Source organism: Scyliorhinus canicula, chromosome 4 (genome assembly GCF_902713615.1).
Source record: "Scyliorhinus canicula chromosome 4, sScyCan1.1, whole genome shotgun sequence".
NCBI classification, from domain to species: Eukaryota; Metazoa; Chordata; class Chondrichthyes; order Carcharhiniformes; family Scyliorhinidae; genus Scyliorhinus; species Scyliorhinus canicula.
This window is the reverse complement of record NC_052149.1, coordinates 18069256-18206424: the sequence shown is the minus strand read 5'-3', so window position 1 is coordinate 18206424 and position 137169 is coordinate 18069256. Positions and strand designations below refer to the sequence as shown.

Genomic DNA, 137169 nt, shown 5'->3' with positions numbered 1-137169 from the left:
CCCAATGCCCTAACTGTCCACAGTTATAGCATTCCTGCCCTTTCTGCTGTGGCTGCTTGCCTTCATTTACCCATGCGGGCTTCTGGTGCTCTCTGACTGCTTGGATATCTGCAGCAGCCTGAGCCTCTTCTGGGGATCTAACTTTGCCTTTTCCCTGAAGCGATTGCTCCCAAGCGCGGGACAATCTTTTCAGGACCCATTTCTCGTTATGGGCTCTTCTGAGGGGTCTAGCTGTTGCAAGCGCTCTGTCCTGCTTCTGTTGCGTGGGAGATGATTGTGCGCGTCCATTTAACCATGTTTTCGCGGGTTAATGCGCTCTATCTAATTGTCCAAAAACTGCGCTGAAGAATCCACACCTTCCTGTGAATGCTGTGGGGTGTTCGGATCTTTTCTGCCTGCACTTATTCAATCCTTCTACTGGGTCACCTCTATTGTACCCTATGGCATCTAAAATGGCGGTGTGCATCTCCTCTAGGCTGCCTCCTGCCACGTTCTGTGGGTCGGGAGGGCTGCTACTACACTCTGGTCTAAGCTCAGCACGGTGAGCTTAACCTGCTCTCTCTCATCCAGGCCGTACATGGTAGCCTGCTGTTTCACTTTTGCGAAAAATTGGTGGGGGTCTGCGGTGGGGAGGAACGGAGTGATCTTTTCACACGCGTCCCTTAGCTGGGTTACTGTTAAAGGGGTGGTGTAGGTTATGTCTGGGGCGCCTTCTGATTCGGCTTTTCTCTGCGTGGTTACGGGATTCATGGGTGCGGTCATGGTCTGAGCTGTGGGGGGTTGGGGTGCCTGTCGTTTCTGCTGAGCTGCTGGCGCACATGTTCCCTGAACATAACGCTGCGCTGTCTCAGTTAATTCCTGCCAATCTGGGGCGTTTTCTCCATCTAACTGTGCTCCAAAGGTGCTTTGGAAGCCATTCTGCACCGAAAGCAGAGATTGCAGTTCCGCAATCTGTTTCCTGCATTTCGCGTGGTCAACTGTGCTTTGTCTTTGTTCGGTCGTTGCAGCATGGAGTGCTCTCAAAGCTGCTTTGAGATCAGAACATTGCCTCTGCAATGCCTCCACCTGCTTTTCCGATTCCTGTCTTATCAGAACGGCACGTTGCACGTCCTGATAGGCTTTCTCATACTGGGTCTGGGAACTGTTCAGATGAGCTAGACAAGACTGGTGAGCCCTTTTGGCATCATCCACCTCTCTATCCTTCTCTGCCAACTTCCCTTTGAGATCCAGGTTCTCCTTCTCGATGTCCCTGACATCGACCTTACTCATCCTATTCCTCTCTTCTAAATCTGTCCGGAGCGTCCTGATGACCTCCTCTGCGCCTCGCAACTGTGCCAAACAGGACACAATCGCCATCGGCTTGCGTGCTTTACCTAGGTTCTTTTTGTGTATTTGAGAGAGGTTCTCCCACCAAGTATGACCTATACTCCCGGGACCTGTCTCCTCATTTGCACAAAACTCTTTCCAAAGGGGCCATCCCTTTCCTTGTAAATATTTGCGGAGTTCCAGCTCCCACGTGGGACACTGGCCTACTCTGCTACTGTTGCTGGTCGCTGCGACCACAAACTTTGCTGGATCCATCAGACGTTCCATTGCCTGCATGGCCATTTCCTCTGACTCTCTTTGTATAATTTGGAACAGGGGGTTGCTGGGGTTGTGTTTTAGGAAACGGGTACGGCTTACGCTATGTTCCGTTAACAAAACTACCGAAAGTTTGTCGCAACAAAAAGCTTTCAGTTTTACTTTACAGCCCTGTTAGTACGCATGCACTAAACACACTTCCGAATTACGCTTATTATTTTGAACACCTTGAATACTTGTGATCTCTTTCTTTCTCTGCAATTTGGAGTTCTAATTCAAATTTCAGGGTCCTGGACGGTGTGGGGTTTCCACTTACAACCGTGTCCCGCCAGGGAGTCGCCACTAAATGTTGCACGTTTTACTGTGGTTGTAAAACGCGTTTATTGGAGTGTATTAACACGCCTCCGAGTTCGACGTGTGCTTAACACTACTAGGCTCTGTTGTATGTAATTATTTAGCTCTGGAGTCGCCAGTTGCCGTATAGACAACGTCACAAGTATTCCAAGGTCAAGTTCAAAGTAATAAAGACGATACACCGATTAGTAAAGTTCAAACGATCAATATTTATTATACAGTTATAATAAATACTCATGCACACACTAAGAGACTAAGCTATAACTAAACTTAAGCAAACAGAATACTTATCTAACAGGAACAGGCAAGGTCAGAGAACGAGGCCTTCGTCCTGGTCTTGTACTGCAGCCTTCAGCAAGCGTTCTGGTACTTGGGGGTCTAGTGGGCTTGGATCGCGTAGCGAGCGTTGAACTTACGGTTTCGGCGGCTGGTGCTCAACGGCTGGAGTCAGGATGCAAGATGTCAGTCAGAGCCGGAGCACGAGTTTAACAGACCGGGCTCTGTGTGGGGAATTTGCTTTTATACCCCTCTCTAATGTCCTTGCCCCCTTCTAGGCGGGCTCTACCTTTCGGTACCGATTGGAGCGTTTCCAAACGGTTACCTTCGAAACCCTCCAATGCGGGGGCTTCCCTCGATGTTGGGGGGTGGTTTCGATATTCTTTACTCTGGTGCCATCCTGTCTGCTCCACCAATTAAGTGTTACATTGAGATGGAAATGTTGCCATTGTTTGTGCCTGGATCTGGGCTGCCTCATCAGAATGTTAAGCGCTTTGCCATTAACACCTTTGGCTTGGAGATCTTGCACCTGGCCAGAAAACTGGTTTGCTGCTTGCAAAATGCTAATTAGTTGAGAGCAGGCTGTCTGTTCTCACTAAACAGGCTTTTCCTTCTGTCTTCCATTTTAGTTTGGCTCAGTGTCCATTTTGCGTGGCCAGCATGGCTACATTACAGTGTCATATAATAGGCTTGTTAGTGATATTCAAGCTCCTAGAAGGAACATTAATAGGATGGCTACAAGTGATGAAAGGGTAAGAGACAAGAGTTGTGGTGAAAGACTGTTTATTGAACTGGAGGGTACACAGTGGCATCCAAGGATCAACACCTGTATCCAAGGTTACGGGGTTGTGAGGATGGGGCGGGGGAATGGGACTGGGTGGGGTGCCATTTTGGAGGGCCGGTGCAGACTCAATGGGCCAAATGGCCTCCTGCACTGTCGTGATTCAATTATATCCCAAAGTTCAGTGTCAGGACCACGGCTGTTTTTGATTTATATTAGTGACTTCAATTTGAGGACACAGGGCACAATTTTAATATTTGTTGATGACACAAAAAATGGCAGTGTTGTAAACCGTGAGGAAAATAGTAATAGATTTCAAGATGACGTAGATAGGCTGGTAGAATGGGCAAACATGGCAGATGAAATTCAGTGCAGGAAAATGCCAGGTGATATATTTGGCAAGGAATATTTTGTCCGCTAACTGGTACAATCCAAAGGGAAGGCAAGAACAGGGAGACCTGGGGACTGTTTGTCCATGCAACTTTGAAGGTGGCTGGGCAGGTTAACAAAGCAGATCAGAAAGCAAAAAGATAAAAGCAAATTACGGCGGACGCTGGAATCTGAAACAAAACCAGAAAATGCTGGACAGCCTCAGCAGGTCCGCCAGCATCTGTGGAGAGAGTCTGGATGACTGTTTGTTGAAGCTGGAGAGAACAAGCATTAATAAAGCTTTTGGCTTCCTGGGCTTTACGAAGAGACAGAAGGGCGGATTTTTGCTATGGAGGCAGGCAGCTCGATTCAGAAAACTTCTCAGCCCAGCAGACCTGCCTCGGATAAAAGAACAAAAGACGGGCTTTCACCTGATTGGCCAAGAGCCTAGACCAATAAAAGCATGACCTCGTCAGGGATTCTGTTTTTTTTTTTTTAAATAATTTTTATTGAAATTTTTCGATACAAACATTTACCCCTACTACATTTTAAATTATAACACAACAAATCCCCCCTGGAAAATCCTCCCCACGCCCTCCCCCGCGCGCACCCCCCCACCGTCCCCCCCCCCCCCGCGCTACCAGTCTAGCAACCAAACCGTTTTTCCCTCTCTGCCGATGGCCTCGGGCAGTCATTGCCCGCGACCCCCCGCTGACGTGCTCCCTTCATTGCTATCCCCCCCCCCCCCCCCTCCCCCCCCCCCCTTTCTCCCCGGGTTACTGCTGTTTCGGCCTCCAGTTCCTATCTCTGATCCAGAAAGTCAAGGAAGGGCTGCCACCGCCGGAAGAACCCCTGTACCGACCCTCTCAGGGCGAATTTGATTCTTTCCAATTGGATGAAGCTTGCCATGTCGTTTAACCAGGTGTTAACACTTGGTGGCCTTGTGTCCCTCCACTGAATCAAGATCCTTCTCCGAGCTACCAAGGACGCAAAGGCCAATATTCCGGCCTCCCCTGCCTCCTGTACTCCTGGCTCCACCCCAACCCCAAAAATCGCTAGCCCCCACCCTGGTTTGACCCTGGTTCCCACCACTCTCGATACCGTCCCCGCCACCCCCTCCCAGAACTCTTCCAGTGCCGGGCACATCCAGAACATATGTACATGGTTCGCAGGGCTTCCCGAACACCTAACACACCTGTCCTCACCCCCGAAGAACCGACTCATCCTAGTCCCCGTCATATGGGCTCTGTGCAGCACCTTAAATTGGATGAGGCCCAACCTTGCGCACGACGACGACGAATTGACCCTCTCTAAGGCATCCGCCCATGTCCCATCTTCTATCTGCTCTCCCAGCTCCGCTTCCCACTTGTCTTTCAGCTCCTCTATCGATACCTCCTCCACCTCCTGCATTATTTTGTAGATGTCCGAGACCTTCCCTTCTCCGACCCAGACCCCTGACAGCACCCTATCACTCACCCCTCTATCGGGAAGCAAGGGAAATCCTTCCACCTGTCGTCTGGCAAATGCCTTCACCTGCAGGTATCTAAACGTGTTCCCCGGGGGGAGCTCAAATTTCTCCTCCAGCTCTCCCAGGCTCGCAAACCTCCCCTCTATGAACATGTCCCTCAGTTGCCTGATGCCCGCCCTGTGCCAGCTCTGGAATCCCCCGCCAGTGTTCCCCGGGACAAATCTGTGGTTCCCTCTCAGTGGCGCCGCCATCAGACCCCCCACTTCCCCCCTGTGTCGCCTCCACTGCCCCCAGATTTTCAGGGTGGCCGCCACTACCGGACTCGTGGTATACCTTGTGGGGGGGAGCGGCCATGGTGCCGTTACTAGCGCCCCCAGGCTTGTATTGCCGCAGGACGCCCTCTCCATACGTTTCCAAGCTGCCCCCTCCCCCCCATCACCCACTTGCGCACCATCGATGCGTTCGCCGCCCAGTAGTATCCGGAAAGATTGGGTAGCGCTAATCCTCCCCTGTCCCTACTCCGTTCCAAGAAAATCCTTCTCACTCTAGGGGTGCCATGTGCCCACACATAGCCCATAATGCTGCTAGTTACCTTCTTGAAGAAGGCCCTGGGGAGAAAGATGGGCAAGCACTGAAACAGAAACAAGAACCTCGGGAGGACCGTCATTTTGACTGACTGCACCCTCCCTGCTAGCAACAACGGTACCATGTCCCACCTCTTGAACTCCTCCTCCATCTGCTCCACCAGCCTTGAAAAGTTCAGCTTGTGGAGGGTCCCCCAGTTCCTTGCCACCTGCACCCCCAAGTACCTGAAGCTCTTTACTGCTCTCCTAAAGGGGAGCCGCCCAATTCCCTCCCCCTGATCTCCCGGGTGTATCACAAAGACCTCACTTTTACCCACATTTAATTTATATCCCGAAAAGTCCCCAAACTCCGCTAGTATTTCCATTACCTCCGGCATTCCCCCTTCCGGGTCCGCCACATATAATAACAAATCATCCGCATAGAGTGATACCCGATGTTCCTCCCCTCCCCTTGTCAGTCCTCTCCACCCCCCTGAACCCCTCAGTGCCATCGCCAACGGTTCGATCGCTAATGCAAATAGTAAGGGGGATAGGGGGCATCCCTGCCTGGTACCTCGATGGAGCCCAAAATACTCTGACCTCCTCCCGTTTGTAACCACACTCGCCATCGGGGCCGAATACAGCAGCTTCACCCACTTGATAAATCCCTCCCCAAACCCAAACCGTTCCAGCGTCTCCCACAGGTATTCCCACTCCACCCTATCGAATGCCTTCTCCGCATCCAGTGCTACCACTATCTCAGCCTCCCCCTCCACTGCTGGCATCATAATCACATTCAACAGTCTCCGGACATTTGTGTTAAGTTGTCGTCCCTTTACGAACCCCGTCTGGTCCTCATGGATTACCCCTGGCACACAATCCTCTATTCTGGTTGCCAGGACCTTTGCCAACAGTTTGGCATCTACATTCAAGAGGGAGATAGGCCTGTAGGACCCGCACTGTACAGGGTCTTTGTCCCGCTTCAGGATCAAGGAGATCAGGGCCTGTGACATTGTCGGGGGCAGAACCCCCCCCTCTCGCGCCTCATTGAAGGCTCGCACCAGCACTGGACCCACCAAGTCCACATACTTCTTATAAAATTCCACCGGGAACCCATCCGGCCCCGGCGCCTTCCCCGCCTGCATCTGGCCTATCCCTTTAACTAGCTCCTGCAGCTCTATCGGCGCCCCCAGCCCCTCCACCCGTTCCTCCTGGACCTTTGGGAACCTCAATCTATCGAGGAAGTTCTCCATTCCCCCCCTCCTCCTGGGCGGCTCAGACCGGTACAATTCCCTGTAGAAATCCCTGAAGACCCCGTTCACCTCTTGCCCCTTCTGCACTACGTTCCCTCCCTTCTCTCTCACTCCCCCAATCTCTCTGGCTGCATCTCGCTTGCGCAGCTGGTGTGCTAGCATCCTGCTCGCCTTTTCCCCGTACTCATAGACCGCGCCCTGTGCCCTTCTCCATTGCGTCTCCGCCTTCCTAGTGGTCAGTAGGTCAAACTGGGCCTGTAAACTGCGCCGCTCCCTCAACAGCCCCTCCTCTGGTGTCTCCGCATATCTCCTGTCCACTTCTATAAGTTCCCCCACCAGTCTCTCCCTCTCCTGCCTCTCCTTCCTTTCTCTGTGTGCCCTTATGGAGATCAGCTCTCCTCTGATCACTGCTTTCAGGGCCTCCCAGACTACCCCCACCTTCACCTCGCCCGTGTCGTTCGTGCCCAGATATCTATCAATGCCCTTCCGGACCCTTCCGCACACCTCATCGTCCGCCAGCAGCCCCACATCCAGGCGCCACAACGGGCGCTGGTCCCGTGCTTCCCCCAGTTCTACCTCTACCCAGTGTGGTGCATGGTCCGAAATCGCAATGGCCGAGTACTCCGTGTCCTGCACTCTCGAAATCAGCCCCCTGCTCAGTACAAAAAGTCTATTCTGGAGTACACCCTGTGGACGTGGGAGAAAAAAGAATACTCCCTCGCCCTTGGCCTGCCAAATCTCCAAGGGTCTACCCCCCCCCATCTGCTCCATGAACCCCCTTAGCACCTCTGCCGCTGCCGGCCTCCTATTCGTCCTGGAACTCGATCTGTCCAGCCCAGGGTCGAGCACTGTATTGAAGTCCCCCCCCATGATCAGGCCCCCTGCCTCCAGACCCGGAATGAGGCCCAACAGGCGCCTCATAAAACCCGCGTCATCCCAATTCGGGGCATACACATTCACCAGCACCACATTCTCTCCCTGCAGCCTACCCTTCACCATCACGTACCTACCCTCCTTATCTGCTACCACCTGCGCCGCCACGAACGACACCCTCTTTCCCACCAAAATCGCCACCCCCCGGTTCTTTGCGTCCAAGCCTGAGTGGAACACCTGTCCCACCCACCCCCTTCTCAGGCGTACCTGGTCTACTACTCTCAAGTGAGTCTCCTGCAACATTGCCACATCCGCCTGCAGTCCCTTTAGGTGTGAAAAAACCCTTGCTCTCTTGACCGGCCCATTCAGCCCCCTCACGTTCCAAGTAATCAACCGGGTCGCGGAGCGACCTGTCCCTTTCCCCTGTCTATTAGCCATGTCCAGTCCCCTGTTCGCCCCGGGTCGACCCTCCCCTTCTGACCCGTTCCCCATGGCGATGGCCCCCCCCCCCTCTCTCCTCCCGTTCTTCCCTTCCCGTCCTCGGCCTTTCCAGCAGCAACCCGGTATCCCCCCCTAACCCCCCTTCCCCCCCCCCCCCCCCTGGCTAGGACCCCTCCTAGCCGCGGTGTATCCACCATCGTACTCCCGAGAGTCAGCTGATTTTCGCTGACCCAGCTGCCCCTGCCACACTCCGACTCCTCCCGATGTGGGGGGGGAGGGGCCTCCCCCCCCCCTTGCCATCCCTCTCTGACCCCGCTTCAGCGCGGGAAAAGCCGCCATTGCTGGCCACACCCCACTCTTCTCTCCTCCCCCTTCCTCCGTCCCGCGCGCGGGAAACAGGGGAAAGCCCGCGCTTTCGCCCGGCCACACCCTACCCCCGCCATCTTCAATTCCACCCCCGTCCCCATCCAAGCCCATAAAAAAGCCCCCTTAAAACGAGAGGAAGAAAAAGAGAAAAAGAAAACCCGCATAACCAACTTGCACCCCCCCCGTCCCGCCTCCCCAACTTAACAATATAACAATATAAATAACAAATCTCAAATAAATACATAAATACATAACTATGCCTGCATAACTAAATAACTACCCAATAATAACGTATTTAACCATCACCCTCCATCGAACAGAACAGTAACCATAACCCTTAAAGAACAGATCAAAAAACAGTAAAAAAGCCCCCCCTACAACAACAATAATTAAGGGAAGTTGGCAACGGGAAGAGACACACAAAAAGGAACAAAGAAACCCCCCATAACACAAGTTTCAAAGAAACCAAACGATCCATCAACTTTAACCAAGTTCCGACCTGGCCTAAGAAAGACATGGGCCACTTGATCAGTCAAGGGTACTCGGGCGGCCTCGACCGCCGGCGTTCCCAAGTTCTAGGTCAGGTCCAGCTTTTCCTCCCGAACAAAAGTCCATGCCTCCTCTGGGGTCTCAAAGTAATGGTGCTGGTCCTTGTAGGTGACCCACAAGCGCGCTGGCTGCAGCATTCCGAACTTGATCCTCTTTGCGTGCAGCACCGCCTTCGTCCGGTTAAACCGGGCCCGCCGCTTTGCCACCTCCGCACTCCAGTCCTGATATATCCGCACTGTCGAATTCTCCCATTTGCTGCTTTTCTCCCTCTTGGCCCACCTCAGCACTTTCTCCCGATCACAGAAACGCTGGAATCGCACCAGCACCGCCCTCGGGGGCTCGTTCGCCCTAGGCCGCCTAGCCATGACCCGATATGCTTCTTCCAGCTCCAGAGGCGATGGACCGGCCCCCTCTCCCATCAGGGAGCTCAGCATCTCCGCTACATATTTCGGGAGATCAGGCCCCTCCAGGCCTTCTGCTAGGCCCAGGATCCTCAAGTTCTTCCGCCTCATTCGAGTGTCCAGCTCCTCAAAGCGGCTCTGCCATTTCAGGTGGAGTGCCTTGTGCACCTCCACCTTTCCCACGAGGACCGTGGCCTCCTCCTCCCTTGCAGTCATCTCCTGCTGCAGCTCTCTTATCGACGCCTCTTGGGTCGCCTGGGCCCCCATCAGCCTTGTGGTCGTCGCGTTCATAGACTCTAAGAGTTCCACTTTCAGCTCCGTAAAACACCGGAGGAGAGCGGCCTGCTGCTCCTCCGCCCATTTTCTCCAATCTTCTAGTGCGCCACCGGCCGCCATTTTGGTCCTCTTCCCCCGCTTTTTTCGGGGAGCTGCTGCCGCTTTTTTTGTCGCCCCACTCCGAGTACCGACCATAAAGTTGGTCTCACTCTCCTCAGGGAGCCTTCCCCCACCGGGATTCGTCTTTACAGTACCGTCGGGGCCCTCCAATCGGCCCTTAAACACCTTTGTCGCAGGAGCTGCCAAATGTGCGACTTAGCTGGTCATAGCCGCAACCGGAAGTCAGGGATTCTGTTTTGACAATTGAAGTGAATTGTTGACTTTGCCTGATTGAGTGGTTATAGTAAATTCTTTCTGTGATCTCTTGGGCGGGTTTAAGAGGTGTGAAGCGTTTGAAGTTTCTATTATTGATACTTTAATGCTCTGTCTGATTGTCAACTCTACAGTATTGCAGGAGAAGGTTTTTATCTCAACAACCATTTCTGATTTATTTTCTCAGCAGTTTCATACTTGCCACTGTTATTATATGGCTCAATAGTTCATACTGGGCACATGGCCATGGAAGGGGCCATGGAAGGTATGAGGGGCCACAGGGAGTGGTCGGAGCGTATGAGTTAATAATAATAATCTTTTATTGTCGCAAATATGAAGTTCCTGTGAAAAGCCCCTGGTCACCACATTCCGGCGCCTGTTCAGAGAGGCTGGTACGGGAATTGAACCTGCACTGCTGGCCTTGTTCTGCATTACAAACCAGCTGTCTAGCCCACTGAGCTGGGTTTGCAGGGAGATTATGATGGGTTATGGGGAGTGGCTGGGTGCATGACATGACATGGAGGGTATGAAGGGATACTGGAAGTAGTTGGAGTGCCTTTTGAATTTACTTTGCAAAAACGTTCGTGAATCCAGACCATGGCTCATGAATCCTTTGAGATTCATAGACCCTGAGCCATGGAGAAACTGGCCCAACTCTACAAAGCCGGGGGTTGGGGAGGTGGGGTAGAGCAGTGCTCCAGGCAGGCTTATAAGGCCTCCTGCCTCCATTCAGTTGCAGTCAAAGGTGGCCCGGTGGAAGAGGACCCCCACCGCCATGAAAAACCCCGCCCTTTCCCCCACCCTCACCATCCTGGACAGCATGGTGGCACAGTGATTAGCACTGCTGCCGGCAGCTCAAGGGTCCTGGCTTCAATTCCGGCCTCGGGTGACTGTCTATGTGGAGTTTGCACTTTCTCCCCGTGTCTGCGTGGGTTTCCTCCGGGTGCTCAGGTTTCCTCCCACACTCCAAAGATGTGCAGGTTAGGTGGATTGGCTGTGCTAAATTGTCCCTTAATTCAACAAAACTAACTGGGTACTCTAAATTTAAAAAAAAGGGGTGGGCAATAAATGTTGGTCCAGCCAGCAATGCCCACACCCGAGAATGAATTTTTAAAAAAGCAGCTATCCAGTTTGTTGCAACTCCTTCTCTTTCTACATAGCTCTAGGCAGAGTGGGCTGAATGGATTCCTTAATGCTGTAACTTCTATGTTTCTGTGGGAAGAGTAAATGTTGCGGTTGCCTGTGTTGAAGTTCTCAGTTAGGAATGGTTGACCTGACCAAATTGTTAACTGGGTCGGGGGGACCTTACGTTGGAGAGTTTTTTTCCCAATTAAGGGGCAATGTAGCCAGGCCAATCCACCCACGCTGCACATCTTTGGGTTGTGGGGGTGAGACCCACGCAGACACGGGGAGAATGAGCAAACACCAAGCGGACAGTGACCTGGGGCCAGGATCAAACCCGGGTCCTCAGCGCCGTGAGGCAGCAGTGCTAACCACTGCACTAACATGCTGCCCAAGATGGAGCTGAAGATATTTAGCTTTGTGGCCTTGGAAATCTCTCTTAATTTCCAGATGTTGGAGAGAGTGATGAATGAAAAAAATGAAAAATCGCTTATTGTCAGAAGTAGGCTTCAAATGAAGTTACTGTGAAAAGCCCCTAGTCGCCACATTCCGGCATCCCTGGAATTAACTAGCTCCTCAGCGTGAAATCACACAGGCGTCACTTAGCACTCCTTCGGGGAGGCTGTTACGGGAATTGAACCGTGCTGCTGGCCTGCCTTGGTCTGCTTTCAAAGCCAGCAGCTAAACCAGCCCCTCTGTGCTAATCCGTAATGCTGTTATGTCCTTCCCAATTCTGATCTTTACATCCTCGCCTGTCCCACCAGCAGTACTTATGACACTACCCAGATAGGTAAAGGACTCACTTCATCCAGCTCGGTGTTCCTTATCTTAACGGAGTTGTGATTCCTGGTGTTTAATTGCATTATCTTTGTTTTCTCTACACTTATATTAAGGCTACCTTTGGCTGATAATGGCGTCAAATGACTGGTTTTATCTTGCAGTTGAATGTGGTTGTATGATAACAGAGTCAAATCATCCGCAAAGTCTACTTGGTTCTCTGTTGTGTGATTCAGAGATAGCCATGTGGTTCTGTGGACATTCCTGTGCAGGGAAAATGGTCCCTCCTCTAACCAGGCCAAGGTTCTGCACACAAATCTGCAAACCTCTCTCTGTTGTTCATATCTCTTAAACCTTGTTTTCCAATAACTAGCTCATATCCTGTGTTTACATTACCTGGCCATGTCCCCCATCCAGATTATAATTTCTTTCTGTGGACTGCTGTTTCCTGTCAACTGTGGCAGCCATTGTTTGTGGGAACATAACACACGATGACACATAATTCTATCCTATGATGCTTTGCTCTGATGGTTGTTGATATTATTCTGGAACTGTTTGTTTCCCAAATGATAAGTGATAAGTGTTTTCTGCATTTCACTGGACAGCATGAATCCTATATCCTCCATATGAGGTAATTTGTGTCAGTCATGCCCAGATTACACAACCAGTTCCCCAGTAGAAAGCTTTACCTGTCCAGACTGGAGCCATCTTATCTCTACCAACCCTAGGAGATCAATATTTTATCCCTTCATCTCCGATGCAACTATGGCCACTTTGCCTGTCCCGCAAATGGTTCTGACATTCCGGGCACGATTTAACCACCGCATTACGCCTGGCACAGATCTGGGTGCGCCGGTTAAATAGGAGGAAAGGCAAAAACAAATCAGTGTGCTCACTAATCGGCCAGCTCCCGGTGGCAAGTTCCGGATCATGCCCAAATATGGCGAGCATGTCATTAACCCCAATTTGCATTGATTTCATGAGCGAGATTGAAGTCGAATTCAGCGGCTTCCCTGGAATTAACCAGCTCCTCAGCGGGAAATCACATAGGCGTCACTTAGCACTCCTTTTTAAAAATGTTAATCTAGCGCAATGACTGCTGAGGGGATGAGCAGCCATTTCCATTCTTGGGCAAGCAGTTGAACGCACTGGAGCTGCTGCCCTAGTGCTGGGGGGTGGGGAGGGTTGGGCTTGGCTTTGGGAGGGCTGAAGTGCTCCAGATTGGGGGTTTCCCCTGGGCCAGAGGGGTTTGGAGGGGGGGGGGGTGTTTGAGAGGTTTTCGTCTGTGAGGCCTTCAAGCCATCTTTAAATATTGTGGATAACCATAGCAAACCATAGCAGCTGCTGCCTGACTGTCCTACCAAACACTTCCAGGACAGAGCCCTGTTCTGAGTTATATGCTGACGGTCACTTTAACTTCCTTTGACTGTGAGCAGCCTCCAACTTCGCTAATAAGGAACTGGCCTTGTTAGTTGTGAGAGCACTTCACAGCGGCAGGTTGTGTTTGCTGCTTGCTCCTGCTGGTGGTTGCAAATGCCTGGAGGCTGCTGTTGATGTTTCCTTCCTTTTCTGTAGCTGGAAAGAAGGAGCTGGAATACTGGGCTCAGGGGGATGTATGAGTCCAGAAGGCAACCCGGTTTGAAACAAGAAGACGCTGCGGGACCTGATGTGTGACATTGACCCAAATGGACCAACAAGTGACGGCATTGAAGAAATGCTTTCGCAGATTGCTGGTGCGGTGAGTGCTGCATGTAACTGGCGCGTCACCGCGGGTTGAGCATGCTGGTAGTCAAGGATGTTCAACTGCAGCTTGAGCGCCAGTGGAATATGTGGATTGCAGGATGTGGTTCCGGTGGGATTGGGCCGTGTGGGAGGGCCCTGCACAGTTGTGGCTCCTGGATGGAGAATGGCACCGATACGCGGAACAAGGAACATATGACGGACAGATCATTTCTACGGCAAAGTTCTGGACATGATAACACATTCTCATGCTTATCCTCCATTTCTGTTGTGGAACCTGTGAGGGTGATACCATGTGTTTGTTTTTTTTGGTGAAAATGAGTTGATATAGCTTTGTGTTGTTACCAATATGTAATGGTGATGTTTGCTTGTTGTTAATGGTTAGTGTGATGTGTGGAATATTACACGGTTGATTTTCAAATCTTTGTTACCGTTGACCGTTTATTAAAAAAAATTCTAAAGTGGTTTCACGTGGGTACACGTGCCATCTCTCAGATGATGATTATTGCATTGCATTTCAATTAAACTTTGAAGTCTGAAAGATTGTGCCTGACCTCTAGAAGCATCAGCACCATAGAGGCAGCAGCCAACAAGCAAACACTCAAGAGCTGGGCTTCAGCACTGGGGATAACCTCACGACGAAAGGGTGGGTGTGTGGATCAGGGAAGGGCACCTGAGCAGGGGTCTGAGGTCTAGGGACCAGCACAACTGGCTCGGTGGATGGCTCTCCGAGAGAAGGCAGGACACGTCAGGCGGGGGAGGCTTGGGCATTTGAGGGTCCCAGGGTGGAAGCGCGAACTGATTGTCAGTTTCTGGACTTGGCACCCCGTGGAGGAGGAGGACGCCCGCTCCCGGTGACTGATAAGGTTCACCGCAGCCCTGAACTCTACACAACCGGTTCAATCCAGGGCTCGAGCGGGGTCTTGTGCAGCATTTCACAAGCTACAGCCCACAAGTGCATCCATGAGGTCACAGATGCCCTGTGTGCCTGGGCAGCTGATTCCATCAACTTTGTGCTGGACCAAGTCCACCAAGATGGCCGGGCTGCAGGATTCTCCGCCATCACTGTGACGCCTCAGGTCCAGGAGGTAGTTGACGGCACGCATGTCACCTTGCGCGCACTGGGGCATCAGGGAGTGCCCTTCTTTAACAGTAAGGGATTCCACTCCCTGAATGTTCAACTCGTGCGCGACCACCACCTCCGGATCATGGGCGTGTGTGCACGCCTCTCAGGAAGTGTGCATGACAGCTACACCCTGGGACACTTGGAGATCCCTGAAGTCTTCAAGGAACACCCAAGGATGATGGGTTGGCTATTGGAGGATAAAGGGTACTCGCTTAGATCATGGCTGATGATGCCAGTGTGGAGGCCAGAGACTGAGGTGAAGACCTGATATGACGAATCCCATGCTGCCCCCTCGTGCTGTAAGTCATTGGTGCATGAGACCTATCAAAATGAGGTTCCGATGCCTGGACTTCTCTGGACCCAAGAGGGTCTCCCGCTTTGTGGTGTTCTGCTGTGCCCTCCACAACCTAGCACAGCAGCGGGGCATCTTGCTCGAGGAGGAGGGACATGCAGCCTCATCTGAAGAAGATGAGGAGGGGCCAGAGGGGGTGGTGGTGAGCCCATGGAGGAGCGGCGTCGATGGTCATGCATGCCCGGAGGACCAGGGAGGCCCTCAACCCCACCCGCCTCTCATAGGACAAGGCGATGTCCATCAGCTCCCCCCTCCTCCCATTCCCCTCTTTCCCCCTGTTCAACGCCTTCCCCCTGTTCCCCTCCTTCACCCCATTCCCCTCCTTCCCCCTGTTTCCCTCCTCCCCCCTGTTCCCCTCCTTCATCTCCATTGCCCTCCTTCCCCCTGTTCCCCTCCTCCCCCCCTCCGTTCCCTTCCTTCACCTCCATTCCCTTCCTTTCCCCATTCCCCTCCTTCCCCCATTTCCCTCCTTCCCCCCATTCCTCTCCGTCCTCCGGTTCCTGGACCCCTACTCACAAACCTCCCCACCCCCTTGGCCCAACTCTTCGCCCGACTGTCCTGTTCCAACCTCCAAGAGTCGTTGTAACATTACGCCAGGGTAATGGGCCTGTGTTGGGGGTGATTTATTTTGGATCAGTGTGCCCGAAGGCGGGGGGGGGGGGGGGGGGGGGGGGGGGGTGCGGAAACAGAAGGAGGCTTCACTTGTATCAGGTTTAACATGTTTGACTAGTGAACATTGGACATTTCCATTTCTCCTGGCTAAAGTAAAGTCATCTTTAATGTCACAAGTAGACTTACATTAACACTGCAATGAAGTTACTGTGAAAATCCCCTAGTCGCCACATTCGGCACCTGTTTGGGTACACAGAGGGAGAATTCAGAATGGCGAAATTACCGAACAGCACGTCCTTTGGGACTTGTGGGAGGAAACCGGAGCACCCGGAAGAAACCCACGCAGACACGGGGAGAACGTGCAGTCTCCACACAGACAGTGACCCAAGCCGGAATTGACCCTGGGACCCTGGAGCTGTGAAGCAACAGTGCTAACCATTGTGCTATCGTGCTGCCCACAGCTACACACAGTAACCAACCCCCAGCCCTCAGGGCCCGCTCAGTGATCCTCAATCTTCTTAATCTTACGTGGTCCACGGCTACGTCGTGGTGTGTCTCCAAGATGCGCATCAGAGGTGGAGGCAATCTGCTGCTTTCTGTGCCTTGTGCCCTTTGATGCCCTTGGTGGACGTACTCTGGGGCCACGGCTGACTTACCGGTGTCACTGGCATCGCCGTGCCACCCTGTTCTGCCCACATCCCTTGAAATGCACGGAGTCAGGAGGGGGATTCGAATTAACCGGAGACCGCCATCTTCTTCGAGGTGGCAGGCCCTGCATTGCCTCCAGCGCTTCCTCCTCCCTGACAGTGTCCATATGGCCCTGGGGGTCCCCATGGAATGGAGGAGCCACTGGAGTGAGCTCAGAGGCCGCTGTGCATCTGGCTCTGCCAGTCCTGGTATCTCCCATTTGCCTGCACCAAGGTGTTGGCGTCCTCAGCGATGGTCCTCCATAACTGGGCCACACTCTGCACTGCCCTGGCAATGTCCACCTGCATCTGGGACACTTCCCTCAGAGACTGGGACATGATATCGAGGCCCTCAGCCATGGTTGGCACAGACTAATACCACCACGCAAGACACTGCTAGGCTTTCCACTGCAGTCGTCACCCTAGCAATGACGGCCTCGGTGCCACGCATTGTCGGCATCATCTCCTGTGCCCGTAGCCTTTGGGACTCCTCCAGTCCGCTGGAATGTCGATGACATCCCCTCCTGAATCTCACGGCTGTATCTTAGCATCTGCATCAGCTCTGGGATAACATTGTCCAGAGGCTTGGCATCTTGGGACTCAGATGAGTCCCGGGATCCAACTGCTGTCCCCCTGGGATGATTCTGCCTCCACCTTATGTGTATTAGCTCACCAGATTCTGCCCAGATACCTGTCCACTAATGTCAGTCACCGAGGTGTGTGTCTCTGTGCTGGTGGAAGGTGAAGGTGATAGCTATGATGCCTCGCTGGTGGTCTCCTTGAAGCTTTCCTCTGAGGTGGCCCCTTGGAAGGTGGGGGAGGGGAGTGTGGAATGACTTCGGATGGCCCAGCCCCTTCAGGTGGAGATCCTGCGAGATAATGGAGATGTCATCAGTGAGAGGGAAGGATCATTTATGTCTAATATGAACAACTCACTTGAGACAGTTCATCTGGGTGAAGGGGCAATGTGGATCCTCGCCTCTGCGGCGCAGGCCGACCTCGCTGTCAGTGACCACTCTCTACTCAGTTAACTCTGAGATCTCCAGGGCTCGTTCCTCATAATTTTTGAAGACTCGGATCTCTGGTTCTCTGCCCACCGCCATCACCCTTTTCTGCCTATTATGCGCTATCTTCTCTTGTGCACGCTTGCTGGATTGGGGGTCGGGGGGGGGGGGGGGGGGGGTCTATGGTAGGTGCATGTGTGGGTGCCACAACTGGACACGAAGGCGTTGTGCTGGTGGGTGCTGGTGGTGCAGTGGAACAAGAAGATCGGATGTGGGGTGTGTGTAAGTGCTGTGTAAGTTATCACAGTTACCAATGAAGGTCATTGAAAGAAAAGCATAAACAAGTTGAATGTATAATTAAATTCCTTTCTGGAGCGAGAAGGTATTGAGAGGTACACAGTGCCAAGAAGAAAAGTCAGAAATGGCAGACTTCTGGATCTAATGGCCATTGGTGGCCCCTAAAAAAACCCTATGTTCCTTAGACAATATAATTATTTGAGAGTTTAATCAGGACATGGTTTCCTGGGTTCATACCTATGCTGCGTTTCAAAAACAGGATGACATTCCAAGATTTAACATCAGTTCACATCAGACCTAATAATGATAAATTGGGTAATACATATGGATTTGATAAATGAGTGAATGATTTACAGGGGTCAGTTAAAGCCAGTGCAGTTCAGAATGGTGTCAACATTGACTTAAATGGGACCAAAGTCATCGCACAAGGCTAATTGGTAAACCACCGTAGGACTTTGAACCCTCATGTCCCTTCGACACAACAGCGGCTTAAACAGAACAAATTTGCATTGTTTCCTTGAATGCGGCTAAAATTAAATAGAGTGGACACGTACCGCAGTACAGGCTGAAATCTTGCGTTTGGCAGCAAGAAAATTAACAAGCGTATGTAATTAAAAGGGTGTTAGGAGGAATAATCTCTCACTCAGTCAGAACAGTAGGAACATAATGAACATTTTTTCACAAAGCAAGTCACAGCAGTGAAAGCACCAACAAGGTCCTCAGGCTTTGCCCGAAGAAGAATGCACCCTAACCTCTGCGTCAGGCAGTTGTGAGTTCAAGCCCACTTCAGGTCCTAAGCAAACCATGGAGGCTGATAGCCTCATGCAGCACGGTGGGAGTGCTTTATTCTCATGAGGGCTGTCAGTGGATCAGATGTTAAATAGAGGCCCGAGTTATCTTTTGTTTTATAAATGTTTTTTATTGGGTTTTTGAACAAAGTTTATTTACAGTTAGGTACACAGAATAAAATATATATATATATAAAAGAAAATAAACTGGGAGGATAATGTGCACTAGCTCAACAACAGCAACTCTGTACAGTTAGTAATCTTATTTTTAACATATAAGTAGGCACCTGTTTGTTGGGGGTGGTGGAAACTGGGGAGGAACATATACATTTGGGTGCTGGAGAAACAATTACATTGGTTATGTCCAATGCAGAGAGGGCAATACAGGAATGGATCTGGTGTTGGTGTTGTTACTTGCTTCTCCCGGACGGTTTTCGCTGCCGTTGTCGTCTCGCGTTCACCTCCACTTCGGCCGTTCGTCCCATCTTTCCTTACTCTCTGTTCCTGTGTTTGCCAAGTTTGTTATCGTTTCCCGTGCTCTCCTTCGGGCCATCATTCCCTTACGTTCCCCACCCCCCCTCTGACTCCCCTCTATTGTTCCCTGTCCCCTCCCTCTTCCCTCTTCCCCCACCCCTCCTCCCCTTCCCCCCCACCCTTCTCCTGTGGTTCGCCGTTCTTTTCTCTTGTGTTTGCTGCTCCCCCCCTTGCCGGTCTATCCCTCCCTCTCACGCCTTGGCTACTTTCCCCTGATTCTTGGCTACCTGGCTATTCTTCTGCTTGTTCATTGGCCACAAACAGGTCCCGGAACAATTGAGTGAATGGCTCCCACGTTCTGTGGAAGCCGTCGTCTGACGCTCAGAAAGCGAATTTGATTTTCTCAATTTGGAAAGATTCTGAGAGGACGGACAGCCAGTCTGCAGCTTTGGGTGGTGCTGCCAACCGCCAACCAAACAGGATTCTACGGCGAGCGATCAGGGAGGCAAAGGCAAGGGCGACCCCCCTCCTCCCCAGGAATAGATCTGGCTGATACCCCGAAGACCGCCACTTTCGGGCATGGCTCCACCCTCACCCCCACCACTTTGGACATTGCTTCAAAGAAGGCTGTCCAGTACCCTACAAGTCTGGGGCAAGACCAGAACATGTGGGCGTGGTTGGCCGGGCCTCCTTGGCACCTTTCACATCTATCCTCCATCTCAGGGAAGAGCCTACTCATTGGGGTTCTTGCTAAGTGGGCTCTATGTACCACTTTTAGTTGCGTCAGGCTGAGCCTTGCGCACGTGGAGGCGGAGTTGACCCTATGCAGTGCTTCACTGGGCCCTGGTTATCGATCCAGATAAAATCCCTTTTGCTGCTTTATGACGAACACCGAGTTGAACTGTTCAGAGGAAGAAAGACTTGCATTTCTACAGTGTCTTTCATAACATTAAAGGGCCAGTGAAGTAATTTTGAAAGGCAATCGCTGTCGTAGGAAACGTGGCCGTCGATTTGTGCACAGCAAGATCCCACAAACAGCACCGCGATGATGGATGTATATCTGATTGTTAGCGATGTCGTTTGAGGAATAGAAATTGGCCAGGACATCGGGAAGAATTCACTCCTGCCCTTCTTCAAAAGGTAGAAAGATTAACATGTTAGGTGTGCAGGGGGGAGCCAGGCACAACGTTTTGACTCAGACATAATAATAAACTATGAAACAAGTCACAAAACGATAGCCATTGAAATGAAAGTGTAAACGGGCTGAATATATTATTAAATTCCTTTCTGAAGAATCATAGAATTTACAGAGCAGAAGGAGGCCATTTAGCCCGTTGTTTCTGTACCGGCCCTTGGAAAGAGCGTCCTACTTAAGCCCATACCTCCACCCGATCCCCATAATCCAGTAACCCCACCTGACCTTTTTTGGACACCAAGGGCAATTTCGCACGGCCAATCCACCTAACCTGCACATCTTTGGACTGTGGGAGGAAACCGGAGCACCCGGAGTAAACCCACGCAGACAAGGGGAGAACGAGCAGATTCCACACAGACGGTGACCCAAGCCGGGTTTCGAACCAGGGACCCTGGAGGTGTGAAGCAACAGTGCTAACCACAGTGCTACCATGCCAGCCCCAAATGACACCAAATGCCTCCTGCTTAATCTGCTGTCAAATCGGTAGATGCCTGATCATGTGAAAGCATGTTTGCAATGTGCCTCCCTCAGGTACCATCTCCTGTGACGGCACTGGTCACCATGGACTTCCATTAGACTGGCCCGTGCTGATGATTGGCAAAGTGTTGCATTAGTTTTCCGTTGCCTTCTGCAGTGTGGCTGACCAGGAGACCCGCCCTCTCTTTACGCCTGCCATCAGGCATATTGGAAGAATTCACGGGTTGATAATCAACCTGCTCGGCCACATTCTGAACACACCTTCCTTGGCCATAACATCTTGTATTGGAACTTGAACCCAGAGCTCAGCAATGGGGACACCACCACTGCACCACATGACCTCCAGGTTTGCAATCAGGGATATAAAAAGAGATGACCAGTGGTAAGTGATAGAGTGCACAATAGTAAATGATTAGAAAGCGAGTGAAAGTGGAAACAAAACTGACTAAAACCTCACGTGACTGAAAACAGATGACTGGTTAAAGAGTTCAAATACATTTTGAACTAGATAATGAAATGATTGGTTATTTTATAATTGGGGACGTCAAGTGGATGTTTGTGTACTGTGAATGGGTTTCCACATGACTTGAGGTTACACGTTGACGTCACCATATTAGTTATGTAGATTTTCACTCAGTAGGAAATGGGACATGGCTTCATGACACGGCCTGGATTTTTGTCACATTCTTTATTTTAACCTCGCGTCATGCCCAGTAGAAATATGGAAGTATTGCAAACTTTAAAATTATATTTCAAGAAATGAACTCCAAAAGCTGTTAAGGATGACCGTTGCATATCATGTTACTTGGTAGCATGCAGCTCCAACCAATCCTGAAACCTAAGCAATTAGCAAAGTAAAATATGGACAATCACTAGCAAAATTCACACCATATCTCTTTGTTAAGATTAACATAGAACATACGGTGCAGAAGGAGGCCATTCGGCCCATTGAGGCTGCACCGACCCACTTAAACCCTCACTTCCACCCTATCCCCATAACCCAATAACCCCAGCTAACCTTTTTGGACACTAAGGGCAATTTAGCATGGCCAACCCACCTAACCTGCACGTCTTTGGACTGTGGGAGGAAACCGGAGCACCCGGAGGAAACCCACGCAGACACGGGGAGAACGTGCAGACTCCGCACAGACAGTGTCCCAGCGGGGAATCGAACCTGGGACCCTGGCGCTGTGAAGCCACAGTGCTAGCCACTTGTGCTACCGTGCTGCCCAAAGATGGACAGACACAGAAAAGACTATAAAATGTCAGCTGACTCATCTTTCTGCTGTTCCCCGTAGACAAGCAAAAGTCAGTGGGTGTCAGACGAATACGAAATGGATCTCACTGGCCTCATCTGATCTCAGTTTAATTCCACTTGACATTTCATTGAATTGCGATGGGTCCTCAACCCAAACATGGAGACCTTGGCTGTGCGTACCTCTCAGAGTGTGATAAGATAGAGCACACTGTGTTCTGGCCCAGGATGTTTTCTGGCCCAGCGCACTCTAATAGTCCCCCCCTCGAGGCCCACGGAGATAATCCGATTGATCTCCTGTGGAACTTGTGGAATATGAGTTTCCACGCCAGTGGGCAGAGGCCCACTTAGCCGGGGCTCATATGAACTCAGTATAAGGGCCCGGACAGGGACCAGCATGTTGGTTGTCCCAATGGGGCTTTACTCTGTGTGACTATTTACTGCAGTAGGCTGACATTTTGTGATTGTGAATAAACCAGCATTCACCCCATTGTTCAGCTTAATACACACTGTCATATTTGGAAAATAAGTTATCATTTGAAGCAAGTCACATGGCCAGTGGGGGGGGGGGGGGGGGGGGGGGAGGAAGGGTGCTGAGGTCTTGTGGTGCAGTGGCTAGCGTCTCTACATCTGAGCCAGACACTCCAGGTTTGAGTACCGCGTCAGGACCTGATGGCCAAGGCAGATGCGTCCATAACGCGGCCAACATGTTGAGCATCAACCTGCAAAATGTTTCCAACATGCCAATGGCTGGTGCTGAGAGCGGGAGAGACGCCGGGTCAGCCATGAGTGGGGGGCCCCTCAAGCTATAAACCCCTGGTGACAGACTAGCGACATGTTCCAGGAAAAGGTAGCTATGGAAACTATACCTAAACCATCGGAACAGGTAATATGTAGCTATACTTTGAAATGGGGAGAGGCTCTGCCAGGACTGTGGCAGCTGGGGGGGGGGGGGGGGGGGGAGTGGTGCAGTCAGGGCTATGAGAGCACAACCAGGAAGAGAGCAGGGAGTACGCAGGTGCTTGATTTAAAAGACCAATTTACAGCAGAAACATTGTCCAAACAGCATTCAACCTGGGACACGAGACAGCGACCTCACATCCAGGACAGACCTATACAATAAGGTAGGGTTGGCCATCCTGAGCTCATCTGAGAGCCGACCTCCTGGCACTTTAACGACAGGAAGTCTTGCAGTTTACTGGGAATCACCTGCTTTCCCAAGACCTTAACTCCAGCCAATGCACCAACTTATCCAAGAAGCCATCCTGTCCGTGATGCCCTATTTGCCAGTAAATTGGAGCACCTGTGTTCTGTTGTTGAAGAGTTGGCCCGATTATATAGCCGGATTATATCAGGTTCAATTGGGCACCGGCACAGCTGTCTCTATACAAATCCAACAAACTCATTTCAGGTCCGACCTTGCCCTTCAGATGGGTTCCTGGTGACTGAAGCCCCTTTCTTCCTCCTCTCTGCAACTCGCTCACTCGCTGTGTCTCTCCTCTCTGCAACTACCCCCTCTCTTTGCTTCTCATGGCCCTACCTCTCCCTCTCTCCCTGTGCTCGCCATGGGCAAATGCTGTACCAAGGCTGGGCAAAGGAGGCAGTTGAAGGCTGGGAGCCGCGGATAGGGTGGGATGAAGGCTGGACAGGCTTACGGGGAAGAGTGGGGAGAGTGCCCAGCGAAGGTTGGGGAGGGGGGGGGGGGCAGTTTCTTAGAGGGCTGGGTTGGTGGTGTCAACGCTGGCGTCCTGGGGGGGTGGCTGAGAACTCCCCCCAGGGACGCCAGGGTATTGGTGATAGGATAAGAGGTGGCGATGTAGTAGTAATGTCACAGGATGAGTAATCTGGAGGTCCAGGTAAATGCTTTCATAGAATTTACAGTGCAGAAGGAGGCCATTTGGCCCATCGAGTCTGCACCGGCTCTTGGAAAGAGCACCCTACCCAAGGTCAACACCTCCCCCCATCCCAATAACCCAGTAACCCCACCCAACACTAAGGGCAATTTTGGACACTAAGGGCAATTTATCATGGCCAATCCACCTAACCTGCACATCTTTGGACTGTGGGAGGAAACCGGAGCACCCGGAGGAAACCCACGCACACACGGGGAGGATGTGCAGACTCCGCACAGACAGTGACCCAAGCCGGAATCGAACCTGGGACCCTGGAGCTGTGAAGCCATTGTGCTATCCACAATGCTACCGTGCTGCCCTTTGGGGACATGAGTTCAATGCCAGTTGCTGAAATTTAAATTCAGTTAATAAATCTGGGATTAAAAAGCTAGTCTCAGGTAATAGTGACCATGACACCATTGTTGGTTTTCATAGAAATCCATCTGGTTCACTAATGGCCTTGAGGGAAGGAAACGTGCCATTGTCATGACCCCTGGGCTAATGTGCAGTCAATTCCAGCCCCACTTGACCCGGAGTCACAACATAATTGAAATTAATAAATAATCCTTAGAAAAACAACAAAGTCTTTGACCCTTAGCTGCCCAATAATTACAGTCACCAGGTTTGTAAATTGAAATATAATTGAGTTTATTAATAACAATAACTATAATTAAATTTGCAGCAAATGCAAGACGTTAACTATTATCCAATTCCTAACCCCCTTCACTTAAACCCATCCCACCCTCCACACACACACATACACACACAAGGCAGACAAACACAGAAGGGAGAAGAGGGGTGTTAAACAAAAGTAAAGTAAAAAGCTAAGGGTCTTGGTTCCAGATGATTGTTTCTAGAACATCTTCCTTCAAGGCTTTCAGTTCGAGATTTATGTTTCCAGTCTGGAATGGTTTTCCCTGTAGATGCAGTCAGGTCTCTGCAGTTTCAGAAATACAGCAGCTTTTCTGGAGGAGATACGAGGGAGAGGGAGAGGGAGAGAGCAGGCCCCTTTCCCTGAGTGTACAGGGGTCCTTTCTCCTGGCCTCTCTGAAAATTATCCCGCTCAGGCAGGACCCAATCACCGCCTGTCCATATCCCAGATTCCACCATCACCATTGCTGGGTATATCCCATCCCATCGACAGGACAGGCCCAGCGGAGGTGGCAGCACTGTCGTATACAGTTGGGAGGGGTTTGCCCTGGGACGTCTCCGGACCCCATGACGTCTCATGGCATCAGCTCAACCGTGGGCAAGGAAACCTCTTGCTGATTACCACGTATCCCCTCGGCTGGTGAATCAGTAATCCTGAATGTTGAACGTCCCTTGGAGAAAGCACTGAGGGTGACAAGGGTGCAGAATGTACTCTGGGTTGTGGAAGCTCAATGCCCATCACCAAAGTTGGCTCAGTAGCTCCATAATTGCTGAGCTGCATGTATCAGCTTGATATAACTCAGTGTTTCTTTATGTTAAAGGACATAACTGCTAAACTAGGTCCATGGCAGGTGGTGAGTTAAGCATCAAGACGGAAAAACTCACTTGGCCGTGGCCTCACCAATTTACCTGTTGCAGATGCATCTGCCCACGGCAATATAGATAGGAGTGACCACCACACGGTCCTTGTGGAGTCATAGATTCCCATCTCCACGCTGAGGATACCCCACATCGTGTTGTGTGGCATTACTACCGTGCTGATGGATTGGACTTCGAGCAGTTCAAAATTGGGCAACCCTGAGGTTCCGTCGGCCATCAGCAGCAGTAGAATTATATACAAGCCCAATCTGTAACCTCATGGCCTGGCATATGTCCCACTTTACCATTATCATTGAACCGGGCATCAACACTGGTTCAACAAAGCGCGCAGGTGGGCATGTCAGGAGGAGCGCAAGGCACACCTCAAAATTAGTGTCAACCTGGTGAAGTTACAACACAAGATTATTTGCACACCAAATAATGTAAGTAACGCGCTATAGGCAGAGCTAAGAAATCCCACAAATAATGGACCAGATCTACGCTGTGCAGTGCTGCCACATCCAGTCATGAATGGTGGTGGACAATTAAACAACTCACTGGAGGAGGAGGCTCCACAAATATCTCCATCCTTAATGATGGAGGTGTCCAGCACATCTGTGCGAAAGACAAGGCTGAGGCATTCGCAACAATCTTCAGCCAGATGTGCCGCGTGGATGATGCACCTCGGCCTCCTCCAGAGGTCCCCAGTCTTCAGCCAACTCCACATGATATCAATAAATAGCCCAAGGAACTGGATACTGAAAATGCTAGGGGTCATGACAACATTGCGGCAATAGCACTGAAGACTTCTTGTGTTCCAGAACTAGCTGTGCCCTTACCCAACCTGTTCCAGAACAGCTACAACACTGACATCGACCCAGCAATGTGGAAAGTTGCCCAAGTATGTCCTATCCATAAATAGCAAGACAAATCCAACCCGGCCAATTTCCACCTCATCAATCTACTCTCAATCAACAGTAAAGTGATGAAAGGGATCATCAACAGTTCTATCAAGTGGCACTTACTCAGCCATAACCTGCTTACTGACATTTAGTTCAACTCCTGACCTCATTGCAGCCTTGGTCTAAACATGAACTCCAGAGGTGAGGTGAAAATGACTGCCCTTGACATAAGGCAGCATTTGACTGAATGTGGCATCAGACGCAGTGGAGTCAGCAAAACTGGGTTCAACGGGAATCAAGGGGCAATCTCTCCACTAGTTGGAGTCATATCTAGCACCGAGGAATACGTTTGTCATTGCTGAAGGTCAGTCCTCTCAGTCCCAGGTCATCACTGCAGGAGTTTCTCAGGCTACTGTCCCAGGCCCAACCGTTTGCAGCCGCTTCATCAATGACCTTCCTTCCATCATGAGGTCAGAGGTTGGGATGTTCACTGATGACTGCACAATGTTCAGCACCATTTGCGACTCCTCAGATGATGAAGCAATCTGTGTCCATTTGCAGCAAGAACTGGACCAAGTGGCAAGTAACATTAGACTGGGTGATAACTTAGTGGCATTGTCATTGGTCTAATAATCCAGAGACCCAGGGTAATGCTCTGGGGACACGGGTTCGAATCCCGCCAAGGCAGACGGTGAAATTTTAATTCAATAAAACTCTGGAATTGGGCATCACGGTGGCGCAGTGGTTAGCACTGCTGCTTTACCACGCTGAGGACCCAGATTCGACCATGGTCCCAGGTCACTGTCTGTATGGAGTTTGCACATTCTCCCCATGTCTGTGTGGGTCTCACCCCACAACCCAAAGATGTGCAGTGTAGGTGGATTGGCCACACTAAATTGCCCCTTAATTGGAAAAAGAAGTTTAAAAAAACTAAAAATCCAGAATTAGAAGTCGAATAACAGCCACAAAACCATTGTCGATTGTCATGAAAACCCATCTGGTTCACTAATATCCTTTAGGGAAGGAAATCTGCCATCCTTACCTGGCCTGACTGACATGTGACTCCAGACCCCACACCAATGTAGTTGACTCTTAAATGCTCTGTCAAATGGCCGAGCAAACCATTCAAGGGAATTTAGGGATGGACAATAAATGCAGGCCCAGCCAGCGACACCCACATCCCCTGAATGAGTAAAAAAAGAAATTTGCATCACACAAGTGCCAGACAATTACTCCAACCAAAGAGAATCTAACCATTGACCTCGGCATTCAATGGCATTACCATCGCTGAATTCCCCACTATCATCATCTTGGGGGTTGCCATTGACTGGAAACTGAACTGTACTGGATATATTATTAATGTAGCTACAAGTGCTGGTCAGAGGCTAGGAATCCTGCAGCTTCTGACTCTGTAAAGCCTGTCCAACACCGACAAGGCACAAGTCAAGAGTGCGATGGAATATTCTCCAATTGCCTGGATGATTGCAGCTCCAACAGCACTCAAAACCTTGACATGATTCAGGACAATGCAACTTACCTCAGCTGTTGGCTCCCTTCATCACCTTGAAGGTCAAGGGCAGCGGATATATTGGAACACCACAACCTGCACGTTCACCTCGAAGCATGACTTGGAACTGTGCTGCCTTTTTGTCACCGCTGCTGGGTCAGAATCCTGGAGCTCTCATCCTAACAGCCTTGTGGGTCTTGGACTTACAGCACTATGAGTGTACCTACATCACAAGGACTGCAACGGTTCAAGGTGGCAGCTCATCACCATCTTCTCAAGGGCAATTAGGGATGGGCAATAAAAATACTGGCCCAGCCAGTCACGCCCACGTCCCATGCAGGTTAACAATAAAGGAGAGAACAGTCACAGGCAGAGGGAGTGGAGTGCGATGTGATGCATGTCCATGGTCAGAATCTGGGAGATGAATTGGATGGGTCATGGAGGTGGACGAGACAGGTGGCTCAGATATTGGGAGAGGGCAGAGTCAGGGTGGGCTTGGGGAACAGCAATGGGTTCTGTGGGGTAGAAAGGCATGTGGAGTTGGATCATGAGTTCACCAAGCTGCTCGCGGATACATAATTAATGGCTGAAAAGCGGAAGATCACCCATCCCGTCGCCCAGTGGGAATCCCGCCAACATTCTCGCCTGCCGCTGGCCTTCCACCCAATGTCATCAGGCGCCTATGGGCGATGCATCTGGTCGTGCACCATACCCTTCGTGAATGCTGCATGGGCATTCAGGGAGTGGCTGTGAGATCAGCCAAGCTTTGACAAGGTTGCCCCATGAACCAAACTAGCTCTCGAGACTCCTGGATGAAAGCAAAGACATGCCAATGGCAGGAAGCTGAACTCAGGTCATCCCAAAACACTTCCCAGCCAATAAAATATCCTTAGAAATGTAGCCAAAGTTATAAAGAGTCAAGGACAAACACAAGAAAAAGGAACCAATTACTTTGGAAAGAAAAGGAAGTCAGGAATTAGAGGTGTGCATGATCGCTGGGCTAGGAAATAAAAACCATTCCCCATGTTCGATACAACGTGGGGAGAGATTATAAGCAGGGGGATTGAGTTTCGGAACCACAAGGTCATGCTGCAGCTGTACATAACTCTGGTGCGGCCGCACCTGGAGTACTGCGTGCAGTTCTGGTCACCACATTATAGGAAGGATGTGGAAGCTTTGGAAAGGGTTCAGAGGAGATTTACTAGGATGTTGCCTGGTATGGAGGGAAGGTCTTACGAGGAAAGGCTCAGGGAATTGGGGTTGTTTTCGTTAGAGAGGAGAAGGTTGAGAGGTGACTTAATAGAGACATATAAGATAGTCAGAGGGTTAGATAGGGTGGACAGTGAGAGTCATTTTCCTCGGATGGTGATGACCAACATGAGGAGACATAGCTTTAAATTGAGGGGTGATAGATATAGGACAGATGTCAGAGGCAGTTTCTTTACTCAGAGAGTAGTAGGGGTGTGGAACGCCCTGCCTGCAACAGTAGTAGACTCGCCAACTTTAAGGGCATTTAAGTGGTCACTGGATAGACATATGGATGAAAATGGAATAGTGTAGGTCAGATAGGCTTCAGATGGTTTCACAGGTCGGCGCAACATCGAGGGCCGAAGGGCCCGTACTGCGCTGTAGTGTTCTATGTTCTATGTTCTAAATTATGGCGGAGGAAAGGAGGTCAGTAAGAATGTGATGAAAGAACTAAACATCCCGAAACTAGTAGTCATAAATAAAGTTACTGCAGCTTTATGGTTCAGAACATAAGCATAAATGTGTCATGGAAAGCGATCTCTGTCACCATGGGAACAATGACTGTAAAGGTTTCGAGATTGTGTACTGTATCAGAAGAATAGGAAAGCGTTTTCATTTGCAAAATGCCCCACGTTCTCACACCATTTCTGTGTGGATTGCAAGCAATTTATATCAATGAGATGTTGATGTTTACTGTCACAAACACATCTGCAAATATACTGGGCTCTGATATTGATCTGAACACATAAGATAGAAAGCCTGAGAGATAACTTTGAGATGTGGGTTGGAAACACTCCAATGCTGTGATAGCGATAGAACTAGTGCTTCCAAGTTAACAAGACTGATGGGACATTTTGATTTGCTCAACGTTGACCAGAACCTGTTCCTTAACATCATTCAAGTGTTGCCATTTTTTCTTACGGCCTTTTTCTATCGAACCTCTGAGGTATTGAAACATGTGTGGTTTTGTCAGTTTTGAAAGGATATCCAACCACTGGTGTCCTTGTTGAACTCTCATCCGTTGAAGCGGTGGGAAACATCCATCAATCATCCAATAGCTTCTCCATTGGTTTACTTACTAAGGGCGACATTTAATTGAGCCGTGAAGATCAGCAGGTTCCAGGTTTGATAGCGAACCTGCGTCCATTCGCTCACCTCACTGGAATGGCAGTGAAGGTGCAAGAGTTAGCCTGGACACCCCTGGATTAAGGAAGGAGAATCCACCTGGTTTCTGTGCATTCATGGATTTTGAGTGAGGAATGGATTAGCCTCTGCTGCCCCTTTCAGAGTTGAATAATAAGTGACTTTGTTGTAAACAACTTCTAGAAACTTCAATAAGAAGAAATAAAACTAGACGGATCAAACTTTATTGTCCCTGGTACTGTAACAGCCAGGTCAATCCAGCAAAGTCTTCCTTACAGAAACATGGGGACAACTGACCAAACTATTCCATGGGCCTGATTCTCCGCCGGCGTGATTCCCCGTTTTGCCGGTGCCCGGGGGTTTCCCGAAGGTGTGGGAACCCACAATGGGAAACCCCATTGACCGGCCGGCATAACAGTGAATCCCACCGGCGGGTCGGGGCAGAGATGTGGCGTGGCGGGGCGGAGCACCCAGCCCCATATACTAGTCAGTATCAATGTAATATGGACATTTTCACATAATCATATCTATCAGCCAGTATGCTTGACCCCCCCCCCCCTCATTATTAGAACTGCGTACAGTACGTCCTGATCCTCTGGAAAGATAGATTCATGCAGCGTATGAGGTAGACAACATTGGCCGAGTCGCACGAGTATGTACCACGCACCTGGTGGGTGGTATTCTCACATGTAATGGTGGTACCAAGGTCGATGATCTGGCACGTCTTGCAGAGATTGCCATGGCAGGGTTGTGTGGTGTCATGGTCACTGATCTCCTGAAGGCTGGGTAGTTTGCTGCAAACAATGGCTTGTTTGAGGTTGCGGCGATTGTTTGAAAGCAAGTAGTGGGGGTGTGGCGATGGCCTTGGCAAGATGTTTGTCTTCATCGATGACATGTTGAAGGCGAAGAATATGTCGTAGTTTCTCTGCTCCAGGGAAGTACTCGGTGACGAAGGGTACTCTGTCGGTTGTGTCCAGTGTTTGTCTTCTGAGGAGGTCAGCGCGTTTTTTTGCTGTGGGGCCTTGGAACTGTAGATCGAAAAGTCGAGCGCCATATCCCGTTCTTACGAGGGCATCTTTCAGCGCCTGTAGATGTCTGTTATGTTCCTCCTCATCTGGGCAGATCCTGTGTATATGGAGGGTTTTTCCATAGGGGATGGCTTCTTTAAAGTGTTTAGACATACTCTGTAGGAAAGGATGCCCTGAGGCGTGGTACATTGGCGAGACCATGCAGATGCTGCGACAATGGATGAACAGACATCGCGCGACAATCGCCAGGCAGGAATGTTCCCTTCTAGTCGGGGAACACTTCAGCAGTCAATGACATTCAGCCCCTGATCTTCGGGTAAGCGTTCTCCAAGGCGGCTTTCAGGATGTGCGAGAACGCAGAATTGTTGAGTAGAAACTTATAGCCAAGTTCCGCACAGATGAGTACGGCCTCAACCGGGGACCTTGGATTCATGTCACATTACATTCACCCCCCACCATCTGGCCTGGGCTTGCAAAATCCTACCAACTGTCCTGGCTTGAGACAATTCACACCTCTTTAACCTGGGATTATCCCTCTATTTGCAAAGATTTGCATTCAAAGTATCAACTTGCATCATTGAATTTGTCTATATATGTGTTTGTGGAACTCACCTCTTCATTCACCTGAGGAAGGAACGGTGCTCCGAAAGCTAGTGATTCGAAACAAACCTGTTGGACTTTAACCTAGTTGTAAGACTTCTTATTGGATAGAATGACCAGCCAGACTGGGCCTTCACCAAGTGGTGAGAGAATCAACACAATGAAACAAGACCCATCTCCTCAGTCATATTAAGCTATCGGTATATTAACCGACCTGTTGTTGATTTCCTATTCACAGTGTGGACACTCTCCATCAGGTGTTGTTGTTGGTGGTGTTACAGCTCACTCAGGGAGTCTGAGATACTGTGGCAACATGCATGTTTCCATACATGTATGTTGTAGTCTAGAGCTATGGGTCGTGATGATGGTGGCTCCAACATTCTTTCATCGCATGTTTGACCAGGAATCTCATCCATTCGTACTGCCTGCCATTGGCGGGAGCTGGTAAGATTTGCAGGTTGATCCTCGACCTGTTTGGCCCCATTTTGAACACACCTACCTTGGCCGTGGAACCTCGAATCTGACTAAGAGGCAGGGGGCCACTATTCATCGCCTACAAGGCTTCCTCCGTCTTGTAGAGTGGAATTATTGCCCTGATAAGTGGAGCAAACAAAAGATAGATCTAGCAGCTCAGGTTTGAGCGCTGCAGGATTGTATTCAGCCACAATCCCGAGCATGGTGCACGATATACTTCACTCCATCATCACAATCAGGTGAGAGACCAAAGCTGATTGAGTGGAGAATGCAGATCAGTGAAACAGGAATATCTTTTGGGATGGTAGCAATCTTGTGAAACCGCAATTAAAAAATACAGACAGTCGGCAGCAGCGCCCTCAACCAATACTTGCTGTTTCCCGCTGAGATTTTGCCAACTCAATGCTGCTGCCCATTTCTTTCCAAGAAATGATTCCGATCCCAGCTGGCACAGAAAGGGGCAGTGCAGAATCTCTCATCTACGTCCAGTGACTTCTGGTGGCGGCCATGAAGGCTAATCGGTCGGACACACGGTGGCTCCTGCTTGGAGGTCTTGTTTTGGCCCTTTCTACTTGGTTAATGGGCACTTTTGTGGTTAAAAATTGCACAAAAGATGGAGGGAGTTGGTTTCTTCTCCGAAGTGGAATGTCGGCGGGTTACAACACCCAGCAAAAGGTGAGTAAAGCCCTGGCTCAAGGGGTGGAGGATCCATTTGGCACAGTAACTGAAAGCTTGGCGGAGTTAAAATCATAGAATCATAGAATTTACAGTGCAGAAGGAGGCCATTCGGCCCATCAAGTCTGCACCGGCTCCTGTAAAGAGCACCCTACTTAAGACCACGCTTCTACACCATTCCCGTAACTCAGTAACCCCACCTAAGGTTTTTGGACACTAAGGGCAATTTAGCATGGCCAATCCACCTAACCCGCACATCTTTGGACTGTGGGAGGAAACCGGAGAACCCGGAGGAAACCTACGCAGGTGCAGGGAGAAAGTGCAGACTCTGCACAGTCACTCAAGCCGGGAATCAAATCTGGGAGCCTGGAGCTGTGAAGCTAACCACTAATCACTATGCTACCGTGTCATCATCGTCTACCCCACTGTCTGTGGTGCATTGTCATCGCCGACCCCACTGTCTGTGGAGCGTCACCATCACTGACCCCACTGCCTGTGGAGTGTCATCATCGCTGACCCCACAGCCTGTGGAGCATCATCATCGTCTACCCCACTGCCTGTGGTGCATTGTCATCGCTGACCCCACAGCCTGTGGAGCATCATCATCGTCTACCCCACTGCCTGTGGTGCATTGTCATCGCCGACCCCACAGCCTGTGGAGCGTCATCAGCACTGACCCCACAGCCTGTGGTGCGTCATCATCGCTGACCCCACTGCCTGTGGAGCGTCATCATCGCTGACCCCACTGCCTGTGAAGCATTTGATGGAATTTATCAAGGGGGAGTTTAGGCATCATCGGCAAGAGATGCAAGACAACTTGTCCAAGGTGATTGAGGGAGCAGTAGCCTCCCTTTGCCGGACTTTGGAACGGGTGGAGAAGCGTTTGGAGTAACAAGGTGCGATGATCCAAGAGGTGGAAAGGGTGGTGTCTGACCACAGCGACTGGACCGTGCCATTGGAGGCTGAGGTGACAATGTTGGGAGAGACCTGCAAGGTGTTGAAGGTGAAGGTGGACAATCAGGAGAATCAGTCCAGGCGGCAGAATCTAAGAATCGGAGGATTGCCGAAGGGGGTGCAGAGAACGAGTGCCACGGACTACATGTCGAGGATGTTCGCCAAGCTGGTCATGGAGAGGATCTTTGACAAGGCCCGAAGGTGGATTGGGCCCACTAGTTTCTGCGACAGAGACTGAGAGCTGGGGAGCTGCCACGAACGGTGATCGTCCGGACGCACAAGTTTCAGTACAAGGAGAGGATCTGAGGTGGGCGAGGTCACTGTGAGACTGTAGCTGGGAGGATCAGTGGATCTGGATATACCAGGACATTGGGGCCGACCTGGCCAAACGGCGGGCGGCTTTAACAGGGCCAAGACGCCGCTCTTTCGAAGCAAATTTAGATATGGGGTGTTGTCCCGGACCAAACTCTGGGTGACTTTTAAGGGCAAGGGACATAATTTTACATGCCGAAGGAGGCAAATGACTTTGTCAAGGGTTGGGGAAGGGCTAATGGTGGGAGCGTTTTTGACTTGATATAAATGTACGAGTTTTGTAAGTGTTATGTTGTTTTTTGGAACACCAGGTAGGCAGGATAACAACTAAGTTTATTTATTCTACTCACAATGCTACAATTGCACTACTCATCACCCCGCAGGGTCACCTTCCCCGACCTGACCCCATGTCGGGGTTTATATCCTGTGAGGCTCCTCCCAATTAGCACGGAGGCTCTGCCCACCCCATCAGCTGGGCGTACTCCAAGGTGTGGGAGGGGAACCGTATACAATGTAGGGTTTGGCCCCTGAGGGGGTTGCAACACATATGCTGGTCTTGCTTTTGCTTTGGTCGATGTGGAGATGGTTCCGAGTTTTGGGTTTCTTTCTTCCAGGGGGGGTTCTGGTGAGGGGGGGGGGGGGGGGGGGGGGTGCTGGGTAGCCTCCAAAGGATGAAGATGTGGGAAGCAGGGTGGGGGGAATGAGGTGGTTTGGCCAGTTTGGGTGGGGTTCTTTGTGTAGATCTACAGATGGGAGTTGCCAAGCTAGTAGAGAAGCCAGTGAATGGAAGCATGGGGAGTGCGACGGGTAGCCAGAGAGAATGGTGGGGATAGCGATTGGGCAGGAGGGCGGAGGTGGAAGGTGGTGCCAGTTGGAGGGGTGATGCTAAGGGGAGAGGAAGCAGCGGTTTGGGGGTGGGTTGGGGGGGGGAATGGGCGAGGGGAATGGGCTGGTGATGCAGGTGACCTTGTGGGTGCAAGAGAGTTTGGAGGGGGTAGGCCAGACAAGAGGGAACCTTGGAGATAGGGAGAGTGTTGGGTCAGGTTGGGATTGGCAGACATTAATAAAGTCGGGGTGGTTGTGGGGGTGGGGATTCAGAAACAGTCCAGTTAAAAGGTCTCGAGTGTTCGCACACTTGAAAAGTTTAAAGGCAGATGTGGTCTTCCTTCAGGAGACACACCTGCAGGTGAAGGACCAGATGTGGTTCCGAAGGGATAGGTGGGGAGACGTTCCACTCGGGGTTTGTCTCCAAGTCGAGTGAGGGATGGGATTCTGTTTGGTCAGAGGGTGGTATTTGTGCTGGCCCGTGAGGTGCGGGACCCATGCGGGAGGTTCGTGATGGTGGGCTGGGTCGTGGCGTGGGCGCTGGTTTCGTTAGTGAATGGTTATGCCCCCAATTGTTAACACGGAATTTATTAAGAAGACGTAGGCCACTTCATTTACATGTTAGACCCGAGGATGAAGAGATACGCCCCAAATCATTGGTCAGGTCTGGTATGGCAAAGGAGCTGGGAGTATTTATGGACTAGATTAGTGGGGGGGGGGGGGGGGGGGGGGGGGGGGGGGCTGGGTGGATCCATGGAGGTTTAGGCATCGAGGGAGAGGGAGTTTTCCTTCTTCTTCCAGGTACGTTTGACATATTTCTGAAGAGATTTTTTTTGTGGTGGGGGAGTCAATACTCTTGGGGATTGTGGGGGCGGGATACGCAGTGATTGTGATTTTGGACCACGTGAGGTTCGAAGCCCTGAGACCCTCGTGGAGGTCTGATTCAGCGCTCCTGGCAGCAGGAAGTTCTGCGAGAAGGTGACATCGACGATAAAGGACTAAATGGTGTTTAACCAATTTGGGGAGGTCCCACCCTCCATGTTTTGGGAGGTGTTGAAGGCGGTGGTCCGGGGGAGGTTATATCCTACAAGGTCCACAGGGACATGGTTAAGAGTGGGGAGAGACAGTGGATGCCAATGTAAAAGTGGACCAACAGTACCCGGTGGCCCCGACTAGGCAGTTGTTAGCGGAATGGAAGAACGTACAGGGGGTATTTGATCTAATGACGGTAGGGAAGGCGGTGGGTTAGCTTTGTCACTCAAGGGGAATTTTTGTGAGTTTGGGGAAAAGGCCAGTCGACTGCTAGCCCATTAGTTATGGCAACAGTTGGCCACATGGGGGATTGCGCAGGTGAGGGATGGGGGAGGAAGGTTGGTGATGGCGCTAGAGAAAATTAATGATGCGTTCGAGGCCTTCTACCGGGGGTTGCATTGATCTGAGCCTGGAAAGAGTAACTCTTCCTGCATCGAGGAACAGAGATCTTCCTTGGTGCAGGAAATGAAGACATGTGCGGCCTCGGTGGGGCCTTCCTTGCTGAGGTGCTAAACAAGAGTCCTGTTTACTAGTGGGGTCGTTCTCGATGCTGTAAGTGCCGGGAAACACCCCGTTAACTACGCTCGACACGGAACTCTGTTTCCTTTCTGTTAAATCGTGGCCATCATTATGGCAAAATCCAGAGAATTCAGGAGTGACTTCTTTACCCAAAGAGTAGACAGAATATGAAATGCACTGTCGCAAGGGGGTGGTTGAGGTAAATACTGTAGATGCATTTCAGGTAAGGTGGAGAAACACACATGCGAGAGAGAAAATAATAGAAGGATATGTGGTTAGATGTTGAGAGGAGCCTCCTGTGGAGAATAAATTCCAGACAACAGAGACCAGTTGGGCAGAATGGCCTGTTTCTGTGCTGCGCTCTGTCTCAGTTCAAATTGCAAAATTTCCAGTCAGTTGAATGTTAAAAAATCAAGATAAAGATAAATCAAGATAACAGGAGTTTGCTGTTCCGCCTGTGTATAAATAGGCTGCAGCCTGTTTCCCCAATGTAGATTTGTCTGGGTGCTCTAAATTCCTGGTTTATTGTGAGATGGAGCGGGATTCGCCCTTGCGAGTCCATCTCGCTAACGCTGCCAGCGAGGGCAGAGAATTTGGTGCTCACTGCAGCGGCAACTGAGAATCCCGTCGGCATTAAGGAACGACAAATCCCACCGGCGTGAAGGAACGGAGAATCAAAGTCATGGGGTGATATTCTCCGTTTCCCGACGGCGATTGGGCGGCGATTCCCTATTTACGATTAAATTTGGGGGCGGCGCCTGTTTGACGCAGGTTTTGCATGCACCGCCCTCTCCGAAATAGCGTCACCAAGGCCCGCGGCGCACGCCATTGGGACGACGTCAACACGTCACCTGAAGGCCCTCCCCCGATGCTCGGCCCCCAATTGGCCGAATTCACGACGGAGCGGGGACGTGTGGTCTTTGCGGTGCGGGAACCCAGCGTGGCAGCGTGGATGACTGCCCAACTGTGCCACAGTCGGGCGGGAGCCATGCTGCTGGCTAGGGGGCTTCTGTGAGGGCTGGGGGGCACTGGTTGGGGGTGGCCTGGGGATGGAGAGGGGGCTGTCCAGGGGGGCACTATCTGGCAGGTCGGGTCCGCGCACGGCCGGCGCCATGTTGTACGGCATGACCTCTGCAGGTCGTGGTGGTGCGCATGTGCGGCCACGGACCCCGCAATTCTCCAGCCGTTTATTTTGTGGAGGCCGGGAGTTTTACGTGGCATGGCTGTTAGCCTCTCACCGGTCGCAGGAACGGTGAGGGGACGGCGCCGATTTTCCAACAACACCACAAACCATCTTATCAGTGAAGCCTGACTATCCTTATTCAAGTGACACATTTCCATCCTTTCTGTACAATGGACCAATCAGCAGCAAAAATGTTAACATGTGCCAATCTAGGAAAGACACAATAGGCTGAACAATCAGAAGTAACATTACACTGGCAAGGTCGAACTGTTCTTCGAAGGAACTTTTTAAGTTTCGGGAAGCATGTCCTGCACACGTGTAATTGCAATGTCAGAGTGTCAGCTGCCTCCTTAGAAATAACAAGTTGGCTTGACATAGACTAACAATAAAGTTCAAGCCACCCATTCTTAGGTCCGAGAAATCCTGAACCAATTGCAATTCTTGTATCTCGACTACTTCACATTTATCTACCTTTCCTCTGTAAAACATGCTTCTCGCGATTCAATAAATGATGAAGATATATAATCAGGAAATTTCAGTAAGATTCCCAGCTTCCAATGAACTCAAAGATTGTGGAGAATTAAATGTAACATTAGTGTAAGGACACAATTTAATAAAATACAATCAAACGTTATTGTTAATGAAATATTTATGAAAAACTTAATTAACCCATGTGGGGCATGAAACTATGACCATCTGATTAGACGTCTACCCCTACCAAAACATTAACACACTAGCTCCAAGTGACTCCTGTTAAGGAAGAAGGACTCACATGAAATCTCATTAAGACTGAGATCGCATCACAGATTTGAAAAGGAAATTAATAATTAGGGTGACATTTTATAATTGTTGCCGGCAAATTCCTTCTTTAATCTCCATTATTTGCTCCAGTGAAATTGGTGCTGATCACCCACATGCACCCTGCATCCAAATCATTCATATAGATTGTGAACCGGGGGTAGCCCAAATACTGATTCTTGTGGTACCCCACTCGTAACAGCCTGCTTTACTGAGAATGATCCATTTGTGTGGTGTATTTGGTTTTTCAGAAGGCTTTTGATAAGATCCCACACTGGAGGTTGGTAAACAAAACTACAGCACATGAGATTGAGGGCAACATACTGCTGTGGATTGAGAATTGGTTAACAGGCAGAAAACAGTGACTAGGAATAAACGGGTCATTGTCAGTCTAACGGGGTTCCACAAGGATCTAGTGGGGTTCCACAAGGATCAGTGCTTCGGCCACAGATGTTCACAGTCTATATAAATGATTTGGTTGTGGGATGGGGGGGAGAATGTAATATTTCACAAATTTGCTGATACCAAACTAGGCAAAAATGTGAGTTGTGAGGAGGATGCAAGAAGGATTCAAAGGGATTTGGACAGGCTACGTGAATGGGCAGGAACATGGCAGATGGATTATCAGGTGAATAAGTGGGAAGTGACCCACTTTGGTTGAAAAGAAACATGAGAGGCAGAATATTCCTTCATTGCGGAGAGGCTGGGAAATGTTGGTGTCCAAAGGGTGTCCTTGTCCATGAGTCTCTGAAAGCTAGCAGGCAGGTGCAGCAAGCAATTAAGAAGGTGCATGTTACCTTTGCCTTCATCGCAAGAGGATTTGAGCACAGGAGTGAAGATGTCTTGCCGCAATTCCATAGAGCCTTAGTGAGACCGCATCTGGAGTATAGTGCACAGTTTTGCTCTCCTCATCTAAGGAAGGATATACTTGTCACAGAAAGGAGTGCAGTGAAGATCCGGCCAGTCTAACCCCTGGGATGGCAGGACTGTTTTATGAGAAGAGATTGAGTAGACTGGACCCGAATTCTCTAGAATTTCATAGAATGCGATGTGATCTCATTGAAGCTGACCAAATCCTTGCAGGGTGTGATAGGGTGGATGTGGATAGGGTAGTCCCCCTGGCTGGTGAGTCCAGAACCAGGGGACATAATCTCAGAATATGGGGCAGGCCATTTCAAATTGAGATGAGGAGGAATTTCTTCACCCAGAAGAGGTGAATCTTTGGAATTCTCCAGAGGGCTGTGGAAGCTCAGTCACTGAGCACGTTCAAGACAGAAATCAATAAATTTCTGGAGACTAATGGTATCAAGTGGAATGGGATAGTGGGAAAAAATGGCGAAGAAGTGGATGATCAACCACAATCTGTTTGAATGGCAGAGCAGGCTTGACGGCCCAAATAGCCTGCTCCTGATTTTAAAAACATTGGGGTGAATTATTGATGGGACCATCAATTCACCAGACACGTGTTTCTGATGTGAATCTACGCTTTAATCGACTTACTTCAGAGCCAGCCTGTTACCTGTCGATGAACTCGTAGTGACCCAGGCTGACTCTGGACACGGATACTTATACAGCTGCACTAGGGGAGGAGTCATGGGCGGAACCAAGGGTGGAGCCCAGTACAAGTTCCTAAGTGCTCCCAGCGCTACTCCCCCTAGTGGTGGGATGGCGCCACTGCGCTTACAATAACATTGTGAATTAGTATATATACATTCATATATTACATTCACTACAATTATATTGAGGGAATTTGAGATGAGAGTGAGATGGCATTTGATAGTGTAGCATCAAGGGCCAAAATTTGTGCCCCCTCCACCGCCAGGAGTGGGGAAATAGGTGGGGCATGCGTAGATTTGGGTGGCATGGCGGGTGGCACAGTGCCTGTCACCTGCCCATCTCAAACTGTATTTTACCAGTGGCGGGGGGGCGGGGGGGGGGGTGCTGGCAGCCTGGCATGGGGCCGGTTGGCGGGAGGGTGTTGTTCTCCTGTCCGCATAATGTTGACAGCAGCTCGCACTTGTTTCCCACGCAGCCAACTAACCTATCGTGGGCATCTCCCCCCCTCCCCATCCCGCACCCCTTGCTGGTGCTTGCCTGGTGAAACTGCTCTGCTTACGCCTCGGCCTCCAACAACACTCGTCGATAGGAACTCGAAGCAGTCCCGGCAGAGGCCTCCACCCACTGTGGCGCTCCTGGGACTGGAGAGCTGCCAACCATCTCACTGGCTGGTAACCCTGGGAAGGGGGACTTCCTCCAAGATGTGGCCAGAAGTCACGACCTAACTGACAGCCAGCGTGATGTTAATTCAGGGCTGGGCTTCCTAGTCCTGCTGAGATGGTCTCCCACCACGGCCCATGCCCACCTTGTCAGCCTGGTGACGGGCCACTGTCGCCTCAATGTATTCCATCCAAGGAGTCTGAATATGGAGGGGGGGGGGAATGGAATCTCTCGGCTGGCTGGGTCTTAGCTAGCCCCCAAATAGTTGTGGCTGAATGTGAGAAGGGTAGCCTGCTGCCTATGCTACTGGACCAGTGAGACCTGACTAAATCTCTGGAGACAAGAGATCAAATCCCGCCATGGCACTTAGGGAATTTAAATTTGAATAATTAATTACATTTGGAATTGACACTCAGTATCAGTAATTGTGACGATTGGTGAGATTTCCAGGGGCCACCAGCTAGTGGGGTTACCCAGTCCCACCGTAAATCAGTGGATCTTTGGCTAGCTGGCCACATCCCCCACGTTGGACTGGAAATTATGGGCCTATGAAACTACCATATTTCTGTAACCCATCTGGTTTACTAATAGCCTTTAAAGAAGGAAATTCCCCACCCAGTCCAGAATATACATGACTCCAGACCCACAGAAAGGCTGACTCTTAACTGCCCTCTGAAATGACCTCGAAAGACTTTAGAATAAAACTAAAACTGGGTAGAGCTGCCAACACCTTTCTAGGGCATTGGATTTGATAAAGACATCCCCCAGCTTAGTGAACCCTTCAAAGTCTTCCTTGCTAACATCTGGGGATTTGTGCCAAAATTAGTCCCATAGACTAGTCAAGCAACACCTGTCATAGTCCTACTCATGTTGCAACCTCCTCCTTCACCATCTCTAGGTAAACCTGGACAGCATGTTTCCAGAGGTGGTCACTCTGCAATTTCAGGGCATTCTGGCAAAGAGGGAATGGATGACTACCACTCAGGTAATGCAGGAGACCTCTGGGTGAATTTACTCTGTAACTGGTGCTCCCCTGGGAAGGTGGTGGGGGGCTGCCTTCTTGAGCCGCTGCAGGGCATGTGGTGTAGGTGCACCCACTGTGCTGTCAGGAAAGGAGTACGAGATTTTCACCCAGTGACAGTGAAGGAACGGCGATACAGTTCCAAGACAAGGAAAGCTTTGTTCCCATGCATCTGCTTCTCTTGACCTTCCAGGTGAAAGGAACCTTGGTGAGTTGCTGCAATGCAACTTGTAGATGGTGCACAGTGCTGCCACCGTGCGTTAGTCATGGAGAAAGTGACTCATGCGGAAGGGATGCTCCTCAATGGAGTTTCTCTTTCCTGGATGGTGTTGAGTTTGAGTGTTGTTGGAGCTGTGCTCCAGGCAAGTGGAGATTATTCCAACACACTCCCGACTATTGCCTTACGGTTAGTGGGCAGGGTTTTGGGGAGTCAGGAAGTGAGTTACTCGGCAAAACATTCTCAGCCACAGTATTTATATGGTTGGTCCAGTTCAGTTTCTGGTCAATGGTTACCCGCCAGGATGTTGATGGTGGGGAATTCGGTGATAGCAATGCAGTTAAATGTCAAGGAGAGATGGTTAGGTTTTCTTTTGCTGGAGACTGTCACTTGTTTGGTGCAAAACCTTACTCGCCTCTTATCAACCCAAGTCTGAATGTGATCCATTCTTGCTGAATGTGGGCAAGGACGTTATCTGAGGAGCTACGAGCGCAACTGAACGAGCACTGAGCAGTCATCAGTGAACATCCCCACTTCTGACCTTATGATGGTGGAAAGGTCACTGATGAAAGAGCTGAAGATGGTTGGACAGAGGACATTGTTACTAAGGCACGGTGGTTTAGTTACTTTAACTGTAAACGGAGATTATCATAGGCCGTGACAATGAGCTTCACGCAAGTATAGACCGGCCCCTTTATTTGGCTTGTGGAATGCAGGGAGTTTTAACTGTTTATGTCTAGGTGCGAGGCAGCACCTAACTTGCAGTTAAAATAGCTCAGTTAACTTTTACCCAATAATGCCACCTTTAAACAAAACTCCCTCTGACACCCAGTACGACAGGTTTGTTTCTGGCAGTTATGATTAGTATTACTAAAGCTTGCAAAGGCTCCACTTTTGAGAGTCTTAAGATTCCCGATTATCTTTAAGTTTCATCACCAGCTTTCTCACAACCATTCATGGAGTATATGCAATGACCATTGTTCCTCCCTATTTGCAGGTTAAAGAGGACGGGCTAGAACAAAGTGAATTAAAAATCAATAGCCTACATCAAATGTACTCCAAGGGAACGAGGGCACAGAATGCTCGACCAGACCCCAGGCTAGAAGCAGAGTCTTAACAGTCTTTAGCAGGGACTTGAAAAAATATCTGGAAAGTAATGATTGCACTGTTATAGGAAAAGGAGGAATGGAACTAAGTAGATGATACTTTTGAAGAGCTGTCACAGGAACCATATGACATATGACTCAGATGCTATGGACATTTCATCCCAAACTCATCCATCCAGATATGATTTGCAAGCAAGTTTAATGCAAAGGTTAGTGTAAATATAACTTCACAGTGCGCACATCCTTATTAAGCCGTTGGACAGCAGTGACCTGAATAAATATCTGAGTGTCTTGTGTTACAGGAAGATATGGACAGGATGGTCAAAATGGCAAGTGGCAGATGGAATTAAACCCAGAAAAGTGTGAGGTGATACTGATGCGACCATCAATTCACGCGAAACAAGGAGTTGAAGTAAACTGTGGCTTTAATTGACTAGAACAGTGCCTGCCTGCGACTGCTCTGCCACTGAGAGCCGCCTACAGGGCTACTGCTCTTTCTACCTTCCCTCAAGGGGAGGAGCCAGGTGCAGAGCCCACAAAGGCACCAACATGATACATCACAGGTAATACCTTACAATGGTCCATAGGTGGAGCCCTCATGGGCAACAGCATGGTACAGTTACATACATGGTGAATGGTTAATGCAATACGTTCACCACAGATACACTTTGGAAAGAGTCACCTGACAAGGAAGTATTCAATCAACAGCATAGCACTAACAAAGAGATCATGGCGTGTGTCCATAGGTCTCTGAAGGCAGAAGGGTAGGTTAATAGGGTGGTGAAAAAGGCATTTGGGACATTTGCCTTTATCAATCGAGGCATAGATTACAAAAGCAGGGAGGTGATGTTGGAGTTGTATAGAACTTTGGTGAGCCCACAGCTGGAGTACTGTGTGCATTTCTGGTCGTCACGATAGAAAGGATGTGATTGCACTGGAGGGGGTGGAGAGGAGATTCACCAGGATGCTGCCTGGGATGGAACGTTTAAGTTATGAAGAGAGGTTGGATAGGCTTGGGCTGTTTTCGTGGAGTAGAGAAGACTGAGGGGGCGACCTGATCGAGGTGTACAAGATTATGAGGGGCATAGGCAGGGTGGATAGGGAGCAGCTGTTCACCTTAGTTGAAGGGTCACTCACAAGGGGACACAAATTTAAGTTGAGGGGCAGGAAGTTTTGGGGGGATGCGAAGAAAACGTATTCGCCCAGAGGATGATGACGGTCTGGAATGCACTGCTTGGAAGAGTGGTAGAGGTGGGATGCCTCACATCCTTTAAAAAGTACCTGGATGAATACTTGGCATGTCATAACATTCAAGGCTTTGGGCCAAGTGCTGGTAAATGGGAGTAGGTAGGTAGGCCAGGTGTTTTTCACGCGTTGGTGCAGACTCGATGGGGGAAGGAACTTTCTGCACTGTGTGATTCTGTTAATAAACGCTTTTGTATATTTTCCTCATTGATTAATGTTGAAGTAAATTGGGTGTGAGTATGTAACAGTGCTTCAACACTCTGTGACCTGTTATTCATTCTGTATCAGGCTGAACACTACAGGCTTGACTGATAAAGCCATAAAGAAGCAGGCAGCAATATTTCAACAAATTGTAGTCTTTTTGCTATTGGATTTATTTCCTTTTAACGTGTGAATTTTTTTTGGTTGACAAATTAGAACAGTTTACGGCTCTCATTGAAGTAACTACCAGAAGGGACAGGTTGACTTAATTTGTCTGATAAACACTCTTTGCAGCATTACATAAGGATAGATTCACACCTTGTGCACGGACATCACATTAGGCGTCCTATCGCTTTCCGAATTTTGCACACTTTCCTTTAAACAAAAAACAAACACCAATGCAAAGGAAAGATTTGTGTGCACCGTTTATAACTGAACAAACTGTACAATTAGCTGTACTGGATAAATCACCTGCAATATGTTTTTAAACAGTCACTTGCGTCATTAGCAAGTTACGTCCGATCCATTGCAATTCGCAGAACATTATTGTGCTTCTTTCAGTAGCTACTTTTCTGAGTCTCCAAACCGGCAGTAATTTGACTGACCGTTTCTCAAAACTCAAGGAGATACGTGACGTAAAATTTCCTGACAGAATAAGCACTCATTGGGTTGGCAAATTCTTGTACAAGGTTCAATTTAAAACATCATGATAGCTGAACACTTCACAGAATTCTTCTGAGAAACGGCTGTCCGAAAGGGTAATTAAAAACTACATTAAATAAGCAAACACATCCTTCATACACATGGGCTATTATACGGCATTTATCCTAATACTGTTTTGAATACATGAGTAGATACAGCAGGAGACAATTCGAACTGTTAATGTTGTGCGGAAACATAATCATTTACGATACTTCTATTTGAAATATAATTTATGAGTACAAAGTTTCACAATTGTCACATTCAGCCTTGCCATACTGTTGTGTCAATAAAATACAATATACTAATAGGTACAGTGTGATAAAAATCGACACTAAAAAACTAAAAAGGCAACCTTCTTGTAAAATCAGTAGTGGACATTCAGATGGCACACAAACAGAAAATAATGACTTTGGATTGCAATAATTCCTTCGTTGAGGATAATTTGGGTTTACAGACAGAAAAAAGTACACAAACCCTCCTAGCCTTTTATTAACAATCCAAGAAACCACAAGTAATTACTGTTTTTTTTTGCTTAATGAGTAGGTGCATAAGTGAGTGATAATACTTTGAACACAAGGAGTCCCTCCTGCAGTTTGAATTAGTATTAAATCCAATTCAGATTGCAGGAGTGACTCAGAGAGCATGCGTTGATCTCGTGTCAACATTTTCACCAGGAATGCTGAACCTGCTCTATGTGGTAGGGAAGCACGCTTCTTTGGGTGCATTTACAGGACAGATATAGCATTGGTGCAAAGCCGTCTGGCTTTGTAAATGATTAAACTTGGTGGAAGTCGGGTGGGAGGTCCCCAGCTACCTAGGAAGCAAAATGGAGTGACAATCTGTCCTCTAGTCTATGCAGTCTCATTCTCCTTCACTCCAATCATTGATAAGCCCTTTGAAAAGAATTCCGGCTTTTAAGCGTGATATTCCCAACTTATTGTGAGACATACTTAAGGAATGAATTTTCCCTCCGCCAGTAAAGTGGCGATTTTGATGCAGTTATCAAATGGCATTTTTTTCAGGAGGAAAGAAATCTCAACTGGCCCACACATGTCACACATACGTGTGTCTTACAAACACGGTAGCCTATCACAGAATGATTCTCTTCACATATCTCATTGAACGACATGTGACTGTTCTGTCAGTCAGCCCTAATGCTCTTTGGTTGAAGTATTCAAAATATATTATTTGTTTTAAGGAAGATTTCAAACAGGTTTGATATCTTAACCTGTCCAGCTTATCAAAGTTTAAAAAAAAAATCTGATTACAAAAGATGATGTGCGTTTCGTTCAGAGCTCAAGGAAAAGGCAGTGTCAGTGATAAAGTGCAGAAAGCAGCCAAAAACTTCTCTCGGCAGAACTGGCCAAGAGCTCGACAGGGAATGTTTGGGTAAAATTTAAATAAAAGTGAATCTGACACCAATAGATCCTCATTCTGAGCTGGTCTGCTTGTTCTAGATGCATTGGTTGGAGTGGTGCATCAGTGTGTAATATCCACAGGAAGCACTGTACTAACTCATCCAACATGTTGGCGACAGAACCTGCCAAATCCGCAGCCTCTAGTACCTGGAAGGACAAGAGACACAGGCATGTGGAAAGAGCAGAACTCCCAAATGTTCCTCCAACTTACACACAGCCATGAGACCTGGGTCCAGGTCTTCACTCAGGGCCAAGCTCCCAGTGGGGTCGGGGAGGAGAAATCTTGGGGGAGGATGTAAAATGCCTTTAATGGGTACAAAGTGCTCAAACAGGAGGCAGCCCTATGCTACAGACCTGACACCTGTGGCAAGAAATCCCAGCGGCCACAGGAGGAGGCCCTAAAGTGATCATTAATTGGCCCATGAGGTGAGTAGATCACCAGATGTTTCCCCTGCAAGAGGTTCAATACCGGTGGGGCAGGGAGACAGCGTGCATGTGCAGCTACCATGGCATTCAGTTTTCTGCCCCCCCCCCTTCACTGCCTGGCATCCCATCCTGGGAATGGGCTTCGATGATGAGCCACCTTCTCATGGGTAAGTATGAATTAGTAACAAATGTTGGCTCTGTCAGTGATGCTTACATCCCAAAAACCACTGCAGATGTGAAGGTAGGGAAAACATAAAGTCGCCACAGTCCCGGATGACCATAGGCTGCTTTCCCCTTTGAGAGCGTAGAGCTGACTGTGGTGGTTTAACCTGAGGGTCACCACACCTCAGGCGAGGGGTAAGGTGGAGAAGGCGGGGCCTTCATGAATAACCTCAGCCGCTACAGGAATTGAACCCGCGCTGTTGGCCCAGAACCTATGGCACTAACTGACTTAAAATAAGAAGTTTTCCAGGTGCCTTAGACCACCAGTCCTTCCTCAATTAACACTGTCAAAACAGTTAACATCATACCCTTAAACTGGGCCATTGCTGAGGGTAGGTAAGAGTCAACCCCATTGCTGTGGACCTGGAGTCACATGTAGGCCAGACCGGGCAAGGATGGCAGATTCCCTTCCCTTAGTGAACCAGGACCGCAGGACTGAGGGGAAGATTAACGGAGTGAGACGAATGGAGCGGGTCTTTCAATGAGTCGGCATATCATCACAAACATTGATGCTGTATTTGCCTGGTTAACAACAAGCAGTACAGTTCAAGCTAATTCACTCTGACGTGATTGGAGATGTTTTCTTTATTCAGGCTGTTGCTGACCAATCACAAACATTTAAAAAAAATAACAGCCACCATTTCAATAGCTTTCCACAGAACTGGAATAATAACCCACCCCCTTCCAAGATTCTCCAGAGGGGGTAAAGCGATGGAATGTGGCAATCCCAAAATCATGGTCTGGTTTCTCCGTTGCGCCCATGCCCAGGGATTTCCCGACGGCGTGGGGCTGCCCACAAGGGGAAACCCCATTGGCCGGCTGGCGGGACAGAGAATCCTGCCCCATATTTCTGGGCCTAATTAAGACTGTTGTGTTTTACTAAGGAGCAAGATCATAATTAGCTTATCTCTGTCTATTTCAAAAAGGCAAAAGAGCTAATAAGGGAGGTAAGGAGAATGTTTTCTCTTATGGGGCGAGCTGTGCCCCCCCCCCCCCCCCCCCTCCCCCGGAAGGAGTGATGGATGTTGCTTGAATAGGAGCTTTCCAAAGGGAATTGGAAACGAGAAGAAGGAATAACACCGCAGGACTGAGGGGAAGATTAACGGAGTGGGACGAATGGAACGGGTCTTTCAATGAGTCGGCATATCATTATGGGTCAAATAGTCCCTTCCTCGCTGTATGGTTCTATGATTCCTGCCTCAGGAATGGAGGAGATGGTCGGGTGGTGGTAATGTCGTTGTTGCTAGTGACCTAGAGGCCCAGGCTAATGCTCTGGGGAAAGGGGTTCGAATCCCACCATGGCAGCTGGTGGAGTTTGAATTCAATTAATAAAATCTTGAACTGAAAGCCAATCTCAATCACGGTGACCATGAAACTATCATCAATTGTCATTAAAAAAAAAACCCCCACCTGGTTCACTGAGTGATGGGAATCTGCCATCCTTACCCGGTCTGGCCTACATGTGACTCCAGGTCCTCAGCAATGCGGTTGACTCTTACCTACCCTCAGCAATGGCCCAGTTTAAGGGTATTTATGGATGGGCAACAAATTCTGGACTTGCCAGTATGCCCACATCCCGTGAAAGAATTAAAAAAAAACACAACCATAGTTCTGTGCGATGTTCGTATTTGCTACAGGAAGCAAGATTAATTTGGCCACGCCACAATTTTGAACATCGAAGACACTCGTGTGGTGTTTCTCTGAAATGCCGCTGTAACAGAGGCAAAAAATCCATTTCAAATGGATAAAAGAAGTTTTAAACGTTACTAAAAAGAGACATGCTGCAATGATCACAATAGTTTATACTGGATCCCCTTTTCTCCTTTTCCCCTCGCCTTTCTGTCCCTTATATAAAGTGAAGGTCATCGTCCGAAATTTGGAATTCTATTGCTTGTCCTGGTGAGCCCAAAGTGAAAAGTTTCAGTAACATGTCACTCTTTTCAGCAATATTCATAAAGAAATTTTATACTAAAAGCTTCTATGCTCATAACACAGAACGGTAACTTCATAGACTTTAATCTCCCAACTAATCAGTGTGGTCAGAAAGTTTCGGATTTACTGTCGCTTTGATTCTATCGTGGCTCCTAACTCTCCTTTCTGGGGGAAAAGCCAAAGACAGAGATCTACAATATCTGCCATGTCGGCTGCCACAGGTCTTTGGAAGGAAAATCTCATCTTGATAGGGTGGGAAAAGGTTAAAGATTGCGCTTTGGGAAAGGTGTGATGAAGTATCTGCAGAATGATGTTGCACACAGGGCTAAATCACTGTCTTTTAAAGCAGGCCAGCGACACGGTCCAATTCCCGTACCAGCCTCCCCGAACAGGCGCCGGAATGTGGCGACTAGGGGCTTTTCACAGTAACTTCATTGAAGCCTACTTGTGACAATAAGCGATTTTCATAAAGGGGCTGGTTTAGCACAGGGCTAAAGAACTGGTTTTTAAAGCAGACCAAGGCAGGCCAGCAGCACAGTTCAATTCCGAACAGGCGCCGGAATGTGGTGACTAGGGGCTTTTCACAGTAACTTGGTTTGAAGCCTACTTGTGACAATAAACGATTTTCATTTCATTTCATTCATGCTCCTAAATACCATAGGGGAGGTTTGCCATGATGGCGTGTTGCTGAAATATACTGCTGTGCCAATGCTTCTACAGCACAAGTGGAAAAGGCCACAGCTGTAATTCTCTAGTCAGCGGGTTTCTGATCATCTAGTCAGTAACACTTTGCTATTTACGCAATCTTTAATTGATTGTAAAGTGCTTTGGAATGTTCTAAGGTCATGAAAGGTGCTATATAAATACAACAACAACTATTTGTATTCGTATAGCACCTTTAACATAATAAAACATTCCAAGGAGAGTAGGCCGCCTGACGTTTCCCTCTGTCACAGCCACAATACCCGCAGGGCAGGGAGATAATGGTGGGCGGCACGGCAGCACAGTGGTTAGCACTGTTACTTTACAGTCCCAGGTTCGATTCCTGGCTTGGGTCACTGTCTGTGTGCAGTCTGCACGTTCTCCCTGTGTCTGCGTGAGTTTCCTCCGGATGCTCCCGTTTCCTCCCACAAGTCCCAAATGACGTGCTGTTAGGTAATTTGGACATTCTGAATTCTCCCTCTGTGAACTTGAACAGGCTCCAGAGTGTGGCGACTAGGGGCTTTTCAATTCAGGGTTGATGTAAGCCTACTTGTGACCATAAAGATTATTAAATTAATGGACAGGAGTAAAGTAAACTGTAAGACTGAGCCAGGTGAGGGCAGATGACCCAAATAGGTGGACTTAAGGAGCATTTTAAAGGAGAAAAAGCAGGTGGGGAGGCGGAGAGATTTAAAAATAATCCAGCTTTCAAGGCTGAGCCAGCTGAAGGCACAGCCACCGATGGTGAAAAGATTAAAGTCAGGAATTCCCAAGAGGCTAGAAGTACACGAGTGCACATGTTCAGAGGGTCGAAGGGCTGGAGGAGATTACCGAGTTAGGGGGGCCTGAAAACAAGGATCGCTTAACTGGGAGCCAGTATAACACAAGCGTGTGCAGGGGACAGGTGAGCAGGTGGGGCAGCACAGTGGTTAGCACTGTTGCTTCACAGCACCAGGGTCCCATGTTCGACTCCCGCTTGGGTCACTGTCTGTGCGGAGTCTGTACGTTCTCCCCCTGGCTGCGTGAGTTTCCTCTGGCTGCTCTGCTTTCCTCCCACAAGTCCCGAAAGACGTGCTTGTTAGGTGAATTGGACATTCTGAATTCTCCCTCCGTGTACCCGAACAGGCGCCGGAGTGTGGCGACTATGGGGATTTTCACAGTAACTTCATTGTAGTGTTAATTGTGACACTAATACAGATTTAAAAAAAGATTTAAATGACTTGATGGGGAGTAAGTGCACAGGGAGGAGAGTTTTGGATGACCACAAATGCAAGACTTTCTTTCACTAAGTTCTCAAAGGGTAGAGATGTCAAACAGAAGAAGTTTCCCATGCACGGATGCAGCAGGGGGCGGACAAGGCAGGGGGCGGAATGTAACATCAAATTGTTCTTAAACATCTCCAAGGAGCTGGTGATGAAGATCGGTCACAGACTGTTTGCTTCTTGCTCAATGAATGGTGTATGGTGGTGGTGGGGTGAGGAGTCTAAAATTGAAGGACAGGGCATTTGACAATTAAGGCTGTACAATATTGGTCCGATAGATTCTTGGCATTGTTGGGAATAAAGATTTGACCCTGGGATCATTCTCTTCTATTGGGTGTACCCTGTTATACACTAATTCTGGCACAGGTAATACTAATTCGCTCTAAATTCGAACCTTAAATATACGGACAAATCTAGCTGAAAAGATGAAGGAATGTATTTTTGGACTTTCCACGGTTTGCAAGCTGAGAAAGAAAAGCTCTCCACTTTTAGCTGCATTGGTAAGCAGCCTCTGGACGCTGTTCATTTCTCCTTCAAGATCTTTGTTTAATTAAAGAACATGGTTTTGTTCACGAGACAGGAATTTTGAATAAAACTGTTCAGTGTTAAATGATATGAAAATGAAATGAAATGAAATAAACGGTACAATCTTCTGTCACATAAAGTATGGAATGGTGTTTTGCTAAAGGACGGCTGGTCCTTTGACCCAATCCATCCAACAAACCAGGGACAATGTACACTACCACATGATCTTTCCGACGTTTAATTTCCTGAAGCAAGTGAACATTGATGGAGTAAACGTTCAAAAGGGCCCTGGAATATTCCCCCTGATAAACACGGGAATAAAATTCTACATCCTCAGTTCTCATCTAATGTCGTGACGCTACTGCTAACTGATTTCCATTTCACATCGTCGCATATGCAACATTATAGCTTGGCACTAATTTGGCTCTCCCACACTGACTGAAACCATCAGCACCCTCTGCAGTTCAACCAGTTGCTACTGCAGGTCTGGTCCAAAGGTACTTTTTGCTCTAAAGAGAAGTGTCTGTAACTGTACTCACCTGAGGAAGGAGCAGTGCTCCGAAAGCTAGTGATTTGAAACAAACCTGTTGGGACTTTAACCTGGTGTTGTAAGACTGCTTACTGAGCCCACCCCAGTCCAACGCCGGCATCTCCACATCATGTCTGTAATTGGGCAGCCTCAGAAACAAAAGTCTTTCTCATGCTAAAAAAAAATTCACGTGTGAATTTGCGTCCCACTTGAAATGTGGGAATACAAATCTATAACGGTAAAAGGTTGACAGACAGGTGATTAATGAAAATAGTCAACACGAAGTAAGGCTTTATCGCAAGCAAGTGCATGTGTATATCTAGACTGGCGGAGTGAAACTCTGTACATTCTGCAAGCAGATACTCACAGAGTAATCTCTTCGCTTTAAGACCGACTGCTGTGCGTTCTACAGTGTAACTCTGGTTTGCCGGCACACATTATGATTCAGACCGAGTAATCTCAGCAAGGCGGGACATATAATGGCAAGCTTGCATTTTAAACTTACATTCTATGCTATCCTCTCCCACAAATAAAATGGGCGGGATTCTCCTGCAGCTCACTGGCGGCTGGTTCTCTGTTACCGCCGGCAGCGCATTCCCGTCCACGGGTTTCCCAGCGGCGTGGGGTGGCTTCAATGGGAAATCCCATTCACAAACAGCGGGAAGAGAGAATCCCGCCGACAGCGAACGCCGCTGTCCCCGAGAAACACATAGCTGGGGGACCGCTGAATCCCACCCAATAAGTAATTGTATTGTGTATAGACTGCACACGCACACATGTACACAGGTGTGTAGCATTTCTTTTAGTATTCTGCTTCAAAACAACTTTCTTTGGACCATTTGAGGCCATGAACCTATATCTCCTGTCACTGTTTTTCACAATTACCTTTTTGACCACATCGCACTGCTTCTACCAACCTATATATAATTGTTAAAAAAACATTGCTCGTAATATAATGAATATTCTTTTATTTACCAACAGCTCTTTAGCAGCAGTTGAGTCGCCCATCTTCTACAACATCATAATCCCTGTATTGAAGTGCTACGCTGTAGTGCGCGTGCGGGGTCACAGCGATCCACTGCCTATACACTGTACAGATGCAGCTCAAACCGGGAAGGTTTGTACCAGCATACCTCGGCTCCCAGCTACCCACATGCCCAGCACGAGTTCCACTGCGGCCTCTGAATATAGGTATGCTCTAAATAAGGAGCATCGAGGCACAATGGTCCCCACCCCCACCCCTCGCCAACCCTCCAGCGTCCCTTCAGCCAGCACTGAAGGGCCATGCAATCAATGGGCCAAATGGCCTCCCAGTGACTCTCTGACAATCCTTTAGTTTTAGTGCAAAAATCCTATTTTCCCTGCCAGTACAGTGCATTGAATAACTGATCAGCAATGAGTGTTTAAATTGTTTGGTGATATCCTTTGTGTGGTTCTGTGGCACGTCATACCAGTATGTGCAGCAGATCTGGGCAGTGGTACCCTACTAAAGGCACATTTAAAACTTTTTTTTCTTAAAATAAATAAATTTGGGAAAGAAAATCACCATCTTCTCTGGCCCCCGTTTACAGAGGACAGAGTTCTGATTTTATACATATATATATATTATATATTTTTTAAAAAGGCTGGTCGTAACTTCACGCACAGAAGTTCCTGTCGCGTGTGCACTGATAACATTTTTTCAGTGCAAGAAGGCAATGGTCTGCTCTGATAGGTTTTCTCCAACACTAATCCAGAATTTTTGTAACGCGCTAAAATTCGCTCCTTTGAAATTTGTCGATGACATTGGAGCCAAGACGCTAATGACTCAATCGTCACTAATTCAATCAGTTACTTCGTACAGCGCAGCTAAAACGAACATGATGGATTATAAAATACAAGATTAATGTAAAAATGTTGGCAGTAACTCTTGAGCTATACAATTTAAAAGCAAAAGGAACCACAGCCAGCTCACAACAGACTTACCCATCAAGGGTCACTTGATTTTTAAAAGTGGTGATATTAGACCGTAAGATCATAAGACAAAGAAGCAGAATTAGGCCACTCGGCACATCGGGTCTGCTCCGCTATTCAATCATGGCTGGTATGTTTCACGTCCCCATTCTCCTGCCTTCTCCCTATAACCCCGATCACCTTATTAAACAAGAACCTATCTATCTCTGTCTTCAAGACGCTCAGTGATTTGGCCTCCACAGCCTTCTGCGGCAAAGAGGTCCACAGATTCACCACCCTCTGGCTGAAGAAATCCCTCCTCATCTCTGTTTATGGCTGAAATTTGGACTGGCCCCTTTTGACCACACTCTACTCCATTTTCATTTGTTCCCTGACACCAGGAGGCAGCACATCAAACAAGGCGTCCTCCACAAGGAGGCCACTTCGCTTCAGGGCTCGGCAAGCCCCCAGCTCTGCCGGCAGCCCCTCGAAATGGTTCCCCCTTAGTTCCAGCACGGTGAGATGCGCCAAATTTCCAATCTTTGGGGACAGGACCGACAGATTGTTCTTGCCAATCTTGAGCGTCTTCAGCTTCTTGCAGAAGTACAGCTCATCCGGCAAGCTCTCCACCTTGTTGCTGGTGATGGTGAAGTCCTGCAGGCTCTGGAGGACGCCGATCTCGGGCGGAATGAACCGGATGTCATTGTGTCCCAGGTCCAAGGACCTCAGCTTGTTGCACAGGAAGAGGTGCGAAGGCAGAACCTCGATCTTGTTATGGTTAAAGTACAGGCGTTCTAAGCTCGACAGCTTCTTGATGTGTTCCGGGATGTAGGTTATACTGTTGTGCCACATCTTGAGGCAGGTGAGCTTGCGGCAATGTTGAAAGCTGATGATCTCCTCAACAGATTTCAGGTTGTTCTCCTTCAAGTCGAGCTCTTGAAGATTGATCAGGCTGAAGACGGCGTGGGGGATTCGCTCCAGGTCGCAGTGGATGAGCTCGAGCTCGGTGAGATTGATCATTTTCTTCAAGCTATTGAGCATCACCAACTTGGTGCCGTCGTTTTGAATGCACAGCGTCTGAAGGTGACTCGAGGTCTCAACGATTGGCGGTGGGATTTTGGTCAAGTTACTTTTAATGTAAAGGACCTTGAGGCTTTTGAGTTCCCGCAAGGATTCCAGTGTGATGTTCTTGGAGAGGTCGGGACTCAAAGAGCCCTGAAGATGCAACTCTTCCAAACTTTTCAGCCCGTACAGCCATTGTGGAAGCTCCCGGATGTCATCAAACTTGACCCGTAAAACCTTGAGGTTTTCCTTGAGGAATGCCAGAGCAGCGCTGTGGATCTTGACCGAGCACTGGTACAGGGACAGCTCCTGGAGGTCCACGAGCTGCACAATGGTCGCCGGGATGGTGACATTGTTGATGATCTCCAGTTTCAGAGACTGCAGCTCTGTAAGCTCAAACACGGTGTCTGGCAGCCCCGACAGCATGAAAAGCTGCAACTCCAGCCGGTTCTGGGCATTTGTCTGCAGCCTCTGCCGCAGCTTGTCTGGGGTCCACTCGTTGTTCAGGTTCAACTGCTTCAGCTTATTCTCGCTGACCTCCGACAGGAACACTGCGAACCTCTTGGAGTACAAAGGGTCATACTGGTCGATCAGGTGCAGCATGAAGGCAAAGTCATTTTTAACGTCGGGGATGTCATCGATGCCAGTCTCCAGCCGGACATACTCAAAGGAATATTCTTTAAGGGAGCGGTAAAACAGCCAGTAGAGAGTGTAGAGGCAGGTGAGGCCGTAGACACTGACAAAACACAGGTAGCAAATGGACAGCTTGGAGAAGAGGTGCGCCATGGTGTGATTGCAGGAAAACTTACAGTAGCCTGTCATCTCCTGAATGTTGACCTCACAATCCACAGTGAAGTTGACCTTCGAGACTAGGATGCTGTTATATGCAATGATGAAAATGAACTTGATGACTTTGATGATGGTCTGGCGCACATACATGGAATATAGAAGATCCCCTTCTTCGACGTGCAGTCTGAACTTTTTGACTTTCTCAAACAGTGCTTTGGCCTGCTCACCCTCCTTTTTGTCCAGCGCACTGACTGGCGGTTTCTCCACCACCACCTTCTCGGGGATGGATCGCAAGGACTGCGTTTTCACCAGGTTGCCCTCCGAGTTGGACAGGCCCAGCGCCACTTTGACCTGGTGGTTCTTCTGGCTGCTCTTGCTGTCCTTTTCCTGGGGATTTTCGCCGGACACCTCGGACAGGGCGCGGGTGGTCCACAGCGAGTCAAAGCACTTCCCCAGGATGGAGATGAAGTGCTCGATTTTGGAGCTGGACCCGGGGAATTTGAACCAAAAGTTGCTGCACAGCATAAAGACCAGCGTGTGTATCAGGACGAGATAGGGGAAATACTTGGCATACCAGTGTAGCGCTCGCTCGTAGCACATTTGGTTTATAAAGCTGTACTGCTGAAGGTCAAGATTTGTTTTCAGTCCTTTCATTTCAGCAGAGGGATGAGGGGATGGACGTGGCAACGGCAATGCTGCTGGTGTTACAAACGGACTGGAAGAAATGTTGACACGTGTTTGATTTTGAACAGGCCGCAGGCTGTGGGGTGAATTCCGTTTAGGAAGACAAATGATCTTGTCCTGCATTACCTGGGGAAGAGAAATGGGGGGAAAGGACAAGCCATTAAAAAGCATAACTTTTGAGCAAGTTCAGAGATATTTATTGATGAATCATATAACCATCGCAATCAAACTATAAAAATAGGTGCCTGAGCTCATCTCAGCTTTTCAATTATTGATAAATGCGCTCCATAGAATAAGGAATGTTCAAATCGATTTCCTTGCAGTAAAGAATGACATAACTTGCATTTATGTACAGCATTTCAGCTCAAGAAATGTTGGACAACCAAATAAATACTTTTCATAGATTACCGAATTTACAGTACAGAAGGAAGCCCATCGACTCTGCACTGGCCCTTGGAAAGGGCACCCTACTTATACCCAGGCCTCTACTCTATCCCCGTAACCCCACTTATACTTTTGGACACTAAGGGGCAATTTAGCATGGGCAATCCACCGAACCTGCACATCTTTCGACTGGTGTAACGGAGAAAACACAATTTGCACAAAGGGAGATCCCGCAAAGAGCCATAGCCAAACAATCTCTTCTTTTAGCAATGTTGGTTGAGGGGTAAACGTTGACCAGGACACAGGATTACGTGGAAACTTGCCACTCGGTCCAATCAGTCCATATCGACCGCTAAATTTTATTCGAGCCTCCTGCTAATTCCTCCTCATAATACGAATAACCTGTGTTCCCTTCTCCATAATATGCTTATGTAGGGCGGTATTCTCTCCCCCCCCCCCCCCCAACGCCGAGTGGGAGAATCGGCGGGGCGCCGTGTGAGTCATGCCACGCCGCCCCGACACCCGCACGCAATTCTCCCAACACCGTGAAACCAGCGCCTCGAGAATCGCCGCAAATGGTGAGCGGTGATTCTCTGGCCCGGCTGGGCCAAGCGGCCGGCGAACAAAATGAGTCTCGTCGGTGCCGTTCACCCCTGGTTGCTGCCAGCGGGTACTGTGCAGGAACGCTGGGGAGGGGGGCTCCTTCACCGGGGCGGGGGGGGGGGGGCTCCGATGGGGTCTGGCCCACGATATCGGGGTCCACTGATCGGCGGGCCAGCCTCTCTCCCCCCCCCCCACCCCCCGGGCCTACTTCCATCTGCGGCTGGCCCCAGAACCTCGGCACCATGTTGGTGAGGGGCCGGCGCGAGTAAGAAGTTCCCCGCTCATGCGCAGGATGCCGCGGTCCAATTGTGCATGCGCAGGAATGAGCTGCCCCAACTGCGCATGCGTGGGTTGGCGCAGCACCCGTTTGGTGCCGCGTAAGGAGGTTGGAGCGGCGTGAACCGCTCTAGCGCTGTGCTGGCCCCCTGTGGGGGCCAGAATAGGTCGTGCCCGGGCCCTGTTTGCGCCGTCGTGAAACGCGACGGCGTTCACCACGGCGCGGGCACTTAGCCCCGGGAGCAGAGAATCCCGCCCGTAGTCGACCCTTAAAGGCATGGATACTTTTCATTTGGCTTTCCACGCCCTATAGTAGCCACTTCCACATTCTTATCTTCTCTCAGTAATTCTGAATTTCCAATTGAATTTTTTGGTAATTATCTTACGTTGATGGCCTCTGGTTTTGCCCGCCCCCCTAACGTCCAAACATCCACAAGTTTATTAAGTCACCCATCAACCATTTATACTTTACGGTAGCACGGTACCATTGTGGATAGCACAATTGCTTCACAGCTCCAGGGTCCCAGATTCAATTCCGGCTTGGGTCACTGTCTCTGCGGAGTCTGCACGCCCTCCCCGTGTCTGCGTGGGTTTCCTCCGGGTGCTCCGGTTTCCTCCCACAGTCCAAAGACGTGCAGGTTAGGTGGATTGGTCATGCTAAATTGCCCTTAGCGTCCAAAAGTGCCCTTGGTGTTGGGTGGGGTTACTGGGTTATGGGGATAGGGTGAAGGGTTAACCTTGGGTAGGGTGCTCTTTCCAAGAGCCGGTGCAGACTAGATGGGCCGAATGGCCTCCTTCTGCACTGTAAATTCTATGATAAATTCTATGAAGACCATAGGAAATGGCAGCAGGAATAGGCCATTTGGATGATTTAGCCTGCTGTAGGGCGGCACGGTGGCTCAGTGGTTAGCACTGCTGCTTACGGCGCTGAGGACCCGGGTTCGATCCAGGCCTCAGGTGACTCTCTGTGTGGAGTTTGCACATTCTTCCCATGTCTGCGTGGGTCTCACCCCCACAACCCAAAGATGTGCAGGTTAGGTGGATTGGCCACGCTAAATTGCCCCCTAATTGGAAAGAAATAATTGGCTATTCGAAATTTATTTATAAAAAAGATTTAGCCTGCTCCGCCATTCAATACGATCATGGCTGATCTGATTGTGGCCTCGACTCCACTTTCCTGCCTACCCCGTGACTCCCTTGTAGATCAGAAATCTGTCTAGCTGAGCCTTGAATGCATTTAATGATCCAGCCTCCACCCTCTCTCTCTGTGGAAGAAAATTCCAAAGATTAATGACCCTCTGACCCTAATTCTCCTTCAGAAGGTGGTGTTGATCTTCGTTCTTCAACCGCTGCAGTCCATGTGGTGTAGGTGCACAACTGTGCTCTTAGGGAGGGAGTTCCAGTGACAGTAAAGGAGCAGCGATACATTTCCAAGTCAGGCTGGTGAGTGACTTGGAGGGGCACCTCCAGGTGGTGGGGTTTCCCAGGTATCTGCTGCCCTTGTCCTTCTAGATGGTAGTGGTCATGGGTTTGGAAGGTGGTGCTGTCTGAGGAATCTTGGTGAATTACTGCCGGGCATCTTGTAGATGGCACACACGGCTGCCACAGTTTGTTGGAGTTTTGAATGTTTGTGAAGGTTTTTCACAGTACTCGAGCTGTCAGCTAATTAGGTGTTATATGCAATCTGAACATAACTTTATCATTTTTTAAATCTAGAAATCAATCCTGGTCTTGGTTTGCCTTATTAACCTGAGTTGTTACCTTTAGTGATTTGTGTAATTCTGCTTCCAGATCCCTTCAGTCCTCAACCACACTTCAGTTCTTTTCTAAGTAAGAAGTCTTACAACACCAGGTTAAAGTCCAACATGTTTGTTTCAAGCACTAGCTTTCGGAGCGCAGCTCCTTCCTCATTCACCCGAGGAAGGAGCAGTGCTCCGAAAGCTAGTGATCTGAAACAAACCTGTTGGACTTTAACCTGGTGTTGTAAGACTTCTCACTGTGCACACCCCAGCCCAACGCCGGCATCTCCACATCCTGGCTTCTTTTTTTAAGTAATCCTTATTATTATTTATCTAAATGCAGTAGTTCCCACTGAGTGTGCTGGAATTCATTTGCCAATTGCGTGCCCATTCTGCAACTTGATTATTGGGAGAACTCCTCATCGATGTTTAGAATAGCACCTTGGCTCTTTTTAGGAGCCTTCAGTGAGTCTCACCCATTTGTCCCTCCAACAGCCCAGTGCTCCCTGGAGTCTCAACCCCGACTACCTGCTCAAATCTGTGGGATTTGAACCAAAAACATTCTGACTCATTGCCAATTCTCTCCGAGCTCAGGCTGACGCTCATAGAGCCGCAAAGGCAATCTTTTGCATCCGCCAGCACAATAGTTCAGCGCGCATGGCAACAATTAAAGTTTCCCTGAGAATCATTTGTTTTTATTGATACCTGCAGACAAGCAGTGTGTAGGTAAATAATCAGGTTCACGTCTTGGGACAATTGTGAATGTTAAGCAGAGTATTTCTATTAGAATGGCCAACTGCGAGTGCCTCGACCCTCGACCGGTCACCTTCCAGGGCTGTCTGTCACCATGGCAAACCATGGAATTCAACAATTCCTTCATTGACCACAAGATGGCAACACATTCCCTCACAATCAACAAGCACCATTGGTCAGAGTTCAACAGTTCAAACCACCCCACCAGTGAACTTGAAATGAGAGAAGCCTTAGTCAATTTGAAATAACTTAACGTAATCTTCATTTTTGCACCATTGTTTACCTGTGTCTAATACATTTACTGGATTGTTATAGTTTCTGCAACTTAAAATAATCAGGAAGCTCTATACTTACTATTTTCCACACGGTACTATTTTTCACATCAGTTGAAGAATATTACATTATTGCATTTTGATGGCTCATATTTTAAAGATTAAATTGGCAGACACAACAAAGATGCACATATGGGGCGGGATTCTCCGTGAATTGGCACGATGGCCCGAACCCGGCGACAAAAACGGCGCAAATCACTCCAGCGTCGGCCCCCCCCCCCCGGAACGTTGCATATTCTCCGGCCGGGAATGGGCTAGTAGCGACGTGACGCCATTCGCGAAGTCGTCACCCGTCACGGACGCGCGCGCTGACAGTGACGCCACGCGGCATCACTGCATAAAAGACGCCCCAGCCCAGAGAACTGGCAACATGGCCGCCTGCCGTGCAGCTCCAAGCGAGACACCCCACTGCCTGCCCCCTTTTCTCCCTTCCCCATATCCCCCTTCCCCCATATTCCCCATCCCCCTTCCCCATATCCCCCTTCCCCATATTCCCCCTTCCCCCATATACCCCCTTCCTCATATCCCCCATATCCCTGTTCCCCCATATCCCTGTTCCCCCATATCCTCGTTTCCCCATATCCCCTTTCTCCATATCCACATTCCACCATATCCCATTTCCCCTATATCCCCCTTCCCCCATATCCCCCCTTTCCCATATCCCCCTATCCCCCTTTCCCCATATCCCCCTTTCCCATATCCCCTTCCCCATATCTCAGTTCCCCCATATCCTCCTTCCCCCATATCCCCGTTCCCCCATATCCACCTTTCCCCCATATCCCCGTCTCCCATATCCCCTTCCCCATTCCCCCTTCCCCATATCCTCCTTCCCCCATTCCCCCTTCCCCATATCCCCCTTTCCCCCATATCCCCGTCTCCCATATCCCCTTCCCCATTCCCCCTATCCTCCTTCCCCCATATCCCCTTCCCTGTATCCCCCTTCCCCATATCCTCCTTCCCCATATGCCCCTTCCCCATATTCCCTTCCCCATATTCCCGTTCCTCCATATCCCCTTTCCCATATCCCCCTTCCCCCATATCCCCTTCCCCATTCCCCATATCCTCCTTCCCCCATATCCCCTTCCCCGTATCCCCCTTCCCTATATCCTCCTTCCCCCATATCCCCTTCCCCATATGCCCCTTCACCCATATCCCCGTTCCCCCATATCCCCTTCCCCATATCCCCATTCCCCCATATCCCCCTTTCCCCTTCCCCCATATCCCCCCTTCCCCATATCCCCTTCCCCATATCCCCTTACCTCATTTCCCCATTCCCCCATATCCACGTTCCCCCATATCCTCCTTCCGCCATATCCCCGTCCCCCCACATCCCCATTTCCCCCATATCCCCTTCCCCATAATCCCTATTCCCCCAAATCCCCTTCCCCTATCCCCTTCACCATATCCTCCTTCCGCCATATCCCCGTTCCCCCATTTCCCCGTTCCCCCATATCCCCTATCCCCTTCCCCATATCCCCCTTTCCCCATATCCTCCTTTCCCCATATCCCCTTCCCCATATCCTTCTTCCGCCATATCCCGCTTCCCCCAAATCCCCCTTCCCCCATATTCCCCCTTCCCCCATATCCCCATTCCCCCCATTCCCCCATATCCCCATATCTACGTCCCCCATATCTTCCTTTCCCCATATCCCCATTTCCCCCTTCGCCCATATCCTCCTTCACCCATATCCCCCTTCCACTCATATCCCCTTTCCCCATATCCTCCTTCCCCATATCCCCTTCCCCATATCCCCTTCCCCATAGCCCCTTCCCCATATCCCCCCTTCCCCCATATCCCTTTCCCCATATCCCCTTCCCCATATCCTCTTTCCCCCATATCCCCCCCTCCCCCATATCCTCCTTCCCCATAACCCCTTCCCCATATGCCCCTTCCCCCATATCCCCATATATTCCCTTCCCAGATCCCCCTTCCCCCATATCCCCTTATCCACCCATATCTCCTTCCCCCATATTCCCCATACCCCATATCCCCCTTCCCCATATCTCCCATGGGGGAAGGGGGATATGGGGAATGGGGGATATGGGGGAAGGGGATATGGGGGATAAGGGGATATGGGGGATGGGGGATAAGGGGGGATATGGGGAGGGTGATATGGGGAAGGGGTATATGGGGGAAGGGGGATATGGCGGAAGCGGGGTATGGAGGAAGGGGAATATGGGAAGGGGGAAATGGAGGAAGGGGGATTTGGGGAAGGGGATATGGGGGATAAGGGGGAAGGGGATATGGGGAAGGGGTATATTGGGAAGGGGATATGGCGGAAGCGGGGTATGGGGATATGGGGGAAGGGGGGGACATGGAGGAAGGGGGATATGGGGAAGGGGATATGGGAGAACGGGGGATATGGGGGAACGGGGATATGGGGGAAGGAGGATATGGGGGAATGGGTATATGGGGAAAGGGTGATATGGGGGAAAGGGGGATATGGGGGAAGGGGATATGGGGAAGGAGGATATGGGGGAATGGGTATGTGGGGAAAGCATGATATGGGGGAATGGGTATATGGGGAAAGGGTGATATGGGGAAGGGGGGATATGGGGGAAGGAGGATATGGGGGAAGGGGGATTTGGCGGAAGGGGATATGGGGGATAAGGGGGAAGGGGATATGGGGAAGGGGTATATTGGGAAGGGGATATGGCGGAAGCGGGGTATGGGGATATGGGGGAAGGGGGGGACATGGAGGAAGGGGATATGGGGAAGGGGATATGGGGGAACGGGGGATATGGGGGAACGGGGATATGGGGGAAGGAGGATATGGGGGAATGGGTATATGGGGAAAGGGTGATAGGGGGAAAGGGGGATATGGGGAAGGGGGATATGGGGAAGGAGGATATGGGGGAATGTGTATGTGGGGAAAGCATGATATGGGGAAGGGGGATATAGGGAAGGAGGATATGGGGGAATGGGTATATGGGGAAAGGGTGATATGGGGAAGGGGGGATATGGGGGAAGGAGGATATGGGGGAAGGGGGAATATGGGGGAACGGGGGATATGGGGGAAGGAGGATATGGGGGAATGGGTATATGGGGAAAGGGTGATATGGGGGAAGGGGGGATATGGGGGAAGTAGGATATGGGGAATGGGTATATGGGGAAAGGGTGATATGTGGAAAGGGGGGATATGGGGAAAGGGGGATATGGGGGGAGGGGGAATATGGGGGAAGGAGGGACCCATCAGGCATACAACGCCCCAAGGACATTCCAGGGTGGCCATGAGCTAGGGACAGACCCGGAGTACCAGGCGCACGCCACCCACACCTAGTGCAAGTGCGGCGAGCCACACCCAGCGACGAGGAGGGCAGCCACAGTAATAGGCCCCCATCGCAGCCGACCCAGGACACTGACACACAGGACACCGACGCACAGACACCCACACACAGAGAACAGATGGACAGGAATCACCACTCCAGGGGACCCCGGACTTCTTGTCGGATGAGGAGCACGCCATTACGCCACTTCTATCTCCTACACCCTCCACTATCGCAGAGACACTCGCCTTGGTTGGGCACTTTAGCGATGAGGCTTCTGGGACACTAACTGGTGCACACAACACAGCCGCCCCGGTACAGCAGGTGGAGGCAGGAGCAGCCGAGGGGCCGGGTGGTCGGAGGGCAGCCCGGCGCAGGAAACCATCTGCTGCCCAGATGGGTCCCGCACCCACCCATAGACCCGATGCAGTCATGGACCAAGGGACGACCGAAGAGGGTGTCCAAAGATGTTCAGGTTAGGTGGATTGGCCATGATAAATTGCCCTTACTCCAAAATTGCCTTTAGTGTTGGGTGGGGTTACTGGGTTATGGGGACAGGGTGGAGGTGTTGACCTTGGGTAGGGTGCTCATTCCAAGAGCCGGTGCAGACTCGATGGGCCGAATGGCCTCCTTCTGCACTGTAAATTCTATGAAATCTATGTGTCCACCCGCGTGCAGGAGCAGGGAGTGGTGCCGGTCATGCGTGCCACCCAGGCTGACACCGCACGGGTGGCATCCGCGGTGGAGGCAATGGGTGCAACGGTGTCAGACACGGGTTGCAGTATGCAAGGCCTGGGGCCTTCCGTGCAGGTGGCATCTGTGGCCCAGGACATGGCTGCCCTCTCACAAGCAGCCATGAGCCAGAGCCAGCAGCAGATCGCAGAGGCGCTCAACGCCATGGCACAGTCCCAGCAGCCCATGGGGCAGTCCCAGCAGCCCATGGCCCAGTCCCAGCAGGCAGTGGCCCAATCCCAGCAGGCCATGGCCCAGTCTCTGCAGGCAGTGGCCCAGTCTCAGCAGGCCATGGCGCAGTCCCAGCAGGCCACGGCCCAGTCTCTGCAGGCAGTGGCCCAGTCTCAGCAGGCCATGGCCCAGTCCCAGCAGGCCATGGCGCAGTCCCAGCAGGCCATGGCCCAGTCTCAGCAGCCCATGGCCCAGTCACAGCAGCCCATGGCGCAGTCCCAGCAGGCCATGGCCCAGTCTCAGCAGGCCATGGGCGCAGTCCCAGCAGGCCATGGCCCAGTCTCAGCAGGCCATGGCCCAGTCTCTGCAGGCAGTGGCCCAGTCTCAGCAGGCCATGGCGCAGTCCCAGCAGGCCATGGCCCAGTCCCAGCAGGCCATGGCCCAGTCCCAGCAGGCCATGGCCCAGTCTCAGCAGGCCATGGCCCAGTCTCTGCAGGCCATGGCCCAGTCCCAGGAGGCCTTGGCCCAGTCCCAGCAGGCCACGGCCCAGTCTCTGCAGGCAGTGGCCCTGTCCCAGCAGGCCATGGCCCAGTCTCAGCAGCCCATGGCGCAGTTCCTGCAGGCCATGGCGCAGTCTCAGCAGGCCATGGCCCAGTCTCTGCAGGCCACGGCCCTGTCTCTGCAGGCAGTGGCCCAGTCCCTGCAGGCCATGGCGCAGTCTCAGCAGGCCTTGGCCCAGTCTCTGCAGGCCATGGCCCAGTCTCAGCAGGCCATGGCCCAGTCCCAGCAGGCCATGGCCCAGTCCCAGCAGGCCATGGCCCAGTCCCAGCAGGCCATGGCCCAGTCTCAGCAGGCCATGGCCCAGTCCCAGCAGGCCATGGCCCAGTCTCAGCAGGCCATGGCGCAGTCTCAGCAAGCCACGGCCCAGTCTCTGCAGGCCACGGCCCAGTCTCTGCAGGCAGTGGCCCAGTCCCAGCAGGCCATGGTGCAGTCTCTGCAGGCCACGGCCCAGTCTCAGCAGGCCATGGCCCAGTCTCAGCAGGCCACGGCCCAGTCTCTGCAGGCCACGGCCCTGTCTCTGCAGGCAGTAACCCAGTCCCAGCAGGCCATGGCCCAGTCTCAGCAGGCCATCGCCCAGTCCCAGCAGGCCATGGCGCAGTCTCAGCAGGCCATGGCCCAGTCTCTGCAGGCCACGGCCCAGTCTCTGCAGGCAGTGGCCCAGTCCCAGCAGGCCACGGCCCAGTCTCTGCAGGCCACGGCCCAGTCTCTGCAGGCAGTGGCCCAGTCCCAGCAGGCCATGGTGCAGTCTCTGCAGGCCACGGCCCAGTCTCAGCAGGCCATGGCCCAGTCTCTGCAGGCCATGGCCTAGTCTCTGCAGGCCACGGCCTAGTCTCTGCAGGCCATGGCCCAGTCCCTGCAGGCCACGGCCCAGTCTCTGCAGGCCATGGCCCAGTCCCAGCAGGCCATGGCCCAGTCTCTGCAGGCCATGACCCAGTCTCTGCAGGCCACGGCCTAGTCTCTGCAGGCAGTGGCCCAGTCCCAGCAGGCCACGGCCCTGTCTCTGCAGGCCACGGCCCAGTCTCTGCAGGCAGTGGCCCAGTCCCAGCAGGCCATGGTGCAGTCTCTGCAGGCCATGGCCCAGTCTCAGCAGGCCATGGCCCAGTCTCTGCAGGCCATGGCCTAGTCTCTGCAGGCCACGGCCTAGTCTCTGCAGGCCATGGCCCAGTCTCTGCAGGCCACGGCCCAGTCTCTGCAGGCCATGGCCCAGTCCCAGCAGGCCATGGCCCAGTCTCTGCAGGCCATGACCCAGTCTCTGCAGGCCACGGCCTAGTCTCTGCAGGCAGTGGCCCAGTCCCAGCAGGCCACGGCCCTGTCTCTGCAGGCCACGGCCCAGTCTCTGCAGGCAGTGGCCCAGTCTCAGCAGGGCATTGCTGAGGGCATTGGCGCCATTGCCCCGGTGCTGACCGGCGTCGCCCAGACACAGACAGGGATGACCAACTCCCTGAGCTCCATGGCTGCAAACCTGCAGACCCTTGTTGATACCAGGGCGGGCCTCCAGGACTGGCAGTGCCAGGTGTCGGGGTGGCGTCGGGTGCTCGGTCCGATCGCATCCCCGACCCATGTAGAAGCCCGGGGGCCATCGGGCACCCCGAGGGAGGAGGAGGTTCTGGAGCCCGTCCGGGCCCTTCTGTAAGGGAGGTCCCAGAACACCGACACCTGGGACTCCCCCCCGTTCCATCCCAGGTGCATCTGGTGGGCAACGGGCAGGACAGGCTGGCAGCTCACCATCCCAGTCGCCCGAGCCGCAGCCTGGCCCATTTAGGCCGGGCCGCCCCAGGAAACGGCCGCCAAACAGGTCCCGAGTCACAGGGCAGGAATCACAGGAATCCACATCTAGTTCTGCTGCACCGTCTGGGGAACCATCTAGACGTAGTCATAGGGCCCGTAAGGCCAAACAATTAGACACTGAGTAAGTTGGCATGGGTGTAGGGCACAGATTAGTTCTGGGCTAGGGCACGTGTCTGAACTGTTTGTTATTAAAATCACTTTCACACCTACAGAAGCTGCCTTTATGCTCTGTTGATGCGTGCGGGGGTGTGTGTGTGAGGGGTGATAGAACATCGGCCTCAGGTGAGTGTGCCCCCCCACCCCGCGTCGCCCTCTCCATCCTCCAGGGCAGACATTGCGGTGGACCGTGCAGGGACCGTGCACTGCAGAGGAGCGTGCCGCAGGGAGGCAGGTGGCAGCCGACCAGGCTGGAGGGCCACCCGCATGACAGGGCGAGGAGGAGGAGGTGGTGGTGGTGCCATGGCGACGTGGACGCCTGATGGGGCCCCGTGTGTACCGGCCCCGCTCGTCGTACCAGGACCTCACGGGCCGGGCATGCAGGAGGGGACTCCGGATGAGCCGGGAAACCGTCGCCCATATCTGCCACCTGATGGCACACCTGGCACCGTGTGGCACTGGGTGAGGGCACCCTCTCCCCGTGGCCGTCAAGGTTACGGTGACCCTGAACTTTTATGCCACGGGGTCATTTCAGGTGCCGAGTGGGGACCTGTCCAGTACCTCGCAGGCGTTGGTGCACCGGTCCATCTGTGCAGTGGCGGACGCCCTTTATGCCATTGCGGACCGCTACATCCTGTGGACCGGGCCAGCCAGGATGCCCGGGCAGCGGGCTTTGCTGCCGTGGCCAGGATGAACGTGCAGGTTGTCTGTGACCACCGCATGAGGATCCTGCACGTCTGCATGCAGGGACGGTCCAGGTGGAGGGTGGTACTATGGCCATGGGTCAGACATTGTCCAACGATGTAGAGCCCAAAGCTTATCGCAGAGCGAGTTGTCATCATCATCCATGGCCTCCAATAGACACACGTCCACTGACGACCGTATGAGCCCGGCCCGTTGTGCCGCAGGTTGATGTGCAACGGAGGGGTGGTGTGCATGCGGGTGGGGTGAGGGTAGTCGGTGGTGGGTGGGTGGCGGAGGGTGAGGATGTTGTTGGTGGGTGGGTGGGGTGAGGGTGGTAGGCTGGTGCCATAGTGTGCAGTCTGTGCCCATACTCGGCGATTCCCACGCCCCCCTAGCCCGTGAACCGGGCGGCTATCAGCCTGTCCCATGCCTGCTGGTCCAGCCGGTAACGGTGGGCAGCCTCCCGTCCATGTCCCGCCTGTCTGTCCCGACCATTGCCCCCATCCTCCTCATCTGCGGAGGTCTGCACCTCGTCTTGCTGCTCCTCCCCTTTCCCCATCTCTGCCTGCAGCACATCGCCCTCTGCTGGACTATGTTGTGCAGGACGCAGCAGACCACAACGTTGCGGCCGACCCTATCTGACGGGCACTGGAGGGCCCCTCCAGAGCGGCCCAGGCACCTGAAGCGCATCTTCAGCAGCCCAAAGCACCTCTTTATCACACCCCTGGTCGCTGCATGGGCATCATTGTAGCGGTTCTCCATGTCAGTCTGTGGCCTCCGTATAGGTGTCAAAAGCCATGGCCGCAATGACTGTTGCCAGCTGGCACATGACCAGGAGGCCATATCAACGGCGCGATTCACGTCGGCGCGATTTTTTGGGGGCCGGAGAATATCGCGGGGCGGCTAGGCGGGATTTACACCCCCCCCCCCCCTCCCCAGTGATTCTCCGACCTGCTGGGGGGGTCGGAGAATCCCACCCATGGCTCTTGTTCAGAGTTGTTCAATGGTCGAAAACTCATCACGGTGTGAAAGCTTGACACACAAACAAAGTCCATGATGGTCATTTGTAACCCATTGAAGAGGTTAAATCTCACGTACTTGCTGGCTTTAATTAATCGATTCGTATAGAAATGCCTCGCTCTGTTGAGCATCAGTGGCCTTTGGGAGATGAAGTCAATGCCTTGAATCAAGGCACTTTGTACTTTTTTTCATCCATAGGCTGCGGATTCACTGCCCATTCCTAGTTGCCCCAGTGAAGGTGGTGGTGAGCTGCCTTCTTGAACCGCTGCAGTCCATGTGGTATAGGTACACCCACAGTGCTGTTAGGGAGGGAGCTCTAGGATTCTGACCCTGCGTCAGTGAAAGAATGGCAATATAGTTCCAAGTCAGGATAGTGAGTGACTTGGAGGGGGACTTCCAGGTGATGGTGTTCCCAGATATCTTCTGCCCCTGTTCCCCTACGTGGGTGTGGTTGTGGAATTGGAAGTTGCTGCCTATGGAGCCTTGGTGAATTCCCGCAGTGCATCTTATGGATGGTACCCACAGCTGCTACTGTGCGTTGATGATGGAGGAAGTGAATGTTTGTGAGGGAGGTAGCAATCAAGTGGGCCGCTTTGTCCTGATGTGTGTCAAGCTTCTTGAGGGTTGCTGGAGCAACCAGGCAAGTGGAGAGTATTCCATCACACTCCTGCCTTGTAGGTGGTGGGCAGGCCTTTGGGAGTCAGGAGGTGAGTTACCCGCCATAGGATTCCTAGCCTCTGACCTGCCATGGTAGCCACAATATTAATCTGGCTAGTTCAGTTCAGTTTCTGGCCAATGGTAATCCCCAGGACAGTGATGGTGGGGAATTCAGTGATGGTAATGCCATTGACTGACAAGGGGCAATGGTTAGATCCTCTCTTGTAGGTGATGGTCATTGTCTGGCACTTGTGTGGCGCGAATGTAACTTGCCACTTGTCAGCCCAAGCCTGGATATTGTCCAGGTCCTGCTGCATTTGGACATGGACTGCTTTATTATCTAAGGAGTCGCGAATCATGCTGAACATTGTGCAGAATCCATACAGTGCAGAAGGAGGCCATTCGGCACATCGCGACTGTACTGACCATCATACCTGGGCCCAATTCCCCACCCTATCCCTGTAACCCCACCGAGGGACAATTTAGCATGGTCAATCCACCTAACCTGCACAACTTTGGACTTTTGGGAGGAAACAGGAGCACCCGGAGGAAACCCACGCAGGCGCGGGAAGGAAATGCAGACTCTGCACAGACAATCACCCGAGGTCGGAATCGAACCCGGGTCCCTGGCGCTGTGAGGAAGGTTGGAACATTCAAGGTATCAATCAAATTGACCACTGGATTGAAATGTGTCTCCCTTGATGTTCAAGGACCCAAATACTTTTTTGAGTTAAGTTTCCCACTGAGTGTATTGAACTGAAAACCATGTTGGCTGTCACAAAAATCTGCAATAACAGCTTCAGGGCCAAAACACTTGAATTTGGGTAGAATTTATATTGCCAAGGCCTTCAGCCAAATGCCATGTCTGCAGGTAAATGGTGAGCCAAAAGGTGAGACAAGGTGATAAACGAATATGATTATTTTCAGGCAATAAGGGGAATCTCAAGATGCAGCTACAGGAAGTAAGTAACACAGAGTCCAGCTCGACAGTGTACTGCTTCTCAGGGAATGTGGTGATCGAGGTGATGCCGATCAATAACTACTGAAACGAAGGAGTAATCCGAATTGAAGGCTTTAATCAACGAGGTGTTTCCCCAGCAGCTCGAGTACAGAAAGAGGCCGGCTGCTAGGGAACATGGGTTCTTATACCCCGCCTCACTGGGCGGAGCAACCTTACATTCCGGGCCAATGAGCAGCGAGCCTTCTCCACCAATGGTAGCTCACACTCCCAGGTACCGTAGTACCTCTAGTCATGCTACCACACGAGGGAAGAGGTGCTTTTCTGGTATTGCGAGGTCTGAGAGGGGGAGTGAGAGCCAGAGTGACCGAAGAGCTGAGGTCTAGGCATTCATTAAAATTAGTAGTTTAACCAAGATACTAACTAGGCTCTAAAAGAAGGAGCAGGGTATTTAAAAAAAATAGATTGTGGATGTTCAGCTGCATTTTCCTGTTTACAATTCCGGTGTCACTTGGGGACTTCAGGACACTTCCTGTGTCCAGGGGGACAGTGAGTGTGTGTGGGGGAGGTGCCTCTCGGTTCTTCAGCTCCAGCTCATTGTGACTGAACTTCAGCGGCAGCTGCAGTCACTGAGGAGCTTCAGGGAGGTTGAGAGTTTTCCTGGGTTGGACATTCCAGGAGGTGGTCGATCTACAGACAGTGAGAGTTCGGGATAGGAGATTGGTTCCCAGCCGGAAGAGGCAGAAAGGGAACCTTCAGCGTGTGTGCCACTCTCAAACTACAGGGGGCCAGCACGGCACTGGAGTGGTTCACGCCGTTCCAGCTGCCGATCCCGGCACAAAATGGGCGCTGCGGGATCCGCGCATGCGCAGTGGCCTCCTTCAACGCGCCGGCCCAGACGCAACATGGCGCAAGGCTACAAGGCCGGCGCGGAAAAAAGGAGGCCGCCAGCCAGTGAGGCTGGCCCACTGATCGGTGGGCCCCGATCGCGGGCCAGGCCACATCGGAGTCCCCCGCGGGGTGGGAACCCCCCCTCTCCCCCCCACACAGGCCACCCCCTGATCCTTCCACGCCGAGTTCCCGCCGGCTGAGAGCAGGTGCGGACGGTGCCAGTGGGATTCGCCGTTTTTACGACGGCCGTTCGGCCCATCACGGGCTGAGAATCTGCGGGCCGGCTGTGTAGAGCGGCCCCTGACCGGCACTCGCCAACCACACCGGCGCCAATGGCGCCTATTCTCCGCTCTGTGGCGAATTACGTGCCGGGTCGGGGTGGCGTGGTGCGATTCACGTCGGTGAAGGGGATTCTCCAGCCCGGCCCCGGGCTGAGAGAATCCCGCCCCCGTACAATTGACCTGTGCAACATAACTTCCCAACTTCTATACTCAATGACCTGACTATGAAGGCCAACATGCCAAAAGCCTTCTTCACTGCCCCATATACCTGTGACCCCACCTTTAGAGAACTGTGCACCTGAACTCCAAGGACCCTCTGTTCCACGATACTCCCTCAGGTCCGACCATTCACCGTTAAAGTCCAACCTTGATTTGACTTTCCAAAATGCAATACCTCAGACTTATCTGTATTGAACTCCATTTGCCATTTCTCGGCCCACTTCCCCGGCTGATCAAGATCCTGCTACAATTTTTGATAACCTTCCTCACTGTCTACAATACCTCCTATTTTAATGTCATCGGCAAGCTTACTGATCATGCCTTGTACATTCTCATTCAAATCATTGATATGGATAACAAACAGCGATGGGCCCAGCACTGACCCCTGAGGCACACACTAGTCACAGGCCTCCAGTCCGACAAGCATCCTTCCACAATTACCTCTGCTTCCAACCACCAAGCCAATTGTATATCCAATTTGCCAGCTCTCCCTGGATTCCATGTGATCTTGCCTTTCAGAGCAACCTACCACATGGAACTTTATCAAAGGCCTTACTGAAGTCCTTATGCACTACATTTACCGCCCTGCCCTCATCAACCTTCCTGGTTAGAAAAACTAACAACGTACGCAGGAGAAGCTAACAAAAGTAAAGGACACAGCACCTGTAAGCTATCAGCAAAGGTCCGCTCAGCTCCCAATAATAACGTTAGGCCAAGGGCCAAGTTTCTGGGGCTGGGATTGGCTCAAGGTAATGAAGTTAAATTGGATGGAGGTCTTCCCAAGCATGGGAAGAGGGACCACTGGAGGTAATGAAGAAGTATGAGAACGTTTTTCACAATGAGTTAGATAAAATAAAGGGCCTCCAGTTGAAGATGTAGATCCAGAGGCAACCTCTCTTTTTTTTAGAGCGTGACCATACCATACACCTTGTGAGAAAGGCAGGGCACAGAATTGAAGAGATTGGAAGAACTGGGTATTATCCAGCCAGTTCAATTTGCGGAGTGGGCAGCACCCATTGTCCCCGTGATAAAACCTGACAAGTTCGTCTGCATCTGTGGAGACTACAATTTAGCAGTTAATCCGGCGGCCAAGTTAGGTAAATATCCAATCCCCAAGATTGAAGACTTGAATGCAAAGCTGGCTGGAGGTCTGTCTTATACAAATCTGGATGTGAGGTACACATATCGGTAACTTGTGTTAAACCAGGCGTTCCCAGATCATGTTACAATAATCACGCACAAACAAAGATCTGTTTCCGTATATGCGCCTACCCTTTGGTGTGTTGTCAGCAAACGCTATTTTCCAGAGAACAATGGAAAGTCTATTGCAAGATCTGCCACGAGTCGTAGTATATGATGTTTTATAGAACATAGAACAGTACAGCACAGAACAGGCCCTTCGGCCCTCAATGTTGTGCCGAGCCATGATCACCCTACTCAAACCCACGTATCCACCCTATACCCGTAACCCAACTACGGGCAATTTTAGCATGGCCAATCCACCTAACCCGCACATCTTTGGACTGTGGGAGGAAACCGGAGCACCCGGAGGAAACCCACGCACACAGGGGGAGGACGTGCAGACTCCATACAGACAGTGACCCAGCCGGGAATCGAACCTGGGACCCTGGAGCTGTGAAGCATTTATGCTAACCACCATGCTACCCTGCTGCCCCCTGTTTTGATAACTAGATTGTCAGAAGCTGATCACCGAGCTAACTTACAGGAGGCACTGAAGAAATTTCACGTGGCTTGAGTATGCACCATGCAGGAAAAATGTACTTTTCAAGCCACTGAGGTCGCTGATCTGGGTATCGCGTAGATGCACAAAGATTATTACACCCCATGGAAGACAAGGAGGCACCGGCCCCCAGAACACACATCTGACCTCAAGTCATTCTTAGGACTGGTGAATTACGATGGGTGTTTTCCACCAAAATTTGGCGACATTATCAGGCCCTTTGCATATGCTACCAAAGAAGCTGTAGCATTGGATTTGGAAGATGTCCCAGACAGAAGCTTTTAACCTCCCGGGTGCACGGGTCAGGGATGTCTCAGATCAGCTGCAGGACATACTGAAGAGGGAGGGTGAACAGCCAGTTGTCGTGGTGCATATAGGCACCGATATAGGTAAAAAACGGGATGAGGTCCTACAATCAGAATTTAGGGAGTTAGGAGATAAGCTAAAAAGTAGGACCTCAAAGGTAGTAATCTCAGGATTGCTACCAGTGCCACGAAACAGTCAGAGTAGAAATTTAAGAATAGTCAGAATGAATACGTGGCTTGAGAGATGGTGCAGGAAGGAGGGGTTCAGATTTTTGGGACATTGGAACCGGTTCTGGGGGCAGTGGGACCATTACAAATCGGATGGTCTACACCTGGGCAGGACTGGAACCAATGTCCTCGGGGGTGCTTTTGCTAACACTGTTGGGGAGGTTTTAAACTAATGTGGCGGGGGATGGGAACCAGATTAGGAAGTTAGAGGTCAGTAAAGAGGCAGCAACTAAAGCCAGTAAGTTACTGGATAATAAACTCAATGTGACTAAGGGGAAGAGTAGACAGGGAAGAGATGATGATCGCAAAGGGACAGGTGGTCTGAGGTGCATTTGTTTTAATGCGAGAAGTGAAGCAGGTAAGGCAGATGAATTTAGGGCTTGGATTAGTACCTGGGAATATGATGTTATTGGGATTACTGAGACTTGGTTGAGGGATGGGCAAGACTGGCAACTAAATATCCCAGGGTATAGATGCTTCAGGAGGGATAGAGAGGGAGGTAAAAGGGGTGGAGGAGTTGCATTACTGGTCAGAAATGATATCACAGTTGTGATTAAGGAGGGCACGATGGAGGATTCGAGCACTGAGGCAATATGGATAGAGCTAAGAAATAGGAAGGGTGCAGTAACATTGTTGGGACTTTACTATAGGCTTCCCAAAAGCGAGCGTGAAGTAGAGGTACAAATATGTAGACAGATTATAGAACAATGTAGGAGCAATAGGGTGGTCGCGATGGGAGATTTTAACTTCCCTAACATTGAATGGGACTCATGTAGTGTTGGAGGCATAGATGGAGCAGAATTTGTAAGGAGCATCCAGGAGAGTTTTTTAGAGCAGTATGTAAACAGTCCAACTTGGGAAGGGGCCATACTGGACCTGGTATTGGGGAATGATCCCGGCCAGGTGGTTGACGTTTCAGTCGGCGATTACTTTGGGAATAGCGATCACAATTCCGTAAGTTTTAGAATACTCATGGACAAAGACGAGAGTGGTCCTAAAGGAAGAGTGCTAAATTGGGGAAAGTCCAACTATAACAAAATTTGGCAGGAGTTCGGGAATGTGGATTGGGAGCAGCTGTTTAAGGGTAAATCCACATTTGAAATTAGGGGCCTCACGGTAGCATGGTGGTTAGCATCAATGCTTCACAGCTCCAGGGTCCCAGGTTCGATTCCTGGCTGGGTCACTGTCTGTGTGGAGTCTGCATGTCCTCCCCGTGTGCGCGTGGGTTTCCTCCGGGTGCTCCGGTTTCCTCCCACAGTCCAAAGATGTGCGGGTTAGGTGGATTGGCCATGCTAAATTGCCCGTAGTGTAAGGTTAATGGGGGGATTGTTGGGTTACGGGTTACGTGGGTTTAAGTGGGGTGATCATTGTTCGGCACAACATCGAGGGCCGAAGGGCCTGTTCTGTGCTGTACTGTTCTATGTTCTATGTTCTATGAAATGTGGGAGTCTTTTAAGGAAAGGTTGATTAGAGTGCAGGACAGACATGTTCCTGTGAAAATGAGAGATAGAAATGGCAAGATTAGGGAACCATGGATGACGGTGGAATTGTGAGACTAGCTAAGATGAAAAAGGAAACATACATAAGATCGAGGCGACTGGAGGAATATCAGGAAAGTAGGACAAATCTCAAATGCGCAATAAAGAGGGCTAAAAGGGGTCATGAAATATCTTTGGCTAACAGGGTTAAGGAAAATCCCACTCAAAGACAAAAGAGGGAATTTATGCGTGGAGTCAGAGGGAATGAGTGAGCTTCTTAATGAGTACTTTGCATCGGTATTCACCAAGGAGAGGGACATGATGAATTTTGAGGCTAGGGATGGATGTTTAAATACTCTAGGTCATGTCGGCATAAGGAAGGGGGAGGTTTTGGGTATTCTAAAAGGCATTAAGGTGGGCAAGTCCCCAGGACCGGATGGGATCTATCCCAGGTTACTGAGGGAAGCGAGGGGGCGAAATAGTTGGGGCCTTAACAGATATCTTTGCAGCATTCTTGAGCATGGGTGAGGTCCTGGAGGACTGGAGAGTTGCTAATGTTGTCCCTTTGTTTAAGAAGGGTAACAGGGATAATCCAGGGAATTATAGACCTGTGAGCTTGACGTTAGTGGTAGGCAAACTGTTGGAGAAGATACTGAGGGATAGGATATATTCACATTTGGAAGAAAATAGACTTATCAGTGATAGGCAGCATGGCTTTGTGCAGGGAAGGTCATGTCTTACAAACCTAATAGAATTATTTGAGGAAATTACAAAGTTAATTGATGAGGGAAGGGCTGTAGATGTCATATACATGGACTTCAGTAAAGCATTTGATAAAGTTTCCCATGGCAGGTTGATGGAAAAAGTGAAGTCGTATGGGGTTCAGGGTGTACTAGCTAGATGGATAAAGAACTGGCTGGGCAACAGGAGACAGAGAGTAGTGGTGGAAGGGAGTGTCTCAGAATGGAGAAAGGTGACTAGTGGTGTTCCACAGGGATCCGTGCTCGGATCGCTGTTGTTTGTGATATACATTAATGATCTGGACGAAGGTATAAGTGGTCTGATGAGCAAGTTTGCAGATGGTACTAAGATTGCTGGAGTTGCAGATAGCGAGGAGGACTGTCAGAGAATACAGCAAAATATAGATAGATTGGAGAGTTGGGCAGAGAAATGGCAGATGGAGTTCAATCCAGGCAAATGCGAGGTGATGCATTTTGGAAGATTTAATTCAAGAGCGGACTATACGGTCAATGGAAGAGTCCTGGGGAAAATTGATGTACAGAGAGATCTAGGAGTTCAGATCCATTGAACCCTGAAGGTGGCGACGCAGGTCGATAGAGTGGTCAAGAAGCCATACAGCATGCTTGCCTTCATCGGACGGGGTATTGAGTACAAGAGTCGGCAGGTCATGTTACAGTTGTATCGGACTTTGGTTTGGCCACATTTGGAATACTGCGTGCAGTTCTGGTCATCACATTACCAGAAGGATGTGGATGCTTTAGAGAGGGTGCAGAGGAGGTTCACCAGGATGTTGCCTGGTATGGAGGGGGCTAGTTATGAAGAAAGGTTGAGTAGATTAGGATTGTTTTCATTGGAAAGATGGAGGTTGAGAGGGGACCTGATTGAGGTCTACAAAATTATGAGAGGTATGGACAGGGTGGATAGCAACAAGCTTTTTCCAAGAGTGGGGGTGTCAATTACAAGGGGTCACGATTTCAAGGTGAGAGGGGGAAAGTTTGAGGGAGATGTGCGTGGAAAGTTTTTTACGCAGAGGGTGGTGAGTGCCTGGAATTCTTTGCCAGCGGAGGTGGTAGAGGCGGGCACGATAGCATCATTTAAGATGCATCTGGACAGATATATGAACGGGCGGGGAACAGAGGGAAGTAGATCCTTGGAAAATAGGCAACAGGTTTAGATAAAGGATCTGGATCGGCGCAGGCTGGGAGGGCCGAAGGGCCTGTTCCTGTGCTGTAATTTTCTTTGTTCTTTGTATTTGTTAACATTCATCGAGTTTATTGGTGCACTTCGACCTGTCTAAGGAATTGGTGTTAATGTGTGACGCTCTTCTCTGTTGGTTCAGTGTTGACCCATTAGGTGGACACCACATCTGAGAGACCGAGAGGGTATGTATCGCAAACCCTCTCAGAGGCCGAAAAAGGCTACTCTCAGGTTGAAAAAGGCGGCTTGTCAATAGTATATGGGGTGAAGAAGTTCCACCAGTGTGTACATGGGAGGCACTTTGCCATTGTTGCAGACCACAAACCACTCTTGGGTCTTTTTTAAAGAGGACAAGTTTATTCCGCCAATCGCTTTGGTAAAAATTCAGCGTTGGGCGTTAATTGTGTCCGTCTACAAATGTACATCCAAGCACCACCTGCGTATCGCAGATGTGGATGTACTTAGTCGCCAATCTTTATATAGTGAGTAGCACCTCCCCCAGTGCCGCAGGGAATTGTTATGGTGTTGAATTTCCTGGACACATTGCCAGCTCCGGACCAGCAGGGATCGGCTGTTGTCCAAAGTGGGGCGCAGGATACTGTGAGGTTGGGCCAGTGAGACAGTTTCTGAAGAGACTAAATCTTACTTTATACGAAAGGATGAATTAAGTTGTGAACATGGCAACATGGAGTCATAGAGTCATAGATGTTTACAGCAAGGAAACAGGCCCTTCGGCCCAGCTGGTCCATGCCGCCCAGTTTCTATCACTTAGCTAGTCCCACTTGCCCACATTTGGCCCATATCCCTCTATACCCATCCTGCCCATGTAACTGTCCAACTGCTTTTTAAAGGACAAAGTTGTACCCGTCTCTACCACTGCCTCTGGCAGCCCATTCCAGATGCTCACCACCCTCTGTGTGAAGAAATTTCCCCTCTGGTCTCTTTTGTATCTCTCCCCTCTCACCTTAAACCTGTGCCCTCTAGTTCTAGACTCCTCTACCTTTGGGAAAAGATGTTGACTATCTACCTTATCTATGCCCCTCATTATTTTATAAACCTCTATTAGATCACCCCGAAGCCTCCCACGCTCCTGGGGAAAAGTCCCAGCCTCTCCTTATAACTCAGACCATCAAGTCCTGGTAGCATTCTCGCAAATCTCTTCTGCACTCTTTATAGTTTAACAATATCCTTCCTATAATAGGGTGACCAGAACCGAACACAGTATTCCATGTGTGGTCTTACCAATACCTTGTAGAACTTCAACAAGACGTCCCAACTCCTGTATTCAATATTCTGAACCAATAAAACCCAGCATGCTGAATGCCTTCTTCACCACCCTGTCCAACTGCGACTCCACCTTCAAGTATCTATGAACCTGTATTCCTAGATCTCTTTGTTTTGTAACTCTCCCCAACTCCCTACCATTAACTGAGTAGGTCCTGCCCTGATTTGATCTATCAAAATGCATCATTTCACATTTATCCAAATTATCCTTTGGGGAGGCAGATTAGTTGTCCGTGTACCAGGAAGGAAGTTGCTCCTAACTGGTGAACAGGAAGTATTCCAGTGATCTACAAGATCAAGTAGCCGTGTGGGAATATGATGTTTTGGCAATAACAGGAACGTGGTTTACACTGCGGTGCACTGGGAATTTAACAGTCATGGATGCAAAATTTTCTGAAAAGATAGGGATGGATAACAGGGAGGAGGGATGCCAGAGCCAACTAGGGAAAGCATTTCAGTGCTGGAATTCATCTGGTTAAAGTTGAGAAGGAGAAAGGTACATCACCAGAATGGGGTCTTGTATAAGCCTCCAAGGAGAGAGAGAGGGAGAGAGAGAGGGAGAGAGCGAGAGGGGGGGGGGGGGGGGGGGGGGGGGGGGAGAGAGAGAGAGAGAGAGAGAGAGAGAGAGAACGGGAGAGAGAGAGGGGGGAGAGAGAGGAAGGAGAGAGAGAGAGCGGAAGAGAGAGAGGGAGGGGGGGGGGAGAGAGAAAGGGGAGCGGAGAGGGGGGGGGGGGGTGAAGAGAGAGAAAGAGAGAGAGAGAGTAGAGCAAACTTCCAGAACTACAGAGTGGTGATATTGGGGGACCTCAGTTACCCAAATGTGGATTAGAATAATGTTAGCCAGGGGAATGGAGGGGAAGGATTTCTGAGATGTGTTTTGAAGAACTTCCTTAACCCGTATATTCCTGGTCCAATAGGAAGCAGGCATTGCTGGATCTGTACCAGGGAATGAGCTGGTTCAAGAGCTCACTCCAGCTGCCCCTCCATGCCATGGAGTAACCCAGGGGCCCAGCAGCACGCGGAGGGAGGATCTTCTGGGGCACCTCCCGTGGATTTCCACCCAGGAGATGCTGGGACTGACCACCCTTTCTGAATCTCCTCTTCCTGATACCAGCTCACCTCAGGGGCAGTGGGCTGAACAGGGTGATGCAGCAATAGGAAATCCCTCTAGGTCTTGGCCCTCCAGAGGATGTCTGCTCAGAGCATCTCAGGCAACTGGGTGTGGAAGGCAGCAGGCCGCCTCCACTTCTGATGTACATCCTGGGAATACACCTAGACACAGTGGGAGGGTTCGCAAGGCTAAGGAGTTTTAGGGGCACAGATTGGGGTATGGGTGAAGTTAGGCAGATATCTGGGGGTCTTTATCAAATGTCACAAATGGACGTGTTACCACATTAAAAACTCTTGTCATTCACAACCATAAGCTCTCACTGTCGTTAACCCTCCTCCCTGAAGGATCGCGCTTCACACGATCTGGACACAGCTCTTCTCTCAGTCCCTCAAAATCAGGCAAACAGTTAGGCCCACTCAAAGTGAAAATATCTTAATTCCTGAAAGGATTTGGGCATTAATCTCTGACCCTGACATCGTCACCTCTAATCCCCCTCTGGTGCTATGCGACAAAGGGATATAGGGTCGAAATGCACTCGCACGGGGAGTCTGTGTGCTGGCAACAGACGGACATGAGTCAGATGTAAAAAGTAACTGAGTTGTATCACAGAGCACAGAAGCACAGTGGTCAGCACGGTTGCTTCGCAGCGCCAGGGTCCCAGGTTCAATTCCTAACTTGGGTCACTGTCTGTGCAGAGGCTGCACGTTGTCTGCGTAGGTTTCCTCCGGGTGCTCCGGTTTCCTCCCACAAATCCTGAAAGACGTGTTGTTAGATGAATTGGACATTCTGAATTCTCCCTGTGTGTACCCGAACAGGTACCAGAATGTGGCAGCAAGGGGCTTTTCACAGTAACTTCATTGCAGTGTTAATGGAAACCTACTTGTGACAATAATAAAGATTATTATTTCCTCACTGGGAGTCGGCATCACCCTCCTGGTCCTGGAAGCAGCCAGTCCGACACCTTAACTCTCATTCACATCTCAGGTGTCCTTCCACCTCCAATTGCCTGACCAGCCCCGGTCAATCCCCCAATGCCCGCCTGGTTGTTTCCTCCCTTAATCCCTTAATCCATCACTGGGGGCCCTGACAGAAGGTTTCAATGGACGCCCATTCCTCATGGGCATTTCCCAAGGGCAGGGCCAACTGGATGGTTCTGTCCACCTTGAAGGTTAATGGATCCTCACTGGCAGGCGCTGGTATCCAGCACTTATGCAGACACAGGCCCTCTCGATCCCGTGCACCCAAGCATTTATCCCTGAACCCTGAGTTTTCACCCCTCTCCTTGGCTTTGAGAATGTGGGCAGCTGATATTGTTGAGGGTTAACTCATGATGGCCAATTAATTTGACAAACATGAGTCTCAGGAATGTTAGAATCATAGACTGTACAGTGCAGAAAGAGGCCATTCCAGCCCATGCCTCCACCCCATCCCCGTAACCCAGCAACTCCACCTAACCATTTTTGGGGCAATTTAGGATGGCCAATCCACCTAACCTGCACATCTTTGGACTGTGGGAGGAAACCGGAGCCCCCGGAGGAAGCCCACGCAGACACGGGGAGAACGTGCAGACTCCGCACAGACAGTGACCCAGCGGGGAATCGAACCTGGGACCCTGGAGCTGTGAAGCAACAGTGTTAACCACGGTGCTAACGTGCCGCCCTAGAGGGCACAATAGATAACATGACTAATCGGCACCCTTCGTATTCAGGCTGTGTACTCCGGGAATGCTAGTTAATCTCAGCAGGTCTGGCAGCATCTGTAGGGAGAGAAAAGAGCTAACGTTTCGACTCTTTGTCAAAGCTGACTGCAGGTGCTGCCAGACCTACTGAGGATTTTCAGCATTTTTTCTTGTGGTTTCAAATTCCAGCATCCGCAGTAATTTGATTTTATGCATCATCTGGGATCTCATTGCTGTCAGGCCTTTACATGTGAGACTCCTGGACATCCACTCTATTAATTTTGAACGATTGCAGGCTATGGTGCCTGGCCCCCAGTTTATGGCACGACAGAAAGTGAGGATGATGCCAATCAATAGGACATTAGCAGAATGGAGGACAAGAGGCAGCTGAAATTTAATAGAGAAATGTGAGATGATGCAAGTTTTGAAGACGAACTAGGGAAATTCAATATAGACTTAATGGCACAGTCCCAAAGAGCGTGCAGGAGGAATACCTGAGGTTCATGTGCATGGATCTTTGAAGGTAGCAGGACAGATCGAGAGAGTGGTTAAAGAGAGAAAAAAGAAAGATGTGCATTTATATTGCGCCTTTCCATGACCCCTGTATGTCTCACAGTGCTTTGCAGCCTTTGCATTACTTTTGCAAAATGGTCACTGTTGTAATGCAGCAGTTGTGGCAGCCAGTTTGCAGACAGAGGAACTGTCACAAACAGCAATATGACAATGAACGTCTGTGCGGAGTCTGCAGGTTCTCCCCGTGCCTGCGTGGGTTTCCTCCGGGTGCTCCGGTTTCCTCCCACAGTCCAAAGACGTGCAGGTTAAGTGGATTGGCCATGATAAATTGCCCTTAGTGTCCAAAGAAGGTTAGATGGGGCTATTGGGTTAAGGGGATAGGGTTGAAGCGAGGGCTTAAGTGGGTCGGTGCAGACTCGGTGGGCCGAATGGCCTCCTTCTGCACTGTATGTTCTATGAAGAGCTGACTTGTTTTTACAATGTTGATTGAGGGATAAATATTTCCACGGCTAACCAGGGATAACTCACTTGCTTCTCTTTGAAATGGTGCCGAGGATTCAACAGTCAGATAGGCCTCAGTTTAACTCATAAAATCAACACCCCCGGCAATGCAATACACCCCCGGCAAAGCAATACACCCCCGGCAATGCAATACACCCCCGGCAATGCAATACACCCCCTGCAATGCAATACACCCCCGGCAATGCAATACACCCCCGGCAAAGCAATACACCCCCGGCAATGCAATACACCCCCGGCAATGCAATACACCCCCTGCAATGCAATACACCCCCAGCAATGCAATACACCCCCGGCAATGCAATACACCCCCGGCAATGCAATACACCCCCTGCAATGCAATACACCCCCGGCAAAGCAATACACCCCCGGCAAAGCAATACACCCCTGCAATGCAATACACCCCCGGCAATGCAATACACCCCCGGCAATGCAATACACCCCCGGCAATGCAATACACCCCCTGCAATGCAATACACCCCCGGCAATGCAATACACCCCCTGCAATGCAATACACCCCCGGCAATGCAATACACCCCCGGCAATGCAATACACCCCCGCAATGCAATACACCCCCGGCAATGCAATACACCCCCTGCAATGCAATACACCCCCTGCAATGCAATACACCCCCGGCAATGCAATACACCCCCGGCAATGCAATACACCCCCGGCAATGCAATACACCCCCTGCAATGCAATACACCCCCGGCAATGCAATACACCCCCGGCAATGCAATACACCCCCGGCAATGCAATACACCCCCGGCAATGCAATACACCCCCGGCAATGCAATACACCCCCGGCAATGCAATACACCCCCGGCAATGCAATACACCCCCGGCAATGCAATACACCCCCGGCAATGCAATACATCCCCGGCAATGCAATACACCCCCTGCAATGCAATACACCCCCTGCAATGCAATACAGCCCCGGCAATGCAATACACCCCCGGCAATGCAATACACCCCCTGCAATGCAATACACCCCCGGCAATGCAATACACCCCCGGCAATGCAATACACCCCCTGCAATGCAATACACCCCCGGCAATGCAATACACCCCCGGCAATGCAATACACCCCCTGCAATGCAATACACCCCCGCCAATGCAATACACCCCCGGCAATGCAATACACCCCCTGCAATGCAATACACCCCCGGCAATGCAATACACCCCCGGCAATGCAATACACCCCCTGCAATGCAATACACCCCCGGCAATGCAATACACCCCCGGCAATGCAATACACCCCCTGCAATGCAATACACCTCCAGTAATGCAATACACAACCTGCAATGCAATACACCCCCTGCAATGCAATACACCCCCTGCAATGCAAAACACCCCCGGCAATGCAATACACCCCCTGCAATGCAATACACCCCCTGCAATGCAATACACCCCCAGTAATGCAATACACAACCTGCAATGCAATACACCCCCTGCAATGCAATACACCCCCAGTAATGCAATACACAACCTGCAATGCAATACACCCCCTGCAATGCAATACACCCCCTGCAATGCAAAACACCCCCGGCAATGCAATACACCCCCTGCAATGCAATACACCCCCTGCAATGCAGTACACCTTCAGTAATGCAATACACCTTCACTGGAATTTCAGCCTTGATGTTTGTGCACAAGCTCTGGATTGGGACTTGAACTCGGAACATTGCAATTCAAAGGTGGGAACACGACTAACGCAGCAAACTATATCGGGTTCATGTCTTCATAAATAGGGGTATTGAGTACAAAAGCAGGGAAGTTATGCCAAGCCTTTTTAAAGCTCTGGTTTGGCCACCATGAAAGTATTGTGTCCAGTTCTGGTCACCATACTTTCGGAAAGATCATAGAATTTACAGTGCAGAAGGAGGCAATTCGGCCCATCGAGTCTGCACCGGCCCTTACAAAGAGCACCCGACTGAAGCCTACGTATCTACCCTATCCCCAAAACCCAGCAACCCCCACTTAACATTTTTTGGACACTTTAGCATGACCAATCCACCTAACCGGCTCATCCTTGGACTGTGGGAGGAAACCGGAGCACCCGGAGGAAACCCATGCACACACGTGGAGAACGTGCAGACTCCGCACAGACAGTGACCCAAGCCGGGAATCGAACCTGGGACCCTGGAGCTGCGAAGCAACGGTGCTAACCACTGGGCTACCGTGCTGCCCTGTGTGAGGATGTGAGGGTCCTCGAGAGGATGCAGAGGAGATTAACCAGAATGTTTCCAGGGACGAGGGATTTTAGCCACAGGGTTAGGTTGGAGAAACTGTGTTCCCCTTGGAGCAATGGAGATTGAAGGAAGTTTTAATAGCGTGTGCAAGCTTATGGTAGGTTTGGATAAGGTAGGCATGGAAAAACTCTTTTGGACAAGGCAACACTGATTTAAAGTTTGGGAAAGAGATATAGGGAGGAAAAATGTTGCTACGCGGTGAGTGGTAATCACCCGGAAACCGGTGGCTGGAAACGTTACAGAAGCAGAGACGATCAATGATTTCAAAAATAAATTGAATGGGCACTTGAGGGATATAAACCTGCCGGGTTACGGGAATAGAGCGGGGAAAGAGGATTGATTGGATTGTTCTCCAGAGAGCTGTCTCCATAGGATGAATGGTCTCTTTTTGTGCTGTAAAGGCTCTAATGCAGGATTTATTTTTCCTTCATTCAGGAGGTGAGTTGGAGGATGAGGCAGTTTCTTAACGACTGGGCGATTTTCTACCCTGAAGAGAAACATCTTTCTGGCCCCTATTATCCTCTCTGCCAAGCTGCCATTGTCAAGCTCCAACTTTGCCCACCTTCGCCAGTATTTCTGGTACCTGTGCTACAATCTCAGTGAGGTGGCATGGGTTGATTTTTGCTTTGAGCTATTTTGAGTGGTCAGCAGTTGGTTGGAGAAGTCAGTATGGGACGCGATCCATTCAAGGTGGTTGGTGGGTTGCCAACAGGAAACCCATCCCCCAAAAGGCAACTTGCCGGTGTGAACAGGCTGAAAGATGGTTTGAGCGGCCGATTGTGATGGGTCCACAGTAGCACCTTAAAGGGAGACCTCCAATTGTTGGAAACACACAAAGCCAGCAGACAGTGTGAAGAACATATTGTAGCAAATATATTCAATTTAGAAGCCTTTAAGGTTCAATACACAGAAACAAATGTAAGGGAAAAACAGTTAATCAAATCTCCATCCAGTTCTCATTACAGGGAAGGACCCCTTTAATTTTCGCTGGAAATGGCTGCCTTCTGATTTGCGTGGCAATTTAGCGAATCCAGCAATTTGGTTTCGTCAAGGCCAGCATGGTGGCGCAGTGGGTTAGCCCTGCTGCCGCACGGCGCTGAGGTCCCAGGTTCGATCCCGGCTCTGGGTCACTGTCCGTGTGGAGTTGCACATTCTCCCCGCATCTGCGTGGGTTTCGCCCCCACAATCCAAAGATGTGCAGGGTAGGTGGATTGGCCACGTTAAATTGCCCCTTAATTGGAAAAAGTTAATTGGGTACTCTAAAATTTTTTTTTAAATTGGTTTTGTCAATTATCTATATAACCACAAGATTCCTACAATGCAGAAGGAGGCCATTCAGCCCATCGAGTCTGCACCGACCCTCTGAAAGATCACCCCACCGGGGCCCACTTCCCCGCCCTATCCCCGTAACTGCACCTGACCTACACATCTTTGAATACTAAGGGGAAATTCAACATGTACCAGTCCTGCACTTACTTGGACTGTGGGAGGAAACCTGAGCACCTGAAGGAAACCCACACCAATACATTGCATTATTTTGGTCCTGTCACCCCCCCCCATCCGCCCGCCAATTTAAAAAAAGCAAGCAAGGACGTGGCAGCGTGAATATCGCCCTAAGATGTGGGAGCGAACAAACAGTTGACCAGCTGTGAGGTCTCAGGAGACATACCTGTAACGTGCATCCAAACACTCCAATCATCAACATGGCGATGGCTAGGTAATCGGTAAAAACGTCCCACCATGGTTTCAACACTCTAAATGCAGGTTGATGGTCAGTAAACTGCTTAAACTCCGTGACTGGAATCATAGTTCCTGCCAAAATAAGATGAATTTAAGTAAATAATTGAAAATCAGGGGAATCAAGAGCAAACCCATATTTGTTAGTTGTTAAGTGAAAGTCGTACAAACGTTATCAAAGCTGAACTTGCGCACTAAACCTTTGAGCCATAAGTTGGTTGTGTTCGGTTCCAAGAGCTCTAATGATTTGGAGATACCTGTCTCATTCTCATTCTGATGTCTGCCGTTTAATCCAAGGATTCTCCCTATGCTGCTGTGTATACGGACTCCGGAAATGCATACGGTTTTAGTTTAGGCAGGTAGCATGGTCAGCCCAGGCTTGGAAGGTCGAGGGACCTGTTCCTGTGCTGTATTGTTCATTGTACACATATGGCTGTATCACCCACATGTACTATCGTCCATGTAAAATCTATTACGGTGAATGAACCTATCCTAAACCCCATCAGATGAGGTCTTAGAAACACAGAAACTTGGAAAATAGGGGCGTTAGTAGGTGACCCGGCCATTCGAGTCTGCTCCACCATTCAAAATGATCATGACTGATCCTCTATCTCAATGACATACTCCCGCACTCTCCCCTTATCCCCTCAGTGCCTTTCGAGTCCGGAAATCTACCTATTTCCTACTTCGATATATCCAGTGACTTGGCCACTCTCTGGGTGAAGAGATTCCTCCTCATCACAGTCCTGAATGGTCTACCCTGTATCCTGAGATGTGACCCTTTGATCTAGAACCAGCCCCCCCCCCCCCCCCCCCCCCCCCCCCCACCCTGTCAGAGGTTTGTATGCTTCAATGAGATCGCCTCTCATTCTTCCAGGTTCCGGTGAATACAGGCCCAGTCGACCCAGTCTCTCCTCGTCCAACAAATCTGCCGTCCCAGGGAGCATTGTGGTGAACCTTCGCTATGACCAGCTGCTAAAATAATTTCATGCTTTCAGAAGTTCATAGCCTGGGTACAGACAGGGTCAAGTTAATACTTTACACTTCAATGGTAGTTCATTGATTGTGAAGTCATTCCCAGTGTGCCGAGGACGTGGGTAACAGTTCTTTCTTTCGTCTTGGCAAGTTGCCATGTGAGAATTTCAGAGTTCACCAGCGTTGGTTCACCAAATTAACCCTTCTTTACTTTTTCGACGCACGGTATTAAAATAAAATCTTCATTTAGTTTTTACGTGGGTATGGGCAGCAAGGTAGCACAATGGTTGGCACTGTTGCTTCACACGCCAGGGTCCCAGGTTCGATTCCCGGCTTGGGTCACTGTCCGTGTGGAGTCTGCGCGTTCTCCCCGTGTGTGCGTGGGTTTCCTCCGGGTGCTCCGGTTTCCTCCCACTGGTCCCGAAAGACAGGCTTGTTAGGGAAATTGGACATTCTGAATTCTCCCTCAGTGTGCCCAAACAGGTGGCGGAATATGGCGACTAGGGGATTTTCACAGTAACTCCATTGCAGTGTTAATGTAAGCCGAATTGTGACACTAATAAAGATTATTATTATTATGGTGCTTTTAATTTATGCTCCTTTTGCTGCACGGTTAACAAATAGTTAAAAGGAGGTCTTCAATTTTAATTTGGTCGCACCAACTTAATGAAGCTGAGGAATGCGGGTAATTAAGTTTGCTACGCATTGCTATTTCTCCGTTTGCCACAACAGTCATCCTAGGTCTTTCTGAATGTGTTGGCCAACTTGGTGCAATTTGTTCCACATTTTTTAGTGCTGTGTGCCTATATCTATTAAGAAGTGGATTGGAACAGTCCAGACTAATTTCCTGCAGCATCCTTACAGCCAGCAGACTGTTAATCGTTAGTAATAAAAGCTGAAAATGCTGGAAAAACTCAGCAGGTCCGGCAGCGTCTGAGGAGAGAGAAACAGAGTTAATATTCTGAGTGCCAAGTGCAATATGCCTCTTCTGCGGAACTCATTCGTTTGTATGTCAACCTGGTCCCAGATTAAAGACCTCTATTGTACCCATTGGTTTGGTAGTATGTTCCAGTTTTCTCAGGGAGTCTGAGTTGCTGTGGAAAATGGCACCTTTTTACACACATATTGTCGTCCGGATTGTGGAGATAATAGTAAAAGTGGTGGTAGAGATTCCAACTTTCATTGCAGTCACATGACTGGCCAGGAATCTCTCACGCATTAACTACCTGCCACTGGTGTGTGCTTGCAGGTTAATCACAGAATCACACAGTGCAAAAGAGGCCGTTCGGCCCATCGGGTCTGCACCTGACCAGCCTATCTAATCCCATTTACCAGCACTTGGCCCATAGCCTTGAATGTTATGGCGTGCCAAGTGCTTTTTAAAGGATGTGAGGCGTCCCGCCTCTATCGCCCTCCCAGGCAGTGCATTCCAGACCATCACAACCCTTTGGGTAAAAAGGTTTCCCCTCAAATCTCCCTAAACCTCCTGCCCCTCACCTTGAACCTGTGCCCTCTCATGGCTGACCCTTCAACCAAGAGAAGCAGCTGCTCCCTATCAACTTTCCATAGCCATCCAAGGACACTACCTACTGCGCACAAGAGCTTCTCTGTTATGTTTTTTAACAACACCAATTCCTCTGTTACTCTACATTCTGGAATTGAGTGCATCATTTTTCTGACAGAGAGCAGCATCTTATTCCATACAGGTGTTTCCTCTTGTTGCCTTTTAGATTTCAGGTTTTCCCGTCTCTCTCTCTCTCCCTCTGTCGATTGCCACAGTTGGCTCCCATTCTGTCCATCTACTCAATGGAAAAACGTACTTCAAACTGATCAGCCATGGTGAAGAGCAAAAGAGTGAAACAGATGAGACAAACTAGAGGATGAGATTAGCTGGTGTTAAGTGTGGATTTTCAAAGCCTGTAGGATGTAAGGGGTAGTACAAATGGGGGGCTGTTGGATGCATTTGGAATGATACATGTGTTGCTTAAGATAAACAAAATGAAGGTTGTTTTCCCATCAAGCCCTTACCCTTGATAATAGAAAGGAGAGAGAAGAAAGATTATGATAAGCCTTTTCTTGTATCCTGTCCAGGTTTTATTTAGAATTTAGAACAGTACAGCACAGAACAGGCCCTTTGGCCCTCGATGTTGTGCCGAGCAATGATCACCCTACTCAAACTCACGTATCCACCCTATACCCGTAACCCAACAACTCCCCCTTAATCTTACTTTTTAGGACACTACGGGCAATTTAGCATGGCCAATCCATCTAACCCGCACATCTTTGGACTGTGGGAGGAAACCGGAGCACCCGGAGGAAACCCACGCACACACGGGGAGGACGTGCAGACTCCACACAGACAGTGACCCAGCCGGGAACCGAACCTGGGACCCTGGAGCTGTGAAGCATTGATGCTAACCACTATGCTACCGTGCTGTTTATGAGAAAGATATTTGGAGGGTCTCTTCTGATACAAGAGTCACAGCCATCTCTCGGCTGGTGGGCTCAACGGCCACACAAGAATTAGTGAAGGTGCATTCATTCATAGGGGCTGGTTCAGCACACAGCTAAATTGCTGGCTTTGAAAGCAGACCAAGGCAGGCCAGCAGCACGGTTCAATTCCCGTACCAGCCTCCCTGAACAGGCACCAGAATGTGGTGACTAGGGGCGTTTCACAGTAACTTCATTTGAAGCCTACTTGTGACAATAAGCAATTTTCATTTCATTCGACAAGAAGAGTAAAATCTTGGAACAATAAAGGAAGAAATCTAAAATTTCCAATTGTGGGCTGAGGAGGTAGTACAGCAAGGAATATCCAACTGTATTGCTTAAAAAAAACATTTTGTCAAAGCTTCCTGTCCTGTACTCATCAGGCCAAAGAACAAAGAAAAGTACAGCATAGGAACAGGCCCTCCCATGCCAATTGAAGAATATTCATGTCAGGGGAAAGAACAACTTTATACTGAATGAGAAGACAGTGCTGGTTGGTTGGTCTCTTCAAATTGAGTATAAAGTTATTCTTTCCCATGACATTGATGTGATTGACCTGATGAGTGCAAGACAAAAAACATCGACAAAATGTATTTTTTCAGAAATACTCAAGTTCGGTGTCACCAAACGATGATTTGTATATCAATGGATGGAGCCATCAGAATCAGAGCTAATATTGCAGGTTGGTCTTGAGAATCTTAGAGAAACTGGGCCTTAGGAGGATTAGAAGAGAGAAGATTCTAATTGTTCCACTGCGGGTCATGGAGCAGCTGATCTAGTGATTCAGCCAATGCATTGGGAGGAAGAATTTCGAAGCACTTGACAGCTGCTGAACTGTAGAACTGAAGAATGGACCGAGTCGGATGTTGATCAGCGGAGGCCGTCGATATGAAGAAGGAGCAGAATGGTAAAGTCCTTGGAAACCCTTGAATAAAGATTCCATCAAATACAACATAGCAAGGGCACTTTCAAAGGAAACAAGATAATTGTGAACATTGATGTGAGACTATTCAACGGTAATTTGTTCGTCCAAGCAGAATGCTAGATTTTGTCACATACGTCACAGATGAACGAATGATTTGCAGACATAACCAATAGCAGGATTCCACAGATGTGTAGCATTGGTAATAAGAGCATGACCAGAATGCCGAGAATGAAACTCATACCGATGATGTGGAAACAGACCAGAACATTCAAGGTAATGAATTATTGAAGAGTTAGCAGGAGCTACTGTCGGACGTACCAGTGTAAGGGTTAGAATGTAACAGTTAATAAGTTAAGAAGGACAACTGTTGCCCGGACATGAGTAAAATTCCAAGGAAGATTTGAAAGGCTGATTGAAGATGGCAGGTTATTGACAGTTGCATGTTCAGGAACACATTACTTGGATATATTGGGAACATTCCTTTCAGGATCACTTGTCTTATTGGAAGCCAGAGAGACGATGATCTGGGGGAGCTTGCAGGGTTACATCTTGATGTTAGTCATACTGGCAGAGAAAGGAGTGATGGAAGGAAGTTCACATCATCACAATTAGTGTTGCAGGAGAAAGGTAAAGACATTCATGAGCACCAGTCCATGTCTTGCGGCTCTATGACGTGGTGCATTAAATCCACCGCCCCGGTTTTTAAAATTCCATTTTTGAATGTGATGCCTCATGGGTGTTTATAGACTCTTGAGAGCCAACGTCCTTTTGTGCAGGAAGTATATTCGACTCTGGAGTGCATCACAGCTGAAGCTGACCCTGTACTCGCCCAACATCCCCGCTCACATGTAAACATACACATGCCAGAAAAACAGAGATCCAGAAAGATTACCACCTTCCTACTTCTTCAGAGCACCAATTCCCAGCTAGTTTGATTTTCCCGAACTCAATGCAGGTCAGATTAGTCTGGGATGTTCAGTACCGTACACCCCACATTTACCCCCTGCAGTAACAGAGCAACAGTTGCCTCTGCGGTGGTCTTCATTCCCACCCACTGTCACTCATCAGCATTCTTGCATAAGGGCCGGGGGAATTTCGGTATGTGTGTTTCGCAGACATCTATTAAGAGTGCTGTTCTTCCTTTCTAAAGGGTCATGGATATTGTAGCATGCACAACGAAAACAGTCACAGGTACGCACGTGGGACCGACATCTAGCGATTAGGAGCAAATGGTTTCCAATCTGCCAAAAAGAAAATAAATAAATAAATGAATAAATGCTTGAACTATTCGGTAATTTGGATTCAGAAAATGCATCCACAGTAAATTGTCTGAATTGGAAACTCATGCGTTTAGGCACAAAGCATCTCTCTGATGGATCATCTTTTCTTCCAACACTAAATCAACTGGAGGAAGCTACTTTACAATTCAGGGATCCGAGTGTCGTCGTCAAACATTCCCAAAATCAATATAAGATGGTTAGATGCAGAATAAAGCTCGTTCGACTCTGGTTTGAGATGGTTGGGACTTATTTCATGTAAGCACTACTAAAGGCTGGATTTCATCCAATTGGCTCGGCCTGCAGTTGAACTCTAACCCCTGCAGAGACAGACCAGTTTCTAACCGTCAGCGCCAACAAGACCCACTCGACTCCGGTGTTAGTAACCCCAGTTTGTTTGCAATTTAAGTCATCGTTCACACTTGCCTACGGGGGAAGGATTGCTTCTTGCGGCAGCAGCAGCAGCAGCAGCAAAAAAAAGAGGTGGTGTTTAATTCTATGAATTTTCTTTTTTCAAGTCTCCAGCACGAAGACCTATCAAAACCTGCAAAACACAAAAGGGCAAATGTCTCGTAAAGCTGCTGGAGTGCTGGAAAAATAAACAGCGCAATAACAAAAAAACCCAGCTGACCTCTTCTTGGCTCAAACACAATTCAGATGCAAATGTATTTATAGATGCATCCAATGCTGAGAATAGCCAAGATCTGACCTAATTTTTGCAAAGTCGCACATCGTTAGAGGATGATACAGCACGGAAGGAGACTATTTGACCCAAAGCACCTGTACCAGATCTTTGGAATGGCTACCCAGTTTTCCCACTTCCCTGCTCTTTCCCCTTAACCCTGCTATTTATTTCCCTCTGTCAAATTTTAATCCAATTCCCTTTTGAAAGCTATTACTGAATTTACGTCTGCGAGCCTTTGAGGCAGCGCATTTCAGATCATAGCAACTTGCTACGCAAATGTTTCTTTCTCCTCACGCTGTCTCTGGATCTTTTGCCAGATGTTTGTGATTTTGAATATATTTGTCAAGGGGGCGGCACAGTGGCACAATGGTTAGCACCAGGACCCGGGTTCGATTCCGTTCTCCCCGTGCCTGTGTGGGTTTCCTCCAGGGGCTCCGGTTTGCTAAGATTAGGTGGATTGGCCACGCTAAATTGCCCCTGAGTGTCCAAAGATGTGTTATGGGGATAGGGTGGGATTCCTAGGCAGCAGATACCTAGGAATGCCACCACCTGGAAGTTCCCCGCCAAGACACTCACTCACCATCCTGTTTTGGAATGCCATTTCTGGTCAGCTTGGATCTTATGCGCCTTCTTGTGGAGACCATGCATTGGCTTCAATTTGAATTGAATTGGTTTTTGGAGGAAGCAATGTGATGGATTAAGGTTTTGCCCTGTCTATGCTGCGCATCGGATTTGTAACTTTAAAGATGGGATGAAACAAAAAATTAACAAATTAAATATAACACAGAGGAAGGTCAAAGGGATATTGTGAGAATGTGCACAAAGTTACCAGTTTGAATTGGGATGCAGCTGACCTGCCTAAGCAATGGGCGGCACAGTAGCACAGTTGTTAACACTGTTGCCTCACAGAGCCAGGGACCCGGGTTCGATTCCCGGCTTGGGTCACTGTCTGTGCAGAGTCTGCATGTTCTCCCCGTGTCTGTGTGGGTTACCTCCGGGTGCTCCGGTTTCCTCTCACAAGTCCCGAAAGACGTGCTGCTTGGTAATTTGGACATTCTGAATTGCCCCTCTGTGTACCCGAACAGGTGCCGGAATGTGGCAACTAGGGGTTTTTCACAGTAACTTCATTGCAGTGTTAATGTCAGCCTACTTATGACAGCAAAGATTATTAATTAAACTCAATTCATAAACAGCATGAAAAACTATAGGCTCTGGATTCAAGTGTGTCTGAATTAGACAAGCAAGCCATTAAAATTCACCTACCATAAAGGTCTACGCGAGCTGAACACATCAGGATTAACAGACGAAGAGCTAAAGGGTCCCCAAAGGATATGGACTACATTGGAAGACTGGTTCAGAGTCAGGTTAAACCTCTGTATTCATCGACTAGAGTTCATGTCATTTCGACAACTGCCTGCAGAATCCATGAAGCATTTCGTCAGCGGGTGCAGAGGTAAGGGTGGGCACTGTGATTTTTCAAACACAGAGCTAGCCCAAAATGTATAGCATCAAAAACTACTCAAGGACGGAAGCAGTCGTCGCAAGTCAAGAAAGCTTTCAGGTATTAAGCAACCCAGGTGGAAGATGTGGCCTTCTGCATGCACCAAAAAATTACCAGATTTCCATCAACACGGTAGAGCATGTGCCTTAGTTCATGACCTAACATCAAAATATCTAGAATGTTTCGACAAAATTGGTAGCCTCATGGGTGCTTCAATGTCACACTTGTAGGAGAATGCAAGCCCGTCAACTGATCTGGCATATTTTGCGCAATGCAAATGCCAGCAGCTACAAGCATAAATGGTGAACTATTATACTCTACAGAAACTGAGGAAAACCATAACTGAATGATGCTGTGATTCAATTCAGAATGTGCAAGAACAAACAAAACCATTTTGGCTTTACCAGGATGAGCTAGTCATCTCCTGGACATGGTAAAGCAACATTTCAGGATCATAGAATCATAGAATACCTACAGTGTAGAAAGAGGCCATTTCGACCCATCGTGTCTGCAAAGACCACCCTACCTCGGTCCAATCCCCAGCCTTGTAACCTCACCCTAAGGGGAAATTTAGCACGACCAGTCAACCTAACCTGCACATCTTTGGACTTGTGGGAGCAAACCGGAGCACCCAGAGGAAACCCACGCACACACGGGGAGAAAGTGCGAAATCAACACAGACAGTCTCCCAAGGCCAGAATTGAAGGCGTATCCCTGGCGCTGTGAGGCAGCACTGCTAACCACTGTGCTGACCTTGTGACCTGTTATTCTTCAACAGCTTAATCACACACATGGGCATAGATTAGACAAGAAGACTTGCAGGAGAAACAGTGTAGTGTATTGGCTGGTTACAAACACTGACATTGAAGTCAGCATCAAGAAGAGCACTTGCCAAGTCAACACAAAGAACCGTAGTTTCCACATGAAATTCCTCCCTATCCTTGGTCAAAAATTGCATCTGACGTCTTTCATGCGCATGGAACTAACTTCATCACCATTGTTGACTATGTTACCAATGACCCGATTATTCGACAATAGGTCAAGCACAAAAGTTGCCCGCAACCCAAGTGCCATTTTGAGTTTATGGGTGGGATTCTCCCCTACCCGGCGGGGCGGGGGGTCCTGACGTAGCGGAGTGGTGCCAACCACTCCGGCGTCGGGCCTCTCCAAGGTGTGGAATTCTCCGCACCTTTAGGGGGCAAGCCCTCACATTGAGGGGCTAGGCCCGCGCCGGAGCGGTTGGCACCACGCCGACTGTCGCCAATATCGGCAACAACGGCCTTTGATGCCCGGCGCCGGGGCTGGCCGAAAGGCTTTCGTCGGTTCGCGCATGCGCTGGTGTGTCAGCTGCCGCTTCTCTTCCGCCTCCGCCATGGTGGAGGCCGTGGCAGCGGCGGAAGCAAAAGAGTGCCCCCACGGCACTGGCCCGCCTGCCGATCGGTGGGCCCCGTTTGCGGGCCTGGCCACCGTGGGCGCACCCCCCGGTGTCCGATCGCCCCGCGCCCCCCCAGGACCCTGGGGGCCCGCTCGCGCCGCTGATCCCGCCGCCACCAGAGGTGGTTCAAACCTCGGCGGCGGAAGAGGCCTCTCAGCGGCGGTACTTCGGCCCATCACGGACCGGAGAATCGCCGCAGGAGCCACGCCGATCGGTGGGGCGTGAATCCCGCCCCCGCCAATTCCCGGGTGGCGGAGAATTCCGGCCACAGCGGGGGCGGGATTTACTCCGGCCCCGGGCGATTCTCCGACCCTGCGGGGGGGTCGGAGAATTTCGCCCTATGTGTGTCTAGAGAGATCATTACCAAATTATAGGTGAGCCAATTTAGAATATGTATGAGAAGTGGAATATAAACCACACTACTTCTTCTCCTCATTACCCTAGATCTAAAGGCCTAGCTTAAAAAATCATTCACACAGTGAAATCCCGAATTCTCGACTAAACAAGATCTGCACATTACAATGTTACATGTGAGAGCGACACCTTTAAGAGTGTTATGACTAGCCCTCAGGTGAGGTGCCCCAAAGTTGTTGATCCGGATGGTACCCCTTAATTTGTCACTGTCCAGCTGGGGTACCCTCAAATTGTTACAAACCCAAGTGAGGAGGAATGATGGGTCATCCAAACCCATCTGTTGGTAGTAACACAATTTAATCTAAAATGAATCCCTTTTCACGGATAATTTTCCCAGACCAAATAGTTATGTTTTAAAAGAAGCAAATTTAACCAGGCTTCCTTGAGGTAAAGTGAGTTTGTTAATTGCTAAATGCAACAAAATGGTAAAACGCAGTCATATACATTCATATATATTAGAGGGGCAAATTGAGTTCAAAGTAGGTAAACATATTTTTAAAAGTACACGGAACAGTCCGTGATTTGTGAGGAGTTGACGATTGAGCATTGCAGCCGTTGCAATTCGAGATTCCAGTGAAGTTGACCAGTAGGCGAATAGTCAGTTTCGGGATTTTTAATAGAGTTGACTTCAGCAGGCGAATAGTCGGTTTTGTGACTCCAGTGTTCTACAGTTTGGTTCTCTTTGCTGTGGTCTTTTGCCGAGTCAGCTGGCTTCCATGGTCAGAGAGAGAGATTCAAGTTACACAATTGGCTATTTTCAGGGGCATTGTGTGTGTGCTTGCTGTTTTGTGTACTGTGTCAAAACTTCCTGCACTTCTTCTCGCAGGCCAATTTGTACCAATCTACCTACTCTGGCCCACTCAACTTTCCCAGAAAATAGAATGCAACTTTTAAAACTGCAAAAGATGATAAACGTGGAGATACAATACTGCCAAGTTTAGAGTTGGGACAAAACGTTTGCACCCATGGAGCGCAATTCTCCCCCCCCCGCGCCGGGTGGGAGAATCACGGGGGGGCCGGGCGAGTCCCGCCACGCTGCCCCGGCACCCACACACGATTCTCCCACCCCCCCAAAATGGCACGCCGAGATTTGCAGCAGGCTGCTCGGAGAATCGCCACTCGCCGTTTGTAACGGGCAAGCGGCGATTCTCCAGCCCGGATGGGCCGAGCGGCCTGCCTAATACATGTTCATGCCGACGCCAACCACACCTGGTCGATGCCGGCGTGAACAGCGTGCAAACGTTGCGGGGGCGGCCTGTGGGGGGCGGGGGGTGGAGGGAGGATCAGGCACTGGGGGGGCACTCAAAAGGGGTCTGGCCCGTGATCGGTGCCCACCGATCGGCGGGCCAGCGTCTCTGAAGGACGCACTCCTTTCCTCCGCCGCCCCGCAAGATCACTCCTCCATTTCTTGCGGGGCGCCGGCGGGGAGGACGGCAACCGCCCATGCGCGGATTGGCGCCGGCCAACCTGCGCATGCACGGGTGATGTAATTTACACGGCGCGGCCACTTAATTTGCGCGGTGCCGCTTTTAGCCCCCTGGGGGTGGGACAATAGAGGGCGAGGAGCGGCCTCTGACGCCAGAGTGAAACACTACAGTTTTCACTCCGGCGTCGGCACTTAGTCTCCCATTGGGAGAATCCCACCCATGATCCCACACACTAACTAAGGCTCTTTACCCTTACTGCAGCAAATGCCTATAATACAATATACCTGAAAGTCCTACATTCCCCACACTGGTTCTAGACTTGCCCGCCATTGGGAGCACCTTCCTGCATCTACTCTGTCTAGTCCTGTGAGAATTTTACAGGTTTATATCAGTTTACCCCTCATTCATCTGAACTCCAGCAAACGTACTCCTAACCGATTCAATCCCTCCTCATAGCTCAGTCCTGCCATCCCAGGAATTAGTCTGGTAAATTCTCTGCACTCTCTCTATAAGCCCTGTATTCGAATCCACTCGTTATGAAACCCAGCATACAATTTGCCTTCTTTTTAAAAAAAATTTAGATTACCCAATTATTTTTTCTAATTAAGGGGCAATTTAGCATGGCCAATCCACCTACTCTGCACATTTTTGGGTTGTGGGGGCGAAACCCACGCAGACACGGGGAGAATGTGCAAACTCCACACGGACAGTGACCCAGAGCCGGGATCGAACCTGGGACCTCAGCGCTGTGAGGCGGTTGTGCTAACCACTAGGCCACTGTGCTGCCCAATTTGCCTCCTTTACCGCCGACTGCACCTGCGTCCTTACTTTCAGCAACTGGTGCACAAGGACGCCCAAGTCTTGTTGTACATTCCCCTCGCCCAATCTATATCCATTCATATAATAATTTACCTTCCTGTTCTTGCTACCAAAGTGTATTACCACACATTTATCCACATTATACTGCTTCGACATGCATTTTCTCATTCAGTCAACTTGTCCAAATCACATTGAATCATCTCTGCATTCTCCACACAGTTCACCCTCCCACCCAGCTGAGTCTCATCTGCAAATTTTATATTTGGATCCCTCATCCAAATCGTTAATATATATTGTGAATAGCTGGTATCCGAACACTGATACCTGTGGTAGCCCACTAGTCACTGCCTGCCATTCGGAAAAAGACCCATTTATCCCTACTCTCTGTTTCCTGTCTGCCAATCGTTTTTTTTTATCCATCTCAATACACTCCCACCAATCCCATGCAGTTTAATTTTACATGCTAATCTCTTATGTTGGACGTTTCTGAAAGCCTTCTAAAAATCCAAATATACCACATCCACTGGCTCCCCATCGTCAACTATACTAGTTACATCCTCGAAAAATTCCAGTAGATTTGGCAAGCATGATTTCCCTTTCGTAAATCCATGCTGACACTGTTCGATCTTGCCACTGGTCGAAGATAGCAAGATGGCCTTAGTTTGAGGTCTTAAAAGGCAGCAGGATACAGATTCATGACGTTGCATCTTTCTTACTTCAGAGTGTGATACTTAAGAACTGTTCAAATATTGCTTTAGTAAGAATTCATGTATTTTTCAGTGGGGTTGCACTATCCCAGGGATGTGCATTAATTGAACCTGCAGTAAGCATATATTTTGTGCTGATGTAAGAAATCCATTCCGTCTGCTTCTGCATTACGGAAATTTTGTAGGGAAATTCCGAGAAATTTCATTTTTCCCTCTCAGTTTTGACTGGGCGGGATTCTCCCCATGCCCGCCGGAAAATGGGTGAGGATCACTCTGGACTTTTTCCTCGAAGTTCCGGGGTGATTCTCCATTTTACAGGGAGCTAGCAGAGCCCTGGGGTGCGTCCCGCAGTTCTGGCACCCCGGCGGGGACCTCCTAGTCAGACTGTGCGGCCGCGCATGCGCACGACGGCTGCAAGCGGGTCCACGTATGCGCGCGGCGGCTCACCTTGGCGCAGGCGCCGGCGACATGCCGGAGCCACACAGTGGGCCCGCGCTGAAGAAGGCAGGTCCCTCTCAGATCGCGATGGCCCGCCGATCGGTGGCCCCCATCGCAGGCCTGGCCACCGCTGAGGCCCCCCCCCCCCCCCGGCCCGGAGTCAGATACCCCCGCCCCTCCACCAGGACCGCCACCGCGGGCGCGGGTCCAAGCTCCCGCCGGGTGACACCACATGTAAACCACGCCGGCGGGAGTTCGCCCGGCCAACCGCAGAGAATGGCCGCGGGGCCTGTTCCAACGGCCCCCAACCGGCGGCGCGGCAACTGCCCGCGTTGGACTGGTGGATCCATGGAAGTGCCATCGTGCCGGATTTCCAGTGTGTACGGCTAATCCCCACCCCCGCGCTGTTCACCACCCCTTAAAATGTTAGGGATCCCTGACTTTAACGAAACATCACCATGCTGTGGGTATTCCTCAGTGCGTGCAGGTGGAAACTCTCTTCCTCAAAAGAATCTTTGAATATTTTTAAGGCAGAGCTAGATAGATTCTTGATGAGCAAGGAGGGGAAAGAAAGGTTGTTGGGTGTAGACGGGAATGTGGAGTTGAACCTTACAGTCAGATCAGCCATGATCTTATTGAATGGTGGAGCAGACTGGAGGGGCCAAATGGCCTTATTCCTGCTGTTCATTCCGATGTTCATACCCAGGTGGTTGGATCTGAAAATTCGTATCCAGTCGACCAAAGTCAAGATACGTTCAAAATTCCTGCCAATCCTATGGCCAAAGACAAAACTGTGCCTAAATATCTGTAAATATCCAAAGGCAAAGACGATGACAAACAGACGCCATGGGGGCAATCTTCTGCCCCCTGCACCTGTAGCATGGACAGCAATGTGGGAACGAAATCCTAGGAGAACGGGGAAACGGGACTCTCGCGGCGAGATCTCTGTTCCCGATTTTCCACACCCCCTCGCCGGTGTCGTAACCAGGCTCACGCCCACAGAGGGCAAGAATCTCATTTTGATACGTTCAATGCATTTACATACAATTAGCAAACTTCCTGTCCTCCCCCCGCCCGCCGCCATATGATCCCCCCTCAATCTCGCCGACATGACATTGCGTTGGCAAGCTTGACAACAAGGTTTGAAAAGCGAGATTTCGTCGAGAATATTACCCCCACCCCCCCCACCCCAGGAGCACAAAGGTAAGTATTGCCCTAGGGAGCGAGGGACATGCCCGAGCAGTGCCCTGGCACCATGCCCCGGCACTGGTTGGCACTGCCAGGGTGACACTGGTAGGTCGGCTCTTCCAGCCTGTGCCAACCTGGGCTGGGGCGGGGGGGGGGGGGGGGGAGAAGGGAACAGGCAGACCCTCTGGGGAGCCTTTTCATTTTCTATGTGACTTCTACCAATGCCATAAACGCCCCTACAAATGAGAATGGGCATCAGAAAGAAGGTTAAATTCCCTTGGAGAGGAGACAGCGTACGCTTACCAGAATGATGCCTGCACTCCGAGGGCTACATTACAAAGAGAGGTGAGACAAACTAAGGTTGTATTCCCTGGAATGTAGAAGGGTAAGGGAAACGGGTAAGTAGAGAGAGACTACTTGCACTGTTTGAGGTGTCTGGGACCAGGGTCATGGCCTAAAGAATTTGAGCCAAAACCTGAGGAGTGAAATTCTAAACACGAGCAGTTTGGAACTGTTTTCTGCCAACAGCAATCGATACGAGATCAATTGTAGACCTGAGATTGGTAGATTTTTGGTATCCAAAGGAATAATGAGCAAAGGCAGGCATACAAAGTTCAATCGCAAATCAGCAAAAATCTCATTGGATGGTGTAACAAAGGCTCGAGGAGCCAATTCAGCATTTTTTGTTCATTTGCTCCATAGAACACATGGAAGCGGTGTCGGTGGAAATATTTCTCTTTGACCGCTTAATTAACCGTGATATAGTTCGTGCCACTAATGACTATTTGTACTTATCCTGGACAACAACCTATATCAGACATATAAATGCCGGTGCAGATAAAGGGGAGCTGGTGGAGTAGTGGCAATGTCACTAGACCAGCAATCCTGGGGTCGAGACTAATCCCCTGGGGCCATGGGTTCAAAGCCCACCATGGCAGCTGGTGGAATATAAATTCAAATAAATAAATCTGGAATTGAAAGCTACTGTTAGTAATGGTGACCATGAAACCAGTGATTGTATAAGCCCATCTGGGTCACAGATGCCCTTTAAGGAAGGAAATCTGCCGTCCTTACCTGGTCTGGCCTACATGTATCTCTGGATCCACAGAGAAGTGGTTGACTCTTAACTGCCCTCTAAAACCGCTGAGCAAGCCACTCAGTTCAAGGGCAAATAGGGATGGGCAATAAATGCCCGTCGAGCCAGCGATGCCCACACCCCATAAGAAAGTTGAAAAAAAAAGATAAGCGACTGTTAGCAATTTCCATAGGTACCTATTACACACCCACTACCTCAAAGTTTATTCCCGCAATGTCTCACAAAGTTTATTCCCGTACCAGCCTCCCCGAACAGGCGCCGGAATGTGGCGACTAGGGGCTTTTCACAGTAACTTCATTTGAAGCCTACTTGTGACAATAAGCGATTTTCATTTCACTATTACCCGCCATTAATTTATTCACCGCAGGTTCAGTTGGAGCATTCCGCAATTAATTTCCCTCGCAGAACTGAAAATCTTTCCTTGAAGGTTAACGAGAGGAAATGGCTATAAAAAGCCTCCAGAACTGCTGTGAGCCATTCTGTCCAGCTTGCTGAGCTCAACAACTTCCAGGTCCATTTTAAAGCGAGATAATAAATACTGAGGAAGTGCCTGAAAAATCGGGGAGGAGCATGGTTTGATAATGTCGGCGTCTGCTGATTTTGCTCACTGAGGCGGGCGGCTGGTCAATTTATTTGTTGACATTGGTGAAGGCGTGCCGGCCTCACCTGCATTACCGGGCACAGCGGGTGGATCGCCACTGGCACGGATGCGCCCGCTGTTAGATTGGGAACAGTAAAACACCTGCAAGACTACATTGTTTACTCGTGAATCAGACAAGCCGGTCCTAATTTGAAGAGAAACTCTGAGGAAACACAATTGTGGGAAATGCGTACATGGCTCTGTGACATTGGGGTGGGGCTGCTATTATGGCTGGAGGGATCAATAGGTTGTGAAAGATTAAGACGATTTGGGCCTATTGCCATTACGCGTGTTACTCGCTTGTGTCCAGAAATCAGGGATCCTTTTAGACTGCACAGTTTGTTTTGTGTTCCAGTTTATTTTTTTCCCCTGGGCACAAGTACGAAGGAAATCCAGGGAATAAGTATAAGTTCCCAGTAATGTTTTTACATTATTTTTAGAAGAACTGATAAGAGCAGTGCATCATATTGACCAGTTTCATATGAACATTCGAATAAATAGCAGGGGTAGGCCACTCGGCCCCTCTAGCCTCCTCCGCCATTCAATACAATCGCGGCTGATCTGATTGTAACCTTAACCCCACATTCCCACCTACCCCCGATAACCTTTCGCCCCCTCACTCAAGAATCTATCTGCAGGGCATGGGAGGTGGCCGCCCATTGCCTGGCGGTGGTATCTTCCACTCCCACCACTGTCAACGGGGAACCCATCGGCGGGACCGGATGATCACGCCGGCAGGGAATGAATGGAAAATCCACCCAAAGGGACTCTGCTTCCACTGCCTTTTGAGGAAGAGAGTTCCAAAGGCACACAGTTCTCTGAGTTAAAAAGACATTCTCACCTCTGTTAAATGGACAATGCCTTATTCTTAAATAGTGGCCATAGTCCGTCTCCCCCCCCCCCCCCCCCCCCCCCCCAACCCCCCCCCCGCCCATCCATGTAGTACACTGTCTTCAACAGAGCAAGGGCGACAGGAACAATTTGGAAATTCTAATAAAAGTCAATCCTACAACATTCTAATAATATACTGATACCAAACGCGATACATTTTACTAGTAGGAAGTGATGACAATTATTTTCTACATCCTGGACAGGTGCTTCCTGTGCCTGTGCATCCATACTGGTATCCTGCCTGTATGAACAAGTTTTAGGTTAATCTGAGGCAGCGTTGCATTGGTGATTTACTGTTCAATATGCTTATTGCACTGAAGTTAAAAGCCCTTACTGCCTCCTCTGCACTCAGTACCCAGCCACCTGAGGGGTCAGCCGTATATCAGTTAGTCATGCACATACCAGAATCAGAAGATTAAGTACACATTGACGCTGATGACACTCAATTGGAGTGTTGCAGTGGCTAAGGTACCAACTTTTGGATGTGACATGAAATGGTCTGCCATCTCAGGCGGAGGAAAACGTTCCCCTGACACTATTTGGAAGAAGGGCAGGGCGTTCTCCCCAGAACTTATCCCTCAATCAACATGCCAAACAAACAGGTTTCCTGACCATTGTCACATTGTTCTTCATGGGGGTTTGCTTGGATGTGTGTTTTCTACATTGTAACAGTGGGGGAGGCGGTGGCATAGTGGACTCGTAAACCAGAAACCCAGGGTAATGCTCTGGGGACCCGGGTTCGAATCACGCCAGGGATGGGCAATAAATGCTGGCACAGACAGCGATGCCCACAGTCTATAGAATCCCTAAAGTGCAGAAGGAGACCATTCAACCCTCCGTAAGAGGACCATACCTAGGCCTATCCCTGTAACCTGCACATCTTGGACACTAAGGGACAATTTATCATGGCCAATCTGCCCAACCTGCACATCTTTGGAATGTGGGAGGAATCCGGAGCACCCAGAGGAATCCCACACAGACACGGGGAGAACGTGCAGACTCCACACTGTCACCCAAGGTCGGAATTGTACCCGGGTCCCTAGCGCAGATGGTGAAATTTGAATTCAATAGAAAATCTGGAATTAAAAGTCTAATGATGACCATGAAATCATTGTCGATTGTTGTAAAAACCCATCTGGTTCACTAATGTCCTTTAGGGAAGGAAACCTGGTCTGGCCTACAATTTAGAAATTCTAATAAAAGTCTAATCAATGTGTTGGCCAAAGCAATGTGGTTGACTCTTGCCTTGCCTTCAAGGGCAATTAGGGATGGGTAACAAATGCGAGCACAGCCAGCAATGGCCACAGTCCATAGAATCCCTACAGTGCAGAAGGAGGCCATTTAACTGCACTGTAATGTCCTATTATTATTATAAGAGCACCCTACCTAGACTTATCCCTGTAACCTGCACATCCTGGACACTACGGGGCAATTTAGCATGGCCAATCTGCCTAACCTGCACATCTTTGGAAACCGGAGCACCCAGAGGAAACCCACGCAGACACGGGGAGAACGTGCAAACTCCACACAGTCACCCAAGGTCGCAATCGACCCCGGGTCCCTGGCGCAGTGAGGCAGCAGTGCTGACCACTGTGCCACCCTCCATGTGGCGGTCATGTGGTGGGAAAGTTGCGAGATAAATGCAAGTCATTCATTATACACTGGCCGGCAAACACGAGTGATTAGTTTTGAAACACAGCAGGAGTTCCCTCAGAACACGACATAGGGGCTGGTTTAGCACAGTGGGATAAACAGCTGACTTGTAAAGTAGAACAAGACCAGCAGCGCAGGTTCAATTCCCGTACCAGCCTCCCAAACAGGTGCCGGAATGTGGCGACTAGGGGCTTTTCACAGTAAATTCACTTGAAGCCCACTTGTGACAATAAGCTATTTTCATTCCATTTCATTTCACCCTGGTGTCTGACACCAGGATGCCCATGTGGCAGGCTTTTCCACCCAGCTCCTAGGGCAGCATGGTAGCACAGTGGTTAGCACAGTTGCTTCACAGCTCCAGGGTCCCAGGTTCAATTGCCGGCTTGGGTCACTGTCTGTGCGGAGTCTGCACATCCTCCCCATGTCTGTGTGGGTTTCCTCCGGGTGCTCCGGTTTCCTCCCACAGTCCAAAGATGTGTAGGTTAGGTGGATTGGCCATGATAAATTGCCCTTAGTGCCAAAAAGATTAGGTGGGGCTACTGAGTTACGGAGATAGTGTGGGCTTGGGTAGGATGCTCTTTCCAAGGGCCAGGCTGGCGCAGACTCAATGGGCCGAATGGCCTCCTTCTGCACTGTAAATTCTATGAAACTGCAAGAGCAAAACGCTGCCCCTTGAACCTCGAATAGAATCATTTGCAAAAGACATCATCCACCAAGGGCAGGGGATGAGAGACATCAGGCGTGGGCCATGTCTCATTCGCCCAATCCCTAAACTCGGGTCGGATTTTAACCGCTGCAATTCTCTCAGCTACTGGGAGCTGTGACTATATGTGACACTGGTCCATGTACGAACAGGAGACACACACGTACATCCGTGCACACACAAAGAGAGGAGATTTAGCTGTACACACACTCGATAACCTCACCCTGTCGGGTTGCCTGCAGCAGACAGCGTGACAGCAAAAAACAAACCCCAGGCGACAGGCTTGGAGATTGGGAACTGGAATAAACGCAGCAATTTCTGTGTCAATTTCCCATCAATATCCCCAGGCGTTCCCCAACACCCCCAACAACAACAACAAAAAACATTCCTCGGGGTGTTACCAACCCAGCAGAATGCGGGGAACCGAGATTATTAAAAAATCCAACATTGTAATTTTCCAGACCGAAGTTTGATACATTTGGGAAGGAGATTTCTGCCTTTGTCGCTTCTCCCGGTCCCCGGCTTGGGGGGTCTAAGAAAAGGTGAGTGGAGGAAAGAGTACTTACATGGACAGAGATATCCTCCAACATGACACAGGCACCTGGGGACATCCGCAGCCTGTGGGAGAGGGGGTAGGGTTTGTGTGGGAGCCAGCAATCCGCTTCAAACATTCGGACCCTGTTGCAAAACGAGGAGGCAGTCGTTCATCGCCAGCCACAGCGGGAAATCCAGAGTTTCCCTGGTGAAAATTCTGCAGTGATGGGAATATCCGCAGGAATCAGGGCGCATGTTTCCTTTCTGCCCCCCCCCCCTCCCCCGATCTGCTTCTGGATTCGGTCACTTCGAGATTGGCCGCCCAGGAGAATTGAGCCCGGTCTTTGCCACCCTCTCTTCTCTCACCTCCCCTTTCCCTGATTTGCCGGATCCGCTGCCTCCTGTCCTTGGGAGTGGGAATGACAGAGGGAGGAGTGGGGTGGGGGAGATTGCACAACGCGTCCTCTCTCTCTCTCTCTGCCTTCACTGTGGGTGTGTGTCTACTGTGCTGATGTACTGAGGGTTCATCCAGAGTCTGTATCATCAGAACTCTCAACAATACGAACCTGGGGGGGGGGGGGGAGACAGGAGGGGGCTGGCAGGGGGCGTGGCTCCGCTCTGCAAAAATGGGAGCTTTTCTTAAAAATGCACTTTTTTCATTCAATATTTAAAAGTGCATTCGACTTGCAAATGACAGAAGGTGCAATCGAATTCACCCAGTCTCCATGCAGCATGTTCCATTTCGAGGCGCCTCAATCCAATTTCAATACCCCCTGTTATGTGCAATCCCTTGTTGGCATGCAGCTGAGGGGTGGGGGGGTTGTGCACCCTTTCCAGTCCCTCTATCTTTCCCCCCTCGCAGCAGTGCATCGCTCCGCGCCTCGTCCGGAACCTTGGAATGTCTGCGACACTCTTGGACCATTGTTTAGCACCGCTGCCTCACCGCGTCAGGGGCCTGGGTTTGATTCTGGCCTGGGGTGACTGTGTGGAGCTTGCACGTTCTCCCAGTGTCTGCGTTTGTTTATTCCGGGTGCTCCGGTTTCCTCCCACAGTCCAAAGATGTGTAGGTTAGGTGAATTGGCCGTGCTAAATTGCCCCTCAGTGTCCAAAGATGTGCAAATTACAAGGATAGGGCGGGGAAGTAGGATTAGGTTGGGTGTTCTTTCAGAGGGTTGGTGCAGATCCAATGGGTCGAATGGCCTCTTTCTGCACTGTAGGGTTTCTATGCTTCTCTGAGAACAAATGTTTGCGCTGGAGACCAGCAAGACCTGGGCAGACTAAAGGTCATCTTTCATCACTTTATTCGACGGAGCAGAGAGAGATGGTGAATTATAAAAAACATTTTTACGGGATGTGGGCTTCGCTGGCTGGGCCAGAATTTGTTGCCCATCCCTAATTGTCCTTGAGGAGGTGGTGGTGGGCTGCCTTCTTGAACCACTGCAGTTCATGTGGTGTAGGTACACCCACAGTGCTGTTAGGGAGGGAGTTCCAGAATTTTCCAGAATCCCAGCGACAGTGAAGGAGAGGCGATATAATTCCAAGTCAGGATGGGAAGTGACTTCCAGATGGTGGAGTTCCCATGTATCTGCTGCCCTTGTCCTTGTCAACGGCAGTGGTTGTTGTTTGGAAGGTGCTGCTTAAGGAGCCTTGGTGAGTTGCCGCAGTGCACCTTGTCGGTGGTACACACGGCTGCTACAGTATGTCGAGAGAGACTGAGTGCGAGAGAGAGAGAGAGAGACTGAGTGCGAGAGAGAGAGAGAGACTGAGTGCGAGCGAGAGAGACTGAGAGAGAGAGACTGAGTGCGAGCGAGAGAGACTGAGAGAGAGAGACTGAGTGCGAGAGAGAGAGACCCCACCCCCTAGACTAAGGCAGCAGCGGCTAGGCATACATAAATAAGAACCTTACGGCCACAGTAACTATCGACCTGATCGATAGCAGGGGATGTTCTTAGATTTCACTGTGCTCTGGAATTGGAATGATACAGCAGACTATCTCGAGAAGAATCTATTTCTTTTGTGCCCTGATGACCCATTTAAGCACTGCACACTACCACTATCTGGGTCAAGCCACCAGTGAAGTAGATTTTCTCTCCTGCCACTTCCAGTGGGACCAGCACCAAGCTCATTTGGAGTTCATTTTTAATAATATCCCTTTCTGCTTAAGGAGTTTAATCCATCCTGAAAAGGTTTAGACACAGCAGCCGCACTGTTGTTATTTCTAGTTGATTAAGTTAATATGAAGTCCTTTTTACCCCCCCATACAGGAGTCATTTTTCTGCTTTGGGACACAGTCCCGTCAGACGTTGGAGAGAGTGTTATAATCCATTGCAGTCGAGCAAAATCTCAGCCTGGCTTTTCTGTTCTTGTCTCCCTAACCAGGGTGGTACAGGGTAGCAGGAGACCATTCCTCCCACTGCGTCGGTGCCAGCTCTTTGCCAGACGTATCCAGTTTGTCCCAATGCCCTCTGTTCTTCCCCCATTGCCCTGCGAATGGCTCCTTTTCAAAGATATCTCTTTTGTAAGCCACTGTTAAAAAATGCAATATATTTAATTTCTTGTCCAATTTATGGCAAAATTCAGCAGCACCCTTCCTTTTATTCCTGTACTTTCAAACTGGGTCAGTTTATTACGTAGAATGGGACAGAGCGACTGGCTCCTTCTGGGAGCAGGAACAGATGTGATTTGTTGAATGACCTCCATCTGTGCCATAACATTCAACGGGTCTGTGATTATTACAGACTTGGGAAATGTTCGAACACAGAAACAGACCATTCGGCCCATCAAGCCTGTGTTGGTTCAATTGCATGTCCAAATGGCATTGAATCATTACCCCATCAGTGATTCTCTTAAAAATCTACCCATTGTCAGTAGCCATGGTGCCTTTTTGTAAAACCTTCTTTCCCCCTTTCCTATCTGTTTTGTCTTGTATCTAAAATGTTGAGGACAATCCCAGATGTGAGGAGGGAGACTTTGGAGGAGTTGTGAATCAGGTTTTACATGGGAACTGAAAGAATGTGGTTATGATTCATCAGTCCTGTCTATGTTTTGCAATGTAGCTGCTGCTTCAGCTCAGTTGTGTCAGCATCACAGACCAACAGCCGTATTCCACCCACATCTATATGGGGAGTGCTAGTTAAACCAGAAATAACCCACTGAGAAGGCGGTCCTGGTTGAGATACCCTCAATCACGACACAGGAGAGAAGATAGATGATTCAAAGGCTTTAATCATCTGAGAACTGTACAGCAGCCGAGAAGTGTGCTCATCACATGTTGCCTGAGTGAGCCTTAGCTTATATACCATTTTCTGGGGGCGGAGCCAGAGGCGGAGTCCCCCAGGGTTCCAAGCCCGGTCTAAAAGGGCCAATGCATTAAAGGTAAGGTACTATTATACCAGCTACTGATAACATTCATCACATTGGTCGTGGAAACTTTTGAATGGAATTAGTCTAAAGATGGGTGTTCAAGATTTCTACTGATAGGACTGTGACTATGGGTGGCACGGTAGCAGTGGTTAGCACTGTTGCTTCACAGCGCCAGGGTCCCAGGTTTGATTCCTGGCTTGGATCACTGTCTGTGTGGAGTCTGCACGTACTCCCTGTTTCTGCGTGGATTTCCTCCGGGCGCTCTGGTTTCCTCCCACCAGTCCCGAAAGACGTGCTGTTAGGTAATTTGGACATTCTGAATTCTCCCTCTGTGTAACCGAACAAGCGCCAGAGTATGGCGACTAGGGGCTTTTCACACTAACTTCATTGCAGTGTTAATATAAGCCTACTTGTGACAATAAAGATTATTATTGTTATTGTCTGACAACTTGTTCCTCTGTGGGATTGTCCTCGGAATAAATATTATTGATACGCTGGCTTGGAAAAAAATGCTCTTTGTAGTTTGTGTGGATGCCTACCACGTGCATTTCCAGGGGAACCAGGTACTTGTTTCTGCCTATTCCCAGCAGTCTATTCCATCTTTTCTAGCACACGGTCAGTCTATTTCACTCGCTCCTTTACTGGATGGTTCTCATGATGTGACACTGATAATCCCCATCCTGATTGGTGCAGAATTGTACAGTGCATCTTTGGATCACTTCAATCTTATTTATATCTCCCGTCATATAAAGGTCCCCCACGCAACGTGAATACTCCTGGGGACTTCCGGTGGCAGCATGTAGTCATGCGTTGGGTGGCTCCTACCCAAGGCTCTGGTTTTTGGAGTTTAATGCCTGGTTCCAGGGGTAATGTTTGGTTAAGCTGGTGCAGGAAGACATAAGGAAGGAGGGGGGGAAAAAAAATCTTCATTGTCAGAAGCAGGCTTACATTAACACTGTAGCGACGTTACTGTGAAAAGCCCCTAGTCGCCACATTCCAGTGCCTGTTCGGGTACACAGAGGACAAATTCAGAATTCTCAGCTGGTACGGGAATTGAACCCGCGCTGCTGGCTTTGTTCTGCATCACAAACCAGCTGTCTAGCCCACTGAGCGAAACCAGCCCCCGAATGTCAAAGACCCAGAAACAAACGACGGGTAGAAGGGAGCGAGCGAAAGTTCGCCCTCGAGTGGACGGGTCAGCCTGGGCAGAAGGAAATATGGCGGAGGCTGGGTCGCTGGGTGGGACCACACCCTTCACAGTGGAGACTCTGACCGAGGTGATGGCTGGAGAGTTTGAGAGGCAGTTCACCAAACACATGGAGATGATGCATCAGGAGATGATGGCTGTGATGAAGGAGTTGGTGGAATAGGCGATGGCCCCGGTGACAGTGGTGGTGCTACAGACATCGGCTGAGGTAGGGGAGCAAGGAGAGAAGTTGAAGGGGATGGAGGAAGCTCTGTTGCAGCGCAGTGACCAGTTCCCCTCGATGGGTGAGGAGCTGCGGCGGGTGGTGGAGGCCAACAAAGGACCAAGAGCAAAGGTGGAGGACCTGGAGAACAGGTCGAGGCGACGGAACTTACTGTTGGCGTGCCCGAGGGGGTGGAGGGCCCAAGGCTGACTGAGTACTTTGCGAAGATGTTGGTGGAGTTGCTGAGGAAGGGAGGAGAAACCTCGCGGTATGGACTGGACAGGGCTCATCGGCACTCAAGCCTAAGCCGAAGACAAACGAGCCGCCAAGGGAGCTCATAATTTGTTTCCACGAATTCCACGTCAAGGAGAAGGTCCCAAGTTGGGCGCAGCAAAGGCGTAAGGTGGGAAGGAGCTGGTACTCGTACATACCAGGACTTAACTGTGGAGCTGCCGAGAATGCGGATGGCCGTGGATAGGGTGCAGGCGGCACTCTACAGCAATGGTGTGAGGTTTGGCATGGCCTACCCGGCGAAGCTGAGGGTGACCTATAATTCAAGCTGACATCTACTTTGAGACGGTGGAGGTGGCGGAGGCGTTTGTGAAGGCTGAGGGACTAGGGTTTGATTCCAGACTGAAGGGACCCCCTCCCTTTCACCCCCCCGGGTGAAATGCTGTGTACAACCTGATCTCTTGCTTCTTGTTTCAGGATGTTTATTTGTTTTGTATATGTGGGGGGGGGGACAGTTGGGGGTTTGGCTTTTTTTTGGGTTGGTTGATGCGGAAGGGTAGTGTACCCTCTGCTATGGGTTACAATGGGTATGTGAATATTGGGCTTCAGGATAATGGTGGTTTTTCTGGGGTGTGGTCTATGTGCACTGGCTATGTTTGAGTGTCTTTGTTTTGCAGGGATTGGGTCATGGGGGAGGGGACTGGGAGGAGGGGGGCCTGGATAGGGGCCTCCACACTAGCAAGCGAAGGCTGGCAGGTGAACGGCGGGAATGTGGTGGGGGAAGGGGGCACGGTCATTGGAACCTGATCGAGCAGGTTTCGATGGGCCCGGGAGGTGTGAAAGGTGGGGGGATGGGATGGATACCGGGAGAGGGGTTTTCAAGAGCAAGTGAATGGGAGAATTCTGGGAGGGGCGGTTTTGACGGTAACAAAAGGATGGCAGATAGGAGGGTGGGTGGGGGGAGAGACCCCCCTGGTCAGGATAGTAACGTGGAACGTGAGGTGCCAAGATATTGGCAAAAAAGTTTTGGCAGCAACATTGGATGGGTGTCTCCCGAAGGTGATAGGAGAGGATCAGACGGGGTTCGTGGAGGGAAGGCAGCTGGTTTTGAATGTGTACTTACACCACATGGACTGCAGCAGTTCAAGAATGCAATTCACTACCACCTTCTCAAGGGCAATTAGGGATGGACAAATGCTGGCGTAGCCAGTGAAGCCCACATCCTGTAAAAAATGAGTTAAAGAAAAATCTACCACTTCCTTTGTCTTGTGTCTGTGACATCTTTGTCAAATCTCTTCTGAGCTTCCACCTATCCCTGACCTATTTTGGTGCACTTGTTCTACCCCTCTCTTTAACAGTAAAAAACCCATCACATTTCTACCTCTCTTCAGCCCTGTAGAAGTCAGACCGGATCGAAACGTTAACTCTGTTTCTCCCTCTCCAGATGCTACCAGGCCTGCTGGGTTTTTCCAGCATTTTCTGTTTTTATTTCAGATTTGCAGCATCTGCAGTGTTTTGCTTTTATGTGAGTGGAAAAGATCACTGAGTTCCGTCTGGCCCCTGCCTGTGTCTGGGAAAGATTAGTCGCAATAATGTCTATTCTCCGAAAAGAGCTTTGGGATGTTTACAGGATCTGCAATAAGCATTATGTAGACACAGGGCGAGATTCTCCGTTTGAGAGATTATGGGCGGGATTCTCCGTCCAGTGACACCGGAATTGCAAAACGCGATTGGGTGGAGAATCGGCGTGAGTCAAAGATCGTGCCCAGCGCTGGGCGTCTGATAGAATGCTCCGGTGTCTCAACAGCAGCGTCAATGCATTCTACTCTGCGCGTACAGTAAACGGCATTGGAGTCTCATTAACGGGCCCGACCCGGTATTCTCCGGGGCTTCTCTGATGCTGCTCCTCTGCCAGGAGGAATTACAGATGGCGGGTTTCACTTTTAAAGATTGGAAAACAGACGCTGTGGCTGCTGAGGGAGAGAGAGGAGGTGGGACATGTTTGGCTGCCCTGAGGAGGTTGTGCAGCTTCTTCCTCCTCTGCCATCCGGTCCTGGCGGTGGGGCCCACGGCGCTCATGGCCTCTGCCGCCTGAGCCTAGGCCCGGTGTATAGCGGTGGGTGGCAGCCTCCTTCCCAACCCGGGGAACAGGTTGGCCCGCAACTCCTCCACGGCGCCCAGCAGGGTCTCAAGCTCTGCGTCTGCAAACCGGGGTGTCGCTCTCTGAGCTGCCATCTTGTTGACTGGAATGAGTGTGTGTGGGGAGTGGAGTGCTGATATATAGTTGCAGCTTGTCAATCCTGACCCCGGCAAATCGGAAGCCATTTTTCATTGGAATCGATTGAGTTCCACGTGGCGGCGGTGCTAGCCCATTAATGGAGCATGAATTGCTCCAGGACCGATGCCAATTTGGTTGTCATGGAAATCCCTTGATTCAGTTCCGGCGTCGACACTTCTGAAATGGAGACTCCCGCCCTATGTTCTCCCGCCGGAGGAGAATTGTTACCGTGACAATTTATGCAAGGCGAGGACTAGGTGCGATTCTCGAGGATTCCCGCTATCGGGCAGCCCGATAGCAAAGTCCCATGGTTGGCTAGCCACCCCGCACCGCACCGCACTGCAAATCAGCCCCCCCCCCAATCTTTGGAATTTCTGGGTGCCCTTCTATTCCCCAAATACAAGGGTGACCCGCCCTGCCCCTGGGACTCCCTAGTTAGAGAGACCCCTACAGGGACCCATTTAATGGGGTGACCCCCTACAGTGATCCTCTTAATAGAGAGACCCCCAGGGACGCCCAAACTAAAGAAACCCCCAACATTGACATCCTAACTAGAGGGACCCCCACAGGGAACCCCTAAATTTAGGGACCCCCTCAACTGATTGGAATGAACTTAGTGATTGGAATGCACTTATCTCTCTTTGATGTGGTTGATGTTTGTAAACGTTGGGATTTAAGCATTTAGAGTCACTCACCCTTGAAGCGAGATGAATGAACCACATCCCAGAATGAATGGATGGGTTGTAGTTACAGGATCTGAGGGGTTTAGGCACAGGTCACAATCGTTTTCTCTCCAGGAATGGACACAGTGCTTCCCGGTAACTGTTATAACTGTGATTTTGTTCCTGTCTGGACTTCTCGGAAGGATTTAGGCAGGGGCCTCCGTTTCTGGGGGAGGGGGTGGTCTGTGGGGGTCCCTCTATCTAGGGAGTCCCTCTGTGGGGGATCCCTCTAGTTAGAGGGTCTCTGTGGGGGTTTCCTTTAGTTTGGGGATCACGGGGAGGTCTCCATATTAAGGGGGTTCCTCGGGGGAATCTTCCTATTAAGGGGGTCTCCTGCATGAATCCTTCATTTTAGGGCATCCTGGGTTTGGGGGTGGGGGGGGAGCGGCTGGCAGAAGAGGGGGCAGGTCATGCATTGTATGCGGGAGGGAGGTCCTCATGGATTTTAGGGGCAACTCCCTTAAAGAGTTAACCCCACGGCCCAACACGATGTCCACCACGTCAGGCTCACGTTTGGACTGACCTGTTGTGATTCCCCAGGGGCCGGAGAATCACGGGGGCCGGGCCCGCTGAGTGGATGCAAAGGTGCCATTAAGACCCATTTGCACTCATGGTGTGCATGAGTGCACAAGCGTGAACCTTGACCCCGCCACCAGCGGGCTGCTGGAGCATCGTGATTGGATCAGTACTCACCAACACCCGGTGCCGATCCCAACTTTTAGATTGTCCAGCACATCGGTGATCCCGTTACCGACAGCGGCCAAAGGAGATTCCAGGCCATAGTGTTTGTAATGAGCAGTCAGTTCATGTCATTCTCTAAAAACACATCAGCCATCAGCAGTTTCCGACATTCAACGAGTGATGTAAGTTTATCAGTGAGCCAGGAGCAAAACGAGAAACAGATCAAGTGGGGCGACATGGTGGCACGGTGGTTAGCACTGCTGCCTCACAGCGCCAGGGACCCGGGTTCAATTCTGGCCTTGGGTCACTGTCTGTGCGGAGTTTGCACTTTCCCCCCGTGTCTGCGTGGGTTTCCTCCGGGTGCTCCGGTTTTCTCCCACAGTCCAAAGACGTGCCGGTTAGGTGGACTGGCCATGCTAAATTGTGCAGTTTATGCGGAATTAGGGGGACAGGGCGGGGGAGTGAGCGTGGGCTCGGGTCTGGGTAGGACGCTCTTTCAGAGGATCAGCACAGACTCTTAACGGGCTAAATGGTCTCCTTCTACACAGTCGGGATTCTATGATTCTAAGTACAACAGTTAATGGGGCGAACTATTCAAAACCTTTTCAAAGTGATCTGGAGAATTTCATTTACTGAATCTGTTCCTTTGAAGTGAGGGCAGTTAAAGGATTAGTGAAATTCACCACCGTGTAACATACATAGGACCCTAACCAAATATGGGAAAGTAACAGACTGGTAGTCATAGCATGCAACTATAAGCAGCGCTATCTGCAAATGTATTGAAATGAATCCAAAATTTTCAAAATTAAAGGAACACATTAAGTGCACACTGCCGCCTGATAAATCATTCTCCAAGTTAGCGCTTCATACTTACAACAGAATGCTCTTATGGAATAGTTTCCCGAGCTCGTATCTGAACGTATTACTGGGCTTTAGGGATGGTAGGAAAATGTAAGAGAGCTTATGAAAAAATATGATAAACATGCAGCAAATGTCAAAATATTTGAAAATAAATCCCGAGATAGCATCCGGAGCATATTTTCAGCATGGTGCCTCAGCATTTTGTTTCCATGTTACTGCCAGTGTTTGGATCAGAATTATACAAAGATATCTCTGCTGTTTACTGCACCGGAGGTGGCAAATGAAACAGTGCAGAAATTCGCTGCAGAGCTGATTGGCTGCTGGTGGGAGTAATAAACCCCAGAGAAAAAGCGAAATGCAACAGTGCTAAGCAGCATAACGAAGAATTCACTTTTTTCTCTTGGCTCTGCTATTATTACGCAGGCCAGGGGTAAACCAGTGAATTACATTGTTAATTGTGTTTAATTGTATGGAGGTGGTGGGCATTAATTAGGGTTTCACTTGAGCAGGTGTAAGGGAGACGCCTCACCTACTGTGGGGGGTGCGAGGATGGGGGAGGTTGGTCACCTTGTATGTCTGCTCCTGGCCCCGGCCAAGTTCCCGTAACAGCCTCCCCGAACAGGCGCCGGAATGTGGCGACTAGGGGCTTTTCACAGTAACTTCATTTGAAGCCTACTCGTGACAATAAGCGATTTTCATTTCATTTCAAGTTGGCTATTAACAAGTCCAGACAGCAGGTGGGCGAGGGGATCGCCTGACCCGACTGTCTGTCCCTCTAACGCGGCTTCCTTCGTGGCTGGGTGTCCTTAGGGAGGAGCACGCGATGTTTACTGACATGCCTCAGGCCTTCCATGCCCGGTGGTACCGTGGGGGCTTGGGTTCATCTTCAAACCCGAGAATGATATTTTGAGTCTGTTTTATTTTAATTACGGTACTCTACCAGGGGCGGTCACCCCTATCCTTTTTGTTTAATTTATTGATTATTGGTTTTATTAAAAGAATAGAAAGGGACTCCCGTGCCTTTCCATTCGGTGTGGAAAGGTTTGCTGTATGGCCCCCTGCTCCACACCCTTCCCTTCCTTGGCTCCCTCCACCATCAGGACATGCCTTGTCATTCTGCCCTGTTGTCTGGCAGTGGGGGAGGTCCCCAGAGGAGGGCTATTTACGTGGCCGTCCTCCTGTTCCCTATCGGTGACCTGACGGGAAAGGTGTTGTGTACAGCAATGCCACCAAATCACAGGTTAGAGTAGTTCACGGACTCCTGGGCCACATTCCGTCTCTGTGGGCGAGCGGATTAGAGTGGTTCACGCACTCCTGGGCCACATTCCGTCTCTGTGGCCGAGCGGATTAGAGTGGTTCACGGACTCCTGGGCCACATTCCGTCTCTGTGGCCGAGCGGATTAGAGTGGTTCACGGACTCCTAGGCCACATTCCGTCTCTGTGGCCGAGCGGATTAGATTGGTTCACGGACTCCTGGGCCACATTCCGTCTCTGTGGCCGAGCGGATTAGATTGGTTCACGGACTCCTGGGCCACATTCTGTCTCTGTGGCCGAGCGGATTAGAGTGGTTCACGCACTCCTGGGCCACATTCCGTCTCTGTGGGCGAGCGGATTAGATTGGTTCACGGACACCTGGGCCGCATTCCGTCTCTGTGGCCGAGTGGAGTCTGTGACCCACTGTTGCCGATGTTGCAGCCCCTTTTTCATTATTTGAAAGGGGTTGCTCCTCAATTTCTGGTTGTACTTCAGTCCCGTGCTCCTGATCTTTGGCCACCAGGTGCAGAGGGGGGTGGGGTGGGAGGAGGGCCTCTTTGTGAACCTGCTCTTGGGCCTGGCCAAATTGACCATTGACAAGTCCATGCAGTGGGTGGCCAAGGGGGGGTCATCTGACCCAACAGTCTCTCTCTCTGCTGCAACTATCTTCGCAGCTGGGTGGCCTCTGAGAGGGAGTACGTGGTATCCCACCAGTATGCCTAAGAACCTCCGCAACAGGTGGGCCCCGATGTAGCTGAGATTAAATAAAATTCTGTCTATTGTTGACTTTATTTAAAAAAAACATATATTCATAAAAACTGATTCACTACATTCACATTCCTTCAACCATATAATTCGTTATAAAAATAAGTGTTTCATTCAGGTTCTTAATCCCTCATAAAAACAAACATTAGAATTCATTGTCCCACTTCAAAGAGTCTATAAACACTATCAGTGAATCTGTGAAATGGCAGGCACCCCATTGTGATGATGGAACATTGTGAAATCTGTCATGCAGCAGTAATGCAGTAATGATGCCCTTCCGAATTATGTCAGCCGAACTAGTAAGCAATGATGTTTTTAACACTCCATATACATTTTCAAAGATTTAAAGGGGAGCACTTTTAAAAGCCTTGAAAGCTTGACAGTTGTTTTTGATACTTTTGAGGACTTATTTTGACAGCTGCCTTGACAGTTTCAATGAATTTATGCCCTATTTATGCACATTTGTTTCCACTTTTAACAATCCCAAAGGAAGCTTACCTGTCACAAAGGGGACCTGGCATGCCTCATAGCTGTCCCAGCTTCCAGGGACCATATCCAGAGAGGTACCTTACCTCTCCAAAAGGGCACACTCGCTCTCCAAAGCACTCCACAAAGTTTGCACCTGTCCCTGCCAGGTGTAATCTGCCATCATTATCTTTCCCACTCCTGGCTAATGGAAATCAGACATGACTGTAGGAATCTGCTGTTTGAAATGGGCAACTTCCTCTGCAAAACATGGATGCGGAAACCACAACCCACCTCCGCTCCAGTTCCTGCCCCTGTAAAATTTGTATGCGTCGTTTTTTGGGGGGTGGGACCTCCGGAATCGACATCCTCCGCCATTTTCACGGTGACAGATTTTTTCTGACTGAATTGGACCCAGATTCCAGGGGTCTAGGGCTTCCGTGTTCTCCCTTCCGAGCTGCCGTGCTTATCGGTCAGAAAGTGGAAGAGAAATTGGCATTTGGAAAGAAGATTTTTATTAATCTGTCTGTAAACCAAAAGTATTTTTATAACGGTAATATCTTATACACCTCAAACACGGGAACAGGTTCTAACCTGTTTGTGCAGTTGATTTGCAGGAACCAATCAACTATTATTGGCAACTTATTTTTAAGATGGTTGACATTTGTCATGACCCTTCTCCTGCTGGGTTGGGTGACAACCCGCTGTGATCATCAGTTGGTGTCCAAACATAATTGTTCGCTATCCCAAAACCTGACAGTGATTTTTGATTCACATTTTCATGCAGTCCTTCTGCATTTCAAAAACTGATTGTGTGTCTTGGAGCTTGTGAGGCCTTTTCTCCTGATGTAAACACAGCAGTTATGCTATTAAGTAATGTATCTTCTCATTGTATACATTTCTTCACTGCATGCGTCAATCTCAGTGAAATGTGGTGTGGAAATGTTGAGGGGGTAGAAGATGTGTGTGAACGTTGAGAGGGGCCCCCGCAAATCACGTTCATATGTTTTGGTCCTGTCCAAAACTAGAGGATTACCGGAAGGAGGTTTTTAGGGTAATCTCTAAAGTGGTGCACGTGAAACTGGACCCAGGCCCTCGGGAGGCCACATTCAGGGTATCGGACCGGCCGGGGTTGGAAACGGGTGCAGAGGCAGATGTTGTAGCCTTCGCCTCATTGATCGCCCGAATGCGGACCCTGTTGGGATGGAGAGCAACCTCTCCTCCCTGTGCCCCAGTGTAGCGGGGGGACCTGTTGGAATTCTTGACTCTTTAGAAGGTTAAGTTTGAATTAAGGGAAAGGATGGAGGGGTTCTACAATTCATGGGGATTAATCATTGTGCACTTTCAAGATATGGATAACATTGAACATTAGTTGGGGGAGGATTGGGGGGGTTGAGCGAAGGGGGGCTGTGTGTGTTAATGGTGACTATGGGTGATTCATAATTCCTTTTTGTTATTTGTTTATGTTAACATGTGGGCAGTTGTTTGGGGGTTGGTGGGAGGATGGGATTGTTGTTGTTGATATGGGGATAGACATTAAATTCATGACTGCTTATTGTTTGTTGTTGGTGGGAGCAAATTTGAGAGAAAATGTGAAAAAGGACGATAAAAATATTTTAAAAAAAAATGAAACGCTCTTCAGGACCACTGTGCATCTTGAAGTACTTTGCAGCGAGTGATTTACTTCTGAAGTGTTGTCATTGTAATGTGCAAAACGTGACCGACAGACACTCAAACAGCGATGTGATAATGACCAAACATTCTGGGGGTTTTTTTTGTGTGATGTCGATTGAGGGGGGGGGGGGGGGGTCAAACAGTTTCCAGGACATTGAGATAACAACCCTGTTATTTGCAATTGGGCAATGGGCTCTTTGGCATTCATCCAAGCAAACAGCTGGGGCCTTGGGCCTTCTATCTCACCCAAAAGACAGTGCAGCACTCCCTTGATGTAAGAAATTATCATACTTTATATTTTCTCCTTCTTTTGGGCAATGGTTTTAAAACCTGGGTTAAGATGCATTCGAACAGAATGTCTATTACAGCTGTGAATAAGGGGTAGTGGTTAGCACTGCAGCCTCAAGGCGCCGAGGTCCCAGGTTCGATCCCAGCCCTGGGTCACTGTCCATGTGGAGTTTGGACATTCTATCCGTGTTTGCGTGGGTTTCACCCCCAAAACCCAAAGATGTGCAGGTTAGGTGGATTTGCCATGCTAAATTGCCCCTTAATGGGAAAGTATATATTGGGTACTCTAATTTTTTTTTTAAAGCTGTGATTAAGGAGTCATAAAAGTGAGGAAATCATTGATTTTACAGGATAATGGAATGTTGTTTATGTTTAAAGGCCAACTGAGGTGTAGATAATTTATGAGTAATATTGTGTTTGGTCCTTCTTAAATAGGTCATGGGTCATCCTGTGGAAGGAGACGGAAAATACCTAATGCTTTGGCTACAGATGATCTAATTAAGTGGAGGAGCCATGTCTGACTGAAAGGTTAGTTCTTCCGAGGATTTTAATCCGAAAATAGGTTTTTCAGTTTTGGTCCTGGAAAGTTCCCTCTCCAAAGATTTAACACAGCGAAAAGCAAATAGAAACCTCATTGTTAACTTTATTCCTCAGTGGTATTTGGACTATATTGGTTTGCTTAATAGGAATATAAAGACAGGTTTAGGAAGTAAGTTAAAGTCTCTCCTTTTACTTAAGAACTGTTGTAACTGTTAACTGTAAAGCTATTTCTCTGGTAATTGTTAATGTGGTTAATTCTGTGTTTAAATTAAAGTTTGTTTAAACAAAAAGATATCTATGGGTCAGTGTTATCACCCCGTGGTGCAGTATTATTTCCCCACAATTTTACAAATTGTAAATAGTTGGGTTCTCATCCAGGATCCTAGCAAAAATTGGGGGCTCGTCCAGGATTTAAAAAGTGTAATTCCTTGTTTGCATTGGAATTATTGAATTTAAAGTCAGTGAGCGTGGGGAGCTTCTGCTTTCAAGTGTTAATACTCGGTCAGTTTAATAGTGAGTGACTTGTAAAATAGCCTTTCAGTGGCTAAGAGTTTCTTGGCTGTTGAAACAATAACCTTGGTTGGTTTACAAAAGCTGGATAAAACAAAACTTTTCGAATTGGCGGACATGTTGCAGTTGATGTTACCTGCAGGGGTGAAGGAGGTAGAGATGATTAGTGCAATAGATGAGGCTTTAAATTTGGAAGATACATAGCGTGAATTGTGGTAAGAATCATTGGAATTAGCTAAGATCCAGTTGCGAATTAAACAAATACAACATACTAAAGACATGAGACAGCTGATAGAGTCAATTTTATTCACAGTTTTATTCATCTCGGGGCTAGTTGAATGCATAAAACTAACAAGCTAAATATTAAAAGTGTCTTCACTGTGGGAACTCAGTCAGTGTCTCATGTAATGAATTGACCACTGTATTCCAGTATATTCAGAGCGTATTGTTCTCTGTCTAATCAACTAATCAATTCTGAAGGTCTCTGCTCAGCTGTGGGACATGGTAAGTGTGGGAAAACATGCAGTACTTTTCCTAAGACTGCGCAAGCAGATGCTGAACTAGATTTGATAGGCACCAGTCAATCTTAAGAAATGTCCAATATTTGATTAACAAATTGTCCTCTAAGTACCAAACATTCAATTGAACAAACCAGGAGGTCTCGGCTGAGAATTAGGAGCCAATAAAAGTAAAAGAAGGATTAAACAAGAGATAAGAATTCCCTTAAAAGTAGGATCTCGTGGTCGAGGTCTTTGTTCCTGAATTCGTGAATCCTATCTGTTTGTTCGTGTTTTAAATTATTTCTTTTTTGACTTTTTTAATGTATTGTTTGATATTTTGTTTCAAAGATTTTATTCAGTTCTTATTCAAGTGTATTCAAGTAAGTCATTAACAATAATAAAGTTGTATTTTTGACACCTCCCACCGATTCTTATAAGAAGGTAAAACAAGAGTCCCTACAATACCCCTTAAAGGGGCCTCACGGTAGCATGGTGGTTAGCATCAATGCTTCACAGCTCCAGGGTCCCAGGTTCGATTCCCGGCTGGGTCACTGTCTGTGTGGAGTCTGCACGTCCTCCCCGTGTATGCGTGGGTTTCCTCTGGGTGCTCCGGTTTCCTCCCACAGTCCAAAGATGTGCGGGTTAGGTGGATTGGCCATGCTAAATTGCCCGTAGTGTAAGGTTAATGGGGGGGGATTGTTGGGTTACGGGTATACGGGTTACGTGGGTTTAAGTAGGGTGATCATTGCTCGGCACAACATCGAGGGCCGAAGGGCCTGTTCTGTGCTGTACTGTTCTATAACTCTATAAATTGAAGTGAAATACAAAGAGAGTGAGGAAATGGCAAAAGCAAAGGGAAACGAAAGAGAGAGACAATGGCATGGAAAAAGGAGAGAGAGAGAGGTAATGGCAAGAGAAATGAGTAAAGAGAGAGAGAAATTGAACTTCAGAAAATAGGCCTGAAGAAAACAGAGTTGGAAAGGCATAGAGAATATCAACTTAAAAAGGATGTTAAAATCTGAAGGGATACAGGATCAAGTCAATCTTTAATGGTGAGAGATAAGGAGATATTACCTTTATCAGGAGTACAATTTATCCTGGATAATGATACATCTGGATCACTTGTGGGAATGATGTCTACTGTGCCTATGGAGATTCAGAAACCTGAGTTGTTACAAGAAGCATATCCTGGGGTGTTTCCAGATTGTGTGGTTACAAGATCACAAATCCACAGGTTGTGACAGGAGGATGAGCAATCAAGGCGTAAAGGTAGGGACGCTGAGGTTCAGCTATCAGAAAAAAAATCTTTGACCAGATTGTTGACAAAGAACAAGAGCAGGTGGAGCATGAAGCTGATATCTTTAGTTCAGGACAGTTGGTTGAATTATAACAGAGGGATTCAGAGATAAAGCTGCTGTATCAGAAAGCATACACAGAAATGGAATCTGAGTGTATACCGGAGTGTTACTGCATTAGAAATAATGGCCTGGCTTCTCCGCAGTCTGGATTCTCCATTGCACCAGCAGCTCAGGGGTTTCCTAACAGCGTGGGGTCGCCCCACAATGGGAAACCCCATTGGTCAGCTGGCGAGACGGAGAATCCCACCCAATACATTTGTGATAAAGTGGATTTTATGTATTTAGGAAGATGAAAAATGTGCAGAAGTTCATCAAGTTATAATTATGGTGGGTTATAGAAAGGAGCTTTTGTGGGTAGTGTATAAGATTTCAGTAAATGTGGAAGGGGGAATTTAGGAATAAGGAAAACCCAGACAAAAATACAAAAGCATTTTTATTGGCTTGAATTGCCTAAGAATGCGGTTGAATTTTGTTGTACATGTCACACATGACAGGCGATAGGGAACCTTAAGCAGTAATCAAACCAGTGCCCTTAATACCCATTCCACTAGGGTCCTAATTGTTTGCGTGGGACCCTCTCCTAAGGCGAACATCAGGAATCAGTATTTGTTGACTATAATATAATGTGTCTACTAGATTTCTGAAGGCTATTCCATTACAAAATAATACAGCTAAGAGGGTTGTAGAGAAGTTAACCAAATTTTTACCAGATTTGGATTACCAAAAGAAATCCAATCAAATCAAAGATAAAATTTTATGTCAAGGTTACTCAGAGAAGATATGGATAGCTTAGAGGTAAAGCAATTTAAATCAACTGCGTATCATCCAGAATTGCAGGGTGCATGAGAAAGGTGGCACCAAACTTTAAAACCCATTCTGAGGGCCTATAGTCAGGATTATCCAATGGGATGAAGGAATTCCGCCAGTACTATTTCCAATTAGGGATGCACCTATTGAAGCAACTAAATTCAGCCCATTCAAAATTAGTTTGGTCATGAATTAAGAGGACCACTTAAATCTTTAAGGAGAAATTGGTGAGTCAGAGTTCTGAGAATACCTGCAGGATTCTCCATCGGTGGGGCCCTCTGCCCTGCTGGAAGCACACCCACCACGCACATTTCCTAACGGCTTGGGGTGGCCCACAATAGGAAACCATATTTGACAGCTGCGGGAATGGAGAATCCCGCTGCCGGAGGGGGTGCGCCATGCCGGAAAACGGGGCTGGCGGAACAGAGACTCCAGCCCTACATTTTTGGACTATCTGTCAAACTTTCGGGAGAGATTAAATAGGACTGATGAGTTGGCTAGAAAGCATGTAAACTTGTCACAACATGTGATGAAAAAAGAGACAGATAGAAAATCAAAATCTAGTAGCTTTATTAGCGAGGAGAAAGTATCAGTATTATTACCAGTGGTAGATAAACCATTAAAGGCAAGATTTAGTGGGTCTTACCAAATCAAAAGGAAATTGAGTGAGTTGAATAATTTGATAAGAATGCCAGATAGAAGGAAAACTCAGAGGGCGAGATTCTCCGCAAATGCGGAGAGTCGTAAAGGCTGCCGTGAAACTGGCCGTGTTTCACGGCAGCCTTCACGCCCGTTCCCGGGACACGATTCTCCCCCCCCCCCCCATCGGGGCTAGGAGCAGGACCCCGGGAACCACGGCGTCACGGCCTTAACGACCGTTGTAAGGCCGCGCGCCAAGCCGGCTCCAACCCGCGCATGCGCGGGTGACGTCATCAAGCCGCAGGTTCCGCATTTCTCCACCGCCGCCCGACAAGATGTGGCGGCTTGATCTTGTCGGGCGGCGGAGGGGAAATAGTGCGTCCCTTTTGGACGCAGGCCCGACGATCGGTGGGCACCGATCGCGGGCCTGTCCCCTCCCGAGCACAACGGTGGTGCTCCCGCCCCAAACGGGCCTCTGGATGCCCCAAACGGGCACCCAGCGCCCGTTTTTACGACGGCAGTGAGCAGGTGTGTTTGCTGCCGTGAAAAAACGGGCGTAAAGGCCCGGCCGCTCGGCCCATCGGCCTCAGAGAATCGGCGCTCGCTGTAAAAAATGGCGAGCGCCGATTCGTGACATGGGTCGGGCGAGGGGGGGGGAGAATAGCGAGAGGGCGTGAAAAATGTCGGGAGGCCCTCCCGCTATTCTCCCACCCGGCGTGGGGGGCGGAGAATCGCACCCAGAGTGTTTCATGTTAATATGCTCAAAAGGTATACTGATAGGGAAGGAAAGCAGGAGGATGTGTTAGTAGTTATAACTGAGGGAGAAGAGATAAATCCAGCTGATTCTGAATTTGACATTCGTCAAATTATATTGGACAATGAGGAATTTAGGAGAATGAGGGGTTTCTGATAGAAACATATAAAATTATGAAGGAATAGTTAAGATAGAAGCAGGGTGGTTTCACTGGTGGGTGAAACTAGAATTAGGGGGCATCGCCTCAAAATAAGGGGGAGCAGATTTAGGACTGAGTTGAGGAGGAACCTCTTCACCCAAAGGGTGGTGAATCTGTGTAATTCCCTGCCCAGTGAAGGCTACCTCATTCCCTGCCCAGTGAAGTAGTTGAGGCTACCTCATTAATTGTTTTTATGGCAAAGATCGATAGATTTTTGAACAGTAAAAGAATTAAGGGTATGGTGAGCTTTTGATTTGGTAAAACCCACTAAATCTTGCCTTTTTTTAAAAATTGTTTTTATTAAAGCTTTTTTTCAACCAGAACTTTTACATCACAGAAAAATAAACGAAAAATATTTAACAAAACTGGGTGGCTGTTATCATTGTACAAAAAGAAAATATACATTAAATAGACAATTCCCCCGGGGCTACCAGGGAGGCAATAGCCAACACCTCGGCCTCTTTCGCTTCCTGCACTCCCAGATCCTCCGACACCCCAAATATCGCTATTGTTGGACTCAGCTTCACCCGCGTGTCCAATATCCTGGACATAGCCCTCGCAAAGCCCTGCCAGAATTCTTTAAGCGCCGGGCATGCCCAAAACATATGGACATGGTTCGTCGGACTCCCTGCACATCTCGCGCACCTGTCCTCTACCCCAAAGAACTTGCTCACTCTCGCCGTCGTCATGTGAGCCCGGTGTACCACCTTGAACTGAATTAAACTAAGCCTGGCACATGATGCGGACAAATTCACCCTGCCCAAGGCATCAGCCCACAGGCCCTCCTCTAGCATCTCGCCTAGCTCCTCCTCCCACTTGCCCTTCAGCTCCTCCACTGAGGCTTCCTCCGCCTCCTGCAGCTCCTGGTATATGTCCGACACCTTCCCCTCTCCTCCCCAGATGCCAGACACTACCCTGTCCTGTATCCTTCGAGGGGGTAGCTGCGAAATGTGCCCACCTGTTTTTACCTGGAGGTATCTGAAAGCATTTCCCGGGGGCAGGCCGATCTTCTCCTCTAGCGCCTTCAAGCTAGAGAAAGTCCCATCTATAAACAGGTCTCCCATCCTTCTAATGCCTGCCCTATATCAGCCTTGAAACTCCCCCGTCTATCTTGCCCAGAGCAAATCTATGGTTCTTTCGTATTGGGGTCCAAACTGAGGCCCCCTCCTCCTTCCTGTGCCTTCTCTACTGACCCCAGACCCTCAGGGCCGCCTTCACCACCGGGCTTGTGGTGTACCGTGCCGGCGAGAACGGTAGCGATGCTGTTACCAGTGCCCCTAGGCTGGTGCCTTTGCATGACGCCGCCTTTAGCTGCCCCCATGCCGACCCCTCCTCCATTACCCATTTCCTGATCATGGCCACATTAGCCACCCAATAGTTGCTACAAAGGTTCGGCAATGCCAACCCTCCCTCCCCCTCGGGTATGCTTCAAGAACAGTCTTTTGACCCGCGGGGTCTTGTTTGCCCACACAAATCCCGTGATAATCCTGTTCACCCGCTTGAAGAAGGATTTGGGGATGAAAATGGGGAGGCACCGAAAGACGAATAGGAATCTGGGAAGAACCGCCATCTTCACAGTCTGCACTCTTCCCGCCAGGGAAAGCGGGAGCATGACCCACCTTTTAAAGTCTCCCTCCATCCGCTCTATAAACCGAGATATGTTTAGCCTGTGTACCAAGCCACCTGTATACCTAAATATCAAAAGCTCCTCTCCATCATCTTGAGCTCTCCCAGTCTCTCTTCTAGAGTGGATTGCAAACAGCTCACTTTTCCCCACGTTCAACCTGTACCCCGAGAAGCTCCCAAAGTCCCCCCAGGATCCGCATTACCTCCCCCACCCCCTCGAGCGGGTCCGAAACATATCATAGATCATAGATATCATAGAATTTACAGTGCAGAAGGAGGCCATTCGGCCCATCGAGTCTGCACCGGCTCTTGGAATGAGCACCCTACCCAAGGTCAACACCTCCACCTTATCCCCATAACCCAGTAACCCCACCCAACACTAAGGGCAATTTTGAACACTAAGGGCAATTTAGCACGGCCAATCCACCTAACCTGCACATCTTTGGACTGTGGGAGGAAACCGGAGCACCTGGAGGAAACCCACGCACACACGGGGAGGATGTGCAGACTCCACACAGATAGTGACCCAAGCCGGAATCAAACCCAGGTCATCCACGAAGAGGGAAATCCAGTGCTCCCCCCCCCCCCCCAGTTCCTTGAAGTCCTCAGCGCTATGGCCAATGGCTCGATTGCCTGGGCAAAGAGTAACGGGGATAGGGGGCACCCCTGCCTCGTCCCTCGGTGCAGCCTGAAATACTCCGACCTCAGCCAGTTCGTGGACACACTCGCTGCGGGGACCTGATACAGCTTGACCCACCCTATGAATCCCTCCCCGAATCCAAACCTACCTAACACTTCCCACAGGTACTCCCACTCCAACCTGTCAAAGGCCTTCTCTGCATCCATTGCAGCCACTACTTCTACGCCCCTCCCTCCGAGGGCATCATAATAATATTCAGGAGCCTCCTCACATTCGTGTTCAATTGCCTGCCCTTGACAAAATCCATCTGGTCCTCTTTGATCACTCCCGGGATGCACTGCTCTATTCTGGTAGCCAGTATTTTTGCCAGTAGTTTGGCGTCCACATTCAGGAGTGATATTGGCCTGTAAGAGCCACATTGAAACGGATCCTTCTCCCTCTTCAAAATGAGCGAGATCAATGCCTGCGACATCGTCGGGGGGAGGGTTCCTCTCTCCTTTGCCTCGTTAAATGTTCTTAGCAGGAGTGGGCTCAGTGTGGGCAACAGGGAAGCCGTCCGGACCCGGGGCTTTGCCCGACTGCATACTTGCCAGTACCTTAATTATCTCCTCCAATTCAATCGGGGCCCCCAGCCCCTCCACCCGATCCTCGTCCACGCTTGGGAACCTCAATCGATCCATAAATTGCTTCATCCCTTTCCCTCCCCTCGGGGGTTCTGACTCGTATAGCTTCCCATAAAACTCCTTGAAGACTTCATTGATCCTCTCTGGGCTCAACACCGTATTACCCTCCTTATCCTTCACTCCCCCGATCTCCCTGGAGCCTCTCTCCTGCGAAGTTGGTGCGCCAGCATCCTACTTGCTTTCTTCCCATACTCGTAGACTGCCCCTTTCACTTCTGCCTCAACTGTGTCTCCACATTCCCTGTGGTCAGCAGATCGAACTCGGCCTGTGATCTCCGCCGCTCTTTTAGCAGCCCTTCCTTGGGGGACTCCGCGTACTTCCTGTCCACCCTAAGCATCTCTCCCACCAGCCTCTCCCTCTCCGCCCTCTCCCTCTTCTCTCTGTGGGACCTAATAGAGATTAACTCCCCTCTGAGGACCGCCTTCATAGCCTCCCAAACCGCTGCCAAACCCCCCCCCCCCCCCCCAGCCATGATTCCCCCCCCCCCCCCCCCCCCGCCAACTAGCCATCTCCCTATTTCGGCCAGCCACATGCCCGCGCCCCCCGCTCGCTCCAGCCCTCTTGTCGGAGGCCCCCCAACGCGACTTTCCATCCGTCCCCAACAGTTGGCTCCCCTTCAGTCAGCAAAACAGCACCCCGTTCCCCTCCCACCCCACCCCCCGCCAAGCACCCACTTAACATTGATTTCCCCCCATTATGCTTCCGTAAGTCAGCTGACCCATGCTGACCCCTGCCGCTCCCGACTCTATCTCCAAACGTACTATTATCTCCTCCTTCAGGCCCCCAACCCCCCCCCCCCCAGGGTAAGAGGGCAAGAGCCATCCAGATCCTTCTGGTGCAACGGACCACACAACCCGGGCGTTCACGATTTCACCCACCCCCTGAAACAAAAACAGGAAAAGAAAAGCAAACAACTTAAATTCTACTCACAGTCTTACACCAGGCCAACACCCGGTTACACATCTCCGCCAGCGCGTTTCACCCACATGCAGCTGCCCCTTAGTTCAAGTACACCTTTTTGTGCTTAATGAATGCCCACGCCTTGTCCGGCGTATCAAAGTAATGGTGCCTGTCCTGGTACGTTACCCAAAGACTCGCCGGATGCAGGAGCCCGAACTTCACCCCTTTGCTGTGGAGGACCGCCTTAGCCCGGTTGAAACCCGCACGCCTCCTGGCCAGCTCAGCTCCCAAGTCCTGGTATATGCAGATCTCGCCATTCTCCCACTTACTGCTCCGCTCTTTCTTTGCCCAACGCAAGACACGCTCCCTGTCTGTGAAGCGGTGGAACCTTATCACCATCGCCCTCGGCGGTTCATTCGCCCTCGGCTTCCTCGCAAGGACTCTATGCCTCCCATCGAGCTCCAAGGGCCGCGGGAAGGCCCCCGCGCCCATCAGCGTCCCCAGCATTGTAGTCAATACGTGCTCGTGTCCGCCCCCTCCGCACCTTCAGGGAGGCCCAGGACCCGCAGGTTGTGACTCCGAGACCTATATTCGAGGTCATCCACTCTCTCCTGCCACCTCTTGTGTAAGGCCTCGTGCGCCTCCACCCTGACCGCCAGGCCCAGGATCTCATCCTCATTCTCAGATACCTTCCTCTCCACCTCTTTTATCGCCTTCTACTGCACCTTCTGATTCTCCACCATCTTTTCCATGGAGGCCTTCATAGGGGCCAGCATCTGGTCTTCAGCTCTGTGAAGCAGCTCCTCAGAAAGTCTTGCTGCTCTCTCGACCACTGGGCCCACGCTGCTTGGTCTACGCCGGCCACCATCTTGTCCTCCTGGAACTGTTCCGCTCGCTTCCCCGCAATCACTCTTTTAACAGCCCCGCTTCTGGTTTCCTCCATACAGCAGTGGGGGGAACCTCTCCAGCGTCCTTCCCCACGCCGGTAATCACCATCCAAGCGCTGTTGAGGCCCCGTTTAAAGGCCCGAAACTCTGATCCCGGTGTGAGCTGCCGTGTGCGCGACCTATTCGGACATGACCGCTACTGGAAGTTCTAAATCTTGCATTGAATGGTTTACCTACCACTGAGTCCACAAAAAGATCAACCATGATCTTATTGAATGGTGGAACAGGCTCGAGGGGCCAGACGGGGCCTACTCCTACTCCTAGTTCTTATGTTGTTATGAGGCAATAAGAAATTTGAATAAATTACTGCGTTACCTTCCGTCGGAAAATCAGAGTGATCTGAAAGAGCTATTGCAGTCACATAGAGTTATATGTGGGAACAAACTAGCAAGTGGAAAGGTGATTGTACATGATGTAGATGTAGGAGATTCTGATCCAATTCAGCAGTATTCATACAGATTGAATCCACTAAAGTTGGCACAGGTTCAAAAGGAGATTGAAGGAATGCTTATAAATGATATCATTGAAGTGAGTTACAATGATTGAAGCTCACTTATTGCGATGCATCAATACCAAATGGAATGTAACAATTGTGTGTGGACTACAGGAAAATCAATGCAGTACCCAAATCAGATCTGTATCCTATTCTTCATTTGGAAGGTTCTATTGAAAAGGTGGAACAAGAAAATTTACCTGGAAACATACATAGAAAATAGAAGCAGGAGGAGGCCATTCGGCCCTGAGAGCCTGCTCCGCCATTCATTCTGATCATGGCTGATCATCAAGTTCAATGCCCTGATCCCGTCTTCCCCCCATATTCCTTGATTTCTTTAACTCGAGGAGATCTAATTCCTTTTTGAAATTACACAAAGTTTTAGCCTCAACTACATTCTGTAGTAGTGAATTCCACAGATTCACCACTTTCTGGGTAAAGAAATTTCTCCTCACCTCAGTCCTAAAAGGTTTACCCCTTATTCCCAAACAATGACCCTAAGTTGTGGACTCCCCCACCATCGGGAACATTCTTTCTGAATCTACCCTGTCTAGCCCTGTTAGAATTTTATACATCTGTGTGAGATCCCCTCCCACTCTTCTAAACTCCAATGAATAAATTCCTAATCGTCTTGATCTCTCCTCACATGACATCCCAGGAATCAGTCTGGTAAACCTTCACTGCACTCCCTCCAAAGCAAGAACATTCTTCCTCAGATAAGGACACTAAAACTGCACGCAATACACCAGGTGTGTCCTCACCAATGTCCTGTACAATTGTAGTCAAACATCCCTATTTTTGCTGCAGAAGTGGATAACCTCATATTTATCCACATTATACAGCATCTGCCATGCATGTGCCCTCTCACTCAGCCTGTCCAAATCCCGCTGAAGCATCTCTGCATCCTCCTCACAGCTCACCCTCCCACCCAATTTTGTATCATCTGCAAATTTGGAGATAATACATTTAGTTCCCTCGTCCAAATCGTTAATATATCGTGTGAACAGTTGGGGTCCTAGCACAGATCTCTGCAGCACCCCATTAATCTCTGCTTGCCAATCGGAAAGAGATGCATTTATTCCAACTTTTTGCTTCCTGTCTGCTAACCAGTGCTCCAGGAATTTGAAACCCTCCCCCTCACACCATGTCTTCAGCCATATATTCATCCGACATATAGTTATTTCTACTCTGACTGGCACGTGCACTGGCAGTAACCCTGAGATCACTACCTTTGAGCTCCGACTTCTCAACTTTCTTCCTAACTCCCTATATTCTGCTTTTATGACCTCATCCCTTTTTTTACCTATGTCATTGGTCCCAATGTGCATCACGGTCACTGGCTGTCCACTCTCCTCCCTACAGAATTTCCTGTGCCCGCTCCGAGACATCCTTGACCCTAGCACCAGGGAGGCAACATCCCATCCTGGGGTCCCGTTTGCAGCCACAGAAAGGCCAGTCTATTCCCCTTACAATCGAATCCCCTGTAACTATTGCATTCCCACACTTTTTACTCCTCCCCTCTGCAGCAGAACGAACTGGGGCACAACAATTTTGGCTGTTGCTGCTTTCCCCAAGAGGTCATTCCCCTCAACAGTATCCAAACTGGTCTATCTCTTTTGCAGGGTAATAGCCACAGAAGATTCCTGCACTGCCTGTCGAGCCCTCATTCTCTGCCTTGTGGTCACCCATTCCCTTCCTGCCTGTGGAGTTTGAGCCTGCAGTGTGACCACCTCTCTAAATGTGCTATATACAACGCTCTCCACCTCACAGATGCTGCACATTGTCCCCAGCTGCCACTCCAACTCCAAAACCCTGGCTTCCAGGAGCATGCTGGTCCTGGAAATGTTGCCGACTTCCCACGTGGAGCAAGAGAAGCAAGCCAAGGCTTTTAGATCTCCTGCCATGAATTACCCCATCAAATTAAAGCTTTGGAATATGCTTGATATTAGATTATATTCAATTTTCTATGGCCCTTCATTTCGTGTCCTAATTACTACCAATTATATCCCTTACAGATTATAAACCACAAAATGTATTTTCAAACTATAAGTGTTAAAGTTTGTAAAAATTTACCGACATTACCCACTACTTACCAATCAGCCCTCTCTCTTGTAGCGCCCCTTGCTGCTCGGCACCGAATTCCCATTCTGATTCAATTTCCTGAGTTTTCACTCTGGCTGTATCTCGCTCCTGATGTGAGCTCTCCCACTGCTCATGCGCAAAGCTCAGCGTGAGTGCGCTTTGAAGCCCGTTTCTTAAATGGAACTGAGGTGGGCTGAAAGACTCAGATGATCTCACACCAGTTAAACTTCAAAAGTATGTAATCGGCACCTGTTGCCTCCTAATCAGGCTTCAGGAGATTGACAGATGACTGCCACTCACCGGTCTGGGTGGGGGAGCTGCTTATCAACCTTATAACTGGACTACTAAACTCATAAGAAAGGAAAGGAGAAGACTTACTAATTATGCCCACTCTGTTTCAAATTGCCGAGTTTCAAACTCACTCTGGCTGTGCCTCACTCCGGGAGTGGGCTCTCCTCCAGTTCACTGTCCAAATTTCATCACCAAAATTGACTTGCTTAAAGAGTACTGGCGCGTACCTTTATCGGAAAGAGGTTTCGGCTTTTGTAACACCAAATGGTCTGTACCAGTCTAAAGTTATGCCATTTGGAATGAGGAATGTGCCAGCCACATTCCAAAGACTAACCAATAAGGTCATTTCTGGACTAGAAAATTGTGCAGTGTACATTGACAATCTGGTGTTGAGTCAAATACCGAAGGGATATTTTGAAGGAATTGCTCAATCGAAAATTACCCATTCATCATTTTATGCCTCGGTTATATCTGGATTCAGTTTTCACTTTACATAAAGTCATAATAGCACAAAAAGAAGACAATTCAGCCCATCAAATCCATGCTGGATCTCCATAGAGCAATCCATGTTGATAAATGTTTTGGGAGATAGAACTTGTGGCGCACACATACGTCAAGAAGAAAATTGTGTTTAACTTTACTGCTTCTAAAATTAGTTTCCTTTGGTATTTTCAACTACAGGACGAAATTCCAGTGTGGGAAGTCCTGGTGATGATAGTTAGCAATCATGTGATTTCTACATGTTTCGAAGCACGGATGCTTGTCGGGGGCTGCATCCTGCTATTGTATCTTCAGCTGCCAGTGATACATCCGCGAACTGGGACAATTTCAATGTTCAGGTCTCTAATAGAAAGCTGCTGCAGGTGTTTCAAACACACAGATGTTAAGGTGCTGATAGGTAGAACCATTTCCATGTGAGGTTCTGCCATTTAATTTTTTTTAATTACAGAGTTGTTGAAGCTTGCCACCTTGACCGAGGCCATTCACCGCAATGTGCTTCTGCTGACTCTTTGATAGAATAATTCCACAGCCCTGCTCTGCATAGAGCCCATCGTATTCCTACGCCTCCCATCGTTTCAAACACTTATCAACTTTACTCAATCTCAACTAGTCCCTGCCCCATCTCTGTGAATAAATGTTTCCTATCTTCTCTCCTCACCCTTCTGATGATAATTTTAAATTGATGATCTCAGAGGAAATAACCTTTACTTTGTCAAAAACACATAGGCAGCACGGTAGCACAATAGTTGCTTCACAGCACCAGGGTTCCAGGTTCAATTCCTGGCTTAGATCACTGCCTGTTCGGAGACTGCAAATTCTCCCCACGTCTACGTGGGTTTCCTCCGGGTGCTCCAGTTTCCTCCCACAAGTCCCGAAAGATTTGCTTGTTAGGTGAATTGGACATTCTGAATTCTCCCTCTGTGTACCCGAACAGGTGCCGGAATGTAGCGACTAGGGGGCTTTTCACAGTAACTTCGTTGCGGTGTTAATGTAAGCCTACTTGTGACAATAAAGATTATTATTATAAATATTATTATAAAAACGCTACTAAATCACCTCTTACCATCTTTATTGTGACACAAGAGGTCCCTGTACGGCATTTCAATTGAAACAGGAAGCTGATCTCTTTTACCCTCCCTGAAGTCCGCAACAGTGGGCCGATTGCAATTCCTATCTAAGCAGGTTGCAAGGACCTCTGCCCAACCCAAACTTTCCAGGGTCCTTTATAAGCTGCACAAGCTGGACCCCCATGTCATCAGATCCCGACTGCAGTTTGTATGAGGCTGTGTGAGTGGGAAGTGGCCAGGGACCAAAGGTAGAAAGGATTGGACTCAGGAGCTCAGGTTTCCAGCGCAGCTGACCATTTGGTCCAGTAAGCCTATTCCTAACCTATTCCACATGAGCCTCCTCCCACCCTCTTCTAGTTTAGCTAGTTAGCTGGTGTTTCACTAGTTCCTACTTAAATTCGCTGATGCCATTCTGCATTAGAGCTTAGTAGAATAAGAGCTGATCTTATTGAAACATATAAGAGTCTGAGGGGGGGCTCAACAGGGTAGATGTTGAGAGGATGCCCCACCCCCCTCACAGGTGAATCCTGGGCTAGAGGGCACAGTTTCAAAATAAGGTGTCTCCTAATCAGAACAGAGACAAGGAGCAATTTCTTCTCTCAGAGAGTTAGTCTTTAGAATCCCCTTCCCCAGAGAGCAGTGCAGGCTAGATCATTGAATATAATCAAGGCCGAGATAGACAGATGTTTGGTCTCCAAGAGAATCAGGATTTATAAGGGGCAGGGAGGAAAGTAACGATACGGCCATAATGAGATCGTCCGTGATCTTGTTGAATGGCGGAACGGGCTCGAGGGCCAACTAATCTATTCCTTATATTCTTATGTACCTATTATGTTCTTCTGAAATCTCTATTGGATTTATTCATGACTATTTTATGTTTATGACCGCTGTTTGGGACTCCCCCACAAGTGGAAAGATTCCCCCCCCCCGTCGACCCTATCGAGGTTCTTTTTTTTCCCCCTTGGGTTCCCAGAGGACAGCTTAGGGTCTCCTCCTGCCGTGGGCCCATCTCCTCATCCTCGATCACTGTCCCTCCACAGAACAATCACTCCACTCCCTGTTCACACTGGAAACCAGGATCACTGCTCACCTGCCCACAAACTTGTTGAGAGTTAAAATTGGGGCTCAATTCTTTCGCCCGATGGTGCTACATTTTCTCATCTTGGGATTTCGTGCCAAGCCTGAGAAGCACCTTGTCAAATATCGTTCAAAACTCATACATGCCACATCTACCTCACGCCCTCTGTCTCATCAATTATTTTTATTCAAAATGTGTGTTAATTTTATTAACATTAACAAATCCATTCTGAATTCATTTCTGGCCATGAATAAACTGTACTCTTACTAAATTACTCTCAAATTCTGGGTGGCATTAGGTGAATTTAGCTATACTTTATTCAGCCGTTGTTACGCCTGTCAGCGATGCCTAACCCAATGAGCTCTGAGACCCAATCACTGACACAATCGATGATAGCTATCTTAGTTGTATCTTGTACCTGTATTCCTGTTCTTTGAACCCCCCCCCCATCCTATTTAATAGCTCTGCCCCTGCCCTTCACCGCTCCTCCTCCCCCCCTTTTGATTTTCATTCTGCGGTTACACCAAGTGTAAAGCATTAAGGTGGGATCGTGCCAGAAAAAGGTTCAGGAATCGCTGAGTGGAATAACGGGCTATTCCAGTAGTAAATGCTCAGGTTAAGTAGTGTTGCTGCCCCCTGGTTTCATGCTCACTTATCACATTCCTCTTTGATTAAATCAACTTCTGTCTGGCTTCTGCCAGAAATGAGGCTCCCATGGTCGAGGGCACTCAATAGCTGTGAGCCTCCTTTAACCTCTCCGGGACATGTAACACCATCAGCAAACTATCCACCTTTGTCATCTGACTAATGCAATATGGCAGCCGTCACTTGGTTTCATGTCTATTTGTTCAAGAGCAGCAAATGACTGGAATTGGGGTCAACTGTTTGA

General features: G+C 49.6%; 1 protein-coding gene across 3 annotated transcripts; it reads right to left on the bottom strand.

Moving 5' to 3' along the window:
• Positions 1-54299: 54299 nt before the first annotated feature.
• On the bottom strand, positions 54300-107103 carry lrrc8c (leucine rich repeat containing 8 VRAC subunit C). Of its 3 annotated transcripts, XM_038793784.1 has the most exons (4): positions 106707-107103; positions 92466-92507; positions 86809-86951; positions 54300-56747 (listed from the first exon to the last, which is right to left on the bottom strand). In XM_038793784.1, exons 2-4 carry the CDS (start codon positions 92476-92478, stop codon positions 54456-54458), a joined length of 2448 nt encoding a protein of 815 aa, XP_038649712.1. In that variant the 5' UTR covers positions 92479-92507; positions 106707-107103; the 3' UTR covers positions 54300-54455. The 3 variants fall into 3 exon arrangements, with proteins under 3 accessions (XP_038649712.1, XP_038649713.1, XP_038649714.1); XM_038793785.1 differs by lacking the exon at positions 92466-92507; XM_038793786.1 differs by lacking the exons at positions 92466-92507; positions 106707-107103 and adding an exon at positions 91585-91948.
• Between the last annotated feature and the right edge of the window lie 30066 nt (positions 107104-137169).

Excerpts from the sequence above, each read along its gene's own strand:
- lrrc8c (XM_038793784.1), bottom strand. Across the intron at positions 56,748-86,808 it reads TGTTTGGATGCACGTTACAG|GTAATGCAGGACAAGATCAT; the intron begins GTATGTCTCCTG and ends TCTCTTCCCCAG.